At 38.7% G+C, this 144,179-nt stretch overlaps 5 protein-coding genes and 2 pseudogenes across 5 annotated transcripts in view; all 7 read left to right on the forward strand.

The window, feature by feature from the left end:
• Positions 1 to 3,777, forward strand: part of LOC116521533 (vomeronasal type-2 receptor 26-like) — a 14,875-nt gene extending 11,098 nt beyond the window's left edge. The window contains exons 4-6 of the mRNA XM_032236194.1: positions 2,126 to 2,216; positions 2,876 to 3,000; positions 3,145 to 3,777. Coding sequence (XP_032092085.1) covers positions 2,126 to 2,216; positions 2,876 to 3,000; positions 3,145 to 3,777 — 849 coding nt within the window. The remainder of the gene's footprint in view (positions 1 to 2,125; positions 2,217 to 2,875; positions 3,001 to 3,144) is intronic.
• Positions 3,778 to 17,288: 13,511 nt separating this feature from the next.
• Positions 17,289 to 41,339, forward strand: LOC116521534 (vomeronasal type-2 receptor 26-like). Its single transcript, XM_032236195.1, has 6 exons — positions 17,289 to 17,464; positions 18,589 to 18,862; positions 19,107 to 19,937; positions 21,081 to 21,308; positions 38,760 to 38,886; positions 40,435 to 41,339. Exons 1-6 carry the CDS (start codon positions 17,289 to 17,291, stop codon positions 41,337 to 41,339), a joined length of 2,541 nt encoding a protein of 846 aa, XP_032092086.1.
• Positions 41,340 to 52,495: 11,156 nt separating this feature from the next.
• On the forward strand, positions 52,496 to 66,899 carry LOC116521535 (annotated as a pseudogene).
• Positions 66,900 to 70,522: 3,623 nt separating this feature from the next.
• Positions 70,523 to 84,835, forward strand: LOC116521536 (vomeronasal type-2 receptor 26-like). Its single transcript, XM_032236196.1, has 5 exons — positions 70,523 to 70,768; positions 71,717 to 72,532; positions 78,728 to 78,955; positions 81,251 to 81,377; positions 83,934 to 84,835. Exons 1-5 carry the CDS (start codon positions 70,523 to 70,525, stop codon positions 84,833 to 84,835), a joined length of 2,319 nt encoding a protein of 772 aa, XP_032092087.1.
• A 3,236-nt stretch (positions 84,836 to 88,071) lies between these two features.
• Positions 88,072 to 101,255, forward strand: LOC116521538 (vomeronasal type-2 receptor 26-like). The gene is made up of 6 exons (XM_032236197.1): positions 88,072 to 88,247; positions 89,293 to 89,581; positions 90,455 to 91,285; positions 94,385 to 94,612; positions 99,096 to 99,222; positions 100,354 to 101,255. Exons 1-6 carry the CDS (start codon positions 88,072 to 88,074, stop codon positions 101,253 to 101,255), a joined length of 2,553 nt encoding a protein of 850 aa, XP_032092088.1.
• A 7,675-nt stretch (positions 101,256 to 108,930) lies between these two features.
• Positions 108,931 to 127,572, forward strand: LOC116521539 (annotated as a pseudogene).
• A 6,520-nt stretch (positions 127,573 to 134,092) lies between these two features.
• On the forward strand, positions 134,093 to 142,985 carry LOC116521540 (vomeronasal type-2 receptor 26-like). The gene is made up of 5 exons (XM_032236198.1): positions 134,093 to 134,329; positions 135,382 to 136,194; positions 138,349 to 138,570; positions 141,315 to 141,441; positions 142,087 to 142,985. The coding sequence occupies exons 1-5, from the start codon at positions 134,093 to 134,095 to the stop codon at positions 142,983 to 142,985; spliced, it is 2,298 nt and encodes a 765-aa protein (XP_032092089.1).
• Positions 142,986 to 144,179: the final 1,194 nt, after the last annotated feature.

Consider the following 144,179-nt stretch of genomic DNA (forward strand, 5'->3'; position numbering starts at 1 on the left):
TAAGCAAAATCATAAGAGTGCTTTATTTCATCTTTCCTTTTCTCTGCAGATTTTTAAAGGTCTTAAATGTGATAAATGATCACAAAGGTACTTTTTCATAACTGCAAACAATTGTTCAATAAGGCAGTCACTAAACAAAAACTACCTTGCAAGTGCTTGCATTCTCTTGCTTTTTGGAATACTCATCCTAGAGCTTGGCTAACTAGCGAGAAGAAAATTGATGTATTTATATACATTAGAGATGAAGTGATTGAAGGAGAATTGCAGGCACAACATGGAGAACATTTTGAGAAGAGGACACTAGTACTGTCTGTTTGACTCGTGCACTGACAACTGTGACCAATGAGTCACAAAGAAAGCAATAGTCTTTAATATGAAATTGGTTAGAGTCATGTTGCCCCTGAGGACGTGGACAAGGCCATGAGAGCTGTAAGTGCCTCCACATGTGTACTGGACCTGTGCCCCTCCTGGCTGGTTATTAACGGCAGGGAGGTGACACGGGGCTGGATCCAGGCGGCTGGATCCTTCGGGAGGGGGTCTTTCCCCCCGCTCTTAAGGCGGCGGTGGTGAGACCCCTCCTGAAGAAACCATCTTTGGATCCAGCCGTTCTAAACAACTACCGTCCAGTCTCCAACCTCCCCTTTGTGGGGAAGGTTGTTGAGAAGGTGGTGGCCTTTCAGCTCCAGCGGTCCTTGGAGGAAGCTAGTTATCTTGACCCATTCCAGTCTGGCTTCATGCCTGGCTACAGCACAGAAACCGATTTGGTCGCATTGACCGATGACCTCTGGAGAGCCAGGGATGGAGGCCATGCCTCCATCCTGGTACTCCTTGACCTTTCAGCGGCTTTCGATACCATCGACCATGGTATCCTTCTGCGACGACTGCGGGAGGTGGGGGTGGGAGGCACTGTTTTACGGTGGTTCTCCTCTTACCTCTCGAACAGGTTGCGGTCGGTGTTAATCGGAGGGCAGAGATCGACCCCTAGGCCCCTAACATATGGGGTGCCGCAGGGTTCGGTCCTGTCCCCCCTACTTTTTAATATCTACATGAAACCGCTGGGTGAGATCATTCGGCGGCACGGGATAAAATACCACCAGTATGCGGACGATACACAGTTGTATCTGTCCGCCCCATGCCAACTCAATGAAGCGGTGGACATGATGAACCAGGGCCTTGAGGCTGTTAGAGACTGGATGAGGGTTAACAAGCTTGTGCTCAATCCAGATAAGACCGAGTGGCTGTTGTGCTTCCCTCCCACTAATTTGGCAAGTGTTCCATCTCTCAGGCTGGGGGGTCAAATACTATGCCCCTCAGACAGGGTCCGCAACTTGGGAGTCCTCCTGGACCCACAGCTGACTTTTGAACACCATTTGTCAGCTGTGACCAGGGGGGCATTTGCCCAGGTTCGCCTGGTGCACCAGTTGCGCCCCTACCTGAACCGGGAGGCTCTCACAACAGTCACTCATGCCCTTGTGACCTCCAGGCTGGAGTACTGCAATGTGCTCTACATGGGGCTGCCCTTGAAGAGTATTTGGCGACTTCAGCTAGTCCAGAATGCGGCCGCGCGAGCGATCGTGGGTGCACCTCGTTTCACCCACATAACACCTATCCTCCGCGAGCTGCACTGGCTACCTGTCGATCTCCGGGTACGCTTCAAGGTGCTACTTGTCACCTACAAAGCCCTTCATGGTAGTGGATCTGGGTACTTGAGAGACCGCCTACTGCCAATTACCTCCACTCGACCAATTAGATCCCATAGATTAGGCCTCCTCCGAGTTCCATCTGCCGGTCAATGTCGACTGGCAACCATGCGGAGGAGAGCCTTCTCGGTGGCAGCTCCGACCTTATGGAACGATCTCCCCATGGAGATTCGTACCCTCACCACCCTCCAGACCTTCTGCACAGCCCTTAAAACCTGGCTGTCCCGTCAGGCCTGGGGTTAAAGACCGTAACCCACCCAAATTGTATGAATGTTGTGCTTTTAATGATGTACTGTCTTATGTGTTAATCTGTTTGTCCTCCCTTCCTTCCGAATTGTGAGCCGCCCTGAGTCCCCTCAGGGAAAAGGGCGGCATATAAATAAACTACTCATACTCATACTCATACTCATGTTAGTGTCTGGCAGCTAACCATGCAAGAATGGGGTTCCAATAAATTAATCCAGGCAATCACTCTACTTTCCAATGGAGGAAAGGGAAAAATGGATCAAGTACAGGGTAATATATACTGAATGCTGCAAAGACATGCAAACCCATAACTGAGAGAAAATGATGTAGAAGTTGTAGATATGGGCCTTTATCACAAAGTTACTTATTGTCTTCATCATAAACATGAATCATTACTGGTTGAGGCAATTGCTAAATGAGGATTACCTGTAAAGGATTCAATTTCTCTTATTTTGGGACTGTACTGTACATTTGATCTTAACAATGTATCATCTTAACTTGCACAAAATCTGTTCCTTTTGATTCAAAAAACATCAGGATTTTTGCTTGAAAGGAGAACAGGAAACATCTTTCCTTCAGAAATGTGAATATTACATCTAAATCATCTGATAAAAGAGAATCCTAAAACATTTATTTTATTGATATTATTTTGAATAATGCTTTTTAAGAAAAACTTACTATCAATGTAGAAATAAAACCAGAGAAATAAATAGACACAGTCCAAGTGATGTAATGAATTCATGAGTAATTAATATTCTTTCCCTTAGCAGAGAAATCTTATGTTCTCCTGTGCTCCCTTAGGTACAAAATATAAGAGTAGAAAGTCTAGGAAGTCAGAGCAAGTACTGCTTTCAGAAAAAAAAAAACATGTAAATGATACTAAGTACAGTATAAGCAAATATTTATAAATTTATATATTTTAATTCTAGACATGGATGACTGTTTGAAATGCCCAGAAGATCAATATCCAAATAAGAACCAAACTTCATGTATTATTAAGAAAATAACTTTCTTGTCCTATGAAGAACCAATGGGAACAAGCATGGTTATTTTGGTACTTTTCTTTTCTCTCTGCACAATTGTGGTACTCAGAACATTTTTGAAGTATCACCACACTCCCATTGTCAAGGCCAATAACAGAAATCTCACCTACCTTCTACTGATATCCCTCCTTTTCTGCTTTCTTTGCTCACTGCAGTTCCTTGTTGCACCAGGTAATATGATATGTTTCCTGCGACAAATTAGCTTTGGCATCATCTTCTCAATGGCAGTGTCTTCTGTGCTGGCAAAAACCATCATTGTGGTTCTGGCTTTCATGGCCACCAAGCCAGGATCAAAGATGCGGAACTGGGTGGGAAGAAGACTGGCCACCTCCATCGTTCTTTCTGGTTCCTTTATTCAAATAGGTATCTGTATGGTGTGGCTGTTCACATTTCCTCCTTTTCCTGAAATGGACACCCAGTCAGAAAAAGAGGAAATAATACTACAGTGCAATGAAGGCTCATATATTATGTTCTACTGTGTCCTGGGATACATGGGCTTCCTGGCAGTTGCTAGTTTCACAGTAGCTTTTTTCTCCAGAAATCTCCCCAGCAGTTTCAATGAAGCCAAATGTCTCACATTTAGCATGCTGATCTTCTGCAGTGTGTGGCTCTCCTTTGTTCCATCTTACCTGAGCACTAAAGGCAAATATATGGTGGCTGTGGAGGTTTTTTCCATTTTGGCTTCTAGTGCTGGATTGCTGGCCTGTATTTATTTCCCCAAATGCTATATAATCATTATTAGGCCAGAACTAAACAACAAGGAACAGTTAATAAAGAGAAAATATTAATAATATAAACTAAAAATTCTATTTCCAAATTTTGCTCTTTTAGTATCCAATGGGAACATGACTGTTAGAAAACATCTGTATGGATATATATACATATAGTGCTTTGTCATTGTACAGACAATTATTGCCACTTGTTAAGGTTAAAATCCAATTGGGCTAAGGCTAAAAATAATCAGCACAGAATCTAATGATGGTTCAGTTTTAAAGCAATGAAGAATTGGACAAGGGATTATGGCACTTGACCCTGCCCATTTCACTCCAAGTTTTCTAGGCTGGCTGATAAATCATAGACATTTTTTCATGGCTGGTCCTCCACCAATGATACACCAGTACCCCTGCTACTCTGTTGTTTCTCTGAGGCTCCATAATTGTAGCAAATGCATCACAACCACAGCCAATTCTCCCTGTGTGATGATTAAATGCACTTTTAGTGATTCTGGTTTCTGGTGAGCTTTTGGTGCATGCCCAATGCCAAGAGCTTAGGGGATATTAGTAGCAGCAGTGCTAGAAAACTTTAGAAGTATGGGAGGGGGAAATCATGGTATCATTTTCACCAGTATCATTTGGATTGCAAGATGACAGGCATGGCTTTGCCAGCAGCATTTGGATGGTGAAGGGGGGGAGGCACAGCTTGGCCAGAACTATTTGGATGGCGGCGGGGGGGGAGAGACATAGATCTAACAAATGAGAGGGTGGTGTGGCATTTGGGGGTGGGATTCAGCCAGTTCAGACCGGTTTGGTTGAACTGGTTGTTACTGTTTTGAACAGTTTGGAGAACCGCGAAATTGCACCACTGGTTGGCCCTGACTCTTCCTACCCCCCTTCCTACCCACCATTTCCTACCTTGCCCAGTCACTCCTCATCTCACCCATTTGCCCGCCATTACTAACCTGACTTCACCCACCATTGCTGTCTGCCATCACCCACAGCCCTGATCTCCCTCAGTGAGTGAACCTGAAAGCAAGCCCTGGTCGTCAACTTCCAGGCTGGCCTAGATTGCCATAAGCCCCAGTCAAGTGCTGACTCCTGGGCCGGCCTAGACTGCCATCGTTGCAAGTCCCAACTAAGTGCTGCCCTGTGGCAAACCCCAGTTGAGTCGATTCCTGGCCCGGCCTACCTGCCACTGCCCTGGTTGAATGCAAACTCTTGGACAAGCATAGGCGTCCAGCACTGTAATTCCCCCCATCCCCAGGCTTGCCTGGCTAGCTTCATCACCAACACCATGGCTCCATCACTTGCAACCTAGCCAGCTAGCTTCTCCCCACTGTCCCTGGCCTCCATCACCATTTTCTGTGCTTCTTGGAGTTTCCTGTCAATTCCTGCACTGTCCGGGAGGCAGGCCATTCATGCCCGGTGCTTCCCGGTGCTTCCCACCCCTTCACAGAGCTTTCCACTGTTCCCAGCACTTATTGCACTTACCAGAGCTTGCCTTGTTTCCTGGAGCTTCCTATATCTTCTGTGGGAACCAAGGTCATCATAACAGGTGGCTGGTGAAGGAGCAGGGGAGCCTGCCAGCTGTATCCATTGGACAATGTAACTGGCAACCCCTGGGAGGGGGGGAGTTTTACTCTTAATTAGGTGAAAACTGTGGGAATCTTTAGAGTTGATTTTCACCGACTGTGCCAATATGATATATCCAATAAACATGTTCTTTGAGTAATTTCCCTGTCTCGGAGTTCTGAGTGCATTACTCAGAATGAACACATGGGTTTTGTTACAGCATTATAGTTCAGGCTATCTGTTGATTTAATGTTCTTATTTTGTGCCTATTTGTGCACTATCAAAGATCTACTGGAGATAGGCATCTAATAATTTTAAATAGATTAATCAATGAACAAATTAATAAATATCAAAAGATTCCTTGCTTTTCAGAAAACCTTTGCAGTGGCTTTTAAATTCACTCTAGCTTGGGTTTGAAAAGATAAATATTTTCAGTAGGATGAAGACTGAAATCCTTGGATGGAGTTGCTCTTGTCATTTGGACTTGAGTTGCAAATATTTAACCTTGGTCCTATAACCAATCAAGGTAGAGCCATGCCAATATCCTTATTAAGTTGGGTTTGGGGTTCTAGGAAGCAAACAAAAGAGTTTTCTGTAGCTGGACACTTCCCACTTGCATGTCCTTCTCAGCAGGATGCTCCTTACCAGTAACACACTTTTCGTGACAGCTTAAAGAAATATTTTTGGCAGAAATACAATATGTAAAAATTGGCAGTGATTGTGTGAAAAGGTAAATAGTAACTAACTAAGTAAATAATTTATGAAATCATAAACTAATATCAGAAACCATTTATCCATTTACAAAAATATATAAGCAATTTTCATCAAGTTTTGATTTGTTCTTCGACATCAGCCACTAATTTGCTTCTTGGCCTGTGATATAACCCTCACGTTTCTCATGTGTATATATTGCTGCTTCTGTGATCTGTTTCACAGATCTTTCTATGACAGGGCCACTATGGTACTTGTATTATTTTTTATTTCTGCTGTAGTCAGTTTGCATGTCAAAGGTGGCTCATATATACCTTCAGACAAATCAATCAGTTCCAGCAGAGTGGATGCTCTGGTGTTGATTAAAGGCATTTTTCTTCCATGCACAGAAAAATCTTCCAAGCTCATCATCGTCTGCGCCCCACAAGTCGATGACCTTTTTCATACCAGCTCTTCTTTCTTTATTGTCATATGAACACAAGAATGTCTGAATTATCATTTCACTGAAAATGTCCCATACTGAGTGTTGAATGGTTGGCAAAACAGCATCTACTACAGCCTTCTTTTGCAGTCTGACTTGATGCAGCTGAAACAACACATGACATGGGCCTTCAATCCAGGAATGTTTGACTTTGATGTTGAACTAGCAAGGGTAATACACACTGCCAATGTATTCCACTATCATTCTTACGTTTTGGAGAGGTTTGCCTTTAAAGTCATATTTGAACCCATATTTGACAAAGCCTATTTGCAGTTGCCAGCCAGTGTGAATGGCTTATGGGGCCAATTTCCAGAAGAGCCAAATCTGTGGGAAATTCTCCTGTCCTTATTGCCTGTTTAATTTTATATCATGTACTTAATCAATAAAAAGATCCTTTAGAACACTCAGTGAAATGAGAAGCTCGCCAATTGAAACTGGTGAATTAAGGATTAATGTCAAGTTCTGTTGCAGTGTCTGGCATGATGCTAATTTTACCTGCTCATTTGTTGTTAGACAACATATTTCCATTCAATTTTGTAACTAAGTGTCATAGGGGGCAACTCATGTGTGGAGTGCACACACCAACCAGATCAAATTCTAGTCAAGCTTGACCTCTATCCAGTACATGGCACCACCTTCAAAGCCAGTATTAACATTTGTGGAAGCTCCTCCAATGGTTTCAAATTTTGTCAATATTTTTCTTTTTCATGAAATACACCAAGTTATCTGCAATTATTTGGGCAGGATTTTCTGTTTTTTAGTCTTTCTCTGGAATGAAATGATAAAGATATTATCAAGCCAGGCTCCCTCAGCAACCAAGAAAGAAACCACTTAACTCCATTTTGCAGAATTAAGAGTACTTTTACTGGTTATGAGTAGATAGCAGCTAAGCAAAGCAAGATCTGAGGCAAAAGCACGCATAATCATAGATATCAATATGTGACCCAATCCCCTCCCCCTGGTAACCCCATCCCACAGTCCAATCCACACAACCTTCAGATGTCATGTGGGTTCCATCTTCAAAAAGCATCATCAGGTTGATATGCCAGACAGTTGGCCTTGGAGGGCACATTCACTATCTCCAGCATGCGCAGTAGATGGTGAGAACAAAACTCCTTTTTAACAATCACTCCTGTACTTAAGACTTCCCCTCCCAAATACCATGTCTTCCCCCCCCCCCGGTTTCAATGACAGCCGAAAGCAAGTAGTGAAGCAGAGGCTGACATCCGGCCCTCCTTCAGGAAAAGAAGTCATCCCTGTAAGGAGAAAAAAAATAGGAACAAGACAATAAAAGAAATGTACAAGTCAATTAAGATCAGGGTTTATCAGGGTACTTAGAGTAGAACTTCCGCAGGAGTTTAGGAGCCCTAACATGGGATTTATCAACACACTCATCTTGGGAGGGGGAAAATGTTTCCAGGTAACTAAATGCTTAATTTGATTCCTATGTTTCCTGGAGTCCAAGATTTCCTTAATCTCAAAATGTTGTTCTCCTTCAATGAGAAGAGGGGCAGGGGGTGCAGGTAGGGGCACACGAAAAGAAGAAGTGTGCTCAGGTTTCAAGAGATTCACATAAAACATAGGATAAATCCAGTTAAAATGCTTTGGTAATTCCAATTGTACAGAAACGGGATTAATGATTTTCACAATAGGAAACGGACCAACATACTTCAGCCCCAATTTCTTTGACTTCTGGGTGGTATGAAGAAACTTGGTAGACAAAAATACTTGATCTCGTACTTTATACTCCCTTTGCTTCACCCTCTTTTTGTCGGCCTGTTTCTTGTGCGTCCGGTGAGCAGCTTCTAATGCTTTGCAGGTCATGGGCCAAATTTGGTGGAGCTGGTCAGTCCACTCGGAGAAGGACAAAATTTGTGTTTTTTCTTGGGGTAATTCCAGAATAGGTTCAAAGTCCTATTATCGTCAATTTATTCCCTCATTCGCCAGCATTGCTCTGCCCATTACAAATCTCCTAAAGTCAAAAAGGGAGGCCAACCCAGACCAGGTAAGCCATTGAATTGGACTATGGAATGTCAAGCTGCGTTCGAAAAACTGAAGCAACTCTTTGCAGCTGAACCAGTTTTGAAATACCCAGATATGGATGCACTATTTCTCATTCAAGCTGGCAATTCTAAAAGGGGTGAAACCAGTACTGCTGTGCACAGAGTTTTTGTATGCCACCTCAGCATGTGGTAACAGCTCAGCCCAATTATCCTGCTGATAATTGATGAAACATCGGAGGTACTGTTCCAAAACAGAATTAGTCTGTTCACAAGCACCGTTAGTCTGAGGATGGTGGGCGGAGCTTAGCCCCTGGACAGAGCCAATTAACCTCAGAATTTCCTTCCAGAAGAGGAAGGTGAACTGGACCACCCTATACAAAATTTCCTAGACTTTCTGGTAATTCAACAATGAAATCTGTTGTGACTCAGCAGACGTCTCCTGTGAGTCTTCTCTTGATAAAAGGACAGATGGTGCCACCATCTTGATAAAAGGACAGATGGTGCCTCCTGGTTGCAGGAGTCAACGTTCAACGTTCATTGATCCTAGGTCATGGTTTATTTGTGAGAGACACTTGGAGAAGTGATTTGCTTTCTGTAACCCTGATTCAAGGAGACATTTGGAGAAGTGCTTTGCTTTCTTTGTGGACACCTGGATTTGCCGTAAGAGTTTTGTTTTGCTTTCTGTTATTTCTTTTCAGAGACTTTGTTTATGTTTATTTTTGGGCTCGCAGCTAGTCTGAGCCAAGAACTGATAAAGTTCTTCCCTTTTAAGTTTGTCTGCCTGTCGTCTTTGAACAAGCGGAGAAGGGGGGACAGAACAGATTGACTCCTGCCTGACAAGCCTCCATTTGATTGATTATGGAGCAATTAATTTCTGAAAATACGCAAATGGCTCAACAAATTGCGATTTTGTCGGACCAAATTACTCAGTTGCAGAGAGAGCTGCAACCCCCCCCCCCAGCCAAGGAGGAAGTGCCCATTAGCCATGCCAGATAAATATGATGGGAGTCTGGCCATGTTTGCCGCGTTTCTGGGACAATGCCAACTGTTCCTGAGTTTGAGAGTGGAGGACTTTCCCACTGACCGGTGGAAGGTGGGATTCATTATCAGTTTGCTCTCAGGCACAGCTGCCCGTTGGGCTACTCCCTTGTTAACTCAGCCGAGCCCTTTGTTGGATGACTTCCAGGGCTTTTGTCAGTACTTCAAATGAATGTTTGAAGATCCTATCAAGGGGGAAACATCAGCTAGAAGTCTGAAGTCACTGCAGCAGGGGAGTGGTTCATTGCAGGACTATGTTAGTGAATTCAGGCTGCGTAGCCAGGATTCCACGTGGAATGAACCAGCTCTAATGGACACGTTCCAGGATGGATTGTCTGAGGCCTTGCAGGATGAACTGGTGAGGGTGGACAGGCCACCAACGTTTGACACGTTGGTTCACCTGTGCCTCTGGATAGACGCCTGGCTGCAGAGGCGAAGGCCTCGCCGTGTATTCCAGGAGACCACCAGCATGCCGGTTCAGCAAGGGACTGCAGTGGACTGGGAGGAGCCCATGGAGTTGGGTGCTGTCAGACCTTGAATGTCACGGACAGAGATGGACAGACGACGTGCTGAGGGATTGTGCTTCTACTGTGGGGATCTTGGACACTTGGCAGGGAGTTGCCCCAAGAAGAACAGAAGAGTTGCACGGACTGCAGCCATCCCTCAGCAATGCATTATTATGTCGGACAACCACCATGTTTGTGCGGCCATGATACCCCATTCGCACAAGGTAGCGTGCATTCGGGGGGTGTGGAGTCCCAGGGCAGATGTCCTGCCGAGTAAAGTAAAGAACTCTGACCCTGCGAACTCGCTTCCACCTCGGACTGTTCTACCTGTTGCATCCTGTGCTGCCGTTTGTCATCCCGTGAGCAAGCAGTGTCTGATGTGGGATGCGCAGCGGGGTGACGACTGGGTGGAGTGATGAAAGGCGGAAGTGGGGCCGGTGTCCCCATGGACTTTGGAAGGGGATCTTTTGAAGTGTCAGGGCCAGCTCTATGTTCCTGCAGGGCACATCCGTCGATGGGTGCTCTCGCAGGTTCATTGTGCGTCTGCATCAAGACATTGTTTTTTTTTCCAGACATTGTGTCTGGCCTCCCATCAATTTTGGTGGCCCCATCTGAAAAATGACGTGTGGAGGTGCGTGGAGTCATGTGCCCAGTGCCAATGGGCCAGGGTCTGCAAGGAGAACTCCGCCAAGATTCCAGCCTTTGTCGACTCCAGTTCCTGCAGCACTGGACTTTGTTTCTAGGTTCCCGGCGGGGTACCAGTGTCTTGGACCGTGTTCCATGGAGGCCGTCACCAACCCTTCTGGGCCACACCCTGATCGTCGAAACCGGGGGAAGGGCTCTGTGGGAGGGGATTGCGTGGTGGCTCGACAGGAGTCGGTGGAGCTGCCACCGGACTCCAACGGCGAGGGGTCATGTGGGTTGGCCTTGGAGGAGGTGAAGGACCCTGGACAGGGTGTTAGGGCTTGGCCGAAGCTGGTAGAGCTGCCGTCCACCTCTGACAGTACGGGGGCTGGTGGGTCAGCCTTGCAGAGGGTGGAGGACCCTGGACAGGATGTTAAGGTTTGGCCGAAGCTGGTAGAGCGGCCGTCAACCTCCGACGGTAGGGGGGCTGGTGGGTCGGCCTTGCAGAGGGTGGAGGACCCTGGACTGGGTGTTAAGACTCAACCGAAGCTGGTAGAGCGGCCGTCAACCTCCGATGGTAGGGGGGCTGGTGGGTCGGCCTTGCAGAGGGTGAAGGACCCTGGATGGGGTGTCGACACCATGAAGGGCGGAAGGAAACATGGTGGCCACCGGATACCTAAGGAGTTCCAATTCAAGGGGTCTATTCCTGCAGAGGTTTGGGACTCCTGAAAAAGGCACCAGAGGAAATGGGTGCGGGTCATCTTGTGGACACGTCATTCCGACCGCATCCAGACCTTCGGAACCCGGGGAAAGGGCCCTGCGGTGGGGGATAGTGTTGTGACTCAGCAGACAACTCGTGTGAGTCTTTTCGGGATGCAAGATTACAATGCAGCTGGGGCTCGTTAGTGGGTCTTCTGGTGATAAAAGGACAGATGGTGCCACGCCCTGGTTGCAGGAGTCAACATTCAATGTTCATTGATCCTAGGTCATGGTTTATTTGTGCGAGACACTTGGAGAAGTGCTTTGCTTTCTTTGTGGACACCTGGATTTGCCATAAGAGTTTTGTTTTGCATTCTGTTATCTCTTGTCAGAGACTTTGTTTATGTTTATTTTTGGGCTCGCAGCTAGTCTGAGCCGAGAACTGATAAAGTTCTTCCCTTTTAAGTTTGTCTGCCTGTCGTCTTTGAACGAGCGGAGAAGGGGGGACAGAACAGAAATCCATTAATATCTCCTTCCACGGGGCCTCAGGATGGAGAAGGCCTTGGGGTTTTTCTGGTGGACGCTTCGTGGCAGTACATATGGGACAACTGGCTACATAGGACTCAATGTATTTTTTCAATGAAGGCCACCAAAATTGCCTCTTAACTAGATGTAGAGTCTTTACAAAACCAAAATGGCCTGCCATCTGGGAATCATGAGCCTGCTGAAGAACAAAAGTTTTCAGGCTAGCAGGAACATACAATTTAGCTCCTACCCAAGCCAGTCCATCCTTCATAGTACATTCATTTGAATGTTCCTTGAACCAGTCATTGGACTCAAGGCCTTCCTTGAGTTTGCAGATGAGGTCTGTTGTGACCTCCAAATTCGAATTGTTTCAGCTTCTTGTAACCACCGGGGAAGCAAGACTTTTCGGTGTGATGACTGGGTGAACTCCGCTCAGCTTCGAGCTGTTCTATTGTGGAAGTCTGGATGAAGCATCAGCCATGAAGTTCTTCCCTCATGAGATGTACTTGAGGGTGAAGTTGAAATATTGCGCCCACTGCCTTTGTTAAGGAAATAGCTTTTGAGGGGTCTTCAACACCTCCAAATTTTTATGATCAGTCCATACTTCAAAAGGGTGTTTAGCCCCTTCAAGGAAATGTCACCAGGTCATCAAATCCCACCTGACAGCAAAAGCTTCTTTTTCCCATATACTCCGAGTTCTCGGAATTGGAAACAACCAAGTGGGCAGTTGAAAGCAGTTTTCCATTCATCTCCCTCTTTAATTCTGACTCTGTAATAGGCCTCTCTTAGGTCCAATTTTGTGAAGATCTTTCCTTTACACAATTGGGCTAACGTGTCCTTCAGAGGGAGGGGGTAAACATTTTGTACGCATACAGCATTAAGATTTTTGTAATTAACATAGAGACGAAAGGGGCCATCTTTTTTTTCTCTGAATAACACTGGAGTGGTCACTCATGGCCTAGCAGGTTCAATAGACCCCTTTGTAATTTTTTGTCAATAAACGTCTGGAATTCTTCCATTTTGCGAGGGGGGGGGTCATTGAGTAAATTTGGGGTTTTGGAAGTTTTACCCCTGGGAGGATATCAATGCTGCGATCTGTTGCACAGTGTTGCACAGGCAATTTATCAGAGGATTTTTCACTGAAAACATCCCTTAGATCCCAATATTCTTTTGGGATTTTCTCCTCCCCGTCAATTTTTTCCTGCACTGCGGCTGCTAGGTTAGATTCAGCATTAGCAATACTGGAAGCCCTCCCTTCTCCCTCAGGGGGTGTAGCAGATCAGATGCGCAACCACCCTTTCTTCCAATTGATGTGTGGGTTCCATTTACGTAACCAGAGTAAGCCCAGTATGAGAGGCTGGTCCATTCCTGGTGTGACAATGAAACGTATTGTCTCCTGATGATTTCCCATCCACATGTCTATTGGTTCAGTCACAAAATGGGCAGGGCTCCCCCCAACTATCGACCCGTCCAACTGGCAAAAAGCAATGGGGACTTTCAAAGTTCTCAGTTTCAGGCACAGTTTTTCTACCACTTCAAGGCTAACGATACAACGTGTGCAACCCGAATCTAAAAGGGCCAGCATTTTTGCTTGGGCTCCCATAGAGGGCACTTTAAGTTCTACTGGGATGGTCATGGGGCCCGATCGGGAACTTACCAGATGTCCGTCGTCAGATTCGGTTTCACTTTCCTCCAATGAGGAGGATGCTTCCTCTTTTCCTGGAGTGGGAGGGAATTGCGCAGCAGGCTCCACCCCTTTCATGGCAGTATCCCTTCTCTTCTCAGGCTGTTTATCTGGCTTTCTTTCCCTTCCCAGGCAGGGGGCTTTGGGCCCATCTTGGTGCGGCAGTTTGCTGCTTGTTGCCCCTCCTTCCCGCAATGGAAACAGGTGATCGACTGGGGTTTGCTTGCAGACCAACTTTTCCCTCCTTTTGGAGCTCCTTGGGAGGGTTTGGGAGAGTCTTATCTTTCTCACTGACCTCACGGTACTTGTCTCTGGCTAAATCAATTTCCATGTCCGCTGCCAATTCATACCAGTGTTGCAAGCTGCGGGGGGCCCCCTGTTTACACAGTTCTGGTATATATCTTTGTTTAAACCATCCATGAAGCTGTCCATCAGAGCCTCTTTGGATCACCCCCACATATAAACAGACAATTCATGAAACTTTTGTATATATTCAGCAACTGGGCTGAATATTTCCCTGGGTAAGGATTTTCATTCTGGTTCTAGCCTTCCGCTCTATGAGCAGATCATCAAAGTGTTTCCTCAGGGCAGCCATAAATCTATTATAGTCTCTCAGTAGGGGGAGTCATCATTTTGCAGGGCAACCATCCAAGCTGCTGCCTTGTTCTCCAGTGCCATGGTAACAACTCTTATCTTGTTTTTTTCTGTGGGGAGGTTCTCTCTGAAATGTTGCATGAAATTCCAGATCTGAACCAGGAAAAAAAATCCCAGGTCTTTTGATTCCCCACCAAATTTGTGAAGGAACTTTAGCCATCTGACATCTGTGGGGGTCCCCTCCCCCTCTTGGAAGGGCTCTCGCAGCTGCTGGGGCTTCTCCAACCTGATGAGCTCCACTGTCTCCCCCAGGGCTCCCTCTGGGCCAAACAGGGCCTCTGCAGTTCTCTCCTCTGTTTCTAGGAGATCAGCTTCTCTTTCAGGACCGCTCTCACGTAAGCATTGCCTCTCCCAAGCCTCTTCAAAGAGTTTCATAGCCTGGGACATCATAAGGTTCTCCTCATCGGCATCCTGCCAAGCAGTTGCTGGTCGCCGATATCGCCTTGTGGTAACTCCAGCCGAAATTTCCTCAGGGTCATACTTCTGTCCCACTCCCAATGACCACCTGGGGCGGACGGATCATTCTTCCAAGTTTAGTCCAACCATTCACTCTGTTTCCAAAGGGCACGAGGATGCAGCAGCCCCCATGTTGTCTTCCTAGTTGCTGCCTGGGCAGGACATTCTTTTGAAAGTTTGGGGTTTTTTATACTCCCCTCGGAAGGTGTTAGCTCTGGGATGAATGTGAAACTGAGATCTTGCTTAATGTCAAGTCAGCCTCCCTCAGCAACCAAGAAAGAAACCACTTAATTGCAGAATTAAGAGTACTTTTATTGGTTATGAATAAATAGCAGCTAAGCAAAGCAAGATCTGAGGCAAAAGCGTGCGTAATCATAGATATCAATATGTGACCCAACCCCCTCCCCTTGGTAAACCCATCCCATAGCCCAATCCATACACCCCACAGGTGTCATGTGGGAGACAACTTCAAAAGCATCATCAGGCTGGTATGTTGGACAGTTGGCCTTGGCATGCACATTCACTATCTCCAGCATGTGCAGTAGATGGTGACAACAAAACTCCCTTTTAACAATCATTCCTGTACTTAAGACTTCCCCTCCCAAATACCATGCCTCCCCCTCTCCGTTTCAATGACAGCCGAAACAAGTAGTGAAGCTACTACGGCGGGGCGGTGGTGGCGGCAGCAGCAGCGGCTACTTTAAGTGTTCCCTTGTCTCACAGCCGGGGCCACTCCAGGCTGCCAGCTGCTGACACGTGCTCCTGCAAGAGCCTCTGGGCAGCGCCGGGAGGCCGCAGAGAAGCTTCGCTCCATTTTTCACTCAGCCTTCCTCCGGGACTTCCAGCGGTGGAGCTTGGCGAAGCAGCGGATGCAGGCCGGGACAGCAGGGGGGCAGCGGGGCACTTTGCATTGCGGGAGCCACCAAGCGCCTTTGCTGCAGACCCGGGCGCTTGGTTGCTCCCGCGATGCAAATCCCCCCCCCCCGCCAAGGCCGACCACTGCCCTGCTGAGCCTCACCAGGTATCAACCTCACCGCACATCACTGACTGCAGGCTACTTCAGCTGACTGAAATTCTGCAGTTCGGCTGTTCAAATCTCACTGGCTCAGGGTTGACTCAGCCTTCCATCCTTCCAAGGTGGGTAAAATGAGGACCCGGATTGTTGTTGGGGGCAATATGCTGACTCTGCAAACACTTAGAGAGGGCTGAAAGCCCTATGAAGCAGCATATAAGTCTAAGTGCTATTGCTATTGCTAATATGCTGACTCTTTAAACAACTTAGAGAGCACTATAAAAGCAGTATAAAAGTGATACATAAGTCTAAGTGCTATTGCTATTCTGCATTTCTCCTAATGATACTATATAAACACCTCACTAAACCCAGGAGAACTTCCTAGGACTGTGATGGCAAACCTATGGCATGTGTGCCACAGCTGGCATGTGAAGCCCTCTCTGAGGAACATGAGCCATCACATAGGTCAGCTCCACTGCACATGCACACATGCCTCTTGCTGGCCATCTGATTTTTGGGTCTCTGCTGGGAGATGTGCGCACATGTGCAGGAGGCAGGGGGCATGCACACATGCATGGGGGGAGCATGGGAGTGCAGCATACCCCATCATACTTCTTTTTGGTGCCAGGAGGCTTCAGGGAGGGCCTCTGGAGCCTTGTGTAGACTGCTTTTGCCCTCCCAGAGGCTTGAGAAAAGCCTCCAGAGCCTGGGGAGGGCACAAAATGACCCCCCTAAAGTTCAAGAAGTCCAGAAATGGGCCTTTTTCTGATCTTTGGAGAGCCTCCGGAGCCCAGGGGAGGCAATTTTTGCCTTCTGGAGGCTCAAGGAAAGCCTCTGTAGCCTGGGGAGGGAAAAATGCTCCCCCAGCATCGTGCAGGAGGCTGAGTAGGCTCTGTGTGTGTGTGTGTGTGTGTGTGTGTGTGTGTGTGTTTCATGCACGCATGCATGGGGAGGTTATGCACAAATGCGTAGGGTATGCGGCATATTGCATTATGGGTGTGAGCATGTGCATGCAAGGACAAAAAGGTTAACCATCACTGTCCTAGGATATTACTGCAGGTGAGAAGGGAGCTGCAAATAGAACAATACACTTTGTTGCAAAGAGATGCAAAGTATTCTGATTTTTTTTAGCATAGGTAGAATAAAGATGGCCTGGCTTTTGAATGTAACAGGAATTCTTCCATCTTTGCCATGATTAATTTCAGCTTGTCTCAAAAAACTTTTCTGTCATTTCATGATGACATACCCTTACTATTTCAATAAAAATATAAAGGTTGCAATTTTCTCTTTATGTTATAATTATCAAAAAGACCATTATTAACTTTGCTATTCCCAAAGTTCCAACTGACAAATTATTATACTTGGAAGAAAAGGGACTAAATGCTGATTTACAATTAAAGACAGGTGAAATAATCTAAGTTATCTGTCAGAAACACCTCTCTGCCAATATTCATTACAGAATGGAAGTCATGTGAGGAATTGATTCAGTTCAAGTTTATCCAATTTTAGGGATGCTTTAAGAATTTCATGCCAACAATAGAAAATGTGTCAAAATGGGATTATTATTATTATTATTATATTGAATGTTCTTCTACTTCTATTGCCTTCTCTTAGTGCTATGGCTTGCAAGTCTCACCCAATAAAATGCAACATCCAAGATCCTATCCCAATTGATCACAAATATTTCCAACCAGGTGATCTAATCATTGGTGGCATGACTTCTTTTGTCTTCATAACTAGAGATGTAGGAACCTTTGAGAAAGATCCCCATCATTCTGTTGTTGGTGAATCTCTGTAAGTCATTGTTTTCTTTCTATAATCTATATCTTATTTAGATAAAATTGTTTAGTACCTCTTCTATATGCCATAATTAATTATTGGAATTAAAGATAATATTTTCCAGCAAAGTATAAAGGATATATTTGTCACTTAATATTATTTTCTTGTACTTTTGTGAAGGAAATCAACAGCTAGAACCTATGTTCCTTAAATCATTTTTTTAAAATCATACAAATCATTCAATATTTCATGCTCCTAGATGCTGACAAGATGGGAATCTTCCCACTCACACTCCCATCCAAAGGAATTGCAGCATTAGCTTCTAGAATTGACTCTATAGAAGATGTGATATTGCATTGAACCAAAGGAATAATGATAATAGATGCAGCATATTTTATATCAGTCCATGCACAGGAGTAATATTCTTATGAACTAAATATAGGAGTAATATTCTTATGAACTAAAATATTTTTTTTTCTGAGGAGGAGGGGAAGCCAGACCAGAGAACCACATATTCTCGATGTTCTTTTTTGGGTAAAATCCTCACTCTGCAGTTCATCCATTATTATATGGGAAGAATAAGGAATAGGTTTTGATGAACAATTAAATATTTTTGAAAATAGGGACAAGGTTTCTCTCATTTCCATATAATGCTTTGAGGTTTAGCAGTATTAGAAAATGAGAAAAACTTTGTCAAACTGGGATGAATATTCATTATGAAGACAGTACTACTTCTACTGCTATTGCCATATTCTTTAATTATATCTGTTCTATGTGTTATAATTAGCTGCTTGATTAAAAATAGTATTTCCAACTATTGAATAATATTTTTGAACTTAAAATTTATTTTCTTGTACTTTCTGAAGGGACCATTATCTAGAACTATGTTCTTTAATAAAATTAGAAGGAAACAAAGTAACCATTGCTAGTAGATTCTGATAAGAAATAATCCCTTCCCCTTGACTTTTCAGTCCCTTCCTTTGACATAGGACTCACCGCATTTTTTGATGGAACTCAATTTATTAATCAGTTGACATGAAATTATTATTAGTTTCAAAGACTTTCCCCCCACTAGGTTAAGTTACTGACCTTTTTAAATGCATAATTTCATTTCATACTGCATCTAATTTTCTTTGCAGAATCCTGACTAAGTATTATCATCATATCTTGATAATGATATTTGCTGTGAAAAAGATCAATGAAGACCTCCATCTCTTACCTAATATTACCTTGGGTTTCAGAATCTATGATAAGTATGCTGGCTATCAAGCCAAAATGGAACTTTTCTCCAATGAGAACAGATTTGTTCCCAACTACAAGTGTGGCATCCTGAACAAACTCATATCAGTTGTTGGGTCTATTGATCCTGGAATCTCTTTAGTAGATATTTTAGATGCTTACAAAGTTCCACAGGTAAAATGGGTTGGATTGGTCTTTTCAGACAGCAATGGATTGCAGGACCTAGAGGTATAATTAATTTGGATGCCTGTTAATTTGGTCACTAATTGAAACAGCCTATGACAATGTGACACAACCTCATAACCTAATTTGTATTTTATTGTACAACTATCAAGATTATTAATTTAGAAAATTTCTTTTCTCAAACATATTTTTCTTCTCTAGTTTTTCTGTTTATCTATACTAATATTTTTCATAGTTCCCAACTGCTTCTTCTCCAAATGAAAGCCCATTCTACTACCACATGGTTGCAGGTGAAGAACTTCAATACAGGGGGATTATTCAATTACTCTTGTACTTCAAGTGGACTTGGATTGGGGTACTTATAAAAGGACTTGGAGGAAGAACATTTGATCATCTAATCTTCTCAATGTTTTCTCTCCATGGCATCTGCATTGCCTTCTTGGAGCAATTGAGATCAATTTATATCAACAATTTTTTTGATATTTTGAAGTGGCTTGTTGAAACTTTTCACCTTCTTGTTAACAGCAAAGCTAATGTTGTAATACTTTATGATGAGAATCTCTTAAATGTAAGATGGTTGTTACGCCTACCTGAAATGGAAATTGTTTCTGTAAAGCCAAAAGGTAAGGTGTGGATTGTGGCTTCCCAAATGGGTCTTGCATCATTCTTTTATCAGAAAAACTGGGATATCCAAGTCTTCCATGGGGCTCTGACCTTTGGAGCTTATTCAAATGAAGTTGAAGGATTCCAACATTTTCTTCAGACACGAGACTATTTCTCCTCAAAAGAGGATGGTTTTCTCAAAGATGTGTGGGAACAAGCATTTGGCTGTGTGTTTCCCAATCTATCTCGGAATGAAGAAATAGAGGATGTCTGTATAGGAAAGGAGAAATTGGAGAGCCTGCCTGGGGCATTTTTTGAAATGAAGATGAACAGTCAAAGTTACAGTATATACAATGCAGTGTATGTTGTGGCACATGCTTTACATGCTATGAAGTTGGGGCAACAATATAGGAGAAGTATGAATGGGAAAAAATTCAATCTTCAGGATCTGCAGACTTGGCAGGTAATTCTATGAATAATCAAATATTTTAGAAATGGAACTTGAATTGCATGGCCAATCCAGTATTTCACAACTTTCAGATCACAAACACTAGTGAGATGGAGATAGAAAATTAGTATAGGTAGTTCTCAACTTTCATAAGGATGAAAAATTATTGTCTTCTAGTTTCTTCTTTATCTATTTTTACCTATTTTGGTAGTTTCAATGGGCTTTCTTCTTTGCTTTGAACTTCCCATCACATTTATTTTCTGGCTTTCCTTGTGAGACAATAAACTCAATATGTATGGTTTGTCCATTTCTCTCTTCAACACATACTCATGTACATAAACAATTTTCCATAGTTTTATTTCTTTTAAGAGACATATGATAGGCTTGCTCAAGTTGAGTATTCCTGTTGAGAAACTCTCTAAGAAGTATTTTAGTCAATAGATATACGGGCTCAAAATAGTAAATACATTGAGAAACTTGTAATCAGTGTAAGAGCTAGAAGTAGAAGTTTATATGTGATCATTCAAGATAAAAATCCCTTTGTAGCCACATGGCATTGCCGTTGTGCTATAGAAAAGAATATTTTGACTTTTACTGAAGGTTTTGCCATTTCTCTAATTCTATATTATATCCAAAGTTTTTTGCCCAGTGTGTCATTGTGTCTTTTACTTGTTCATCCTCCATTTTCCAATTTAGTAAGAAACCAATTTCATTGTATTTAAGTACAATGACAATAAAGATTATACTTATGCTAATACTTCTATTTATAAATTATATATTTTCTTAATTAGTTTTATCAAAATTCAACAATATCTGATTAAAGGCACTTTGTCCTTTATAAAAGCCATACATTTTCATGTCATTGTATCTAAATTGTATTTGATAATTTAATACCCTGATATTCAAGCTCTTGCTTAGATTTTAATTTTCCTTCAGTGTCCAAAATGTCTTTATATGTCACAATTTTTTCAAACTTCACCAGATTTGGATGTGTAAAAACTTCTCTTGTTGAGAGCCATTATGGGATTCTCAAATGGATCTTAGCTTTTATTTTTCTCCATACAGATAATAGTGAGCTTCTTATGTAATGAGATGGTATCACATAGCTCTATACATTAACCATTCTTTCTTTTTTTTGCATTCTTTTTTCATATTCAGTTTCACCTCTTTTTGAAAAAGGTCTCATTTAACAACAGTGCTGGAGATAAAATTTCTTTTGATAAGTATAGAAAGCTGATTACAGGACTGGAGATTGAGAATTGGGTCACTTTCCCTAACCAGTCCTTGCATCGAGTGAAAGTTGGGAAGCTGGATCCCTGGGCTGCTGAAGACCAAAAGTTCACCATTCATGAGAAAGCCATCAGCTGGCACAGCACTTTCAACCAAGTAGGTTCTGCATGTATGTTATTATATTTGAAATGATTGGGATGATTTGTATTTGTATTCTATTTGCATTCATTACTTTCATTTATATCCATGTTTATATTTATACCTGCTATTTTGAACATGTTTTGCAAATAATTACAAATGAGTTGTAATAAATACAAATACAAATGATATTCTAAGAGTTAGTGTATAACACAGATGGTACTTCAAATTCTATGAAGAATTTTCAGCAAGGTAAAAAGACAAAATTTCTACAACAACAAAAAAAAAACATTAATTACATGAATTAGTATTGTTTTTCCAAGCATTGCTTTTAAGCTTTAAAAGAGAAGGAAGATATGTAAAGTTTTTACACTAATTTTATTTTAAAGGATAAGGGGCAGTTTAGTTTAATGACTACAAGGCCAGAGTCCTGTCTTGGACACAAAGATAGGACCTGTTGTTTTCTCTCAACCAGGAAAAAGGCAATGATAAGGCAAAAGTGTATATGCGTATTCTCCAACACTTCACACATATTTAAGGTGACCAGATGTCCCGCTTTTGGTGGGACAGTCCCGATTTTGAACAATTTGTCCCGCGTCCCACGGCATTTTAAAAAAGTCCTAGTTTTTTTTAAATTAATCAACCCCCCCCCCAGGTCAATGGTGTCCCTCTTTACCAATATTAAAATCTGGTCACCTTACTTATACATGATCTTAACATTACTTTCATTTTAATGTTTATTATTATTGTTGTTATTTTTATTATATACTTTATTCATTAAACATAAAACTTACTCAACTGAACATTTAAAAATATGTCACAAATACCATTGACTGGTGCTAATGGTTGATACGAGTTGCTGCCAGCATCCTCGATATCAACCAAGTACCTTCTTAAAATATATGGTGTTCCGAGCAACACAGTTTTTTGCAGTTCTGCTGGTATTATTGCAAGAAGCTGCAATTTGTTGACGTATGTTATCAAATTTTTGGACATGGTACCAAGTGCCTCGATGATAATGGGTATCACTTTTATATGTTTCATCCATAGCTGTGTAGTTTCGATGGCCAGGTCATGATATTTTGTGATTTTTTTCTAATTCTTTTTCTTTGACTGGCATCTCTTGGTACAGCGATATCAATAAACTGTATGCTTTGGCCCTCAACAATGGTGATATCTGGTGTGTTGGGTTCCAAATGATGATCCATCTGATGATGATGATGATGATGATGATGATGATGATGATGATGATGATTATTACACAATTGTATCACAGCGGCCAGTTGTTTTGCCGGATTTGGCATTGGTTACTAGTCGGGCCCCACCCAGGGGCCTAGGACGTCGTAACGTATTTTTGTAATATGCGTGCAGATCCAAGCAGTGCGGCTTTTTGCATTTGACTGATGGTGATTTTGTCAATTTTTAACTGTTTTAAATGTAATTCCAGTGCTTTTGGAATAGCACCCAGTGTGCCAATTACCACTGGAATTACCACTGCTGGTTGGTGCCATAGTCGTTGAATTTTGATTTTTTTTTCGAAATAATAATAATAATAATAATAATAATAATAATAATAATTATACAATTGTATCACAGCGACCAGTTGTTTCGCCGGATTTGGCATTGGTTACTAGTCGGGCCCCACCCAGGGGCCTAGGACGTCGTAACGTATTTTCTTAATATGCGTGCAGATCCAAGCAGTGCGGCTTTTTGCATTTGACTGATGGTGATTTTGTCAATTTTTAACTGTTTTAAATGTAATTCCAGTGCTTTTGGAATAGCACCCAGTGTGCCAATTACCACTGGAATTACCACTGCTGGTTTGTGCATTGTCGTTGAATTTCGATTTTTAAGTTCTGGTATCTTGCGATTTTTTCATGTTCCTTCTCGGCGACCCTGCTATCACCTGGTATTGCGATGTCTATGATTGTGACCTTATTTTTCTCAACCAGTGTGATGTCTGGTGTATTATGCGCCAGTATTTTGTCGGTTTGTATACGGAAATCCCACAAGATCTTGACCATCTGATTTTCGGTGACTTTTTCAGGCTGATGTTCCCACCAGTTTGTTGCTGTTTTAATATTATAATTTTTGCACAAATTCCAATGGATCATTTGTGCTACTGAATTGTGCCGCAATTTATAATCAGTCTGCGCGATTTTTTTACAGCAGCTGAGTATGTGATCAACAGTTTCATCAGCTTCTTTGCAAAGTCTGCATTTGGCATCATCAGAGGATTTTTCAATTTTGGCCTTAATGGCATTTGTGCGGATAGCTTGTTCTTGCGCAGCCAGGATTAGTGACTCTGTTTCTTTCTTTAATGTACCTGTTTTTAACCATAACCAAGTTTGTTCCCTGTCCACTTTATCTTTTATTTTTTCCAGAAATTGACCATGCAGTGCTTTGTTCTGCCAACTCTCCATTCTTGATTTTATCACATCTTTTCTGTATTCTTGTTTTGTCTGTTGGGCCTTCAGTAGATTTTTGTTCTTTACTTCGATTAATAGATGTTCTTGACTTTCTTTTAAATAATCAGCCAGTGCATGTTTTTCTTCTTCAACTGTTTGCTTCACTTGTAATAATCCTCTGCCACCTGATTTTCGGGGCAGATATAGTCTATCAGTATCACCACGTGGATGTAAACTGTAGTGCATTGTCATTAGTTTCCTGGTTTTTCGGTCCAAAAGGTCCAAATCAGCTTGTGTCCAGTTAACTACGCCAGCTGTGTATCTTATAACTGGTATTGCCCAGGTATTTATGGCCTTGATTGTATTTCCACCATTCAATTTAGATTTCAAAATTTTCCTAACTCTGTTGGTGTACTCTCGCCTGACAATAGTTTTTACTTCTCCATGCTTGATGTTATCCAACTGCAGAATGCCTAAGTATTTGTAGGCTTCATTTTCTTTGCATTTAATTAGTTGGCCATTGGGCATTTCAATTCCCTCAGATGCAGTGATTTTGCCCCTTTTTATGGATACAGTGGCGCATTTTTCCATGCCAAACTGCATTGAAATATCGGTGCTGAATACTCGGACTGTATTTGTCAATGATTGGATTTCTATTTCTGACTTTCCATAGAGCTTCAAATCATCCATATATAGTAAATGCGAATTTTTTTCAGCTTTTTTGGCTGTTTGGTAGCCTAATTTCATTTTTTTTAAGATTACTGATAGTGGGATCATTGCGATGATGAAGAGAAGAGGTGAAAGTGAATCACCCTGGAAAATTCCTCGCTTGATATTAACCATTCCGTAGCTCTCATTCCCTATTGCCAACTCAGTTCTCCATTGTTTCATTGCCTTTTCAGTAAAGGATGTAATATTTTTGCTAATGCCAGTTGTTTCTAAGCATTTTATGATCCAACTATGTGGCAGTGAGTCAAATGCCTTTTTGTAATCAATCCAGACCATATTCAAGTTCGTTTTTCTGTTCTTACAATTTTCTAATATCATTTTATCAATTAGAAGCTGATCTTTTGTGCCCCTGCTCCTTCTTTTGTTGCCTTTTTGCTCTACTGGCAAGATGTTGTTTGTTTCCAAATAATCCATCATGTTATCTGCAATAATGCCTGTGAGTAATTTGAAGGTTGTTGGTAAGCATGTTATTGGTCTGTAGTTTTCAGGTGTTGTTCCTTTACTTGCATCTTTCTGAATCAAGTATGTTTTTCCAGTTGTCAACCATTCATCAATTTGGCCCTTTTGTAAAATTTCATTCAGTTGCCTGGCCAATATTGCATGTAAACTGGTCAGATATTTGAGCCAGAAACCATGTAATTGGTCCTTTCCAGGTGATGTCCAATTCTTTACCTTTTTAACTCGATTTTTGATCATCTCAGTTGTTATTTCTAATACTTGCATTTGTTTGTTGCCAATGCTTTTCTCAAAGTCATGTATCCACTTTGCTTCCTTGTTGTAGTCCTTTGCATTTTCCCACAATTCTTTCCAGAATTCAACTGTGGCCTGCTTTTCTGGTTTTTCACTTTTGGTGTCACCATTCACATTAAGACTTTGATAAAAACGCCGTTGGTCTGATCGAAATTGCTGATTTTGTTTATATTGGATGATTCGTGCCTCATATCTTTCAATTTTTCTAGCTGTTGCTGTTATCTGCTGTTTTACAATCTCTACAGCTTCATTGATGTTTCTTGTATCCAATCTATATCTTCTGATTAGCCGATCTATGATTTTGTTGTTTTTAAGCCGTTGCTCATGCATGTTCTTTAAGTTACTAGCATCTGCCCTTAATTTTTTGATTTTTTGTTCTAGACGGATTTTCCACTTTGGCTTTGATGCTTTTTCTGTTGTGTGACTAGGTACTTTAATTTTAATGCCTAGTTCATTAGTGACTATTACAGCTGCGCTGTACATTAACTGGTTTGTTTCCAAGATGGATCCCGGTTCAATTGTTGAAAACACTGCATTAACCATTTTCATGATAGGGGCCAAAATTTTCTTAGGCACAGTTTCTAGTGATGGTAAACGTTGCCTTTCCTCATTAAGCAGAAAATGCTCCATGATCTTATCCTTCAATTCTTTTTGTTTTTGAGTTAGTTCATCAGTTGGTTCAGTGATAACTGGTTCTAGTGGTGGTGATGTTATTTCCTCCCTGAGAGCTTCTTCTGGGAGTTCTACTATAGTGTCTTTAGTTGTGTCTTGAATAACAGTTATTTCCGCTTGTGATATTGTTTTTTGGGTTTTGCAATTTGCCTGAATTTCCTCATGTTCAACTTTACTAAACACTTTATTCCGTATAATAAATCGCCTTTGATCTGCTAGTCGTTGTTCACTAACATTTGAATCTGGATATTGTTGTTTCCATAATTCATACATTCGCTTTAAATATCCTCTTTTTTCTGGCTCTGAGTTGTAGTAACAGGCCATTATGGCACGGTTTTCATCTGCACTATATTTTTGTCGTTTTGTTGGCTGGTCCACTTGTAGCCCACTTGTCGACGGATGTCCAGGGACCCCAACATCCGCCGCGGCCCTTGTTAACCCGCGCGACGACCGATGCGGTATGGAATTCTTATTCGTTTTTTTCACCATATTGTATGGGTTGGCGGGGTTTTTTTTTACGGGACCAGATGCCAACCTGATCCCAACCTTCCTCCTTTCTCATCCGGGCTTGGGACCGGCAACGGCGAAGTTATTATTATTATTATTATTATTATTATTATTATTATTATTATTATTATTATTATACAATTGTATCACAGCGGCCAGTTGTTTCGCCGGATTTGGCATTGGTTATTAGTCGGGCCCCACCCAGGGGCCTAGGACGTTGTAACATAATTTCGTCATATGCATGCAGATCCAAGCAGTGCGGCTTTTTGCATTTGACTGATGGCCTGATGGTGATTTTGTCCATTTTTAACTGTTTTAAATGTAATTCCAGTGCTTTTGGAATAGCACCCAGTGTGCCAATTACCACTGGAATTACTATTACTGGTTTGTGCCATAGTCATTGAATTTCGATTTTTAAGTCCTGGTATTTTGCGATATTTTCATGTTCTTTCTCGGCGACCCTGCTATCACCTGGTATTGCAATGTCTATGATTGTGACCTTATTTTTCTCAACCAGTGTGATGTCTGGTGTATTATGTGCCAGTATTTTGTTCGTTTGTATACGGAAATCCCACAAGATCTTGACCATCTGATTTTCGGTGACTTTTTCAGGCTGATGTTCCCACCAGTTTGTTGCTGTTTTAATATTATAATTTTTGCACAAATTCCAATGGATCATTTGTGCTACTGAATTGTGCCGCAATTTATAATCAGTCTGCGTGATTTTTTTACAGCTGCTGAGGATGTGATCAACAGTTTCATCAGCTTTTTTGCAAAGTCTGCATTTGGCAGCATCAGAGGATTTTTCGATTTTGGCCTTAATGGCATGAGTGAGCCGAGGTGGCGCAGTGGTTAAATGCAGCACTGCAGGCTACTGCTAGATCAGCAGTTCAGCGGTTCAAATCTCACCGGCTCAGGGTTGACTCAGCCTTCCATCCTTCCGAGGTGGGTAAAATGAGGACCCAGATTGTTGGGGGCAATAGGCTGACTCTCTGTAAACCGCTTAGAGAGGGCTGAAAGCCTTATGAAGCGGTATATAAGTCTACTGCTATTGCTATTGCTATTTGTGCGGATAGCTTGTTCTTGCGCAGCCAGGATTAGTGACTCTGTTTCTTTCTTTAATGTACCTGTTGTTAACCATAACCAAGTTTGTTCACTGTCCATTTTATCTTTTATTTTTTCCAGAAATTGGCCATGCAGTGCTTTGTTCTGCCAACTCTCCATTCTTGATTTTATCACATCTTTTCTGTATTCTTGTTTCATCTGTTGGGCCTTCAGTAGTTTTTTGTTCTTTACTTTGATTAATAGATGTTCTTGACTTTCTTTTAAATAATCAGCCAGTGCATGTTTTTCTTCTTCAACTGTTTGCTTCACTTGTAATAATCCTCTGCCACCTGATTTTCGGGGCAGTTATAATCTATCAGTATCACCACATGGATGTAAACTGTAGTGCATTGTCATTAGTTTCCTGGTTTTTCGGTCCAAAATGTCCAAATCAGCTGTGTCCAGTTAACTATACCAGCTGTGTATCTTATAACTGGTATTGCCCAGGTATTTATGGCCTTGATTGTATTTCCACCATTCAATTTAGATTTCAAAATTTTCCTAACTCCGTTGGTGTATTCTCACCTGACAATAGTTTTTACTTCTCCATGCTTGATGTTATCCAACTGCAGAATGCCTAAGTATTTGTAGGCTTCATTTTCATTGCATTTAATTAATTGGCCATTGGGCATTTCAATTCCCTCAGATGCAGTGATTTTGCCCCTTTTTATGGATACAGTGGCACATTTTTCCATGCCAAACTGCATTGAAATATCGGTGCTGAATATTCGGACTGTGTTTGCCAATGATTGGATTTCTCTTTCTGACTTTCCATAGAGTTTCAAATCATCCATATATAGTAAATGTGAATTTTTTTCAGCTTCTTTGGCTGTTTGGTAGCCTAATTTCATTTTTTTTTTAGATTACTGATACTGGAATCATTGCGATGATGAAGAGAAGAGGTGAAAGTGAATCACCCTGGAAAATTCCTCACTTGATATTAACCATTCCGTAGATCTCATTCCCAGGGGTGGGTTTCAGGCGGTTCGCGGTGGTCCCCGCGAACCGGTTGGTCGGCAAACCCAGAAGTAAGTAACTTCCGGGAACGCCGAAGGATCCACCCGCCCGCCCGCGTTTCTTACCCATTTTTGACAAGTTCTGCGCTTCCACGCATGCACAGAAGGCATATAGCGCCTGCGCGATCCTCCAGGAGCAGCTGGAGCATCGCCCACGTGCTAGTACGCATGCATGCACTGCGTGTGTGCACAAGGACGCCGCCGGCCCCATTCCAACTGAACCGGTTGGAACGGGCCAAGAAACCCACCCCTGCTCATTCCCTACTGCCAACTCAGTTCTCCATTGTTTCATCGCCTTTTCAGTAAAGGATGTAATATTTTTGCTAACGCCAGTTGTTTCTAAGCATTTTATAATCCAACTATGCAGCAGTGAGTCAAATGCCTTTTTGTAATCAATCCAGACCATATTCAAGTTTGTTTTTCTGTTCTTACAATTTTCTAATATCATTTTATCAATTAGGAGCTGATCTTTTGTGTCCCTGCTCCTTCTTTTGTTGCCTTTTTGCTCTACTGGCAAGATGTTGTTTGTTTCCAAATAATCCATCATGTTATCTGCAATAATGCTTGTGAGTAATTTGAAGGTTGTTGGCAAGCATGTTATTGGTCTGTAGTTTTCAGGTGTTGTTCCTTTAGTTGCATCTTTATGAATCAAGTATGTTTTTCCAGTTGTCAACCATTCATAGAGAGAGAGGGAGGGAGAGAACTTTCAATTTGTAGGGATAACCTGACTGTTTTTGCCTGCTCTCAAAAAGATGAGCAGGTTGAACCTGGCTAATAATTGGAGGGGAACCCACCTGGGAATCTCAGTACTGTATATTTAATAGGAAAATATTTAAAATTGTCCAAAAGCAACAATGACAATTTCCATACTATTGCTAAGAAAATTACAACACATCAATAAAATTATAGAAGCTGAGTTTAACTCAAGAGAAATGTTTCTAAAGATAGACAGTTATATAACAACTCCACAATTCTGAAAGAACAAGCTTGTTCTATATGAAATTTAATGCTACAGCAGAATGAAGTAACACTGAAGATAAGTGCAGGTAGTCCTCAATTGACGACCACAATTGAGCCCAAAATTTATGTTGTTAAGTGAGAAATTTATTGAGTTTTGCCCCATTTTACAATTTTTCTTGCCACATTTGTTAAGTGAATCATTGCAGTTAAATTAGTAACATGGTTGTGGAGTGAATCTGCTTTCCCCATTCTTTGCTTGTCAGAGGGCCGCGAAAGGGAATCTCATGACTCCGGAAAACTGCAACTGTCATAAATCTGTGTCAATTGCCAAGCATCCAAATGTAAATCTCGTGACCATGGGGATGCTGCAATAGTCATAAGTGTGAAAAACAGTAGAAGTCCTTTTTATGTGCTGTTGTAACTTTGAACTGTCACTAAATGAACTGTTGTATATTGAGGACTGCCTATATTACATTTTTTTTAAAAAAATAGCCAATAATATATATCCTTGAATAAGACTGCATTTAATTCATATAATTATATTTTATGACTATTTACATAGAGATAAATCTTACTAATTATTATGCTTATAAACCAATGCAGAGGAACTTGTACTATACTCCCTTTCACAGCAACATTCCCTTGGAAGTAGATTAACTTGAGACCTAATGAGGTAAAAGCATCTGGAGTGAGTTGGTAGTTAAATGGCTACATTTTATTTCTTCATAACTTCACTATCATGGCAAACAGGTCTATTGGTAAACTGTAAACATTTTGCTAATTGGTGCCATTTTTAAGAAAATATACACAGGATTGTACTAGAGAAATTTTTTATTAGAACTCCAATAAGAACAATAATACTGCATTATGTTTTTATTTTTGTTTATTTAAAGTGACAAGTATTGTGAAATTAATCTCATCAGACAATACATATTTAATTCCCATGGTATGGCAAAAATTAATGCTAGATTTGTTACTTGTATCTCATTAGAATATAAAATACATATTTTGGTGGAGGGACTTGTATAGAAATTTTAAATATTTACAAATGAAAGACACAAGACTATTTTGAAGTATTTAAAAGCAAGTCATCCTCCAAAATTAATGACATAGTCCTCCTAACAGGACCCTTTTAAAAAACAAATATATAAGTATTATTGTTGCACACAGAAAAATGTACAAAATGTTTGAAAATCATAAAATGACATCATAAAGCAGTTTGTCATTGTCCGTAAGAATACTTTGTCACTGTGCACACAACTGTACTGCTGATATTGAAGAATACTGTGTCTCACATATTCCTGTGAAATACCAAGATTGGCAGCATCTCCCTTTGAGTGATTTAATTGCCCTGAATTAATTCATCAGCTTGATGATGTTATTGCAACATTCACTTCATTTTTGATCATACAAATCAGCTCTTTCTGGTTCACCATATTTATATTTTTGGCCCAGCAATAATTATACTTACGGCAACATAAGTGAATTTCAGTTGAAGCGACTTCAGCACTCAAAAATTCAGTCGTGGCACGTTGCTTAAAGCATGCTTGAGAACCTGTCACAGCCTTCCATTTCACAAACAATAGCAACCCAATTTTTTTTCAAAACTACTTCTCAAAAATCAAAACAAAACAATGTTTCAGCATTTCTAACATGTCAGTACTACCTTTTATGGCAATTTACAACCTCGGAGCCATTATTTTTCACTCAATCCTTGCACTATGTAAGTGGAGATCAAATAAATACAACAGGCAGGAGGGTGGGAAAGGTGATAATTCTGAGGGGAAAAATGCCTGGGTCAACATTAATTTGAGAAGCAGCTATGATCCTGCCATGAGATGCTAGCACAGCATTTCTTTGGTGTGTTACACAATCCATGTTCAGCTGACACATGTATTACATTTGCCTATTTTGCCCACTTTGAGCCATCCACTAACACACTGGTAAACTCCACACAACACTGAACCAAGATTGCATAGTGTGCGAACAGAACGCACTGCTATTTATACAAAGCAGGCACACTGCTTTAGTGCACATATAACACCCATATGGATGTTTATATGCCTACAAGCAGTGTTTTTTTTTTCACATAATATTTTTATTTCCATTTCATTCTATACAATCACATGTTTACTGTGCATAACCGGAGCATGTAACATTGAGTAATAAACACAGCCTTCACTTATATAGAAAATGCCCCCTACAATACAAACCCAATATACCACCTTGGCCCACCATACACCCTCTTTCAACCCCCTCCAACTTTCATTCTTCCTTCTTACATACCCCTTTACTACCTACTTCCCCTCCCCCTCTATCACTCCCTCTCTTCATCCATTCCCTCCCTTCCTTCTCCTCCTCCTCTCTCTCACCCTCTCCACCCTCCTTCTTCTTTCGCTCAACTCCTCCCTTCGGTTTACTTCTATTACCTTCCAATATATTCAGCTTGTTCTATTTTAACACTAACATTAAAAAGCCACAGTATACAAGTGCAATCATGTACTTTAGAATTTAACACATATTATATTTCCCCCCTCTCCCCTCCCCCTAAAACCCCACCTCCCTTCCCTCCCCCCAACTTCCCAGAGCCCATACACGGTATAACTTTTTAACAATCACAGTCTAAAATTTCTCTACATTGAGCTCAGCTTCTTACTGTTACCCAAATTTTAAACAATTTAAGTTATTACTGATGTTAAGCATAAGCTATCTGGAGTTTCTTAGTCCCATATTTACTTTGTGTATAATCAATCCATTTTTTCCAGTCTCGTTTATATCTCTCGTTTGAATGTTCTTTGAGATATGCTGAAATTTTTGCCATTTCAGCTAGGTTTATAACTTTCAGAGTCCATTCTTGAATTGTAGGCAAGTCTTTCTTCTTCCAGTATTGCGCCACCAAGAGTCTTGCTGCCGTTATTAAGTACAGAACCAAATTAATCTCTGCTACTGTAAAGTCAGTACATATACCTAGTAAAAACAGCTGAGGGGTGAATTTTATCCTTCTTTTGAAGATATTTTGCAAGATCCACCATATTTTTATCCAAAATGCCTTAACATTACGACATGTCCACCATATATGAAAATATGTAGCATCAAGAGAACCACATCTCCAGCATTTAGGCTGAACATTCGGATACATAGAGGCAAGCTTTTTGGGATCTAAATGCCATCTATAAAACATCTTGTAAAAATTTTCTCTCAGATTTTGTGCTTGTGTAAATTTTACATTTCTTATCCAAATTCTTTCCCATGTGTCCAGCATTATTGGTTCCTCAATATTCTGAGCCCATTTTATCATACAGTCTTTAATCAATTCCGTTTCTGAATCCATCTGTATTAATACATTATATATCCTCTTTATGTGCATTAAGCTTTGATCTTTTATTTGTTTAAAGAAATTATCCTCAGCTTTTACAAAGCCAGTTTTTTTTATCTATTTTCCACCTAGCCTGTAATTGGCCATACTGAAACCACGTTTGAACTACCTTCTCTTTTTTAAGTACCTCTAAAGATTTTAATTGCAACACCCCTCTTTCAGTGATAAGGAGTTGTCTATATGTGGTTCTATCGTGTTTTTGTTCTATATTCATATTTTCAATTGCGTGTCTAGGAATTGCCCACATGGGCAATTTGTCACTTAGTTTATGTTGATATTTTTTCCAGACCCGCAATAAAGCATTTCTTAAAATATGATTTTTAAAATTCTTATCCAGTTTTTTGTTAAATAACAAGTAAGCATGCCAACCATATACCAAATCATGTCCCTCAATATTCAATATTCTATCATTGGTTAAATGGATCCAATCACTAATTGCAGATAAGGCCACTGCATCATAATATAATTTTAAGTTAGGTAATTTCAATCCTCCTCTTTCACGTACATCTTGCATTATTTTCATCTTTACCCTCGGCTTCTTTCCTGCCCATACAAATTTGTTGATACCCTTCTGCCATTCTAAAAGATTCACATCTCTTTTAAGTATTGGTAACATTTGAAAAAGAAATAAAAAATTTGGTAAAATATTCATTTTCACTGCCGCTATCCTACCCAGCAAAGATAAATGCAGTTTCTCCCACCTTTTCATCTCCATCTGTATACTATGCCAAAGTGGTTCATAATTATGCTTATATAATTTCCCATTTGAAGTTAAAATATTAACTTCAAGATATTTAACTTTTTTAACTACCTCACATCCTAACATCGCTCCCAGTTCTTCCTTCTGTTTGGTATTCATATTTATAGCTAATATTTTGGTTTTTCCTAAATTAATTTTAAATCCAGAGACTTGACCATATTGATTAATCGTATTCATTAAGACCTTACTGGATTCCTGCGGTTGTTTCAAAATTATAACCAAGTCATCAGCAAAAGCGCGGACTCTGTATTCTTGCTGTCTGATCTTGATCCCTTTTAGAGCATCCAAGCTCTTATTCAACAATACTTCCAAAGTTATAATAAACAATAGTGGGGACAAAGGACAGCCCTGTCTTGTACCTTTTTCTATTTGAAAGGAATCTGTTAAACTTCCATTGACTATGATTTGGGCTTTTTGCTGCTGATATATTGCACCAATTGACCATAAGAAGCCATCTCCTATCTGCATTTTTTGCAATATCTTCAACAAGAATTGCCAATTGATTCGATCAAAGGCTTTCTCAGCATCCAAAAATATGAATGCGGCAGGGATTTGATTGTTCTTTCCCAAGTATTCTAAAGCATTAATAATTAACCTAATATTGCTCTTCATCTGTCTGCCCTGTATAAAACCTGTTTGGTCGGTGTGTATCAGTTGTTGGATAACCACCATTAACCTATTTGCTAATATTTTAGTAAAAATTTAGTAATCTACGTTAAGTAATGAAACAGGTCTATAATTTTTCGGCTGAGTAAGATCTTGATCTTCTTTGGGTATCAACGATATGAACGCTGTCTTCCATGAAGGGGGCACTTTACCTTCCGATTGAATTTTATTAAATAATTCTCTAAGAGGTTCTACCATTTCTAACTGTGTTTTTATAATAAACAGCCGTTAAGCCATCTGTACCTGGTGCTTTCCCTAGCTTTAGTTGTTTGATTACCTGCAGGATTTCCCCAGAGGTTATTGGTTGGTTCAACCTATGCCTGTGTTCTTCACTAACTAGGGGGATTTTCTCTTTATCTAAGTATTTATTTATGTCTAAATCCCTAATTTTATCCCCTTTGTACAACTCTGTGAGAAATTCTCGAAATGCCTTTTGGATCTCTTCCTGTTGAAACACCTCCTTCCCTCTATAACACAATTTGGATACATTTCGAGTTTTCCTTTTTTTCCTGATCTGATAAGCCAACCACCTGCCGGGTTTATTTGCATTGCAGAAAGTATTATGTTTAGCATATAATAAACTGGTGGCTACCTGGTCAGAAATCAGCATATCAAATTGAGATTTTTATATGGAAATTGCTTCCTTAGTTTTTGTATCACCTGGGTTCAGTGTTAATTCCAGCTCTTTCCCTTTAATTTCCTCTTCCAATTCTTTACGTTTTTGCCCTTGTTTATGTCTATGTATTTTGTTTATGTTTATCAATACTCCTCTCATATACGCTTTGCTTGCATCCCATACATATTCCATAGGTGTACCCTTATTAATGTTAAAAACAAAGTATTCAGATAACAATTTTTTACAATCATTGACATACTTTTCATATCTGAATAAATTTTCATTCAGCCTCCAAGACCTTCTTGCCTGAACTACCCTTCCCAGCTCCATCCAAACTGGGTTATGATCTGAAAGAACTCTCGCCGTAATCTTTGTCTTCTTCACCCTAGAAAGTAAATCATTAGTAATTAATATAAAATCAATCCTTGAAAAAGATTGATGTCTGTCGGAAAAGAAGGTAAAGTCATATTCTTCTGCATGCCTCTCGCGCCAAGCGTCTCGCAATTCAAAGTCGTCCAGCATGTCAAAAAAGGGTTTGGGTAACTTAGCTCGGAATTTAGTATTCGGCCGAGATGCCTTCTTATCTCTTTTGGTGTCAATCACGCCATTCCAGTCACCCAGTAGTATACACGACTTAAAGTCCCACTGTACTAATTTAGCATGGAGATTTCTATAAAATCCATCTTGTTGTTGATTAGGAGCATAAATTCCCAAAAGCAATGTCTTTTTCCCTTCTAAGATTAAATCTAATGCGATATATCTTCCAAAGGGATCTGCTTCAATTAGCTCGGCTTTAATGTCTTTTCTTAAGTATACTACTATGCCATTTTTATTTTCCGTAGCAGAGGTCGCAAAATGTTGACCAAATTTGGGGTTGATCAAATATTTTTGATCAGTTGATTTGATATGAGTTTCTTGCAAACAAATTATGTCGTTCTTAAACTGTTTGAGATAATGAAATATTTTCTTTCTCTTCTGTGAAGAGTTCAGTCCATTAACATTCCATGTCAAAATCTTAGTTGTCATTTTTGGTTGCCTGAAGCTTTTTTAGAGCCTCCCGCATGGCCTGTCTCACCTTTGGTCTGGCTCCTCCCACAGCTTCTGAGCTTGTTGCTGTAGCTCCTTGATCAATGGCCGGTGATTGTTGAGATTGTTGCGTTGTAGCTTGTTTTTCTGTTTGTCTGGTGGTCATACGGTTAGGTCTTTATTCCTTAACCCCTTGCACTTCCGGGAGGGGGAGATGATACGTTTTGTCTGGTAGTTGTGTAGTTTGCTGTTTCTCTTGTCCTGCTCGTGGTTTTTCTCCATATCCCGATGGTTCAGGGTGTCCCACCTTCAGAATCTTATGATAGAAATCTCAAGCTTTCCATACAGAGTTGAGACGATATCTTTGATTGTCAAATGTAACTATGATACCAAACGGAGCATCCCATCTATACTGTATCTGACGCTTTCTGAGCTCTTCCACCAAAACAGCATAATCTCTTCTGGCTCTTAGCATTTGAGGTGGTATCTCTTTCAAAACCATCAAATCCTGTCCACCAATTTGAAGCTTGGTATTATAGGACTCTTGTAATATCGTATTTCTGGATTCTCTTGTAACAAAATATATTACCACGTCTCGAGGGAGTTGCTTTTGTTTTGCCGCCCAAGAATTAACGCGAAAATTTTTGTCAATCTGCCAATCAGAATTGGATCCCGGTCTTCCCACCAGACAGTCAAAGGCCTCAGAAAACATCTGCTTTAAATCCTCCTGTTTCTCTTCACGCAGCCCCCTAACTCTTAATGCAAGTTCCATCTGCTTATACTGTATCATAATAATTTGTTTTTCAGCATTTTCAACTTTTTGTTCCACCTCTTCAGTTTTAGATGTCAAATTAGTTTTAGCTTCATTGAGAATCTCTAAGTTGTCTACCATTCCAGAAACATATTCTGTGAGTACATTTACAATTCCCATCATATCATCATTCATTTTAGTAATCTTAGTATCAAATTTGTCATATAAGACTTTTATCTCATTGCTTATCTCCTTCATTATTTCATCTCTGAACTCTCTGAGAGCTTCCAAATTCTGATCCCTTGATTCTCTGAACATTTTCAGCAAGAATTCTTTCGTTAGTACGTCTGCACTAGGGGGCATAGAGGGTGGGGGCTGCGACTTTGTGCCAGGTATGGGAGACGTAGATCTCGGAATTAATTTCGCAGGGTTCATTTTTGATGCCATTATATCTTTGCCTTAATCACTTAATCAGATTTTGCTAAACCACTATGCCGTTTGGAGAAAAAGGAAAAAAATCCTCCCTTTTTGCAGAAAGTTTTACGGAAGATTTCAAACGGCTTGCATTACACCAAAACAGTTCAGCAAAACGAAACAAAAAGACAGAGAAAAACCCTGTTTGGAATGTCTCTGTATCAACAAAGAGTCTTTGAGAGTTTTTAAACCTACAAGCAGTGTTTAATACAGCATCACTCTATTTCAAGTGTTTGAAAAGCATTTTTTTTAATTTTCAGCCCCACTCCAAGAACCATCCCACCTCACATCCCAAGCTGCTGTTCAGTTATATATAGAATTGTCAGTCACATCCTTCCGTTTGAAGGAGACATCTTCATCCTCCTCCTCTTCTTCCTCAGTCTGCACCTCAAGTCTAAGGTGACCAGATGTCCCGCTTTCGGCGGGACAGTCCTGATTTTGAACAATTTGTCCCGCGTCCCACGGCATTTTTAAAAAGTCCTGGGTTTTTTTAAAAAAAATTAATCAAAACCCCCACCCCCCAGGTCAATGGTGTCCCTCTTTACTAATATTAAAATCTGGTCACCTTACACATATTTGTTTGTTTTAATTTGTCACATTTTTAACCTCATCTCTCATAGAGAGGGACTGTTAAGAACATGCAAAGCTTAAAAATATGCTTTTACCTAATTAATATTTTAAAGTATTTTATTGAATTTCAGAAATGTATAAAATATAAATAACAAGCAAATAATCTTTAAGAGGAAAAAAAGGATGATGCAGGGGAAAAACCCAAAATAGATAAAAGAAAAGGAAGCCGTACATATATAAGCATATATAAGCATATATAAGCATACATACATACTTCTATAATCATAAAGAGTTTTAATAATCAGGCTTAACCAAGGTTAAATTTGATATTTTTCATTTCAAGCAACAACAAAAAATCAACCATTTTCAATGTAGCAAAAATGCTAGTCTTTGGTTTGAGTACAGCAATCAATTTTACCATCTCTGCCAACTCCAGTAACTTGATTATGCATTATACAGAGTTTCCATCAAGTCTTTAATAGAAAATCTTTGATAAGTCTTTCCATTTTTAGTCCTAAAGAAGCCTTTCTGTTTTTAATCATTATATATATATATATATATATATATATATATATATATATATATATATATATATATTCCATCAAACCTAAAAAAAGTTATTCATATCAGAATGCATTGTAAATCATATTAATCTAGAGATCAATCATTATATTATATTTCAATGTTTATTGTACATTTAATCATATACATTTTGACATTCATCTACACATTTATTTTTAACAATACTTTATACATATTTGCAATAAAATATTCATCATAAATTCAATTCAAATTCAGTCAGTGGTGAATAATCACTGACTGAGTGGCTAATTACTTTAGCCACTATAATAATTTCAGTATTGGGGAATGGTCTAAGCCTGATGTATTTCCCAGTTACAAAGAGAAATGCTACATATAAAATTGGTAGAAGTGAAAAAAGCAATTAATCTTCAGTAGTTTTGATTATTAGGTTGAAGAAAAAAAAATCCCAAATCCTTACAACGAAATATTGTTCAACAGTGTTTTTTATTTTATTTTTCAAAATACATGATTGAACATCTTCCTTCTTTAATTTATTTGATAGACCTTACCTGTTTCCCTGTGTACTGAGAGCTGCCCTCCTGGTAATTTCAGGAGAAAGCAAGAAGAGAAGCCATTTTGCTGCTATGATTGCCTTCCATGTCCCAAAGAGAAAATAGCAAGCCAGAAAGGTAAGAAACCTTGTGAACAAATGGAAAAATGTTTGTGCAGATCACTCAAGACTGATCTATGAACATAAAAGTAAAGGAGCTGAATTATATTCTTTGTGCATTAGCAGGTTTGGTTGCTCCAGCACATACCATTCTAGGACACATTAACTTATTTTGAAAATAACTGAAATTTTTTACATTATTTCCCATTAAAATTTTGATGCAGTTTACAAAAACTCCTAGGAATTAACAGAATTGATTAAAAAGAACTGGTACAGATTATCACTGAGTGGACAGAATTGGAACTGGCCATAGTTGTTTAGTGAAACAACTATGTTTACAATGTTGCTTCACCTTTCTATTTCTCTACACATCTGCAAAGCCTAAAATGCAGGAAATAGTTGCAAAGTTCCTTTGTCATTAGTTTGCAATTGTGAATGTCCATGAAGCCTGAAAATCACTTAGAAAAACTACATGTGTACATGTAACCCCACTCACTTACCCTTTGGAATGGTCATCCTTGTGCTAGGATACTTAGCAAGAAAAGAACTGATGTTTGCATTTAAATTCATTGAAGATTACAAGAATGTGAGAAATTATACAATGTGGTATATACTGTATATTATGAGCCTATCTCACTTAGGAAAAAATTGGCTAGCATGTTGTCTTTGAAGGGCTGCAGAATTGTCCAGCTGGAGGGTTTTAATAAATCAATTAAGATCACAGAAGTGAGCTTGTTCATTTGCAATCAAGGAAGTGCTGGGTTGTAGAAAAAAGGAACTGTGGAAGAGTTAGCAGGTTTGGCAATCTCTGTGCTCTTTATGGAGAGCTAACAAAAATAGTTAAGGCACAATAAAGTGATTCTAAGGCATGAAAAGAAATACTGCAATAGTCATAAACATGGGCATTGGTCAAAAAGTTACTATTTCATCACTGACATAATTCTGAAATGACATTGTCCGAGTCAATTACTAAATGTGAAGACTACCTGTACAATATTCAATTTCTCTTACATTGGGATTACGGTTTCCTTTTTAACAATATATTACACTACCTTTCACAAAATCTATTCCAAGTGATTCAGAAAGCTTCCACAATTTTTCTTATAAGGAGAAGAGGAAAGACCTTTGATCCTTTATTTTTCAGCAAATTTTTTGTTAATGGATCTAACCATTAGTTTGATATTTTCATACAGAAAATAAAAATTTTAAATATTAAACAATGGCAGTGCTATTATTTTTATTCATAATTTCAGCAATAGTCTTTAGAGTTCCTTGTTCAAAATTGATGTAACAATAAATAAAACTCAAGAAATGCATAGACACAAACAGTTTAAAGCACAATTCAGTAGTGTCATGAAATTAAATCATGAATTAGTAACATTATCTTCTATAGCACAGAATTCCCATGTTCCCCTATGTTCCCTTATGTGCCAAATATGAGATAAGAAATTCTGATGGATAATATCAAGACCAGTTTTGCTTTCAGAAATTTTTTTTGAATGATACAAACAAGAGAATGAATATAGAACAAATGCTTATATATTTTGTATATATTTTTTAATTCTAGATATGGATGACTGTCTGAAATGCCCAGAAGATCAATATCCAAATAAGGATAAAGATTCATGTCTTCCCAAGAAAATATCTTTCTTGTCCTATAAAGAACCAATGGGAATAACTTTAGTTGCTGTGGCAATTTTCTTTTCTCTCTGCACACTTGTGGTGCTGGCAATATTTTTGAAATATCACCATACTCCCATTGTCAAGGCAAATAATAGAAATCTCACCTACCTTCTACTCATCTCCCTCTTTCTCTGCTTCCTTTCCTCACTGCAGTTCCTTGTTGTACCAAATAATATAATATGTCTCCTCCGACAAATTAGCTTTGGCATCATCTTCTCAGTGGCTGTGTCTTCTGTGCTGGCAAAAACCATCACTGTGGTTATGGCTTTCATGGCCACCAAGCCAGGTTCCAGGATGAGGAAATGGGTGGGAAGAGGACTATCCATCTCCATTGTATTTTGTTGTTCCCTGATTCAAGCAGGCATCTGTATGGTGTGGCTGTTCACATTTCCTCCTTTCTCTGATGTTGATATCCATTCAGAAATTGAGGTGATTGTATTGCAGTGCAATGAAGGTTCAGCTATTATGTTCTACTGTGTCCTGGGCTATATGGGCTTTCTGGCAGCTGCCAGTTTCACAGTAGCATTTTTATCCAGGAATCTCCCCAGCAGTTTCAATGAGGCCAAATGTCTTACATTCAGCATGCTGATCTTCTGCAGTGTGTGGCTAGCCTTTGTCCCATCCTATCTGAGCACCAAAGGAAAATACATGGTGGCTGTGGAAGTTTTCTCCATTTTGGCCTCTAGTGCTGGGTTGCTGGTCTGCATATACTTCCCCAAATGTTACATAATTATTGTTCGGCCAGAGCTAAACAACAAGGAACAACTAACAAAAAGAAAATATTTGTAATCCATGAACAAATATTTCCTATTTTCAATATTTCTCACTTTTTATATCTTTCATTTTAGATCTCCACACATTTAATCACCGAATTTTGGCCTGTGGAAGAAATTATTAGGATAGTTTTTTTTATATATTAGTAAAGTTGGGTCAAATTAGTCCTTATTCCTTTCAATTAAAATTTTAAATTGGAGAAATGAAGAACTTAAGGGTCTATTTAAGAATGCAGCTTGGTTTTTGAGGAATATTTGATTAGATTAAAGTTACTTAAAGAATTAATATTTAGTCTCAGAAAAAAGCTTGTTCCCAGTCTAGAATGTATGTGCATTAAGAATCTTGTTTTGGAATGCTGTTATCGGAGTATGGACTAAATAGCAAGGGACAGAAAAGAAAATGAGTGTATTTTTAAATTTATTTTTTTAATTTATTCTGATTGCTTACATATTGTTGTATTGTTTTATTCTTTTTAACATTGTAAGCTGACCAGTGTCACCTTGTGAATGAGATGGGTTTCAAATAAACAAATTAAATGAATGAATAAATAATAAAGGAATAATTAAGAAAAAATAACAGTATTCATCAAATTAATTTTTTGATCTTATTTATACTAATCTGATGAAGCAAAACACATACAGGTAGTTCTCAACTTACAACAGTTCATTTACTGACTGTTCAATGACCCTGAAAAATATGACCACTTTTCACAGTTATGACTTTTGCAGCATTCCCATGGTCATATGATCAAAATTCAGATGCTTGGCAAATGATTCAGATTTATGACCATTGTTTCCCAAGGCCCTGTGATCACCTTTTACAATCTTCTGATGAGGAAAGTTAATGGGGAAGCCAGATTAATTTAACTGGGTTGCTAATATTTCAACTGCAACAATAAATAGCAGCAAACATCTCTGAGAATGTGTGTGTGTGTGTGCGCGCGCGCATGCGCGCGTGCACGCACATGGAGGGAGGGAGGGGGAGAGAGAGAGAGAGAGAAAGAGAAAGAGAGAGAGATTGTGCTGGATTGTGATGCAGACAATTATAGCTACTTAGTAATTTTAATACCTAAGCAAGCTAAGAATAATGACTATACAATCCGCTACTGGCTCAGTTTTCAAGCCACTTGCTATTGTTCTAAATTCTGGAAGTCTGTATGGTCTCTAATAGGGTGTAAGTATGCTTTCCAGAAGATGTGACCACATTTCAAAAAGCACATATGAAAACAAAATGGATGAATATAATTAGGTTGAGTAACACTTCTCTAATTGTGACATTCACATTAATCATTTCCAAAAGAAATAGTTGCATGACATCTGGATGCAAAGGCAGTATTCAGAGATTTTCATGACTTTTATGCACTTCACCTTAAAGAAATACTTTTTCTTGCATAGCAAGTAGTTCAATAGTGTAACAAGGTCCATAAAATTTAGTATGAATTTTCTATAATTGTCAAGTCGTTATAGAATTTTTATGACTGACAAGCAAGCATGTTTTTGGGCATGTGTGGAGTTGTTACATCTGGACGACATTTACCTTGTTTTGCTACAGGTTAATGCCAGTAGGAGATATGTGGTGGCCCAAAAGATCTATGGCTCTATTTGTCCTGTCTGTCAATGAGATGATGCTTTCAGAGGCATTGCAATAAAACCTGAATGTGTTCTTCATGTTTGGAGTACAACAGAGTATATGAGTATGTCGACCAGATAAATTATGATATGCTGGTCATGGAAAACTTCATTCATACAATGTTGAAAGATTTTAGCAGCGTTACATAGATTAAGTGTTGAAATCATGTATTCAGAATGATCAAATATGATATAAAATCTGCTTTCTTTATATATTTTTTCTGAATATGCCCTATGTATTCTGCTACTCATTGCATGTATTCTACATCAAGTCAGTTTCTCCAGGTTTGGTTTCACTGACAGTGGGTGCATCTGGTCCTGACGAATGCTGTGTATATCAACCTTAGCTACCTGAATGATGGGGATTTCATTCTTAGGATGGAGTTTTTGCAGTTCTCCCTGAATATTTTCCATGGTCTCAAATTCCTCTGATTTGTGACAATTTCTAATTGCAAATAGTTTGAAAATAATATCTCTCTACAGATCAGTATGGGCCTACTACAGAAAGTCAAAGTCAAGGATGACATTTCTGTCAAAACTAAAAGAATTATTTTAGGATAAATTATCTTTATTAACCTTTAACAATGTTAAAAATCCAAAATGCCCCACCAGTGTTAAATCTCTACATGCCCAAATTTTGCTCCGAAATTATACCAAGTCCATTTTTGGAAATTCTAAATGATACTTATATGTTATTAATGGTTAATATAGAAACATTTCTCAGACTCTTACATTTGAACATTCACAGCCTTGAAAGAACAAATCACACAGATGTTACTTTTACATTACATTCTCCAGGATTGAATGAATGCTTTCATGGTATTTGACGTAAATAAAGTGGTAGAAAGAAGTGTCATAAATTGAATGCCACTGCTCTGCTTTGAGTTGTCAAAAAGAGGCAGAGTGGAATTTATTTTTATACCTTTAAGAACCCCATCCGTTACACAGGTCTGCAAAAAACTTTTTTCGAGAGCTGTTTTGATTAATCCATGTAATCTTTATGTTTTTTGGTGCACTGAATCAAAAAATGACCTCCATTTTGTCATAGGACATCATGTTTCCTGACAATTTAGATAACTATGTTAAATAAGGCAGTACCTCAAAATAAAAGGAAATAGACTTATAAAATTATAATTTTATTACAATATTTTCATGAAAATCCTTTTTTGAACTGAAATGAGCTCACCTACACACACTAAACTCAGTTCTTCCTTGTGAGGCTCCTCTTGGTGCATTTACACTTGTGAATAGCATCTGGAATGTCACTCTGAAGCATCCAACAGTAGTCTGCCATCATTGTAATGCTCCATTTTCTCTGGTATCTCCTTTCCATCTCTTTAATGTTGTGGTGGAATCATTCACCTTGTTCTTCACTCACAGCTCCCAAATTTTCAGGAAAGTAGTCAAGGTGGGATTGGAGGAAATGCACTTTCAAACTGATCAGGCAACCTAAAGCTTGAAATGCTTTCAGCATTCTTCCGATGATCTTTTTGTAGTGAGGATCTTTGTTATTGCCTAAAAAAATTTCTATGACTTCTTTAAATGAAATCCACCCTTCTTTTTCAGGATCTATCATGGTATTGACAAACTCTTGATCAACTATAAGCCTTCTAATGTCTGGTCCAATGAACACACCTTCCTTCAATTTTGCCTCCGACAGGCATGGAAACTTGGTGACCAAGTATTTGAAGCATTCTCCATCTCTTGGAAGTGATTTTACGAATTGCTTCATCAATCCCAATTTTATGTGGAGAGGTGGTAGAAGAACTTTATGGGAAGGTACCAAAGTTTCTTGGAGGACATTTTTTTCACCGACTGTTAGCACCCTCGGCTGCCAACACTTCTTGGTCCAGTGATTTTGTCGGTCTCGACTGTCCCATAGACACAGAAATCAAGTGTATTTGGTATACCCAGTTTGTTGCCCGAGCAGCATGCACAAGATCTTCAAGTCCCCACACACTTGCCAACCATAGTCTTCATATTTAAGTTTACGAAGAACCAATTCCAAGTTCTCATAAGTTTCCTTCAAGTGTATGGAATGACCTACAGGTATGGAAGCGTAAAAACCATTGGGGAGTAAAACTGCTTTGAGACTTCTTTTTGAAGAATCTATAAAAAGACACCATTGCTCTGAATCATATTGGATTTTAAATTGACCCATCAGACCTTCGACATCAATGCAATAAACCAACTTGTCTTCCTGGGTGAAGTAAGCAACAAACTCCTTTTCATGATGTCTGAGCCATGAAGATGACACTCCTGGCAACAATAAATTCCTGCTTTTCAGCCTTGATCCGAGTAACTAAGTGGCATCTTTGGGAAGATTCAAGTCTCTTACCAAATCATTCATCTCCTCCTGAGAAAACAAATTTGGTCTTGTATCATCTTCAAAGTCAGAACCTGATTCATCATCTGGTTCAGGTATGACTTCACCTTCATTGGAGCTAGGTATCTCTTCCAAGGTAGCAGGGGGCTTAGGTACTGGTATATCTGTGCCATGGGGGATAGGACAAATTGGAGTTTGGAGTTTTATTTTATTTATATGCCGCCCTATTCCCTGAAGGGACTCAGGGCGGCGAACAACTCAAAACGGGAGGGGAACATACAAATACAAGACAGACATTTAAAATGGCCAACAACCACACCTGTTGAGAGGGGAAGGGAACTCATCAACCCCAGGCCCGCCGACACAGCCAGGTTTAACAGCTTTTCGGAAAGCCAGGAGAGAGGTGAGAGTCCGAGTCTCCGCGGGGAGTTTGTTCCAAAGGGCCAGAGCTGCAACAGAGAAGGCCCTCCCCTGGGTTGTAGCCAGATGGCATTGGCTGGTGGATGGAACCCGGAGGAGGCCGACCCTGTGCGATCTAATGGGTCTTTGGGAGGTAATTGGCAGCAGGCGGTCTCTCAAGTACCCAGGTCCAATACCATGAAGGGCTTTATAAGTAATAACTAGCACCTTGAAGCATATCCAGAGACCGATTGGAAGCCAGTGCAGCTTGCGGAGGATAGGTGTAATGTGGGTGTATCGAGGTACACCCACAATCGCTCGCGTGGCTGCATTCTGGACAAGTTGAAGTCTCCGAATGCTCTTCAAGGGCTGCCCCATGTAGAGTGCATTGCAGTAGTCCAGTCTTGAGGTCACGAGGGCGTGAGTGACTGTTGCGAGTGCCTCCCGGTTCAGGTAGGGACACAACTGGTGCACCAGGCGAACCTGGGCAAATGCCCCCCTGGTCACAGCCGACAAATGATGTTCTAAAGTCAGCTGTGGATCCAGGAGGACTCCCAAGTTGCGAGCCCTGTCTGAGGGGCGTAAAATTTCACCCCCTAGCCTGAGTGATGGAATGCTAACCAAATTTTTGGGAGGGAAACACAACAGCCACTCGGTCTTGTCTGGATTGAGCACAAGCTTGTTATCCCCCATCCAGACCCTGACAGCCTCCAGGCACTGGCACATCACGTTGACCGCTTCACTGAGTTGGCACGGGGCAGACAGATACAACTGAGTATCGTCCGCATATTTATGATATTTTATCCCGTGCCGTCAAATGATCTCACCCAGTGGCTTCATGTAGATGTTAAACAGGAGGGGGGACAGGACCGAACCCTGAGGAACCCCATATTTCAGGGGCCTAGGGGTCAACCTCTGCTCCCCGACCAACACCGACTGCGACCTGTACGAGAGGTAGGAGGAGAACCACTGAAAAACGGTGCCTCCCACCCCCACCTCTCGCAACCGTCGCAGAAGGATACCATGGTCGAGAGGTCAAGGAGCACTAGGATAGAGGGATGACCTCCATCCCTGGCTCTCCAGAGATCATCGATCAGTGCAACCAAAGCGGTTTCCGTGCTGTAGCCAGGCCTGAATCAGACTGAAAGGAGTCCAGATAATCGGCTTCATCCAAGGACCGTTGGAGTTGAGAGGCCACCACTTTCTCAACAACCTTCCCAATAAAGGGAAGATTGGAGACTGGGCGATAGTTGTTCAAAATGGCTGGATCCAGCGATGGCTTCTTCAGGAGGGGTCTCACCACCACAATCTTCAATGCCAGTGGGAAGAAGCCCTCCCGAAGAGAGGCATTCACCATCGCCTGGATCCAGCTCCGTGTCACCTCCTTGCTGTTCGCGACCAGCCAGGAGGGGCACGGGTCCAGTATACATGTGGCAGCACTCACCGCTCCCATGGCCTTGTCCACTTCATCAGGGGCAACAGGTTGAAAGTCAGTCCAGAGATGTTGTTCAAGACTTTCCCCCAGTACCCTGGCTGGCTCTGTGCAATTGGAGTCCAGGTCCATCCGAAGCCGAGCAACTTCGTCCGCTAGGAACTGGACATATTCCTCTGCTCCACCCTGTAAAGGGTTATCCGCAACCCTCACGTTTAGGAGGGAGCGGGTCACCCTAAACAGGGTGGCAGGGCGGGACTCGGCGGACGCTATCAGAGCGGCAATATAGTTGTTCTTGGTTGTCTGTATTGCCGAGAGATATGCTCTGATGCAAGCTTTTAATAGTGCTCGGTCTGACTCGGATTTACTGCACCTCCAGTGGCGCTCTAGGCGCTTGTTGGCGCTCCATCTCCCGGAGGTCCCGGAGGTCCTCGGTAAACCAAGGGGCCCTCCTGGATCCACTGCCACGGATTGGCCGTAAAGGCGTAATCCTGTGGAGACCCTCAGCCGCCACCGAGTTCCAAGTAGTGACTAAGATCTCCACTGAGCTGCAGGCGAGAGTATCAGGCATAACTCCAAGCACCGTCTGGAAACCCTGGGGATCCATAAGACACCTGGGGTGGAACCACCTAATCGGTTCCTCCTCCCTACAGTGGGGGATTGGTCTCCGAAAGTCGAGCCTCAGTAGGAAGTGGTCCGACCATGACAGGGGCAAGGTCTCACTACCCCTCAGACCAAGATCACAACTCCACTGCTCTGAGAGAAATATGAGGTCGAGTGTGTGACTCGAATTGCTGAGTGAAGATTGGGGTATGAAATGGGATGCTTCCATTTGGAATTAAACCCTTTCACATCGCATGAACAAAAGTAACAGTCATCACTATGGTTCTTTTCCTCTTGCCATACTATAGGAATCCCATAACAGAAAGATTTTTTCTTACCCTTGAACCAGTTTCAGAGGTCCTCAACACACTGTTTGCACCAGTGGTGGGATTCAGCCAGTTCGCACCTATTTGGGAGAACCGGTTGTTGGAAGAAATCTCCTCTTGTTTTTTCCCACTTTACAGGGATTATCCTGTAAGTTAGGTAGGAAGGAAACATTCTGGTGTTGTTTCTAGCCTAATTTTGATTGCCTTGCTTACAGAAACTGCCTCTCTGGTTAAACCTTATTACATTGTAATAGCTAAGGCGAAGCGCCCATCAACCTGAGTGACATTGAGTTGGCTATGGCCTCCCAGTCACATGAACACTGAGCCCCACCTACCCAGATGGTCATTAGGGCAGAGAACCAGTTGTTAAATAATCTGAATCCCACCACTGGCTTGCACACTTTATGAGACACCCAAACTTTATCTTGATCTCCAATTTTTAGTCCAAAGTATGCAAAGTATACTTTTTTCACAAAGTCTGTAATATTCTGCTGTTGCTTCAACACTGTATACCGTATATACTCGAGTATAGGCCGACCCGAATATAAGCCGAGGCACCTAATTTTACCACAAAAAACTGGAAAAGTTATTGACTCGAGTATAAGCCTAGGGTGGGAAATGCAGCAGCTACCGGTAAATTTCAAAAATAAAAATAGATACCAATAATGTTTTTGAATATTTATTTCAAAGAAAAACAGTAAACTAGCGGTGTATTCAATGAAATACTTCACTCACCTCATGATGCTGATGTCCCGCTGTGATGCTGATGTCCCGTGCAGCCGCGGGAGCGATGTCCCGCCTCCTATGACACACGGCACAGTGATTCCTATCATTGGATCACTGTACCAGAGGAGGTGGGACATCGCTATGTGGCTGCTTGCCATAACAAGGAGGAGGTGGGACATCGTTGCAGAGCAGCAGGAGGGGGAGGAAGGGGAATCGTAAGACAGCCCTGCATTACATTAGATCGTGAGGAGGGGGGATGGTGCGGTGTGCGCTGCACGGCAAACTGACACAGAGGGAGAGGAAACTCACAGGGGCACTGGGCCATTCACGAGTGTCACCCAGCGGCATGGCCCCGCCCCTTTTTCTCCTCCATTCCGGGCAAATTTTTCACTGACTCGAGTATAAGCCGAGGCGGCTTTTTTCAGCCCAAAAAGTGGGCTGAAAAACTAGGCTTATACTCGAGTATATACAGTATTCACCAAAGATGAAACAGAAACTGTCTGGCGAATTAATACACTTTCGCGGAGCCATAACATAACGGTTGAAGAATGACGAGCTAACATGAATTGTGATGAAAAAGTGTGAACAGCCTAGAACCAAGAACCTGATGATATTCGTGCACAAGTGTGGCATGCAGGAGAGAGCAGCTCTGTGTCTGTACACAAGACATCACAGTGCTGGCCATGCCCCCTGCACTGACCGGAGATGCTGCTATCTGCCATCTGTGTCCCTCCCACTGGATTCTTCAGGAAAGATTAACCCCTTCTACCATTAGAAGCACAGACTTAAAACTTGCTTAGCTTATGTATAGATTACTGACCATCAGATTTACAGTGCTATATTTTTTTTACAGAACTCGGACAAACCTTTAAAGTTTTTTTTGGCATTTTATATCTTAAATGCACTTATGTGAATTAATTAATAGTAATTTGGACTTTAAATTTGGTTAAAAACCCATAATATAAAAAGATACCAAAAATTTAAAAAAATGAAAAATTTGAAGACAATTTTGCATGTTGTGGCAAATCATGATGTCTAGGAGTTTTTTCAATATTTTATTTGTTTTCAGCACTCCAAAATACATGGAAATTAGATGAAAATAATCAAACAGCTTAGTCGCAGACCTGTGTTATTGGCAGGCTGTGTAGAAAATTCTAATGGTGATATGGAGAAATAAACAGGGTACAAAATTGACATTTTATTCATGTATCACAACAGGGTTTTTTCCCCCAATCAGAATATTTCACATTTTTTTCTGGTCATGATCTGATCTGGAAGCCTATCAGGATAGATGCCAGGTACTTCCACTCCTCTTGGGATGATTTGGGGATGGAGTTCTCAGTCAATCTCTGGGATATGGAATATCAAAAGTCTCCCAAAGAGCCAGAAAGCCCTTGTTATCACTTTTCTTAATAATATCCAAGTATTGATTAGACATAATTTTAATTTCATTTGTTTGCTTTGTTTGAATGTGTTTAAGAAGTGGACATTTAAGTTTAAGAATTTAAGTGAGGCATTCAGAAACCTAACAACCAACAACCAATCAAACAAACAAACAAAAAAGCAGAGTTCTTAAGTGTTATCATTCAGCCTTGTTCAGAGTTGTTTCCTAATGATATCATAGTCCCAGTGAGGCAAGAATTAAATAAACAAGAGCACCTCTTAAATTTATAAGCAGAGATGCTCAAAATAAAGGAATAATAATCTAAATCTAAATTTTCTACTTTAAAATTCTATTGTCTAAACATTGGCAATATTGTGCATTTTACTTGAGTTATAGGCAAGGTCCTTATTAAAGAATAGCAATAGCAATAGCACTTAGATTTATATACCACTTTACAGCCCTGCCTAAGTGTTTACAGAGTCACAATATTGGTCCCAACAATCTGGGTCCTCATTTTATCAACCTCAGAAGGCTGAGTCAACCTTGAACCATTGAAATTTGAACTGCCAAATTGCAGTCAACTGGCAGTCAGCAGAAGTATTCTGCATTAGTGCATTCTAATCACTATGCCACCATTGCATTCTTAGAAAAAGAACTTTTCTTAAAATCTCACTGTGAAAGAACCTTGAAGGGGAAAAATGTACCTTGTTGCAGAAAGATACTATATTTATGCCCCATATTCTGTGAATCATTTTTTTTTCACCTAAATACTTTTGGCCTTAATTTAGAATGCAGCAGGAATTTCTCTATTTTTGCCATGTTTAACTTCTCATCTTTAAAGTTTTTTCTTCATTCTGTGAGAATTGTGACCCATTCTACCTTTACCATTTCATTAAAAGGATGAAACTTGAAATTTAAAGTTTACAATTGTTTTCCTCTTATAATTATCAAAAAGACTATTATTAAGTTGTCTCAAAGCCCTGAGAAGCGAATGATTATACCTGGAAGAATAATGACATATGCTGGTGAACAATTATATATTTTACTATTTAGGTTCAGGTAAAATAGTCAGAAAGGATAATTAGAATTGTAAGATTCAGCATCTAATGAAGATAACGTGAAGAACAAAGAGAGATCCAGTTCAAGCTTGTACAATATTCACGATTCCAAAGCATTAAATGAAAATGAGAGAAACTTTTAAAACTGGGATTAATATTTACAATACAATAGCAGAGTTGGAAGGGATCTTGGAGGTCTTCTAGTCCAACATCCTGCCTAGGGGTTTATCATGATGATATTGCTTCTTATTCTACTGTTATTGCCATTTATGACTTACATGACTCAGCCAATAAAATGCAACATCCAAGATCCTATTCCAATTGATCACAAATATTTCCAACCAGGTGACCTAATCATTGGTGGCATGACTTCTTTTGTCTTCATAACTAGAGATGTAGGAACCTTTGAGAAAGATCCCCATCATTCTACTGTGGGTGAATCTCTGTAAGACATAACTTTTTTTCAATAGTCTATATTGATCTAGATAAAATTATTTAGTATATCACTTCTATAGTATAGTGATTAGTATAGTATACCACAGTAGCCATAATTAGGTACCATGATTTAAATTTTTTTTTCTAACTATGGAATGATTTAGGAAAACTAACTGCTAAAACTTATGCTCTTTAAATAAAATTAGAAGAAAATTAAGCTAATCATTGCTAGTAGATTCAGACAAGAAAATATCTCTTCCTCTTTACGCTCCAGTCCCTTTCCTTGACATAGGAATTACAGCATTAGCCTCTAAACCAGACTCTACTGATGATATGAAATTACATTGAACCATGGGAATAATAATTCTCTTTAAGCAGAATTACATATATTTTATGTCAGCAAATGAGACATGCAGTTTTTTTTACAGAAATAATATTCTTTTTGAACTCATTTTTTTTCAGAATATTAAAAGGAGCCATTTCAAGTGTAAGAAAAAAATAATTAATCCAATTTTATTTCCCAATTATGCAATGCTAACATCCATGTTACATGGTTGTTAATTATTCTGGTCAGTTTTACATCATTAGAATTCCTTACAAACAGCAAATATATATATTTTTAAAAGCTTGTGATTATTCCTCTCAAATATATTTCTGCCCTTTTTATAGGTAGTAACAACATAGTGTGAAGTGATGACTACTACTTTCTGAAATCATTTTAATGGAGCTAAATCTATTAATCAGATAACATGAAAAAATAATGATTGGTTTCTTCCAATAGAAGTAATAGCCATATTGCCCTTTTTGGTTACAGAATTCTATTTGATACAGTATCTAATTCTGTTTGCAGAGTCATGACTAAATATTATCAGCATATTTTGACTATGATATTTGCTGTGAAGATGATCAATGAAGATCACCAACTGTTACCTAATGTTACCCTGGGCTTCAGAATCTGTGATAGATCTGCTGGCTATCACGCCAAAATGTATTTTTTCTCCAGCCAAAACATGTTTGTTCCAAATTACAAATGTGGCATCCTCAACAAACTCACATCAGTTGTTGGGACAATTGATCCTGGAATCTCTTTGATAGATATTTTAGACACTTACAAAATCTCACAGGTAAAACGAATTGGATTTTTCTTTTCAGATTGTAGTGGAAGACAAGACAATTGGATTTAATTAACTGTCCTGAACATTTATGCATTTTAAGTAAAGATATATAATATATCATAAAATAAAATAATATATCTTTGCGCTTCAAAGATTAGCCATAAATGATCATTACAAATTACATGTTGCTGATGTGCTGGGAAAAAAACCTATATAATGTTTATGAATTTTATTTATTTATATTTTATGATGTCATTAGATTTATATTTTGCTTTTATTTAGTGATCAAAGAGGCATGGCTAGTACTTTCTTCTCCTAGAGCTAGTCATCATTTATTGACAATAATTGGGAATGGCACTTTATTACTAAATTCCAGAGCTGCTGACTTGATCATGCCAGACTTACAACCTCAGCTCTACTTTCATCATAAGTGAATCACCAGAAAGATGACATTTCATGTTATGATTATTGCTTAGGATTTCATATCTGTGTTCTCCATTAAATCTAGTTAATTTTGTCAAATGACAATTAGGTGACCTTTGTTGCTATGATGGTCATAAATGTGCACTAGTTTTGAAGTTCCCCATATGACTGCAGGCCACTGTGATATTGTTAAATGAAATGATTCACAGAAAAACCTGCCCCCCACAACTGCTAGAATGCCAAACAGTGACTAAATGAGACAGTCAATAAGTGAGGACTGTATATAAATATATCTATAACTATGTGATGAGTTAGTTAAGTTAAGAAAGTGGGACTGGCCAAAAGTTATCCAATGAGCAAACATGGTTGAAAACAAGCAACGGGGTCTTATTAATCTTTATCCAAAGTTTACTTATAATATTTCTTTGAAGCTGGGATCATCATAATGGATGTTAACAAAGAATATGCCATTCAATCAAGGAGAAGGTTGTTGTGAGAAATGAACAAGAAGAGATATTCAAACTCTTAATATTGGCGAATGATACATTTGAGTAAAAAAAAAAAGAGTAATTCTTACTTGACGTTTTGTCTCTTTCCTCCAATATCTTATCTTAACTTGAGCTGATTAGATACTTGAAGAGGAAGTGACAGGACTGTTCTTGCTATGCAGTATAGCAGTTGGCTGGGAAGGAAGGAAGGAAGGAAGGAAGGAAGGAAGGAAGTGAGGAAGGAAGGAAGGAAGGATGGATGGACATATGTAAAAAATAAGCCAAAGTAGGGATTCTTTATGGAGGTAAATTCAGGGGATGAATTCAGATGATAAGATTATAGTTTTGAAAGAGAACATAAGGATCATCCATCCCACAATAAACTCATTAACATCATCCACATAGAAATTATGTGAAACCATATGATAATGTATTTCAGAACTCTAAACTTAAAGTGGATACATATTTTGCTTTGTCAATCTTATCCACTCAAAACAGACAGTAGCTTTTCTTTTTTTCTTTATATATTTAATTTTCATTTCATTTCCTAGTTCTCAACTGGCTCTTCTTCAAATGAAAGCCCTTTCTATTACCACATGGTTCCAGGTGAAGAACTTAATTACACGGGGATTATCCAACTACTTTTGCACTTCAGATGGACTTGGGTTGGGGTAATTGTTTATGGACTTGGTGGAAGAACATTTCAGCACCTAATCTTTTCATTGTTTGCACTCCATAAAATCTGCATTGCCTTCTTGGAGCAATTCAGACCAGTATATTTCACCAATGCGTTAGAAGATATGGAATTGCTTGCTGAAACTTTTCACCTTCTTGTTAAGAGCAAAGCCAAAGTTATTATAATCAGAGATAATAATCTTTCAAATTTAAGGTGGTTGTTGTATCTACCTGAAATGGAAATAGTTTCTATAAAGCCCAAAGATAAGGTATGGATCATGGCTTCCCAAATGGATCTTGCATCATTCTTTTATCAGAAAAGTTGGGATATACAAGTCCTCCATGGGGCTCTGAACTTTGCAACTTATTCAAATGAAGCTGCAGGATTCCAACATTTTCTTCAGACAAGAAATCATATGTCCTCCAAAGAGGATGGTTTCCTCAAAGAAGTGTGGGAGCAAGCATTTGGCTGTGTACTTCCAAATCCATCTGGGAATGAGGAAATGGAGGATGTCTGTACAGGGAGAGAGAAACTGGAGAGTCTTCCTGGGGCCTTTTTTGAAATGAGGATGAGCAGTCACAGTTACAGTATATACAATGCAATGTATGCTGTGGCACATGCTTTACATATCATGAAGTTGAGCCAACAACATAGGCAAAAAATGAGTGGCAAAAAGTTTGATCTTCAGGATCTGCAGCCATGGCAGGTAATTTGATGAATAATCAAATATGTTGGACATGGGATGTGAATTCCGTTTACTTGCTAGCATCTCTCAAACACATGAACACAAAGAGTAGTGAGATGTAAATGGAAAGTTCATAAAGATTTTTTTTTACAATTTCTCTTTATCTCTTTTCTCCTTTTGGGTTAGGGTAGTAATCTTGGTACATTTTCTTTGAACATCTCATCTTGCTTATTCTCTATCTCTTTCTTGAAGGCTGTATCTGTTGAGATATGTCCTTTGCCTATTCTTGTAACAAGCTTTATTTTGGGTAGAATTACAAGAATTGTTTGATTAGGGGAAATCTCCATTGTAAGAAACATCATCAGAAGCATTTTAATCAATAAGTTTATGGGCCTAAAATAGTGAATACAATAGGAAACTTTTAGGATGTGTAGAAGCTGGAAAAATAGAGAATTCTATTTGGTGTTTTGTAATGAAAATACTCCTGAGGCCACAGGCAACTGTTCTCAAGAATGAATGACTTATGCATGCAGAATGGACACTATAAATGACACAATAGCAGGAATGTCTGCTTGGAGTGCATGATCAATCTTTATTCATCTATGAATTGAAAGCAGTCCATGACTATTTCAAAATCCTTACCACACTGTATTACAAAAAGATCATGTTTTCAAAAAGATATATATTTTAGGAGAGTATGAAATGAGAGTATAAGATAAGGCCAACTGAATTAGTACGCAAATGAAATGCAAGAAACAAGAAAACATTAAAGGTCAGTTTATATACATATAACATGAATATTTATTATGTGGTTAATCTTTGGTGAGATTCACAGCTTTTGGGGCTGGTTAGTAGCTCAACAGCTCCAGTCCTAACCAAGGACCTAGGAACTGTTAAGGTAATGTCGGAGGATATAAGCTGTTCCAAGTACGGTGTTTTTTTGTAGAATCAGAATGTTCAAGTCTGATAAATTTAAAATTTCCAAATAGCGAGGTAGCCCTTTGGGTATTGCTCCAAGGGCTCCAATTACAATTGGGACAACACATGATTTCTTTTTCCACAGTCACTCAGCTTCAATTTGTAAGTCCCGGTATTAAGCGATTTTTTTTCTTGCTGTTTATCTTCAATTTGCGCATCTCCAGGTATTGCAATGTCAATGAACCATACTTTTTTCTTTTCAATTATTGTTATGTCCGGTGTGTTGTAGGCCAAGTGCCTGTCAGTCTGGATTCTGAAGTCCCACAAGATCTTGACTTTTTTATTCTCTAACACCTTCTCGACCTGATGGTACCAGTGGTTTTTGCTGTACTCAAATCCAAACGTTTGGCACAATTTCCAATGATCTTAGCAATGCAGTCATGGCGTTGTAGGTAGTCAGTTTGTGAAATTTTGCTGCACACACTGATCAAGTGGTTGACTATCTTGTCTTTCTCATTACAGAGGCGACATTTGCTATTGGTGGTAACATGTTGAATTTTTGCCTTCATGCAGTTTGTGGCTAAGGCTTGTTCTTGAGCTGCCAAAATAAAGCCTCCTGTTTCTTTTTTCAGTGCTCCTAATCTTAACCAGTTAATCCAGATCTTTTGGTCAGCTTTGCCTTCAATACTTTTCAAGTATTGGCTATGCATAGCTTTGTTTTTCCAATTTTCAGCTCACTTCTCAATTACTTCTTTTTTATATTCCGCTTTTGACTTAGTTGTCTTTAAAAGGACTCCTTTATTTACTTCCTTAATCATTGGTTCTTCACTTTTCTGGATGTAATCATTCAGGCTGTGCTTTTCTTCTTCCACAGTCTGCTTTACTTGTAGGAGACCTCAACCACCCTTTGCTCTTGGTAGGTACAATCTGTCAACATCATTTTTAGGGTGCAAAGCATGATTCATTATCACAAGCTTCCTTGTTTTTCTATCCAAATTGTCCAACTCCATCTGGTTCCAGTCAATTATTCCTGCAGAGTATCGAATCACAGGTATAGCCCATGTATTTATGGCTTTTATGATGTTTCTTCCATTCAATTTGGACTTGAATATCTTGCGAATTCATCGAATGTACTTGGCTGAAGTTAATTCCTTGACATTATTATTCATTAAGTCAGAGGCTTCTAAAATCCCCAAGTACTTGTAGCCTTCTGGTTTTACTGCCTTTATCATTTCTTCATTCTCAAGTTCTATTCCATCATCTTCTATGACCTTGCCTGCTTTGGTTGCCATTGTTGCACATTTGTCAATTCCAAACTGCATACCAATGTTTTGGCTAAATTCTTTTGTGCTTTCAATTAATAAATTCAGTTCTGCTTTTGTTTTACCAAACAGCTTCAAATCATCCATGTACACCAAGTGCAAAATTTTCAGTACTTTCTTTGCAAGTTCGTATCCACAGTTCATCTTCTTCAAAATGATTGTCAGTGGTCGCATTGAGAGTATAAAAAGTAGGGGTGAAAGGGAATCACCCTGGAAAATGCCTCGTTTAATTTCAACTTCACCCAGTACTTCTTCATTAGCTATAAGCTTCATTTTCCAGAGGGTCATTGAACTTTCCATGTATTTTTGTATTTTTCTGCTGATGCCAAAGACGTTCAGGCATTTGTTGATCCAGCTATGGGGAACTGAATCAAATGCTTTCTTATAGTCTATCCAAACCATGAACAGGTTGGTTCATCTTTTCTTTGAATTCTTCAGGATTAGTTTGTCAATAAAGCAGTTGGTCCTTTGTTCCTCTTGATTTTTTGCAGCAACCTTTCTGTTCTACAGGAAGCAAGTTATTTCTTTCCAAGTATCCATAAATTTGGTTTGCAATGATACCAGTAAGGAGCTTGCATGTTATTGGTAAACAGGTGATTGGTCTATAGTTTCCACGATCCTTTCCTTTTTCTTTATCTTTTTGGATCAAAAATATCCTTCCAGTTGTCACCCATTCATCATTTTCAGGTGTTTTAAAGATCTGGTTCATTTGGGCTGCCAATCTTTTGTGCACACTTGTAAGTGCCTTTAACCAGATGCCATGTAGCTCATCTGGTCCAGGTGCACTCCAGTTCTTCACTTTTCTTGACTGTCTTTGCACCATTTCTTTTGTTATTTTCACATCTTCCATTTTATGCACTTTAATACAGTGGTCCCCAACCCCCGGTCCGCGGACCGGTGCCAGGCCGTGGAGTACCTGGCACCGGGCCGCGCAGCGGCCGGGAGCCATGCAACGGCCGACTCTTCACTCATGCAGCGCCGTCGCCGGAGGGGGGGGAGCTGCGTGGAAGCACAGGAGCAAGTGAGGCGAGGAGGAAGAATCCCCCGCTACTACACCACCTCCGCCCCCTCCCCGAGTCAGCCATCCCCTCAGTGAACGCCTCCGCCTCTTTCTCCTTTCTCGCCTCAGTCGGCTCGCCTGGAAGCGAGGCGAGGAGGGGGCGGACCATGCGCTGGAAGCGGAGCCCTTGGAGGCCGCTCTCTTCTTTTTCCCGCCTGGCCTTGGCTTGTGAGAAGGAACGGCGGGAGAGGTAGAGAGAGAGAGAGAGAACGTCGGGCAGCCGAGGGCTGGGGGGGTCTTTTGAGGGGAGATGGGGGGTGCGCGATTTTGGCGCCAGATTCAGGCCGCCGCTGCCACTATTGCAGCGCACGGTGGAAAAGCGGCGGTCTTGCCCACCCCTTCCCTGCCTCCCGCCCGCTCCAGTTGCCGCAGCCAGGGGTGGGGGCTTGGTGCCTGAAGTCTCTTGCCTCTCTTCCAAAATTTCGCCAACAGGCATCGGTGAAGCGCGCTCTTTCTCTTCCTCACAAAACACATTTCCTTTCCCCCCACGCGTAGTTATTGGCGATATGGACTCTTGGAGGCTGCGCTCCCGGGTCGCGTTTCCTTTTTGCAGCCCACGAGAATGCCTGGTTCTGAGCCTCAAAAAACAAGAGTTCTCTTAAGGCTGCAAAAAAGGAATATACTTTGGTCCTTGAAGCGCTTTTCCTGTTATTTGGACATTATATATATACGTACGTACATACGTACGGTATGTATATATGCATGATTTTAAAAAAAATTAGTTGAGCACATGGAATCTTTTTTCTTTTAGTATATTTTGGAGGTGGGGGCCCACTTTGTTATTTAAGATAGTATCTCCTTTTATATATGGTAGTGAAGATACCTAATACTCCCACCCCCTATTTCCCCCACGACAACCTTGTGAGGTGGGGGGGGCTTAGATAGAGTGAATGGGCTTAATACTGTATTCTTTTTACATTGCTATCCTCTGGCTTATTTAATTTTGCCCTTGCTCTTTTTATCTTTGACCTTGATTAATTCAGCTGTTTATTCCTTAAAATCTACATACAAAATGGAAGGTGGGATATGATTCAGGTGTTGAATTGGGAAGGTGGATTTAAAAAGAATGTTTGTATTCCCCCATTTTCGCCCCCCCACCCCTGCGCGCGCTCAGCGGGCCACGGTAAAATTATCAAAGGCTGACTGGTCCGCCGCGATAAAAAGGTTGGGGACCACTGCTTTAATAGACTCCTCAATCTGTTTGATCCATTTTGCATTTCTGTTGTGCTTCTTGTTGTTTTCCCACAAATTCTTCCAGAATTTCAGAGCTTTCTCTTTATCAGGCTTTTCATTTGTTTTTACTCCATCTCCACTTTCTAAGCTTTTATAAAATTGGTGCTTATTTGCTTTCAACTGTGAGTTTTCCTTGAATTGAGTTACTCTGTTTTCATATCTCCACGATTCATATCCCATTTTCAAGTCTCCATGAAATTTTTTGATCTTCAATTCCAACTGAATTTTCCATTTAGGCTTCCTCTTCTTGCCTCTTTGTTTCTTTTGTATTTTCAAACCCAATTCTTTGGTGGTTATGAAGGCTGCTGCATACATCAGCTGGTTTGTTTCAGCTAATGTAGCGGTTTGAATGGTTTGCACAGCCTCATTGACCTTTTTTAGTACCTTTCTCAATTCTTTCCGGTTCACTTGGTTCAGCTTTGGCAAACGTGTTCTTTCAGCAACTTCCATTTGATGCTTTATTTTCTCAGCTAATTGAGCAATATCTGTTGGTGTTCTTCAGTGCTTCCTTGTTCTTTATCTTCCTCCATTTAAGCATCCTCTTCCTCACTTTCTTCCTCAGTTTGCTTTTGAGTCTGCAAATCATTTTTGATGTTACTCTTCTTTGTTGGTATAACTCAGACCATTAGTTTCTCTCTCTTCGATTCCTATTAATTCTGCTATAGTGAAAAATTTGTGGCTTAGAATTACACATCGTTGGTCCATTAGCCTTTGTTCACTGATATCACAGTCTGTGTGGTTCACCTTCCAAATCTGATACATTTGTTTTTGAAATCAACTTTTTGCTGGCTCAGACTGATAGTAAGCTTTCATAATAGATATATTTTTTTTCCCAAGTTCAGATTTTTCACTTTTTCTTCCAATAGCTTGTCAGCTCCATGCCCTGGTTGCCTAGCAGAGGGAGCTGAGCCCTGTAGCTCATTTTGCGCAGAATGCCCATGAGCCATAGCATCTAACGGAACCCTTGTTAATCCGAGCAATGGTTCAGCCGGCATAACTTTTTTTTGTATTCACCATATTTGAATGGGTTGTGGAGCAAATTTTGTCTGGCCCTTTACCTAAGAACTGTCTGATATGGTTGTACCTGTTCAGCATATCCCTTAGGATCATTAGAGTGCACAAGCCCCTCCACTACGACAAGGTAAAGCTCCTCAGAGTGGTTGTTGTTGTTGTTATTGTTATTATTATTATTATTATTTAATTAATTATTCAACATTTTTTCAATTCTTCTTAGGAAGTCTAACCATGGTAGAGAAGGTAGACAAACTAACCAGATTCCATCTAAATTGTATTTCTCCTATGAACACAGGACAGAAAATGGAATGATAACCATTAAAATGCAATTGAAAACAGACAGTTGTGGATTGTGCAGAGAAGCACAAGTATAGTGTTACCAGTATTTTTTAATTCTGCAAAGACAAATTATGCACACAATGTAGAAGAAGATGGGAAATAATTCAGTTTAGCAAAACTAAAAAAAATCCATGCAAAGGCCAATGAAATATCTCTTTCTGTTTAAAGGTAAAAGGGGATAGACATTCATTGGGAAAAAGGAAGAGAAAAGAGAGTTAGAAGAAAAAAAATCAAATAGTGCAATTAGTGAGCTTTCTATTTATAGGAAAAAGTCAGGGAGGGAGGGAGAAAGAAAGAAAAAAGGGAGAAGAGAACAAAGAGTGAGAACTGGTATGGCAATTGATAATCATTCTATCTTTCAATCTCTTACTCTGATGACCGAAGCAGTCATTTCCTGAGACCATAACTGCAGTATTTTCCACTCCCTTTCTTTCTTTTCCTATATCAGATTGAGAAATCTCATTCAGTCTGCTTTCAATTTATTTTGTCTCCCTTCAATTCCTCCCCTAATCATGCTATATACCCCTCTGTGATTTAATAACCTGATTCTCATTTGAGAAGAACTTTTCAATAACAAAATTCTTTTCCTATCATGGCATCTTATAGAAACAATGAAAATTGAGCCTTTCTTTTTTATTGATATTTTAAAATTTACTGTGTCCAAATATATCAATGACAGATTCTTTAGCATTAGAAAATAGTAATATTGACTATTAAGTTCAAGTTTTAACTCTTCCTTTCTGTAGCTGATTAATTTGAAACATTACTTTAGATATTAAAGTGATTTGATCTCCCCTGATCAGATGGTATCTAATAATAACAGGAGACAAGTTAGTTAAAGTGATGGCAAAAATAATAGAAGTTTGTTTATATTTATTTGTTGAATAACATGTTTTCCCTAATAAGTTATATTTTTGAATATTAAAATACACAGTTTTCTTGGACTGCATTATTTTTAAAGTTTGAAAATTAGTAGACCATAAAAGTGATTTTGGATCAAGAATCATAGATAATTATGTCTCATAATATGTTACAAATAAAAAGATATACTATTTTATCTATTACATTTTTATCCCACCTTTATTACCTTATAGTTCTATACATTAATCTTGCTCTCTTTTTACATGTTTGTTTCATATTCAGCTTCACTTCTTTTTAAAAAGAGTCTCATTTAACAACAGTGCTGGGGATAAAATTTCTTTTGACCAGCATGGAAAATTGATTACAGCTCTGGAGATTGAGAATTGGGTCACCTTCCCCAACCAGTCCTTGCATCAAGTGAAAGTTGGGAAGCTGGATCCCTGGGCTGTTGAAGACAAAAAGTTCACTATTCATGAGGAAGCCATCAAATGGCCCAGCACTTTCAACCAAGTGAGTTCAATTTGAAATGTGTGAGATGATATTCTAAGAGTAGCCGTGGGATTCAAATTTTTTTACACCGGTTCTGTGGGCATGGCTTGGTGGGTATGGCAAGGGGAAGGATACTGTAAAATCTCCATTCCCTCCCAATCAGCTGGGACTCAGAGGCAGAGAATAGATGGGGCAGAACCAGTCAGATATGGTATTTACCTGTTTTCCGAACTACTCAAAATTTCTGCTAATGGGTCTCCAGAACTGGTCAGAACCTGCTGAATACCCCCTCTGCCTAAGAATCTAACCTAAACCTCTGGAGTTGTTCCTCCTATTATTAAATCCAATTTTCTAATACCATTTAGGAAGCTACTTCAGAAACATTTCTCTATATTCGACTACTACATCAATTTGTTTTCACTTCAGATTATTATGTAATTCAATATTTATATAAATTGTAACCATTTTAAAATAAACACATATGTAACTTAGACATTCTGTCACTTTTTGACTGTAGAGTTTCTCAGGGTTTTGGTCTCAACATTCCTTTAAACCTGAGATATTTTGTGGTAATATTTTTAATTGATGAATTCTATAAACAATTCTGTATTATGAACCATCATTTCCAACTTAAGAAGAAGGAATGAATTAGTGAGATCCTATAATGGTTTTTGCTTTATGATTTTGATACCTCTTTAACTCTTAAGATATTTAAAATAGTAAAGAATGTTACTAATCAGCATCAACATCATATGTTTTATAAATTATTTGGAAATTTAATGAAATATTGAGATTTATCAGATTTACCCTTCATTAAATTTATCAGATGTAATAAAGACTTTACAAAAGTCATTTTAATATTGAGTAATGCTAATTAAAATTTAATTATTTAAATTCATTAATGGGGTTCAACGGAACTTATTTAAAGTTTGAAAAAAAGATTTCCCTATCTCTGTATTACTTTACTTTCAAAACCTTAAAACATAATAAAATATTAATCCTAAAAAATATTTTCTCATTAACAAATTAAATAAAAATAATCTATTATTGTTCCTTTTTTAATTTGTTAACTAAGAATATATTTAAAAATATAAATTGTACTATGATGGTTTTAACTGCTCACCATTGGATATAAATTTTTATTCAACGTTTGGCATCTCTTCAGTAGGATGTCTACTACCTCTAGAACCAACACCTTCTTATAAATTTCTTTCAAATATTTAATTGTATTCTGCATTACATTCTTTTTTCATTTAAATATCTCTGAAAAATGTGTTGCTATTTAGGTGTAATATATTTAATTATTTGTATTATGCAACAGTAAAAGTAGATATTTTCCAGAGTCTTAAAAAAACTTTTTGTTTTAGTTCCACTGAAATAATTTCAGCACTAGGGAATGGTCCAAGTGTAACATATTTCTAATCTAATTATATAATCCATAGTACTGAAAAAATAATTCAATTTTGAATAGTTTGGTACTTCAACTCATGAAAAAAAAATCTCAGATTATTACAATTGAAACTTTATTATAGAATATCAATCACGATTTTTCAACTTTTTCCCCCAAAACACATGATTACCATTTTCTTTTCTTTTTTCATTTATTGGGCAGACCATACCTGTTTCAGTGTGTACCGAGAGCTGCCTACCTGGATATTTTAAGAAAAAGCAGGAAGAGAAGCCTTTTTGCTGCTATGATTGTCTCCCGTGTCCCAGAGAAAAAATATCAAGCCAGAAGGGTAAGAGACATTGTAAACCAAATTTCCTTATTGTTCTGCAGGTCACCCTAAGCAGATCCATGAATGTATACGTGCAGGACATGAATTATATTCTTATCATTTAAGAGATTTTGCCCTTTTGATAAAGAGGAATGTTCCAACTTTCTCAAAGAAAGACCTCCCACAGAGTTAAGAATTTAAAGGGTTTCACCGGTATAAACTGAAATCTTCATAAAAGTTTGGAACCTAGGTGACTCAGCATATATCATTTCCAGGGCACATTGATTAGTTTTTGGATTTATCTAAAACTTTGTATACCATTTCCCATTTAAAAAAATATTGATACTTTTTACAAAATCCCAAGCATTTAACAAAGTTGATTTTTTTAAAAAACGCATGTCATTTAGTGGCCACAATTGGAACTTGGCACTTGGCATTAAATGAAACAACTGTTGTTAACTGTTTTATTTCAGTTTTCCTTTTCTCTACAGATCTTCAACGTAAGGATTGGTTCCTTTTTTATTACTATTGTAACTAAGAATGGTTGCTAAATAAGGCAGTCACTAAACAAGGATTATCTGTAACCTCTTTTACTCATTCCCTCATTTTTAGAATAATTGTGAGCCAGGGTGGCCCAGTGGTTAGAGTGCAGTACTGCAGGCTTCTTCTGCTGACTGCAATTTGTCAATTCGAATCTCACCAGGCTCAAGGTTGACTCAGCTTTCCATCTTTCTGAGGTCAGTAAAATGAGGACCCAGATTGTTGGGGCCAATAGGCTGACTCTGTAAACTGCTTAGAGTGGGCTGTAAAGTTCTATGAAGTATATAGAACTGAGGTATATGAGTCTAAGTGCTATTGCTATTCCAGAGTTGGGATATTTAGCAAGAAAATACTTGATGTTTTCACTTCTATTCATTGAAGAAGAAGTGAATGCAAGAGCACAAGCAGGCACACAATGAGTAATGTAAGGAAGATCGTTGTCTTGGTAGGAGGAAAACAGAAGCCTTTAGTGCCAAATTGATTTAAGGTTTGTCAGTGTAAAGCAACAGTGTAAGCCATACATAGGCTTTTAATCAACTAATTAAAGTCCAGAAATGTGTTAATAATTGTTAGCATTTTACAGGACCTCAGGAAACAGCAGCTTCTTCAAACAATTTTGCTCTGAGATGGGACAGGCATGGCATGAACTAACTGTAATAGAAAACATATGTCTGAAAGACATATGCTGCAAACGGTTACCGAAATCATTGTCTCCTTATAAATAAAGGAAACTCCAACTTTCACAAAATCATTTCTATTTTATTCAGAAAGTTTCAGAATTTTTTCATTTAAGGAGAATCAGGGACACCTTTCCTTTTGGGCATTAATTTTGTTTTATGACACAGAAATATAAGAATAGAACTAAAGATAAATTATCTGAAAGCAAGAAAACACTGATATATTTATATTTTATAATATTTTATTCAAGACTTTGTTGAAGATAGAAGTGAAAGTAAACCTAAATAAATAAATAGAAAATTAACAGAACAATAAAGTTGGAATAAATAAAGTTGGAGATTTGAAGCATGAGAACTAAATAAGCAATATGAAACAAACCTATGAAGAACTAATATTTTCCTTATTCTCCTGTGTTCCCTTATGTCCCAACTACAAGAGAAAAAGTAAGATAGCAAAAGTACTTAGATTTATATACTGTTTCATGGTGATTTACAGCGCTCTGTAAGCAGTTTACAGAATCAGCATATTACCCCCAACAATCTGGGTGCTCATTTTATCAGCCTCAGAAGGATGGAAGGCAAAGTCAACATTGAGCCTAGTGAGATTCTATCTGCCAAATTGCAAGCAAACGGCAGACAGCAGAAATAGCCTGCAGTACTGCATTCTAACCACTGTGTTAGTCCCGCTTCTAGAAATAACCTGTGATGATTCCAATAATAGTATGATTAATAAACAAATATTTATAAATTTATACATTTAAATTGTAGATATGCATGACTGTTCAAAATGCCCAGAAGATCAATATCCAAATAAGGAGCAAGATTCATGTATTGCAAAGAAAATATCTTTCTTGTCCTATGAAGAGCCAATGGGAATAGGGTTACTTACTCTTGCACTTTTTTTTACTCTCTGCACAACTGTCATACTCAGAATATTTTTGAAATACCACAATACTCCCATTGTCAAGGCCAATAACCGAAACCTCACCTACCTTCTACTCATCTCCCTCATCCTCTGCTTCCTCTGCTCATTGCAGTTCCTTGTTATGCCCAGCAATATAATATGTATTTTTCGACAAATTAGCTTTGGCATCATCTTCTCAGTGGCTGTGTCTTCTGTTCTGGCAAAAACTATCACTGTAGTTCTGGCTTTCATGGCTACCAAGCCAGGATCAAGGATGCGGAACTGGGTTGGAAAAGGACTGGCAATCCCCATTGTTCTTTCTGGTTCCCTAATTCAAACAGGCATTTGCATGGTATGGCTGTTTACTTTTCCCCCTTTTCCTGACATTGATACCCATTCAAAAATGGAGGAAATAATTCTACAGTGCAATGACGGTTCAGCTACCATGTTCTACTGTGTCCTGGGCTACATGGGCTTTCTGGCAACTGCCAGTTTCACAGTAGCATTTTTCTCCAGGAATCTCCCCAGCAGTTTCAATGAGGCCAAATGTCTCACGTTTAGCATGCTGATCTTCTGCAGTGTGTGGCTCTCCTTTGTTCCATCCTATCTGAGCACCAAAGGAAAATACATGGTGGCTGTGGAAGTTTTCTCCATTTTATCTTCTAGTGCTGGATTGCTTGTGTGTGTATATTTCCCCAAATGCTACATAATTATTTTTAGGCCAGAATTAAACAACAGAGAACAATTAATAAAAAGAAAATATTAATAATTACAACAAAAATCCCATTTCCTATAGTATTTTAATATCTCATAGGAATCCCGGTGTTAGCAAACAACTATGTGAATATGATATGTATACATTTGTGCTGTGTCATTGTACAAACAATCGTGGCAACTTGTTAAATTTAAATCTAGGTGGACTAATGCTAAGAATAATTGCCACATAATCTGGCAGTTTTCAAGCACTCAGCAGACAGAAAAGATCTGCAGATTTTCTCTATGCATTTAATAATTAGGATTTCATCAGCCAAACTTTATGATTACCATGGACCACATAATGTGAGGTTTGTGGTCATAGATACACTCAGGTCTCAGCAAAATGGGAATGCAATATACAGAACTAAATGTCACTTGACCAAAGCGATGATCAAGTTGCATTTGCAATTTTTCACTCAGCCAAAGTTAGAGATTATTGGGGTTGACCATCAATGATTTCAACAACCAGTGGTGATTGAATGACACCCAAATAACCATTTGTCTTGGTTAAGGCACAAGGCTAGAAAATGGGATAATGTGATTTCAACTCCTGCCTTAATCATGAAAGCCAGATAGGAAACTTTGGGCCAGCCATTCTCTCTCAGCCCATCACACCTCATAGGATTGTTGTTTTGTGGAAAATAGAAAGAGGAAGGTGTGTTGGATCCATCTGCTGCCTTGAGTTATTTATAAAAATAATACAGATGGGATATAAATAAAATAAATATAAATAAAACAGGCTTTGGCTGTACTTGGTAAAATTGAATGACTTTGGATTTGTGGAGATTCAGGATTTGGAACTTTAATTGTGAATGGAGTTGCAGTATTCCAGAAAAAATGCTACCCGTTCACCCAAACTGGTAGTAAAATAATGCTACCATTCACCCGGACAGTAAAAAAAAAAAAGTGTAGTCAAAAATGTGTAACAAAGTAAAAATAAATTTCGATGATCAGCTGTGCTGCGTGATGGTTGTATTTGGGGTCCGCTTTTGCTCCAAGGAGGCTTCCCTGAGGCCTGCAAGGCCAAAAATGGGGCTGAGGGGGTGCTGTGAAAGAAAGAAAGAAAGAAAGAAAGAAAGAAAGAAAGAAAGAAAGAAAGAAAGAGGAGAGGGAGGAAGGAACACTAACCTGGCCCTAGACAGGATACCTTGAAAGTACATAGCAATCCAGCGCTGAAAGGGACCTGGAGGTTCGTCTAGTCTAACCCCCTGCTCCAGCAGGACATTGTTAAAGTGAGTTTCTGTCTTTTGAGTCTCCAATCACAGACTACATAACCACACCCACGCAGTCACATGACCCCCCTACCACCAAGCCAAGCCCACAGAACTGGTAGAATTTTTTTTTAGATTCCACCACTGGATGGATGGATGGATGGAAGAATGGATGGATAGAGGGAGAAAGGGAAAGAAAAAAAAAGGAGAGGAAGGAAGCACCAAAAACCCTGGCATTGGACAGAGTGCTTTGAAGCAGCACAGAAATCTAGTGCTGGAATAGACCTTGGAGTCATCTAGTCTAACCCCCTGCTCCAGCAGTAGACTGGACTTATATCATCTTGCTTATTTTGGTGCCTCTAACACAGTGGAGAAATCCCCAGAAATCCCCAGGCATTGCCAACTTCTCCCCCTTAGTAAAAAAAAAAACCTAGAGTAAACTTTATGCACTATTAATAAGAAGAATAGAAAAGGGGGCTGCTGTGTATAGTTTAATGGATTGCTAAATTGGCAAAATGGACAGCTAACTTGGCCAAGCCCACCCAGTCACATGACAACCTGGCCATGCCCACCAAGTTAATCCCACCAAGCCACACCCACAGAACCGGTAGTAAAAGAATTTGAATCCCATCACTGCATTATATGATGACTTATTGGTTCATTCCAACCTTAATATTTCATTAATTATTTTGAAGTTTACAATTTTTTCTTCCTCTCATAATTATCAAAAAGACTATTATTAACCTTGCTATACCTCAATTCCCTGACTGACAAATTATTATACTTGGAAGAATGAGAACTAAGTGCAATTGGATAAATAAATAATCAGAATGCTCTTTTAGAGCCATTTGCATTCTAAGATTCACCATAGAATGGAAGTCATGTGAGGAGCAGAGATTAAATTTAACCTCACCCAATTTTGAGGATTCTTAAGAATTTTTTGGCAATCAGAGAAACTTTATCAAACTGGGTTAAATATTTATTATGATGATATTGAGTCTTCTACTGCTATTGCCACATATGTTTTGCAACACTCAACCAATAAAATGCAGCATCCAGGATCCTATCCCAATTGACCACAAATATTTCCAACCAGGTGAACTAATCATTGGCGGTATGACCTCTTTTGTCTTCATAACTAGAGATATAGGAAGCTTTGAGAAAGATCCGCATAATTCCCTTGTGGGTGAATCTCTGTAAGTCATCATTTTCTTCCTACAATCTATGTTAATCTAGATAAAATTATAAAAAACTTCTTCTATGTAATAAAATTCATTAGAGTGATTAAAAATAATCCTTTAGATTCTATTTTTAATTGGATTATATTTTTCAGCTGATACATTTTTCTTGTACTTAAAGGACATTAAGAAGCTATGTTCCTTAAATCATTTTTTAAATTCAGATTCAAATCTTCCAGATTCCATAGCTATTAAATACAGACAAGGAAATAATTCCTTCACCCAACCACCAGTCCCTTTTCTTGAGATGGGAATTACAAGGTCAGATTTTGAAACTGATTGTGCAGAAGATGTGAAATTGCACTGAACCACAGGAATAATAATGTTCAATCAGACATGCAGCATATTTTATTTCAGTAAATGAGACTTTTCTTCCAGAAATAAATTCTGATAAATCGAAATATTTTTCTGGGGAGTGCAGACAGAAGAACCATTGTTCTTGTTGTCCTTTTATTGACAAAATTTTTATTCTTAGGCCATTTTATTATTTTCTTTCCAGTTTCTCCATTTTGGCAGAGAATATAAGTATCACATCATTATCACTTATTTTTACAGATATTTTTAGGGGAGAAAAACTGATTGATTTGTGGTTAAATTATAGTATTCTTACATTTAATTACACAGAAAGAAATAAAAAGCTACAATTTATGCATTATTAACCTTATGTTTAAGGTTCCATAAAATTCATTGTTACTTCCAACCTTTTACACATATTTTGTTTAAGTCAGACTAAATTCTAAACATACACCATTTTTGCCATTTTTTCAAAGTCATTTAAATTAAAATGAACCACTTCTAGTGTAAGAAAGTGACTAATTCAATTCTTTTCTCAGGTGCATGCCAGTAAATGCTTGGCAATTATGCTGGTCAGTTTCACATAATTAGAATTGCTTTAAAATAACAAGAGAGATAGAAAGTTGATTATTGCCTTAAACATAATTCCACAATATTTATATTGGGTAAGAGTACCTTTTGTACATCACTATGTACAATAAGTTCCATAGGAAAAAATGAGTATTACCTTATAAATGATTATTTCAAGGGAGGTTAGTCTTTAATCATTTCACATGAAAGAGTGCTTATTAGTTTATTAGCTCCATTTTTCTTTTCATTGAATTAGTTTCATTGCTCTTTAAAGATGCAGAATTCCATCTGCTACAGCATATAATTCTTGTTACAGAGTCCTGACTAAATACTATCAACATATCTTAACCATGGTATTTTCTGTGAAGAAAATTAATGAAGACATCCAGCTCTTACCTAATATCACTTTGGGCTTCATAGTCCATGATAGGCATGCTGGTTATCATGCCAAAATGGAACTTTTCTCTAGTCAGAACAGCTATGTCCCCAATTACAAGTGTGGCATCCTGAACAAACTCATATCAGTTGTTGGGAATATTGATTCAGGACTCTTTAGTGATATGGCAACTATTTTAGATGCTTACAAAATTCCACAGGTAAGATGGGTGATTTTGTCTTTCTAGTTGTATGGGATCAAAATGTAATTACCTTTCATGTATATTTCTCCAATGAGCATATTTAACAAAGTGCATTTAATATAGCATTTTTTTTAAAAAATCAGAATTTGGTGCTACTATTGAGTTTAAAAGATTAATTATTATTAATCATTAAATGTTATCTATTGTCTTTTCATGTAAGTTGCTAATGTGATGGGGGGAAATCTATATAATGTTCCTGGTTTTATTATTTATATTTTACTTCATTATTATATTTATATTCTACCTTTCATTTAGGTGTTCAAGGAGGCATAAGTAAGGTATTTGCTCATACAGATAGTCCTCACTTACCAATCACATATGAGATAGCTATCCCGTTGCTAAGCACCATATATGATTTTTTCAGAGTTACAACCCCACCTCCACTTCTGTCTTTAAGCAAATTATCATGATTATTAAGCAAGATGTATTTTTTTGGATTATAAGATGCACCTTATAAGACACACTACATTTAGAAGAGGAAATCAAAAAAAGGGTTTTGGCCTCTGTGCACCTCATTTTGGCGACTTTTGGGGGCCTTTTCCCAGCCTCTTCTCTACCCATTTTTAGGCTTTTTTTGGCCCATTTTGAGGCTTTTGGGGGGCTTTTTGAGGGTTTTCTTGGCCCATTTTTGAAGCTTTTTTTTGGCCCATGGAAAAATGGGTCAAAAATATCCTCCAAAAAAAAGCCTGAAAAAGGGGCGTACAGAGGCCAAGAGATGGCCGGCGGGAGGACAGGGCTTTGCAATATATGGTCTATAAGATCACTCCCTTTTGGGAAACAAAAAAGTGTGTCTTATAGTTCAAAAAATACAGTAATTCAGACATGACACATTTTTCTTTTTGGATCATATATGTCTACTTCTCGAGTCCCCCCTCCCATTTACCTAACTAATTTTTACTTCCACAGTTCCCAACTGTCTCTTCCCAATATGAAAGCCATTTTTACTACCGCATGGTTCCAGGTGAAGAACTTTATTACAGGGCAATTATTCGACTACTTGCACACTTCAGGTGGACTTGGGTTGGAGTACTTGGATCAATATCTGATACTCTAATGTATTCAAAGTTTTATCTCCATGGCATCTGCATTGCCTTCTTTAAAAAATTCAAACCACTTTACATCAACAATTTTTTTGATAATCTGAAATGGCTTGTTGAAACCTTTCACCTTCTTATTAAAAGCAAAGCCAATGCTGTAATACTTGATGATGAGAATCTTTTAAATGTGAGATGGTTGTTACGTCTACCTGAAATGGAAATAGTTTCTGTAAAGCCGAAAGGTAAGGTATGGATCGTGGCTTCTCAAAAGGGTCTTGCATCATTCTTTTACCAAAAAAGCTGGGATGTCGAAGTCTTCCATGGTGCTTTGACCTTTGCAACTTACTCAAATGAAATTCCAGGGTTCCAACACTTTCTCCAGACAAGAAATCATTTCTCCTACAAAGGGGATGGTTTTGTCAAAAATGTGTGGGAACAAGCATTTGGCTGTGCGGTCCCAAATCCATCTGAGAATGAGGAAACTGAGGATGTCTGTACAGGGAAGGAGAAACTGGATAGCCTTCCTGGGACTTTTTTTGAAATGAGGATGACCAGTCATAGTTACAGTATATACAATGCAGTGTATGCTGTGGCATATGCTCTACATGCCATGACATTTGGCCAACCACAGAGAAGAAAGTTGAATAGCAAAAAACTAAATCTAAAGGATCTCCAACCATGGCAGGTAATTTGATGAATAATCAATTATGTTGGAATGGATATAACTTGAACTGACTCACTAGTATCTCACAGCCTCCTGAGCAGTCAGAATTAGATGGAATATTAGTGAGAACTTCCAGGTTTATTTATTATCTCTTTCTCAACTTTTGGTGGTGTTGTATAATCTTAATGAACTTTTTTCATACCTCCTGACTCATTTACTCTAGTTAAGTATTAGGCTTTATGCTTTACATTCTCCCCACACATTCCCACCCCCCTGGCAATCAACACATACAGGAACTAAGGCCTGTAATAAGCTTTATTCCTTTCAAAACAACAAGAGCTACTTGCTTAAATTAAGTCTTGCTTAAATAAATACTCTCAGAAGCATTTCAATCAACAGGGATATGTCAAAAATATTGAATACAATGTGAAGGTTTTACTCTGTGTAGAAGCTGGAAGAAGTAAAAAGTTTTTTTTCATCTTTCAAGATGGAAATGTTTCTGAGACCATAAGGCATTACTTTACTTCTAAATAAATAAAGACTCATGAATAATGAGTTCCAATCACTTTAGATACTACAAATAATGGAGCAAAGGATGTATGCCATGGGGTACAGGATTCAATCTTTTAATTCATTTCCAGAAAGTTTTGTAGAAATGTGACATAGATGAGAACTTGCTCATTGTCCTCAGAAGACTAATCATGGTAGAGACAATAGAATAACCAGCCTGCCTCCAAATTGTATTTCTGCTCTGAACAACAAGAAAAGACAGTCATAAATAGGATGAGAGTCAATAGATGCAGTTTACAGCCATCTTAATGGATTGTTTGAAGTAGATTGTGTAGAGAATAAGGCCAGAGAAGCAAAAAGTATGCTGGCAGCAAATTTGTTTCATTGTGTTTCTCAGATAGATTCTATAGCTGTAAAATTTCTAGAAGCTGTTCTCAAGTAAGACAATTTAGCAAAAAAGTCTCAGAAGGAAACTTTGTGCAGTCAACCAAGAGAGGGAGGGAGGGAGGGAGGGGAGGGAGGGAGGGAGGGAGGGAGGGAGAGAGAGAGAGAGAGAGAGAGAGAGAGAGAGAGAGAGAGAGAGAGAGAGAGAGAGAGACTGACTAATTATCAGTCTCTTTATTTTTTAATCCCAGTCTGAAGCCCAGAGTAGCCACTTGCTCAAAATACATCTGCATGATTTTATACAATCTCTGTTCTCTTATCTAGAAAAAAACAATAACTTAAATTTGCATCCATGGCAGATAGATAATTTTTGCATTTTGAAAAATCAGTTCAACCTGTTCAGGCAATTTATTGCCAGGCAATTTATTTCTGTAGAAGATTTAAATTAAATAGATTTTTTTTAGGTATGAAAATGATTTGGTACTCTCTGATCAGTTTGTCTTTAACAATAGCAGAGGAGAAATTTCAGAAAGTTCTTGCAAATATAATGCAAGCTTAAATATATTTATTTCTTAAAACCAACTAACTAAATGTTATATATATGCGCAGGCAGGGATGCGCATGCGCTAGGAAGATGGCTGCCTGAGCTTTTCGCTCTGGCTAAGAAGAGCTTCAAACTGTCCCGAATGAAACTCCCCCGCTGTTTACCAGACTTAAACAGTGAGGGGCTTGGAGAGGAGCTTGAGCTGAGTCTGGGGTGGCAATTGAATTTAACAAGCATCACCCGGAGGCTTGGTTAGGGGCTCTGGAACGGACTTCGGCGCTCCGGTTTTCCAGCGAATTATACTGATCTCGGCTTGTTGGGCGTCTTTCCTCCCCCTCTTCGCACGGACGAAGGGAAGCAGGGGTGGAACTCTCGGCAGCCCGGATTTGCACATGCAGCTTGGAAAGAAGGAACGGTGAGCCTTGGGGACCCTATAACTGGCTACTACCGTCTTCCATCGCCCCAAAGAGGTGGGGGGATTATCATGGCTTGGTCGAGCGGATCGAGCGGCGGGCTGGCCACCACCACCGTAGCTCGCCTGAACGCCCCCCCTCCACTTTTGCTTGCCTTTCTCGCTGTTGCAGCCTCTCTTTTCATCTTTTTGTGTGCTGGGCATTTTTTTCTGCCTGCCCTTGCTGCTGTGGAGCCTTGCCTGACTGTTTCCCTATCCAGCACGGATTCTCTACTGCCTGGCCTGCGACCATCTGCAGTGGCCTTGAAACAGCCGCCCTCCCCGACCGCTTGTCACCATTGCTGCCCTGGAACATCTATTTTGGGCAGCGACCATCTGATACAACGCTTGGCACCTTATGGTCTGCGTATTTATGGTGCATTCGGCCTGTGGAAAGGAGAGATAGAGGATGGCAGTCTCAGGGGTAGGGATTTGGCGTTTTAAAAACTGGTTACCAAGCTGGCGCTTCCCCTTTCCCCCTCCCGACTTGTTCCAGCCACCCCCAGACTTTAGACACCCAGACTTTGGACCTCTCAGAACCTTAGGAGAGGGGGAAGACAAGACATTCCCCTGCACATTATCTTCATATCCCCTATGGACCGTTATTGGTGATTACCCTAAGCTACATCTTGATTTGGTGGGTGTGAGGCTGCAAAGTTGCTGTTTGTTAACATCTGGCATTCATGCTTTGCCTCCCTCCATCTATAACCACCTTGCACAATACGGACTTTGGACCTTGGCCTTGGGTCTTCCTGGGACTTGGAGGAAGGGAGTTTGGCTCTCCCGGAACTTATAATTTAAATCGTGTGCCTGTGCAATTTTTAATGTGGTATGCTGAGTGTATGGGATTGTATGTGATAGTGTGAATGTTCCCACTTTTATTGTTATTATCATTGTATTTTCTGTGTCTTTAATTATAATGTGGGGATTGTTTGTGTGAGTGCCTGAGTATGTTTGATTCGGAGGACCTGCCGGGGAACGCGGGGGTCGCCAGGGGGGTTGGGGGGACCACGGCCATGGGAGCAGGTCAGAGCATTGCGGTCGTAATAGGGAGGGGCAGATATGGCGGGGACTTTAGGGCTGGCCATTACCGGGGAAGGAGGGCTCGCTACATCACAGAGATCCCTCCTTCCGGCCCTATGAGTCCCACTCCGAGGCCAGATGGCGTGAGTAATCAGGACCCTGGTCTCAGGCTGTTGTCGCTAAATGCCAGGTCTGTTGTTCACAAGGCTCCCCTCGTCCAGGACTTAATTTTAGACGAGAGGGCAGATCTGGCATGTATTACTGAAACCTGGCTGGGCACGGAGGGAGGAGTCCCCCTCGTAGAGATGTGCCCAGAAGGATTTCAGGTGCTTCATCAGCCGAGAGCCCAGGGAAGGGGTGGCGGTGTGGCTATCGTTATCCGGGAGTCTTTAGCACCTCGTAGGATCCCTGCTCCGGAGCTTGTCGGGTGTGAGTCCCTGCTGGTGAAGTTGGACCTCAAGGGTCAAGTGGGTCTGCTGCTAACGTACCTGCCTCCCAACAGCATTGCAGCAGCCCTCCCCTCGCTCCTCGAGTCAGTAGCCGAGCTAGCAATTGAGTTCCCCAGGCTTATGGTTCTGGGGGACTTCAATTTGCCTTCACTCGGTGAACATTCTGACAGAGCGCAGGGGTTCATGGCCTCCATGACAGCCATGGGCTTGACCCAGGTAATTCGGGGCCCAACCAATTCAGCGGGTCACATGCTCGACCTCGTATTCCTCTCGGAGCAGTGGACATGTGATCTTGGTCTGAGGGCTAATGAGATCATACCCCTGTCGTGGTCAGACCACTGCCTACTGAGGCTTGACTTCCAGAGGCCAAACCCCCACTGTAGGGAGGAGGAACCGACCAGGTGGTTCCGCCCCAGGCAACTTATGGACCCTCTAAGGTTCCAGACGGAGCTTGGGGTTATTCCTGATACTCTCGCCCACAGTTCGGCGGAGACTCTGGTTGCTGCCTGGCACTCGGCGGCATCGGAGTCCCTCGACCGGATTGCGCCACTACGGCCCCTCCGGGTCGGTGGATCCTGGAGGCCTCCTTGGTTCACCGAGGAGCTCCGGGAGAAGAAGCGCCGGAGGAGACGCCTAGAGCACCTGTGGAGGTCCGATAAGTCCGAATCGAACCGAGCACTTTTGACAACATGCACCAAGGAATATATCAGGGCATTGAGAACAAAAAAAAGAACATATATTGCCACCTTGGTTGCGTCCGCTGAGTCCCGCCCAGCCGCCCTGTTTAGGATAACCCGCTCCCTCCTAAATAGGAGGGATACGGGGGACCCCCTGCAGGGTAAGGCTGAGGATTATGTCCAGTTCTTAGCGGACAAAGTTCCTCGGTTTCGGTCGGACTTGGACTCCACCTTTGCAGATCCAGCCGAGACACAAGGGGATAACTTGGCAGACCATCTCTGGGTTGAGTTCCAGGATGTTGCCTCTGGGGATGTGGACAAGGCCATACGAGCTGTGAGTGCCTCCACCTGTATACTGGACCCGTGTCCCTCCTGGCTGGTTGCCAACAGCAGTGAGGTGACACGAGGCTGGATCCAGGCGGTCATTACCGCCTCCCTTTGGGAGGGGCACTTCCCCGCCACACTTAAAGCGGCGGTGGTGAGACCCCTCCTGAAGAAACCATCCTTGGATCCAGCCGTTTTCAACAATTACCGTCCAGTCTCCAACCTCCCCTTTGTTGGGAAGGTTGTTGAGAAGGTGGTGGCCTTCCAGCTTCAACGGTCCTTGGAGGAAGCTAGTTACCTTGACCCCTTCCAGTCCGGCTTCAGACCTGGTTACAGCACAGAAACCGCTTTGGTCGCATTGACTGATGATCTCTGTAGAGCCAGGGATGGAGGCCATGCGTCCATCCTGGTTCTCTTTGACCTCTCGGCGGATTTCGATACCATCGACCATGGTATCCTTCTGCGACGACTGCGGGAGGTGGGGGTGGGAGGCACTGTTTTGCAGTGGTTCTCCTCCTACCTCTCGGACAGGTCGCAGTCGGTGTTGGTTGGGGGGCAGAGATCGTCCCCGAGGCCCCTAACATATGGGGTGCCTCAGGGTTCGGTCTTATCCCCCCTACTATTTAACATCTACATGAAACCGCTGGGTGAGATCATTCGGAGGCATGGGATAAAATACCACCAATACGCGGACGACACTCAGTTGTACTTGTCCGCCCCGTGCCAACTCAATGAAGCGGTGGACGTGATGAACCAGGGTCTTGAGGCCGTTAAGAACTGGATGAGAGCTAACAAACTGGTACTCAACCCAGACAAGACCGAGTGGCTGTTGTGCTTCCCTCCCAATAATTTGGCCAGTGTTCCATCACTCAGGCTGGGGGGTCAAATTTTACACCCCTCAGATAGGGTTCGCAACTTGGGAGTCCTCCTGGACCCACAGCTGACTTTTGACCATCATTTATCGGCTGTGACCAGGGGGGTATCTGCCCAGGTTCACCTCGTGCGCCAGTTGCGACCCTACCTGAACCGGGAGGCCCTCACAACAGTCACTCGAGCCCTTGTGATCGAGCCCTTGTGAATACTGCAATGTGCTCTACATGGGGCTGCCCTTGAAGAGCATCCGGCGACTTCAGCTAGTCCAGAATGTGGCCGCGCGAGTGATCGTGGGCGCACCCCGGTTCGCCCACATAACACCTATCCTCCGCGAGCTGCACTGGCTGCCTATTGGTCTCCGGATACGCTTCAAGGCGCTAGTCGTCACTTATAAAGCCCTTCATGGTATTGGACCTGGGTACTTGAGAGACCGCCTGCTGCCAATTACCTCCACTAGACCGATTAGATCCCACAGATTAGGCCTCCTCCGAATTCCATCCGCCGGCCAGTGTCAACTGGCGACTACCCGGAGGAGAGCCTTCTCTGTGGCTGCTCCAACCCTTTGGAACGATCTCCCTGTGGAGATTCGCACCCACACCACCGTCCAGACCTTCCGCACAGCCCTTAAGATCTGGCTATCCCGTCAGGCCTGGGGATAAGATTCTAATTCGCCCCCACCCGAATGTTGAATGAAAGTTGTGTTTTATTGCTATTTTTTTTTTCTTATTCATGTATTGCCTTATGTTTTGTCTTGCACTCCCTCTCCCATGAATTGTAAGCCGCCCTGAGTCCCCTCAGGGAAAAGGGCGGCCTATAAATCACAAATAAAATCTAAATCGAAAAAAATTAATATTTGTATGGTTTTCTGGGGCTGAATTATTTTCAATTACAGTCTGCCACATATTTAAATGGTTCAAGTAAAAAGATTAATATGGTATCACATAGTTCTATATATTAAGCATGCTTTTTGACATTTTTCAGCTTCATTTCTTTTTGGAAAGAGTCTCATTTAATAACAGTATTGGGGATGAAATTTCCTTTGATGAGAATAGAGAACTGATTACAAAACTGGATATGGAGAACTGGGTCATATTCCCCAACCAGTCCTTTCATCGAGTGAAAGTTGGGAAGCTGGATCCCTGGGCTGCTGAAGACCAAAAGTTCTCCATTCATGAGGAAGCCATCACTTGGCCCAGCACTTTCAACCAAGTATGTTCTGAATATAGATGATTTTGTTTAAAAGATTGATATCCAAAGATAGCATGACATCACTTAACATAAAAATAATATGCAATATTGAGAGGAATTGTCAGCAAGATAAACATTCGAAATTTCTGAAAATCAATAATAACCAATGAATTACTTAAATTAATATTGTTTTTCCAAGCCTAAAAAGCTTAAAAACAAGCTTTTGTTTACAAGCTAAAAAAGACATGAAAGATATGTAAACTATTTACACCAATATTGTTTTAAAGGTTGAAGGCTAGTGAAGAGCAATGGTAAAAATACAAGGCTATAGTCATGTCTTAGGCAAGAAGCCAACTAAGTGACTTTGGATCAATCATTATTGCTGAGCCCTAAGAAGAAGGCAATGGCTCAACCATTGTAAAATGTTACAAAGAAAACTTCAGGGGCTAGTCTAGGCCATTGTTGAGAATAAGAATTCAGAATTCACTCTGACTTCATGCCAGGACACAGTTCCACAACAGCATTGGTTCTTGCCTTCCTGACCTGTCAGATATTTTCAATATCATCAACCATGATATCATTCAGGGTTTGAAAATGCAAGGCACTCACTGTGTTATGTGGTTCTCCTCCATGGTCCATTCTAGTCAACGTTGGTAGGAGAGTTGAGTTGTAAGCCCTGTAATGTGGGGTAGGTCAGAACTCAAGCCTTTCACCACTTATTTTCAACATATACATGAAGCTGCCAGTCAGTATGGAGTTTGTTATCATCAATATGCTGATGATACCCTAACCATGTGATGGCAAACCTATGGCATGTGTACCAGAGGTGGCACACAGAGCCCTCTTCTGGTTTGCAAGCTGCTCTTCTGGTTTTTGGCACGCACATGCCACTGGCCAGCTGGTCTTTGCAGGTGCTGCAAAATGGCCCGAAAAATGGCCAAAAACCCAGGCTATTTCTGAGCTGTTTTCTGGACCAAAAACAGAAAATGGACCAAAGAATTGCCTGAAAAATGGCCAAAAAAACCAGATATGTGTGCAACAGCGAGGTGGTCTTTGGGTTTCTGGTGTTCTGGTGCACGCACATGCATGCACATTTCCGTTTGGGCACTCACTGCCAAAAAGGTTCACCATCACTGCCCTAACCTCCTAAGACCAGATGATTCTTCATGTTTAACTCTGGTTGAGGAAGCACTTCCTAGGCTGAGCTGATGCACAGTTTAGGAGTCATCCTGGACTCATGGTTCCTGCTCAAAGTGGTCTTTGCACAGATTCACCTGCTATACCACTTGCACATTTCCCGAACTGGGAAGCCTTGCTCACAGTCACTCATACCTTGGTCTTCTCCTGTCTGAATTACTGCAATATGCTCTACATGGGATTGCCACTGAAACTTCCAACTTGTCCAGAATGCCAATGTGCACATAGTAATGCTTCATGTTTGTTCATGTAACATTTCAGTTATGGCAGCTGCACTGCTTCAAGATTCTTTCTGAGTGCAAGTTTTGTATTAAAAAATGCTAGTTAAAATTTACTTATTTAAATTTATCAACAGAATTAAATATAAACTCTTTAAATATTGAAGCAGTTATTGCCCTATTTATCCATCTATTTCTCTATTAATTATCTAAAATCTTAAAACATAAAATTATTTCTTCAGTACTACGAATTTTACTTTTCATTAGACATTAAAGAGGAAAAAGTCTAATTATTCCTTTTGTTGGCTAATAACACAGAATTCCTACCTGAAAATCTGGGTTGTGAAAATAGTTTGCATTGCTCATAATTGCCTAATTGCCTATAAATTTATTGGTTGTCTATTGTTGCTCTCCACATCTGAAGATTTACACATGTGTCATATCTTTTCAATATGAGGTCTTTTACCTCTAGAATCATCACCTTCTTCCATATCTCTTTCAATTTGAAAATATTTTATTTTTTATTTTTTTATTTTTTTTAATTTTTAATTTTTTAATTTTATTTAAAATATCTGTGATATTCAACAATAAAAGTGGATACCTTTCTCTGTCTTTAAAAACAATCTATGGTTTTGCTGAGTTGCATTAAAATAATTTCACACTGGGGAGTGGTTTGATCATAACATATAATATCTATCATTTTAGAAGAAACAAAGTTAATATATTATTGATAGAACTAAAAAAAAAAATCAGTCCAGAGTAGTTTTTATGATGATTAAAAATAAATCCAAATTATTACATTAGCTTTCTTTATTTGTATAATAGTGGTGATGATTTTTCAACTTTCTTCCCAAATATATGACTAAATGCTAACATTTTCCTTCTTTCACTTATTGGGCAGAATCTGCCCATTTCCACGTGTACTGAGAGCTGCCTCCCTGGTTATTTTAGGAAAAAGCAGGAAGACAAGCCATTTTGCTGCTATGATTGCCTTCGATGTCCCAAAGAGAAAATATCAAGCCAGAAGGGTAAGAGACAATATTAATCAAGATGATACTTTCTTAATCAAGCTGATTGATAGTTCTGCAAGAAAATCCAAAAAATGAAGATATAGGCCTAGGAACTGAATTATATTACATACTGTATAGGTCATTTTCATTTAGTGGCCAGACATTAAGTGAAGCTCATTCTCAGTGAAACCTCAATTGTGCTTATGAATTCATTTTACTTTACATTTTCTCGGCAGATCTTTAAAGGCCTTAAATGTGAAAAATGATCACAAAGTTACATTTTCATTACTGTCATAAGTGCAAACTAGAATTACCTTTAATGCTTTTCCTTCACTCCCCCACTCTTTGGTATACTCATTCCAGACCTGGAATAACAATCAAGAAGATAATTAGCAATTGTATTTACATTCATTAGAGATAAGTGATAGAAGGAGATTGCAGGCACACAATAGAGAAAACACTTTGAGAAAAAGACAGTAGTGTTGGTTGTTTGACTAGCACACTGCCGGGACGTATAGTGAGGTTTATGTCTGGTGAAGCACTGACACAGTGGTGGGTTTCAAATTTTTTTAGACTTGTGGACTTCAACTCTCAGAATTCCACAGCCAGGCATGCTCAGTTCTGATTTAAAGTGACAGCATTTGTTTTTCTCATTTGGGAAAAAGTTTCCTTCATTCTTTTTCTTCTCCCTCCCCTTCCTTCCTCTCTATCTCCCTCCCTCCCTCCTCTCTCAAACAGACACATGCACACAGAGAAGTTGGATTGGACTATCTCTCATACCCCCTTCTCTCTTTCACTCACTCTCTCTCAAACAAACACAAACACAGAAGTTGGATTGGAGTAGATCAGAGCCTTTGATTGCAGGCGGAGCCACGTTGCCTTTTCAAACTTGTAATCAGTGAAGCTGGGCTTATATAGTTTTATTCAGGTTTGTGTGTGTGTGTTTTTGAAAAGGCAATGTGGCTCTGCTTGCAATCAAACTACACTTGGGAAGGGATCTACACTTGAGGATGAAGTTTGAATTCCTCCCCCTCCCTCCGACCCACACGTACCTTTTCCAGCTGTTTCAGAGAGGATTTCAACTCTGCTCTTGCCTGTCATCATGAAAAGAAAAAAAATGTAAAAGGAAAAAGGCAAGAGCTGAGGTCAGGCTGAGCTAGTTGCTGTGGATGATTCTGCTTAACTGTTTTAAAAAGCATCTGAAAAAGCACCCTCTACAAGAGGAGGCAGGAGAACGACGTGCCTCACCTACATCAGGAATTTTTAGGCTTTTAACCCCTGCTTAACTCTGCTCAAATGATCATAAAACGCCTAAATCCAGACTAGATGAGGGACGTCGTTCTCCAGCCTCCTCCTATAGAGAGTGCTTTTTTAAACAGTCAAACACTAAGCAGAGTCATCCATGGTGACTCTGGCAGCAACTAGCTCAGACCAAAGACGGAGGTGGTATTCAGCTAGTTCTGACTGGTGCTGGCGAACCAGTAGCAGAAATTTTGAGTAATTTGGAGAACCAGCAAATACCACTTCTGGCTGGCTCTGCCCCATCTACTGGCTGCCTTCCACATCCCAGCTGATCAACTGCATTTTCTGCTGTTGCCCTGCATAGGAGAACAGAGCTGGAAAGCAGGTTAGTGGGATGGGGAGAGAATGGGGATTTTTGCAGTATCCTTCCCCTGTAGTGGGGTGGAAATGGAGATTTTACAGTATCCTTGCCTTGGGATGAGGTGAAAATGGACATGTTACAGTATTCTTCCTCCAGGATTGGGTAGGGAATGGGCATTTTGTAGTATCCTCCCCCTGCCATGCCCACCAAGATACACCCATCAAGACATACCACATCCACAAAACCAGTAGTAAAAAAAAATTGAATCCTACCACTGATCAAAGGATGTGATGGCAAATAAATGACTGAGATAAAAATGTTGTAAAAGTTGTAAAAATGGACATTTGGCAATGTTGTGAGATGATAACAAAAAAATTGTGAACATTTGTCGCAATTTTTTGTCATCATAACTCACAACATTTTTTAATCATTGCTGTTTGAGGCAGTCACTAAATGAGGATTACCTGTAAAGCATTCCATTTTTCTTAAATTGGGATTATACTCTACTTTTAATTTTAAAAATATATCATTCCGACTTTCACAAAATCTGGACCACAGGTTTCAGAAAGTTTCAAATTTTTGCTTATAAGATGAATAAGGAACATCTTTACTCATTTTCCTTCAGCAATATAAAAAGTGAAGAATATTAACTTAAATCATCTGATAGGAAGACAATCCTGTAACATTTATTTATATTGATATTATTTTAAATAATACTTTGATGGAGCCCTTGCTGAAGATTAATATAGCAATAAAAAATAGCACAAGCAATTGATATAAAGTCATGCGTTAGTAACATTTCTTCCATTAACACAGAAATTCAACACTTTCCTGTGTTCCCTTAGATACCAAATAAAAGAGTCAGGAAGTCAAAGTGAGTGCTGTCCAGGAACCCCCCCCCCTCCCCATGTAAATGATACAAGTGTAGCATAACTATACAACATGTATAAATCTATTTATTTAAATTCTAGACATGAATGATTGCCTGAAATGCCCAGAAGATCAATATCCAAATAAGAATCAAGATTCATGTACTCCAAGGAAAATATCTTTCTTGTCCTATGAAGAACCAATGGGAATAAGTTTAGTTATTCTGATACTTTTCTTTTCTCTCTGCACAATTGTGGTGCTCACAACTTTTTTGAAATGTCACCATACTCCCATTGTCAAGGCTAATAATCGAAATCTCTCTTATGTTCTACTCATCTTCCTCCTCCTCTGCTTCCTTTGCTCACTGCAATTCCTTGTTGTACCAGGCAATATAATATGTCTCCTCCGACAAATTAGCTTTGGCATCATCTTCTCAGTGGCTGTGTCTTCTGTTCTGGCAAAAACCATCACTGTGGTTCTCGCATTTATGGCCACCAAGCCAGGATCAAGGATGAGGAATTGGGTGGGAACAAGACTGGCAACCTACATTGTTCTTTCTGGTTCCCTGATCCAAGCAGGCATCTGCATGGTGTGGCTGTTCACATTTCCCCCTTTCCCTGATGTTGACACCCATTCAGAAATTGAGACAATCCTATTGCAGTGCAACGAAGGCTCAGTGACTATGTTCTATTGTGTCCTAGGCTACATGGGTTTTCTGGCAGCTGCCAGTTTCACAGTAGCTTTTTTCTCCCGAAATCTTCCCAGCAGTTTCAATGAGGCCAAATGTCTCACATTCAGTATGCTTATATTCTGCTGTGTGTGGATCTCCTTTGTTCCATCCTATCTAAGCACCAAAGGCAAGTACATGGTGGCTGTGGAGGTCTTCTCCATTTTGGCCTCCAGCGCTGGATTGCTAGTCTGCATATATTTTCCCAAATGTTATATAATTATTATTAAACCAGAGCTAAACAACAAGGAACATTTAATAAAGAGAAACATTTAATAATACAGACAAAATCCTATTTCCATATTTTGCTCTTTTAGTATACCATGGGAACCTGAATGTTTGGAACCATCTTTCTGTGTATGATGTGTATACATTAGACTGTGTCTTTTTACATTAAACTAATCACTTGTTAAATTTAAATTCTAAGTTTTCAACCAATCTGCAGGCAGAAAAGCCCCTGCAGGGTTTCTCAATGCATTCAATGATTATGGTTTCAGATTACCATATGATACATAGCATAATGGTTGACATATGATACACAGCATAATTGGCCAAAGCTGATAATTACCACAGACCATGTACTGTCAGATTTGTGTTCATGGAAATACTCAAGCTTCACCAAAATGAGAATTTGAGATATGAAACCTAGATGGAACTCAACCAGAGTGGTGACCAAGCTGCATCTGTAGTTCCTTTTCTACCCAGATCAAAGGTGCAGACTGCATGGGCAGATTATCAATTATTTCAACAACCAGTAGGAGTCAAATAGCATAGAGCCTGGCTAACTGAGTGACTATTTGTCCCCAATTGCTTCTGTACATCTAATGTGTTCCAGGTGACTTAGTATGTTCCATGTCCCCTTCATTAATTATTGCTATCATGTGGGAGCTAGGATGCATGCTGTCTATCTTGTTGTCCCTCAGCATGCTTCCTAAGTTAATGATGGCATCCTCGCTCCTAGGGTTCTTTGAAAACTTGATCTTGTGAAAGATTTTGGGTTGATATTTGTTATTTGAGTAATTTTTTTTTTGTTTAGTGGATTTTGTTAGAGCATTGTTAGAACGTTCTAACTCAGACTGTCTGTTGATTTAATGCCTTGTTTTTTATTTTTTTTTATTTTTTGCACCATTAAGGGTCTACTGGAAATAGCCAATAATCTATATAAATAAAAATGTAATGGTTGTTTGTTCAAAATCGCTAATCTCCAAAAATTCTTCACTGATTGCTTTGAAATTTTGACACAAATTTTGCATTCAAATATGCAAATGTTTTTATATATGTATATTATATAGATGTCACACGTATGACAGGTAGAAACATGATTTTTTGTAAAAACATGCTTTTTTGAAAACCAGCGCCATCTGGTGGATATAAAAGCAACACACGCTATACTAAATATTGCATGATTCCATTTCCATGTTTCAATTGTTATATTGAATTTTCATAGATTTTTATTTATTTTCATTTTGATTTAATTATTTCGTGTGACATCACATTGGAATTGAGCTGTGTCATTTACCATAGCATTCATTTAGTGAGTATAGTATATTCAGAACAGTTCGGCCCCTCTCCAGCTTCATCCCGATGGTCTCTTTATATGTGTGGCTGAGCTGCGGCTGCACCCTTTCCCCTTTGCGCCCCTCCTCTGACGAGCTTTGGCCATTTCTGCCAAGAGGAGCTGAAGCCTTTCGGCCTCCTCCTCCTCTCTCTCCCCTCCTCTCCTTTGCTGTCTGCGGCAGGGCGTGGCAGGGCGCTACCTGCACATTCCTCAGCCTCCTCCTCATGCCCTTAAGGCAGCCTACCCCCAGCCAGCCCAGCGGAGCTCCAGGGGATGTGGAGGCGGAGTGTCTCCTCAGCTCGGCCAGCCGTGTGCGCTTTCCACCTCACCTCACAGCGAGCCATCTATGGCCTCGCCAAGGTGGCTCTGATGGGGTAGTGGTGGCGATGTCAGCTTGAGGTGCAGTGGGGATGAGGCAGCCCCTGGGTGCCCCATGAGGCAGCACACCGAGGACTTTTTCTCCTCCAAAATCCTGGACATCTCATTCTCCTGGGCCACTGACTTGGGGGAGCCCTAGCGCAGCTCCTCCAAGGAGATGCTCAACAACTTCCACTAGACCAACAGCCCCAGCACCATCTCCCCCAATCAGCCTCGCCCGGCCCAGAAGCCCCGAGTCCTGACCAATGGCAGCATTCATCTGCCGCCCCACTATGCCCAGACTGAGCCACCACAATGCGTGGCCGGGTACAGCTAGTTTTAAATAAATAAATTAATAAACAAATTATTAAAAATTGAGAGTTTGATTGTTCTTCCAGAAACTTTTACAGTGGCTTCTAAGTTCACCCAAAACTGGGTTTGAAAGATAGGTGTCAAGTTCAGGAAATCAGGAGTCCAGGCAATTCAAATGAATATATAGTATTTTTCATTTGTGAAAGTTTTCTACAAAAATGTGAACTACTAATAGCCAATGTAATTTGGTGGTTGAATCAATAGAATTCAAGTTGAGCTAGACTTAGATCTCTTGTGGGCATAAAAGGACTGAGGACTGATGATAATATTGAGCCTTCTGTCGGGCTTAGCCTGGGCATCTCCTACATAGCCTTGAAGAAAGGAACCAAAGGAGGCAAGACTATGACACCCAGCCAAGATCCTACAGCCAGCCCAAAAGGATCTCCTTAAAATGTTCAGGTCATATCTCCTCTATAGTGATGAATTTATTTCTGCATGTATCCACCTGGAGGTCACTATATTTTCAACAATCAGGAGGGAGAAGGATCTAATTGACAGGTAATTTGTACAAATAGCATCAACAGGGTCAAACTATTTACTCCTTGATTATCTCAAATGGATCTGCTTGGATTCCAACTGATCCATTTAACTTTGTCTATTGGATGTTGCATGAAGTTCTTTGCACAGTTCTGAATATAATCATCCCAACTCTCCTTCCACAGAGAAACTGTGTGACTCTGAACAGGATCACTAGGTGACATGCTATAGATGCAATAACATGGAGAAAACACTTTGTTTCAGCCCTTATTGCTATAAAGTAGGTCTTAACTGTAGCTCTGACTCATGTCCTGTGGGATTCATCTGAGCAACTTCAGCTCATCTCAAAAACTTTTTCATTGTTATAGAATGAAATATTTATATATTCTACCCTTACTATTTCATGAAAAATTTAAGGTTGCAATTTTCTCTTTGACCTATAATTATCAAAAATATTATTAACTTTTTTTCCTCAAGGACCTGCATAATTAATTATTATACTTGGAAGAATAGGGACTGAATGTTGGTGGACAATTAAATATTCTAGAAACAGGTGAAACAATTTAAATTATCTCTCAGAACCATCTCTGTGTTAACATTCATTACAGAATGAAAGCCATGTGACAGAGATTCAATTCAGGTTTGGAGATTTTTAAGAATTTCATGGTAATGAGAAAAGACTTATTGAACTGGGATTATTAAGATGATGTTGAATCTCCTCCTACTGCTATTGCCTTCTCTTACTGCTATGGCTTGCAAGAATCAACCAATAAAATGCAACATCCAAGATCCTATTCTGATTGATCACAAATATTTCCAGCCAGGTGACCTAATCATTGGTGGCATGACTTCTTTTGTCTTCAAAACTAGAGATGTAGGAAGCTTTGAGAAAGATCCCCATCATTCTACTGTGGGTGAATCTCTGTAAGACATATTTTTCTTTCCTTAGTCTATATTAAACATTTAATACATCTCTTTTATATGTCCTAATTATTTACTGGGATTAAAATAAGCTTTTCCAGCTAAAGTTCAAATGAAATAAGATTTTCTTGCTTAAAAATTCTTTTCTTGTAGTTTTGTGAAGGAGACCAACAACCTATGTTCCTGAAGTCACTTTTTAGAAAAAGTTAACTTCAGATGAGCTGAAGTTACTCAGCGTAAAGATGGAGAAATTCCTGTTGCCTTCAAAAGCCAGGCCATCTTTACTCCCCCTTACCAAAGTCAGATTAAATTCTAAATGTATACCATTTTTGCAGGCACTTAAATTGAAATGAAAACATTTATTTTATGAAAAAGTGATTATTTCAATGTTTCTTTCCTGATGTACAAAACTAATAACTTTGTTTCCTGCTTGGTAATGATGCTTGTCAGCTTCACATAATTATACTTGCTTTAAAATTGCAGAGATAGAAAAAAAATCCCTCACTATTCTCCTAAAAGTAATTCTAGAATATTTACACTGGGTAAGGTAAAGATAAAGGTTCCCCTCGCACATGTGTTCTAGTCATTTTCAGCTCTAGGGGTGATGCTCATCTCTGTTTCAAAGCTGAAAAGGCAGTGCTGTTCAAAGACGTCTCCATGGTCATGTGGCTGGCATGACTAAACACCAAAAGCATATGGAATGCTGTTACCTTCCCACCAAAGATGGTTCCTATTTCCTACATGCATTTTTACATGCTTTTGAACTGCTAGGCTGGCAGAAGCTAGAACAAGTAACTGTTACACAGCACTAGGGATTCAAACATCTTAGCCACTGAGCCACCACATCCCTTACACTGGGTAAAGATATATAAATCAATTAACATAAAACTGAATATTATTTTCTAAATGATTAATTTGATGCTTTATCTTGAATCATTTAATGTGAAAGACTTATTATTAGTTTGTCAGACACTTTTTATGGAGTTAGATTCATTGTCCTTTATAGATGCAGAATCCCATTTGATACAACATCTAATTCCTGTTGCAGAGTTCTGACTAAATATTATCAGCATATATTGACCATGATATTTGCTGTGAAGAAGATCAATAAAGACATCCAGCTCTTACCAAATATCACCCTGGGCTCCAAAATATATGAGAGTTATGGTGGTGACTACATATATCATGCCTCAATGGAATTTTTCTCTAGTCAGAAACAACTCATTCCCAACTACAAGTGTGGAATCCTGAACAAACTTATATCAGTTGTTGTGACTACTGATCCAAGCACTGCAAGTGACATGGCAGATATTTTAGAGACTTACAAAGTTCCCGAGGTAAGATAAATGGCTTTGTCTTTACAGTTGTATGGTATTACAAGACCTCAAAATATAATTAATTGTCATCTATAATTTTCTCCAATGAACATATTTAAGGAAATATATTTAATATGTCCTAAAATAAAACTTCAGTTTCAGAACTTTGTATTAGTATTAATGTATGAAATCTAGTATTTAATGATCATTAAAAGTTAGCAATTAGTCAAGAATTTTGGATCCCTGTAGTCTTCTCATCTAAGTTTCTAATGTGAAGGAAAAACTATATAATGTTCCTGCTTCTTATTAATTTATATTTTATTTCATTATTATATTTATAGTCTGCTTTTCATTCAGGTGCTCAAGGTGTCATATGTAGGGCTTTCTTCTAGTACAGGTAGTCCTCAATTAGAGATCACAGTTGGGATTGGCATAGATAAGCAGGTGACCATTAATTAAAAAAACATGTTGTAATGAGAAATTTATAGCCTCACCTGTATTAATCTACAACTATCAGATAAAGAAAGTTTAGTTATGAAAGTGGGTAATAATTAACGACTGAGGAATCATGACTGATGATTTTCACTAAGGTCTTTTCATTCTTAATCCAGAATTTTGGATGAAGGTTATCGTGAGATATAAAGAAGGAAAGAATCCATATTTGAAAAGTATTCAGATAATAAATTGTGGTGAACAATGTATTTCAGTAAAATAAAAAGCTATTCTTGAAATTAAGCAAAAGTGAATGATACTCTGCTCAATCATAATCTCATAACTATCTTATGCCCAGAAATTATGTGAAGATTTATGATGACATATTTCAAAACATTAATTTAGAAAGGATACATATTTATCTTTATTTTTTCTATTTATCTAATCTAATATTTTCCATAGTTCCCAATAGATGCCTTTTCAAATGAAAGCCCATTCTACTATAGCATGCTTCCAGGTGAAGAACTTTATTACAGAGGGATTATTCGACTACTCTTGCACTTTAGATGGACTTGGGTTGGGGTAATTGTTTATGGATTTGGTGGAAGAACATTTCAGCACCTAATCTTCTCAATATTTTCACTTCATGGTATCTGCATTGACTTCATAGAACAATTGAGAGCAAATTATATCCACTCATTTTTTGACACTTTGAAATCACTTGTTGAAACCTTTCACCTTCTTGTTAAAAGCAAAGCCAATGTCGTCATAATCAATAATAACCATCTTTTAAATTTTAGATGGTTATTACGCCTACCTGAAATAGAAATGGTTACTATAAAGCCAAAAGCTAAGGTGTGGATTATGGCTTCCCAAATGGGTCTTGCATCATTCTTTTATCAGAAGAGCTGGGATATCCAATTCCTTCATGGTGCTCTGAGCTTTGCAGCTTATTCAAATGAAGTTGAAGGGTTCCAACATTTTCTTCAGACACGAGATTATTTCTCCTCAAAAGAGGATGGTTTCCTCAAAGATGTGTGGGAACAAGCATTTGGCTGTGTGTTTCCAAATCCATCTGAGAATGAGCAAATAGAAGATGTATGTACAGGGAAGGAGAAATTGGAGAGCCTTCCTGGGACTTTTTTTGAAATGAAGATGACTAGTCACAGTTATAGTATATACAATGCAGTGTATGCTGTGGCATATGCTTTAAATGCCATGAGGTTGAGCCAACAACACAGGAGAAACTTGAATGGCAGAAAACTCCGTCTTCAAGATATCCAGCCATGGAAGGTAATTCTATTAATGAACAAGCATATTGAAAATGAGATTTACATTGCACCGAATCCCCTATAGAATAGTCAGATATATATGGGAAGTTGGTAAAGGAAGTCCTCAATTTACAAAGATTTTTTTAACATTGGTTTGAAGTTATGACAGCACTGAAAACAATGTCAGACTAATGGTTATTGCATTTACCACAGCAGTAGAATCCCAGTTGTCATGTGATCACAACTAAGTGAACTAAATTATTGTAAAACTACATTAATAGGATCTTGCAAGGATAAACTACAAACATCACACCTGTCATTTTTTGCTTTAAAATTTCCAGCTCATTGACTTTCTAGGTCTTTTTCTGATAGGCTATAGCTAGCATAGAGATGTTTTTCCTATTGGCTATATCACATATGTGGGAGCTATTTCCTATGAGAAGCTTTATTCCTGTCAACATGTCAAGAGCTGCTTGCTCAAGTTAAGTATGCCTTTTAAAAACGACACTCAGAAGCATTTTAGTCAATCGGTCCAATGGGAATACAATAATAAAGTTTTCATCTATTTAGGATCAGATAGAAGTAGAAGTTTCTCTTTGTTTCTTCAATATGACAATAATTCTGAGTCCAAACATCACTATCTTTGTGCTAGAAAAAGAATATGGACTTGGATTATTTGACACTATAAATGATAGAGCAGCAGGAATGATCTGCTTTGGACCACAAGATTCAAATTTTATTTATCTATGAGATTTAAATCAGTCCAAGCTTATTTCCCCATTATATGAGAAAAGGACCATGCTTTCAAAAATATATCTTTGTAAGTGGCCAGAAATTGAAAGCCTAAAAGTAGTTGAACTAAATTAGCACATAAATAAAAATAACGGGGTTGGAATGGACTTTGGATATCATCTTCTTCCCTACTCAAGCTTGAAACTTTATACTATTTGAGACAAATAGTTGTTCAATCTCTTCTTAAAGCCTCCAGTGTTTCAGCATCCACAACTTCTGGAGGCAACTTGTTTCATCTATTAATTTTTCTATCTGTCAGGAAATTTCTCTTTAGTTCTAGGTTGGCTTTCTTCTTTATTAGTGTCTATCCATTGTTTTTTTTATATTCCTTCATATGCTTTGGGGAATAAGTTGACACCCCCCCCCCTCTTCTTTGTGGCATCCCCTTAGATATTAGAACTCTGCTATCATGTCACCATAATCCTTTTTTAAAATTAAACTAGACATACACAATTCCAGCAACCACTCTTTATATGTTTTAGCCTCTAATCTCCTAATCATCTATGTTGTTCTACTCTGCATTCTTTCTAAAGTTTCAATGTCTTTTTTACATAGTGGTGACCAAAATTGGATGCAGTTTTCCAAGTGTGGCCTTACCAAGGCATTATAAAGTGGTATTAACACTTCACATGATCTTGATTCTATCCCTCTGTTTACGTAGCCTAGAACTGTGTTGGCTTTTTTGGCAGCTGCAGCTCACTTCTGATTCATATTTAAGGGATTACCCACTAGGACTCCAAGATTCTTTCGCAGTTACTACCAATGAGCTAGAAGTTATTACATGTTAGTAATTACTACTATTGAGCTGTTGAACTATTAAATGAAATTCAAGAAATAAAAGTACAGCTTAACGTACAGTATATAACTGCATAAACAGAAATTTTATTATTTTGTTTCTAAGCTCCCTTCATAAACCTTTGTAGAAATGGCAGATAAAAAAGTTTTTGCCCATTGTCCTCAGAAGCCTAATCATGGTAGAGATGTTAGAGAAACTAACAAGCTGTATGACTCTTCTGTTCTCCAAACTCTATTTTTGCTCTAAGGACAAGTAAAGACAGAAAATGGAATAAGAGAGACATAAAATGTAATGAAAAGCAAACATTTATGAATTGTACAGGGAACCAAAAAGTATAACATCACCAGAATTTTTAAAGTGCACTACAAAGAGATTGTGCATAAGATGAAGATGTTGAGAAATAATGCAATTTAGCGAAAGACTCAGAAGACATAAATATGAAGCCCAACCAAATGGCTCTTTCTGTTGAAAGACAAAAAAGGGGGTGAGGGGGGAATCAGGGACATTCAGTAAGAGAAAAATGAGAGAGGGGAGGAGAGGGGGAGAGAGAGAGAGAGAGAGAGAGAGAGAGAGAGACAGAGACAGAGACAGAGACAGAGACAGAGACAGAGACAGAGACTCATATGGCAATTAGCAAGCTTGCTGTTTTAAGGGAGAAAGTGACAGACATACAGTGAGAGAGGGGAAAGAGAGAGAAAAGATATGTTAATTGGCAATTTCTCTACTTTTCAGTCTCTTGATCTAACATCCAGAGCAATCATTTCCTCAGATCACATCTACAGTATTTTCCAAAATCCTTCTTCTATGTGTTCTTAATCTGATTTAAATTGCTCAAATTATTTAGCCTATTTTCAATTCCTGACTTAATTATTCTACACATTCTTGTATAATTTAATAGCCTGACTGAAGTATCACTCTCATTTGAGAAGAGAGCTTCAATAAAAAGTCTTTACCTTCCTTTTTCATCATGGTATGCCATAGAAACAATGAAAATGGATCTTTTTGTTTTTATTGATTTATTGAATAAAACTACATCAATGGTAGACTCTTTAGATTTACAGAGACATAATGTTGACAAATTAGTTCAAGCCTTGACTATTCAAAAGTTACTTTAGATATTAAAGTGATCTGTTCTTCCCTGATCCCTTTTTCTCAAATAACAAGAGGCAAGTTTGCTAAGGCTATAGCAAAAATAGTGGAAGCTTAATTATATTTGTTTGTTAAATGACATATTTTCCATAATAAGTTAAATTTTTGCTTATTAAACTACCTTGGATTGGCTTTCTTGGACTACATTGTTTTCATGATTGAAAATTAGTAGACCATAAGAATAATTTTTGATCAAGAATCACAGATAATTATGATTGAGGAAAAGTTTATCACTTTAGAAAAGAAACAGTATTTTGGTTATGTAACATATTTCAAATAAAAAGGATGGATATGCTATTTATGTATTACATAATTATACTTTTGTATTTTATAATTTTATACATTAATCTTGATTTCCCCCCTATATATTTGTTTCATATTCAGCTTCACTTCTTTTTGAAAAGAGTCTCATTTAACAACAGTGTTGGGGATGAAATTTCATTTGATCAGAATGGAAAACTGATTACAGGACTGGATATTGATAACTGGGTCACCTTCCCCAACCAGTCCTTCAATCGAGTGAAAGTTGGGAAGCTGGATCCCTGGGCTGCTGAAGACAAAATGTTCACCATTCATGAGGAAGCCATCAGCTGGCCACAAATTTTCAATCAAGTAGGTTTTGCAAGGAGGTTATTTTATCTGAAATTATTGAGATGATGTTCTAAGAGTAGTTCTACACCAGTGGTTCCCAAAGTGGGCAGTACCGCCCCCTGGGGGTGGGTGGGATGACTTAGGGGGGAGGGTGCTAAGAGGCAAAGGAGGTGGCAGAAGAGTGCTGGAGGTGTTTCTGCTGTACTGTATTCACGACTTGCTTAGCGTGCAGGTGCGGAAGGGAATACAATGGGACCAAAAGCGAGAGTCTTTCCCTGCACAGCTTGTGTGGAGGTGGTGGCTCAGTCTCGCCTTACCAGGAACCGGCAACACCATGCCTTTGGGAAGACTTGGGTCTCACGCGCGCCTTCAATGGGTGAAAGGGCTGGGTTCTTCTCCATTGCACGAGACTGGCAGTTAAAACAGCACCTCCATCTCTGTGTGTGGGGGGGGTGGCCATGAACCCCTAAATGTAGCAATGGAGTTGTCTTCCCTGCTTCTCGACAGCTTTGCCACCTTTCTTCTTCACGGCCCGCTGTTATTTAATGAATGGGCATGTGGGTGAACAGCTTCACAAGAGCCGAGGATCCTGTCCCACCCGACATGAGTGCACAGAGACCCTTGGTCGGTCTGTCATGCTGTGTAGAAACTGAGCTGCTGCCTCTGTAAAAAACTGCAGGGGAAGGTGAAATTTTGGGATGTGATTCTAAGAGGATGAGCGTCTACTCCTCTTGAGCTACTTTCTTGTGTAAATATAGGTTGAACAGCATACAAAAGAGGTTGTGTATTGTAATCCTTTCATGCTGGGGCAGGGTGTGATTTTGCAACTACTTCATAGATGCATGTTTTTTTCTATGTTATTAGTATTGTAAGTAAGATTCTTTTAAAAATCATCTGGATTAATAAACAATCTGTAGTCCTCAGATTATAACTATAATTGAGCCCAAAATTTCTGTTGTTAAGTGAATTTTGCCCTATTTTATTATCTTTCTTGCCACTTGTTAAATGAATCACTGAATGTTGTTAAGTGAATGGCTTCTTCCATTGACTTTGCCTTGTCAGAAGGTTGCAAAAGATGATCATATGACCTCGGGACACTGCAACCATTGTAAATACAGTATGAATCAGTTGCCAAGCATCCAAATTTTTATCTTACGATCATGGGGATGCTACAATGGTCATAACTGTCAAAAATGGTCATAAGTCACTTTTTCAATATCTTTTCAATGATGAAGATTTTGATTGTTTGCTGCTTCATACAGAAGTTTGTTGGTTATCAAAAGGCAACTGTGTGAGATGCTTTTACAATCTTTTTGACACTGTTGAGGAGTTTTTAAAGACAAGAATGCCTTGCTCAGTGGTGATCTCAAAGAGATCAGGCATGACTGCTTATTTATCAGAACTATTTGCAAAGTTCAATGAAGTGAATTTGCAGTTGCAAGGAAATGAGGTCAATCTTATTAAGGCCAAATCTGTCATCTCTCTACGTTTATTTCAAAGTTGATTCTATTCAAGCACAATATAGGCTGTCACGAGCTATACCAATTTCTGAGCTTGTCTGAGCTAGAAGAAAAAGGTGGGATACAAGATGATGATCTACAAGTTTTTGTGACCATTTGGACATGCTGCATAAAGATATGTCTGAGCGATATCAGGATCTTCTTTTGATGGAAATTCCAGATTGGGTGATAAATCCATTTGCAGGTACTGAGGAAGATGGGGTAGTGGAAGAACAACTGATAAAGCTTGAAAATGACATTGAGATGAAGCCAAAGTTTAAGAAATCTTACCAAGAGTTTTGGTTACAGAAAGAAATTTCTGATCGCTATCCTGCACCATGGACAGTGGTTAAGAAGTTCCTTGTTGCATTTCCAACATCATATTTGGTGCAACGTGGCTTCAGTGTGGTCATCCAACTTCTCTCCAACCAAAGAAATTGACTCCAGATTACTGAATGTGGTGATTTAAGACTCCTGCTAAGTGACTTAAAACCAGACATTGGGAAACTGGTATCACTTCATCAAGCCCATCCCTCATATTAAGAATTTATTGAACAGTGAAGTAGTTATTAAATTTTACTGAGTTTATTAAGTTACTAGTCACTAAGGTTCTTGATAAATAACTATCAGACTTTGAAAACCTGGTATCACTGAATCATGTTGAACAATTTTGTTGAATTAACATTAACTAAAAAGGTTTTTAAATTAGATTTTGAATAAATGTGCAATTAATTGTTACAGCTTTGAATTTACTGTTACTATCTTCCTTCCGTCATGCAATCCGCCCAGTCCCATGATCCCCCCAGCCACATCCGCCAAGCCACACCCACAGAACCGGTATTTAAAAAATTGAATTCCACCACTGGGTGAGGGGCACTGAGAATCAATTTGTAGCACCAAGGGGGTGGTGGACTGAAAAAGTTAGGGAACCATTATTCTACATCTTTATCATAGAAATAATTTCAAATATGATGAGGGATTGTCAGTAAGTAATGAATTCAAAATTTCTGACAATAAAGGGTATCTAATTGGTTATATAAATTGATATAGATTTTCCTAAGATATGTTGGTTAAAAAGTCAGATGAGATACAGTATACATTGCTTTAAAACCTATATTACTGTATGAGGATGAGGGCCAGTTTGATATAGTTTTTAAGCCAACTGGATGATTTTTGGGCTAGTCACCTTTTCTCAGCCTAATAAGAAAACCATATCAAAACATTTCCAAAAATATTTGGAAAGGGCTAGTTTAGGCAGTTGGTGACAGTTAAGAGTAACTAGAAGGCACACTCTTGCATGAAAAAATATATAATGGTGTATATGATAGATTATAGGTAGGTAGATAGGTAGATGGATGGATGGATGGATGGATGGATAGATGGATGGGTAGATAGATAAATAGATTGATGACAGACAGACAGACAGACCGACAGATCAAGAAGAAGGAATATGAAAAACTGGAGAAACATAAAGACTGAAGGATGAACTGAAGAAGATGTGGAAAGTAAAAGCAAAAATAGTCTCAGTAGTAGTAAGAGGAGCACTTTGGGCTGTGACTCCTAAGCTGGAAAAAGAGTTCCAAAAGATCTCAGGAATAAGTGCAGTGCTACAAATAGCAAAGATTCTACATGGAACAATCAAACTCCCAGAACTCTAGTAAAAAATCCAAGATTGAGGAAGTACCATCCCTGAAGGTGAAAAGAATTTATTTTTATTTGTATATCATTGGATAATTAAAAATAAACAAAGTTCACACTGATTTATGAATCTACTTTAAATATTGGTTTCCATCAAAACTTCATTAGCATCCCTTTTAAGCTTTACCTGTTCTTAACATACTGTTCATATAAAGTATTGGAGAAAGAAAAATTAACAAACTTAATGAATGTAATGAATCCTAAGTATTTAAGCTTGGAATAAGCTATAATAATAAGATGTAGAGATATATGTGATTTTATTTCTAAGCTTAAGTACCTGGGATTCATTACATTATATAATACATACAGACACACACCACACACTGTATACTTCAATACTTTACATATATATTAATGAAAAGTAAAGGCTGAAAGGCATGCATGGTTCTAATAAAGATTTTTTTAAAAAATTGAACTATTTGAGAACCAAATTACTAGGTGTTCTGGCTACTACACCTGAAGGACAGCTATCCCTGTAATAACTCTTTTGCCATCCATGATTTAATCTTCCTTGAAAATACAGAGGACCAAAACTTTAGATTTGTTCCTGCTATTACTCAAATCAATCTTCTAGATGTTAAATACAATTTAGGAAGCTAATTCAAGTATATTTTCCTACATTCAACTGCTACTTAACAGGTTTTTCCAATTCCATTGTCCAAAAATTCCAATGTAATTCAATTCAATAGAGTATATATATTGTGATAGAATCGTTCTTATTTTTTAAATTTATTAATTAATAATTTGGAATTCCTACGTAGAAATCTCAGTTATACTGATGGCTTTAATTACTCACTGTTGCCTATAAATGATTATTGCCCATAGCCTATCTCCTCATATGCAGGTTTTTTTTCCCTTCAATATTTGCTATCTCTTTTCGGTATGATGTTTATTTACTAGCTCTGGAATCATCAGGTTCTTGCAGATCTACTTCATTGTATTCTCTATTAGATTCTTTTTTTTTACTTAAACAAGTCTGAAAAAAAATCTTTTTAATTATATTTAATTATTTGTGTTATCAAGTAGTAAGAGTGGGTACTTTTCAGTATTTTGAAATAAAAACTAAAGTATTTTTTGAGTTCTACCAAAATAATTTCAACACTAGGAAATGGCCTGACTATAACATATTTCTCAGTTAAAAAGAAATAATAATTGATAGAATTGAATAAAGAAATCAATTTTAGTAGTTTTGATAATGAGACTAATTTAAAAAGTCTCAAATTTGAATAATTATTTGTTTATCAAACATGGTTTTTCAACTTTTTTCCAAAATAAATGATTAACATTTTACTTCATTTATTGGCCAGACCATACCTGTTTCAGTTTGTAGCAAGAGTTGCCTCCCTGGCTATTTCAAGAAAAAGCAGAAAGAGAAGCCATTTTGCTGCTATGATTGCCTTCCATGTCCCAAAGAGAAGATTTCAAGCCAGGAAGGTAAGACACATTGTGAGCTAAATTGAATTATAGTTCTGTAGGTCACCTCAGGAACTGAATTATATTTTTATCAATTAAGTTTTTTTACACTTCCAAAAAGAAAAAAAATCCACAATACTTTGGAAGAAAAACTTCAGGCACAGTTTATGGTTTAAAGCTGGCTGAAGTCTTTATATGATTTTGGGGTCTAGATGACCCATCATCTTTCCCATGGTACTTTTAAATTATTCATCTAAAATTTTTGAACGTTACTTCCCATGAAAAAAGTTCCTGATGTGTCTCACAAAATCCCAAGCAATTAACAGATTTGATTAAAATCAGTACAGGTTGTTCACATTTAGTGGACATAAATAGTGCTGCCCACTATTGGGCATGAGGCAACTGTGCTTATGATGGTCTTTGAAGTTTTAATTTATCTACAGATCTGCAAAGGTCTTCAATGCAAGGATTGGTGAGACAGTTCATGCTGTAATTGTGAACAGATACTAAACAAGGTAGTCACTTTTCCTAAGAAAAGTGAGCTAAGTTTGTACATTCAGGTATGGGTAAATTGTTATTCTTTCATCACAATCATGATGATGAATGGTCACTGGGGCAGAGAGAGGTCAATAATTGAAGTTTAGTTATACCACAGTCAGCTTCTTTTACCTTGACATTATTGCCTCAATTTTAACAACATAATTTTCCAACATTCTATTCTGCTTTATTCAGAAAGTTTTTTTTAAAAAAAATTAATATAAGGAGAATAGGAAATAGGATTCCCCCAGTTCCTTCAGCAAAGTTCATATTTATGGATGTTGTTATTAGTTTGGTTTTATTGCACAGAAATATAAAAACTGAAGAATATTAAAAATAAATGATCTGATATGAGAACAATTATTATACATTTATTTTCAGGTATATTATTGTCAATAATGCTCCTTAAAATACTTGAACACTGATGTAAACCCTCCCCCCCACACACACCTGCACAAGTAATAAATGAATCGTGAGAGGAACTCATGAGTAACATTTCTTCTGTTAGCACAGAATCCCTAAATTCTCTTATGCTGAAATTTAAATGGATAAGACCAGAATGACATGGTATGAAAATAGAACAAGCATATATGCATTTATTTATTTAAATTCTAGACATGACTGACTGTTCAAAATGTCCAGAAGATCAATATCCAAATAAAAACCAAGATTCATGTATTCTGAAGAAAGTATCGTTCCTGACTTATGAAGAACCATTGGGAATAAGTTTAATTACTCTGGCACTTTTCTTTTCACTTTGCACAACTATGGTGCTGGCAATATTCCTGAAATACCATCACACACCTATTGTCAAAGCCAATAACCGAAATCTCACCTATGTTCTACTCATCTCCCTGCTCCTCTGTTTCCTTTGCTCACTGCAATTCCTCATTGCACCTGGAAATATAATATGTCTCCTCCGACAAATTAGTTTTGGCATCATCTTCTCAGTGGCTGTGTCTTCTGTGCTGGCAAAAACCATCACTGTGATTATGGCTTTCATGGCCACCAAGCCAGGATCCAGGATGAGGAACTGGGTGGGAAGAAGACTAACCACCTCCATTGTGCTTTCTGGTTTCCTGATTCAAACAAGCATCTGTACAGTATGGCTGTTCACATTTCCCCCTTTTCCTGAAATGGACACCCATTCAGAAATGGATGAAATTATAATGCAGTGCAATGAAGGTTCAGTTGTTATGTTCTACTGTGTCCTGGGCTATATGGGCTTTCTCGCAGCTGCCAGTTTCACAGTAGCATTTTTATCTAGGAAGCTCCCCAGCAGTTTTAACGAGGCCAAATGTCTTACATTCAGCATGCTGATCTTCTGCAGTGTGTGGCTCTCCTTTGTTCCATCCTACCTAAGCACCAAAGGCAAATACATGGTGGCTGTGGAGGTTTTCTCAATTTTGGCCTCTACTGCTGGGTTGCTAGTCTGCATATATTTCCCCAAATGTTACATAATTATTTTTCGGCCAGACCTAAACCAGAAGGAACAATTAATAAAGAGAAAATATTAATAATACACAAACAAAAGAATCCTATTTCTATTATTTCTGTCTTTCAGCATACTTTCTTTTAAGTTCCTAAATTTTAAATTATTGACTTTCAGAAAGCAGCAGAAATTTGGAATCATTTTGGTTTATGAGTACAGGCTGATTGATTAGCACTTCTCCAATTAAAATTGAAATTCTGAGAAAGGAAGGGAGCATATGTTTATTTGAGGAAGCAGCTTGGGTTTGAGGGAAAAAATGATTGGGTTGAAGTTATTTAAAGAACCAAAACTGAAGTTGTTCGTAGTTTATAGTGGGAAGGTATGAAGACCCTAAATGGATCACATTTTATAATGCTGCTATTTAGGAATGAGATAAAACCTTATAAAATATTAAGAAACAAAAATATATTAACAGTATAAATCTAAACACTTCATTTCCATTATTTCACTTGTGTAATTAATATTCCTTTTTTAAAAAAATTCCATTATCTTCAGCGCTGATATTCATACTCTATGGACTTTTTTGTGACATAGGTGTTGAACAGAAAATTCCTGGAAATGTTCTGATTTAGAATTAGTGTAGGAAGTCCATCATTAGCAATATAAATAATTTTATTACATTTTACAGGCCAGGCAGATAAAAAACAACATAAAGTAACAATCAATAGAAGGAATAAAGAGTAAAAAGAGCATAAAGATAGTTTGAAAAAGTATAAAGAAAAAGAATGAAAAACACATATATTGAGTATAACTTTCAACTTCTACTTCTAAGGATTACTTTAGATTCTTAGTTTAAAGCTATAATAAAATGTCAAATTTGTTCTAAATAGAAAGGGGAAATAATTTTTTAAAAGTCTCTTTTCCTTTTTAAATTTTAACAATTGTCAAATCCATAAATCAAAATTTGACTTTCTCCATCTCCTGAAAAAAAATCCCAAAGGCTTCCAGTTACAAATTAATTTGTTTCCGTCACAAGCTTGGCCATTGTTGCCAGGTCGGTCATCTTTATAAGCATTCCTGTATTGCGGGTATCATAAATCTTTCCAATGTTGTGTCTATAAAAGTTGTGATTCCGTTATCATACCTAAGAATAAAATATCAAATTATTTTTCAACTATTTTATCCATAAACCCTACCCAAAATGTTTCTGGTTTAAAATGAATATTGATTTGAAAAAAAAAAGAATTACATTACTTGTCCAATATTGTTTGGCTCTTTAACAAATCGACCAGAGATGATAAAAGTTTCCTATTTGAGTCTTACATTTTCAGCAACTAGTTGGAGATCCTTTATACATTTTAGCCAATTAATCTGGGGACAAATACCATCTATACATCATTTTATAGAAATTCTTTTTGAGGTTACAGCAGAAGGTAAATTTCATGCCTTTTATCCAAATATTCTCCCACTGATCAATTGCTATGTGTACTCTTTGTGATGTGTGTATTCAGCAGAAAATTATTAATAACTAGAAAAGTATTCCAGTTTAAAATAAGTGTAGTAAATGTTCATCAATCAGTCATATCCAAGCTTTTTTTAAATTAGTTGTGATTGATTTAAAGGATTCACTATATGAATAAATAAATGAATAATAAACAAATCACAGCATGTAATGTGGAAACATGGAAATCAAAGACATGCTTAATATCTTGCTATTGGCAATTATTTATATAATATTAAATCTGTCATGTTTTAGATTGATAATATTTTTGATGGAAAAATGAAATATTATTCATGTACCTTGAGAGACTGCCTCCTGCCAATTGCCTCCCATAGACCCATTAGATCCCACAGATTAGGCCTCCTCCGAATTCCATCTGCCAGCCAATGCTGGCTGTCGACCACCCAGAGCAGATTTGTACATCCAAGGCCTTCATCAGCCCTTTCCAAAACTGGGCTGTGAATTGCATTCCTCTGTCTCACACGACCCTGTCAGGTAGGCCATGCAGTCTGAAAACATGTTGGATAAACATGCAAGCGGTGGCGAGGGCTGTCGATAATCTCCGACATGGGATAAAATGCACCATCTTTGTCAGCATATCTTCCACCATGAACAGGTAAATCCTGAAGACAGAGGCAAGTCTACCAGGAAGTCCATAGAAATGGTCGCCCAGGGTCTCTCCTGGGTCAGCAATGGCTGGAGCAGCCCTGTAGAGCCTCCAGTTGCTGACTTGGCCTGCTGACATTGTACACAAGATGTGATGTAAGATTGTATGTCATGTCGTAATCGGTGCCACCAGAAAGTATGAGAGACCAGGTTCAAGGTCTTGAAGAGGCTAAAGTGCCCCGCCGCAGGATTATCATGGCACTGGGATAGAATAAGTTCCCAAAGTGGCCCCGCTGGTACATAGAGTCTGTCTCTGTACCACAAGTGTTCATCAGTGAATGTCCATGGGGAGGCAGATCCCACCTCTGCTTTCCATTGTTCCACCCAATCGTCATGCTGCTGCGCTTTCCATATCTGAGAACATAAGTCCACAGGCTCGTGAACCATGGACAAGGACTCTATGGGCAAAACTGTCCAGGATGGTATTGAGTCTTTGGCACAAGAATACTCGGGTTTCCATGATAGGGCATCCGCCCTTTGGTTGTGTGCACTGGGGGTGTACGTCAGGTGGAAATTGAACCATGCAAAGAAAAGGGAACACTAGATCTGGCGCTGATTCAATTTTTGCATGGTCTTCAGAAATTCCAAATTCCTATGGTCCGTCCGGACTTCAAATTGATGCCTGGCCCCCTCTAGATGATGCTTCCAGGTCTCAAATGCCACCTTAATGGCTAATAACTCAATAACCCAATAGTATACAAGACTTAAAGTCCCACTGTACTAATTTAGCATGAAGATTTCTGTAAAATCCGTCTTGCTGTTGATTAGGAGCATAATTTCCCAAAAGTAATGTCTTTTTCCCTTCTAAGATTAGGTCTAGTGCGATATATCTTCCAAAGGGATCTGCTTCAATTAGTTCAGCCTTAATGTCTTTTCTTAAGTATACAACTATGCCATTTTTCTTTTCTGTAGCAGAGGTCACAAAATGTTGACCAAGTTTGGGGTTAAACAAATATTTTTGATCAGTTGATTTGATATGAGTTTCTTGCAAACAAATTATATCATTCCTGAACTGTTTGAGATAGTGAAATATTTTCTTTCTCTTCTGTGGAGAGTTCAGTCCATTGACATTCCATGTCAAAATCTTAGTTGTCATTTTTGGTTGCCTGAAGCTTTTTTAGAGCCTCCTGCATGGCCTGTCTAACCTTTGGCCTAGCTCCTCCCATGGCTTCTGAGCTTGTTGCTGTAACTCCTTGGTCAATGGCCGGTGATTGTTGAGATTGTTGCATTGTTGCTTGTTTTTTGTCTGGTAGTCATATGGCTAGGTCTTTGTTCCGTGACCCCTTGCCCTTCTGGGAGGAGAAGATGGTACGTTTTGTCTGGTAGTTGTGTGGTTTGCTGTTTATCTTGTCCTTCTTGTGGTCTTTCTCCAGATCCAGATGATTCAGGGTGTCCCACCTTCAGAATCTTGTGATAGAAATCTCGAGCTTTCCATACAGAGTTGAGACGATATCTTTGCTTGTCAAATGTAATTATAATACCAAATGGCACATCCCATCTATACTGTATCTGACGGTTTCTGAGCTCTTCCACTAGAAAAGCATAATCTCTCCTGGCTCTTAGCATTTGAGGTGGTATTTCTTTCAAGACAATCAAATCCTGTCCGCCAATTTGAAGCCTGGTGTTATAGGACTCTTGTAGTATCATGTTTCTGAACTCTCTTGTAGCAAAGTATATAACTACATCTCGGGGGAGTTGCTTCTGTTTTGCCGCCCAAGAGTTAACGCGATAAATTTTATCGATCTGCCAGTCAAAGTTGGACCCCGGTCTTCCCACCAGACGGTCAAAAGCCTCTGAAAAAATCTGCTTCAAGTTCTCCTGTCTATCTTCGCACAACCCCCCGACTCTTAATGCAAGCTCCATCTGTCTGTACTGTATCATAATAATTTGTTTTTCAGCATTTTCAACTTTTTGTTGCACCACTTCAGTTTTGGATGTCAAATTAGTGTTGGCTTCATTAAGAACCTCTAAGTTATCTTCCATTCCAGAAACATATTCTGTCAGTACATTTACAAGTCCCATCATATCATCATTTATTTTGGCGATCCTAGTATCAAACTTATCATATAAGACTTTCATCTCATTCTTTATTTCCTCTCTGAATTCTCTGAAAGTTTCTAAATTCTGCTCTCTTAATTCTTTAAACGTTTCCAAAAAGAATTCTTTCGTTAGCAAATCTCCACTAGGGGGCATAGAGGGTGGAGGCTGCAACTTTGTGTCAGGTATGGGGGACATACTCCTAGGAGGTAATTTCCCAGGATTTAATTTTGATGCCATTATGTCTTTTCTTCAAGCAATTAATCAAACTCTGCTGGCCCGCTGTGCAGCTTACAAAACAAAACAAAACAAAACAAAACAAAAAAAAATTTGGTCACCTCTTCATTTGTTCTTAGGGGTTTTTCAAAAATTTTCAGAAAAGGGCGTTGTAACAAAACAGCTCGGCATATTCAGCGCCATTTTAGACTTCTCTATATCGAAAATATATATTTGCAAAGTTAATAAGAGGAAAGTCTTGTAAACTCTTCAGAGAAGTAAGGCTAATTAATGAGATACTGCTTGGAAACTATTCCTCCCTTTTTGCAGAAAGTTTGCAGAAAGTTTCAAAAGATTAGCATTACACCAAAACAGTTCAGTCCAGCATATTCACCTCTGTTTGGAATGTCTCTATATTAGCAAAGAGTCTTTTAAAACTTTTAAAGGTTGATAAGAAAAAAGTCTTGTGAGCTCTTCGGAGAAGTGGAACTAATTAGTGATCTTTTGATCTTTTTTATCACTGCCGAGGAGTTAGGAATGTACCATTATTGCAATTGCGGAAGCTGCAGAATTGCCATTTTAGGAGCTTTTTTTTTTTTTAAGAAACCAATTGTACGAAGGAAACTCTTGTAAAACTGAAGCTAGGATTTTTTTTAAGGAAAAGCAGATAAGGTTCTCAGGTACGGACTCTGCTTGTATTAGTTTCAGATAAATATCTCAAAAATTGTCCTAAGAGGGGGTTCCTTACTTTGTGCCGTAATGAAACAGCCGAGGTTCCTGGCATGGAGATATGATTCAGCCTTGGTTGGCCTCCCCCTTCTGTTCGCAGCAAAAAAAAAAAAAGCTGCAAACTTCAAAGAAAGCTCTTACCAGCTGGATCTCTCTCTCACTCTTCTTTGCCTGAAGAATGAGATATCTACCAGGTATTTAGGCAGATAACGCGACTAGAAACCTGGGGGCAGCTCAATTAAGCCACCGCCAACAGCAAGGTCCCGCCCCGGAAGTCCATGCCCCTCGTCTCTTATTGGGGCAAAAGGCTGCCATGTGCCCAGGTTCCCCACAATAAAAACACAACCCCCCTAAGCGCTGTCTGTCTTTCTCCATAATCAACGAGCGGGGTTTGGCTGCACCTAATTTCATGGGCTCCTCCCATGGAGTTGGAGTCTCATGCATGGCCAGAACCACCCTGTTGTCCTGGGACGTGTGGCGAATTCTCCACCTCTGCAACCGAACATAAATCCAAAGACACAGATGGGCCAGTGTGTTGAACGTCGGTGGCCTATCCACCTGCACCAGCTCATCCTACAATTCTTCTGACAACCCATCCTGAAATGTGTCCATGAGGGCTGCCACATTCCAAGCCGAATCCTGACTAAGTAGCCTAAACTCATTGATGTATTCTTGAAAGGCCCTGGCCCTGCTTCAGAATCTTCAGATGTCTGGTAGCCATCTCTGTTTTAATGGGGTTCTTGTACATTAACCTGAGGTAGTCACAGAACCCCCTGAAGTCATCCAGCAAAGGGCTAGCCTGGACCAACAGTGGGGTAACCCAATGAGCTGTGGAGCCGGAGAGCAGGCTAATCATAAACCCCATTTTATCTCGGTCAGTGGGGAAATCCTCTGCTCTCAAGCTGATAAACAGCTGGCATTGTCCCCAAAAAACTGGAAACATTGTTTGGTTGCCATTGAATTTATCAGGCACTACGACCGTGCATTTCCTCTGAGGTGGGGGTGGAGCAGTGTGAACTTGAGCTGATCTACCTGGGCAGCCAGCAAAGCCTGCTTTTTGCATGAGTGGGCATTTCTGGCATGAAGCTGCTCCATTTCAGATTATATGTAAATCTACTTTAAAAGGCAGGAAATATACTGTTCTGTCCCAGGCCTCTAAATTATACTGATGCCGGCTTGGCCATCTGCCACCACTAAGGAGGGAGATAAGCCACCCCTTTCTAGGAGCCCAGAAAAATTATTTCTATGAAAAACAAGACTCACAGAACTCACGGACTTCTTCAAACTTTGAACTGATGTTTCCTGCAAAATTCCCCTCCCATCGCCCCACCTATAAGCTCCCTGGGAGGGGCCAATTAGTCCTAGTTCCTTCTGCAAGACTGTTTCCATGGCTGCTACCTCCTCCTATCTGCCCCTCCACATCCGTATGTCAGGGATAACCTCCCTCTGTTCCTCCTCACTGCTCCCTGACTTAGACGCCACCTAGTGGCCAACAGACCTCTCTAGTCCCTTCTCTGACTCCGAACACCCCCCAGAGTCTTCCTAAGCCTCCAGGGCAGTACCATAGTGTTCATCGCTGTCAGATTCCACCAACAGCTCAGCCGGCCACTGCTGGGCCACAACAGATAGAAGGCTGAATCAACCTTGAGCTGATGAGACTCGAACTGCTGAATTCCTGGCAGCCAGCAGTCAGCAGAATTAGTCCACAATGCTGCATTCTAACCACTGTGCCACCATGGCTATCCAGGCAGTTAACTTTTCTTGCCATTAAATAAAGAAGACAATATTCCACCACCTAAACTTTATTGACATCATGTGTGTGCCTGATGTGCATTGCTTATGCAAGTGCAGTTCACTGTAAATTGTTCTGCGCATGCTCAAAGACCATGAAAAGCTAATAAAAACCATGCCAGCAATGGTAGCAGAGACTGGGGTACTGTTTCAGGGGTGTGGCCAGCCTGCGTTGCTGCTGGTTATGTCACCCAGGCCAAATTATCATTACTAGTTTGCCCAAACTGGTGCGAACTGGTAAAAACCACCTCTGTTTTGTTCTAAAGATGTGTGAAGAGGTGCGAAATTCATGCCTTTGAATTATCTGGATTTTGGGGGGGAGGGGTGAAAAAATGGTGCCCTATTGTGTTTGAGAGCAACATGAATTTCTTCACCTTTGTCACATTTAACTTCCCCTTAACTCACACACTTTCTCTCCATTACAGGATAACTTATTGTCTCTTTCCATACTTACTATTTCATGTGAAGGCTGTAATTTTCTCTTCCCACTATAATTATCAAAAGAAATATAATTAACTTTGCTCTTATTCAAACTCCTGATTCACAAATTATTATTGTTGGAAAAAAGAGAAATTAAATGCTGATGGACTATTAAATAAGTAAAATATAGGGGCAGGAAGATCAATCAAAATGATCTTTCATAACTATTTGTATTCTAAGATTCAGAAGAGAATGGAAGTCGTATGAGGAATAGGGTTCAAGCTAGCCCAATTTTTAGATCAATGACTCCAATTTTGGCAACTCTTAAGCATTATGTGGAAAACTGGGACTAGCATTTATTACGATGACACTGCTTCTTCTCCTATTGTTACTGCCACATATGGCTTACAAGACTCAAGCAATAAAATGCAGCTTTCAAGATCCTGTTCCAATTGTTCACAAATATTTCCAACCTGGTGACCTGATCATTGGTGGCATTACTAAGTTTGTGTTCACAACTACTGATGCAGAAAGCTTTAAGGAAGATCCCCATCATACTCTTGTTAGTAAAACTCTGTAAGACATTATTTTCTTTCAAAAGTCTATGTTAATTTAGATAAAAGTCTTTACTATGCTTATTCAATAAATAATTACAGTATCTACTGTGATTAAAAATGATTTCTCCTAGCTGAATTAAATGAGATGATATTTTTCAGCTTAAACATTATTTTCTTGTACTTTCTGAAAGAAATCAACAGCAAAGACCTATGTATCTTAAATCAAGTTAGGAAAAAACTACCCAAACATCAAATACCTCAGAAGAGGCTGACAAGACAGAGATTCCTTTATCGGTTGACCATCTAATACCTTCTTTTGGGATGAGAATTACAACATTAATCTCTAAAACTGACTCTGCTAAAGATGTGAAATTGTGTTGAATTAAAAGAGTAATGCTGTTCAGTCAGAGAGAGCATACTTTATATTTTGCTCCAGGAATAATATGAATATGAACAGGAATAATATTCACTTATTGATTTTTTTTTTTTAAAAAAAAACCCCTCTTTCTTATTCATCTTAATTATTTTCCTCCTCATTTCTCCATTACAACTGATACTTCCTCTAAGATTATGAAGGTCATAAACATAACATCAGTACCAGCAATTTTGATAGATCTATTGTTTTAATAGAAAAAAAATGTTTGTAAGTTTCGTTCTATTGTAACAGATTCTAATATTCAGAGAGATTTGAATTTTTTGTTAATGTAACAAAAAAGCTACAATTTAATGCATAATTTAAGAAGCATTTGTAGTGCTATTATTTATTATTTGTGCTTCAATGTTATATGTACCTTGTTGTACCTTCAAAAATCTTGTTGAAGGCAGGTTAAATTCTAAATTTCGCCATTTTTTGCACTCACGTTAAAATGAAGCCTCCACATTTGTAAGAAAAAGAACTTAATTCAATTTTACTATCAGTTATGCAATGCTAGTATCTATGTTAAATGCTTGTTAATGATTCTGGTCAATTTCATATAGAATTGCTTAAAATAGCAAAGAAAAAAAACCTCTGGGATTATTCCCTTCAAAAATATCTCCATGATATTTATACCAAATAATAAGTATACGTTAATCATTATGAAACAGTGACTATGATTTATAGATTATTGATGGAATTTGAACTATTAATCATTTAACATGAAAGAGTGATTATTGGTTTGCAAAACTTTTTTAATTGGGTTTAGTTTCACTGTACTTTATAGCTGTAGAATTTCATTTTGATACAGCATTTAATTCCAATTGCAGAGTTCTAAGTAAATATTATCAGCATAACTTGGCCATGATATTTGCTGTGAAGAAGATCAATGAAGATATCCAGATCTTACCAAATATAACGTTGAGCTACAATATCTATGATAGATATGAGGATGCTGACTTTCAAGCCAAAGTGGAAATTTTCTCCAGTCAGAACAAATTATTTCCCAATTACAAGTGTGGCATCCTGAACAAAGCTATATCAGTTATTGGGAATATTGATCAAGGAATGTTTTACATGGATATTTTAGATACTTATAAAGTTCCACAGGTAAGATGAATTGGGTACAGCCTTTCATATGTGTTAGACTGTAAGATCTTAAGATATATGGTCATGTGAAAAAGTATGTACACATTCTTTGAATTCTATGGTTTTACATATCAGGACATAGTAAATACGATCTGTTCCTTAGCAGTCCTTAAAAGTAGGTAAATAAAATCTCAGTTGATCAACAACACATTACATATTATATGCCATATCATTTATTTTACAAAAAGATAGCCAAAATGGCAAAGCCAGGTGTGGAAAACTAAGTACACCCTTATTATTTCCATTGCTATGAAGAGGCTAAGTAGCAGCCAGATGCTGCTTATCAAGTATACCAGAATAATAGAATTGGAAGGAACCTTGGAGATCTTCTACTCCATCCTTCTGCTCAGGCAGGAAACTCTATACCGGGGTGTCAAACTGGCAGCCCATGGGCACAATGTATCACATGCAGGCCATGCCCACCCCAGCTCCACAAAGGCAAAAAAAAATGTGATACGTATCAATATATCACATGACACGAGCAGGTTTGACATCCATGCTCTATACCATTTTAGACAATGGTTGTCCAATCTCTTCTTTAAAACTTCCAGTGTTGGAGCATTCACAACTTCTGGAGGCAGCTTTTTCCACTGATTAATTGTTCTAACTTCAGAAAAATTAGTTCTAGTTTGCTTCTCTCCTTGATTAGTTTTCATTTCTTGCTTCTCATCCTGTCTTCAGGTGCTTTGGAGAATAGGTTGACTCCTCCTTTATGGCAACCCCTGAGATACTGGAACACTATCAAGTCATCCTTAGTCCCTCTTTTTTAAAACTAGGCATACCCAATTCCAGCAATCATTCTTTATATGTTTTATCCTCCAGTCACATACTCATCTTTGTTGCTCTTTTCTGCACTCTTTCTACACTCTGAACATCTTTTTTTTACATTGTGGCAACCAAAGCTGGATGCTATATTCCAAATATGGTTTTATCAAGGCATTATAAAGGACTATTAAAATTAAATGTGATCTTGATTCTATCCCTCTATTAATGCATCCTAGAATTCTGTTGGCTTTTTAAAATCAACAACAGCACACTGTTGGCTCCTGTTTAAGTAATTGTCCACTTCAAGATCCCTCTCATGATTACCAGGTATCATCTATACTACACCTTCCATTTGGTTTTTCTTCTCTAAATATAGACCCTTACTTTCTTCACCATTGAATTTCATTTTGTTAGATATTGCCCAATGTTCAAGTCTATAAAGATCTTTCTGTACCTTAGGCCTATTTTCTGAAGTGTTGGCTATTCCTGCCAGCTTGGTATTGCCTGCAAATTTGATGAGTTCTCCATCTATCTCCTCATCTTCATTGATGAAGGTATTGAAGAGGACTGGTCCTAAGACAAAGTCTTGGGGGTATCTTACTGCATTCATCCCTCCATGTAGATACAGTTCCATTGAGAACTACTCATTGAGTGTGGTTGGTCAGCCAGACACAAATCCATCAGATGCCTTACTGAAGGCATTTCTCAGACACAGAATCTTGGCACCTTGCAGTCATTGAATCAACCATGGATTTCTTTGTATACCAAAGTATTCTAGAGTCAAATGTGAGGCCATCAGTCTTACAACTAACGGTTACAACTAAAGGTATTACAACTAAAGATTGGTCAGCATTGGGTCATTCAAAAGGCTAACAGCAAACCCACAAACAGAATGGCTAAAAAAGAAAAGAATCAATGTGTTGCAATGGCCCAGTCAAAGTCTAGATCTCAACCCAATTGAATTGCTGTGGCAGCACTCAATACCATTGTGCATAAACAAATGCCCACAACCCCATTGAACTGAAGCAATGTTGTAAAGAATAGAGGGCCAAAATTCCTTTACAATGATGTGAGAGTTTGATAAATTCATACAGAAAATGGTTACTTCAAGTTATTGCTGCTAAAGGTGGTTCTACAAGCAATTGAATGATAAGGTATGCTTAGTTTTTCACACAGGACTTCTCCATTTTGCTTTTCTTTTTGTAAAATAAATGATGACATGAGGTAACATCTCATGTATTGTTGTATTTACATCTAAGGTTATATTTGCCTACTTTTAAGAACTGCTAAGGACCAAATGATTTTTATTATGTCCTGATATATAAAACCATAGATTTCAAAGAAGGTGTACTTACTTTTTTGCTTGTCTATACCTAAGATTCATGTACATTTCTTTATGTAGCATATTAAAGAAAACGTATTTCATATATTACAAGTTGAATTTTACAATTTGATGTGAATATATTTGAGTTTCAAATATTAACCTTTAACAGTCATTTAAAATTTACATGTGAGTTAATGTGCCGAGAAAATCTATACAATAGTTTTGAATTTTACACTCTCTCTCTGTCACACACAAATACACACTATTATTATTTTTATTTATTGCCTTTCATTCAGGTGCTCAAAGAGACATGGTTCCACCACAAAACCGCGGACGACAAAATCGGGGTCGACGAAAGCGCGTATGTGACGTCATCACAGCGCGACAAAAAAGATCGAAAAATGTAAAAATAAAGCAAAAACCTTACCCTAACCCCCCCCAAACCTGACCCTAAACCTAACCCTAAACCTAACCCTTAACCTAACCCTAAACCTAACCCTTAACCTAAAAAAAAACCTAACGCTAACCCTTAAGCTAACGCTAAACGTAACGCTAACGCTCTAAACCTAACCCTAAACCTTAACCTAACCCTAACCCTAACCCTAACCCTAACCCTTAACCTAATGCTTACCTTTATGTGAATCGGCTTGCTGTAATTTAATTTTTATTTCAATTTTTCGATCTTTTTTGTCGCGCTGTGATGACGTCACATACGCGATTTCGTCGACCGCGCTTTTGTGGAACGTGGTTTTGACGGGTCATGAGAGACATAGGTAGCGTTTTTTCTTTCTATGGGTCATCCTCACTTACTGACCACAGTTGACCACATACTGTATGTATGTGTATGTATGCGTGTGTATATGTATATATAAATATGTGTGTGAATGTTTATGTGTGTTTATTTGTGTATTTGTTTGTGTGTGTGTCATCTAGTGCAAACAAATTGTGTGAAAGCATATGCTGAGATATTTCAGAACTCTTAATATACAGAGAATACACATTTTCATCTGTCAGCTATATTTCCCCCATTTATTTTTTCTATCAATATATTTTTCCATAGTTTTCAACTAGCTTTACTTCAAATGAAAGCCCTTTCTATTACCACATGCTTCCTGATGGAGAACTGTATAACAGGGGGATTGTTCAACTACTTTTGCACTTCAAATGGACTTGGGTTGGAATATTTGGTAAAGGACACGCTGGAAGAAAATTTGATCACCTAGTTTCTTTGATGTTTGCTTCTCATAGAATCTGCATTGCTTTTGCAGAATATTTCAGTTCAATATATTTGACCAATTTTGTTGATGGTTTGGAATGGCTTATTGAAATATTTCATCGTTTTGCTAACAGCAATGCAAATGTTGTTATGGTCAATGATGTTCATTTTTTAAATTTAAGATGGTTGTTATATCTACCTGAAATGGATATGGTTTCTACAAAGCCAAAAGGTAAGGTGTGGATTGCAGCTTTCGAAGAGAGTGTTGCTTCATTGTTTTTCCAGAGGTACTGGGATATCCAAGTCCTCCATGGTGCTCTGACTTTTGCAACTAACTCAAATGAAATAACAGGATTCCAACATTTTCTCCAGACAAGAAACCATTTTTCAGCCAAAGAGGATGGTTTCCTCAAAGATGTGTGGGAGCAAGCATTTAGCTGTGTATTTCCCAATCCATCTGGGAATGGAGAAATGGAGGGTATCTGCACTGGGAAGGAGAAACTGGACAGCCTTCCTGGGGCATTTTTTGAAATGAGGATGACCAGTCATAGTTACCGTATATACAATGCAGTGTATGCTGTGGCACATGCTTTACATGCCATGAAGTTGGGCCGATATCATAGAAGTATGAGTGGCAAAAAATTCAGTCTTCAGGATCTCCAGCCATGGCAGGTAATTCTGTAATCAGATATATTGGAAATGAAATTTGAATTGCACTGGCAATCCAGTATTTCACAAACTCATGATTACTAACTGTAGTGAGATATAGGTGGAAAGTTAGTACAGGTGGTCCTCACCGTCCATAAGGATGGAAAGTTCATAATATTTTATAGTTTCTTCTTTATCCATTTTTTCTCTTTTGTAGAATAGGTAGTCTCAATGTACTTCAATCCTTGAACTTATGAGCTCATTTATTGTTTAGTTATTTTCCTGATATAATATAGCTATTTAAGATATATGCCTCATTGACACACATACACATACATACACACATACAGAAACTGTTTCCTTTAATAAGTTTTATTTCTGTTAAAAGGGACAAGAATAGCTAGCTCAAGTTGAACCCTTCTTTTGAGAAACTTACTGAAAAGCATTTAGGTCAATAACTATATGTACCTAAAATAGTTAATATAATGGAAAACTTTTAATCAGTGTATGAACTGGAAGAACTGAAGTTTCTAGTTGGTCATTCAAGATTAAAAAAAAAATTGTTGACCCAAAATGGCATTTGTTGGCATTGCCTTTGACACAGAAAACAAGCATATTGACTTTAACAATATGCAGGAATGGCCGCCTTTTTAGCTTTTAGAGAAAGATAATATTGACATTTTGAAAAATAAGTCCAATCTTGCCTCTTTCTTTTGCAAACTGCTTAGTTTCACAAGTTACATTAGATATTAAATGATCTGATGTTGCCTGATAAGTTTGTCTCCCAAACAAGGCAGAAACTTCTTAAAGTTCTTGCAAAAAATAATGCAACCTTTAGCACATTTATTAAATCAAATATTTTAACAGTAAGATATATTTTTTTTGATATTGAATTATGTATGGATTTCTTGAACTGGACTCTTTTAATTATTGAAAGTTAGTAAAGTATTTTTTGTCTTTTAATGACCTGGCGATCCCTAAAATTGGGGCTGAGTTGGGACAACTGAATGGAGCTCAGTGTTTACTAGTCAGATACCCTTCCTGTCTCCCATGTAGAGTTCACAGCAGATAGTTTCACATTGTACCCAGAGAGAGAAATAACTGCCTCCTGATTGTGAGACAACAGAACTCACAACTTTCTGATTGTGAGATGAGAGCTCCACCACTAGGCCACTGCACCACTCAAATGTTAGTAGACTATAAGAGAGTGATTTTCGATGAAGGACCACAAATAACCATTTTTTATATGAACACTAGATTTAAATTTTTCCTGTAAAAAGATTGAGATAGTCATCTAATTTTATACATTAACCATTTTTTTCATATTCAGCTTCACTACTTTTTAAAAAGGGTCTTATTTAACAACAGTGCTGGGGATGAAATTTCATTTGATAAGTATGGAAAATTGATTACAGGACTGGATATTGAAAACTGGATCACCTTCCCCAACCAGTCCTTCCATCAAGTGAAAGTTGGGAAGCTGGATCCCTGGGCTGCAGAAGACAAAATGTTCAGCATTCATGAGGAAGCCGTCACCTGGCCTAGCACTTTCAATCAAGTAGGTTTCAAATGAAGTTTATTTTATTTGACGTGATTGGGATAATATTCTAAGAGATAATATCCAGTGAGTTTAACATAAACAGTATATCAAATACTAGAAGGAATTATCATCAAGATTAGAAATCAACATTTCTGAAAAAAAAAAAACAGAAATATTTATCTATGAATTAGCCAGTTTAGTTTAGTGGTAATGCCATAAGTTTGATTCCTATCTTAGGCACAAAGCCAACTTGGTAATGTTGAGCCAATTATTTTTTCTCAACCCAGAAAGAGGACTTTTGCAAGAAAATTCTTGTTAATAGTTAACAGTGACTAGAAGTCACACTCAGACACAAAATTGTAATGCACAGTATATACACATTACATATATGTGATGTGTTCTGTGATGCGTGCATTTATTCTCCTGTTTGTTTGTCCTATGTATGTTGCAGGACAGATTTTGCAGAGTATTTCGTAGACTCCTTGGTTTTCTAGCTGGATTTTGTCTTTGAGGTTTCTTAAGTTGTTGGCTATTTTTTTGGTCAGTGTTGAAGGCTGTCTTGATATTGTGTTTGTGGAAAATTTGCTGATTTTATCTGTGGTGCCTTTGATGTAAGGGTGGAGGGTGATGCCATTGTGCTGTTCTGTGTCTCAGTTTTTGGGGGGAGTCTCCCTTTGGATTAGGTTGGTAATTGTTTTTCTTTGGAATCCGTTGGAGTTTAATACGTTTGTGAGAGTGTGTAATCAGTTTTCAGGTGGTCTTTGTCAGCTAGGCATTTGGTTCTGGTGAAGCCACCACCAATCAGCACCAATCTACCAATTATGATACAACCACACAACCAATCATTCCACTTACTGAAACAAAGCCAGCACTCCATACACACCCACCAAGATTTATAGAAAGACGGCAGCTCCGACCACGCTTTAAGCCCCAAACCCAGCCTGAAGATGGCGAGTGAGACCTCGCCGAAAAGGAAGCAGTTTGCTTCCTCCCATATTTGGGCATACCAGGGGTTGTGACACTAAATACATACCTATTTCTGTGGCTCAGCTGATAAAGGAGGAGAACCTTGTGGCTTAGCACGGAAACTGCTTTGGTCGCACTGACCGATGATCTCTGGAGAGCCAGGGACGGAGGTCATGCCTCCGTCCTAGTGCTTCTTGACCTCTCAGCGGCCTTCGATACCATCGACCATGGTATCCTTTTGCGGCGGTTATGGGAGGTGGGGGTGGGAGGAACCGTTCTTCGGTGGTTCTCCTCCTACCTCTCGGACAGGTCGCAGTCAGTTTTGGTTGGGGGGCAGAGGTTGACCCCTATGCCCCTGAAATACGGGGTGCCACAGGGTTCAGTCCTGTCCCCCCTCCTGTTTAACATCTACATGAAGCCGTTGGGTGAGATCATTCGGCGGCACGGGATAAAATATCACCAGTATGCAGACGATACCCAGTTGTATCTGTCCGCCCCGTGCCAACTCAGTGAAGCGATTGACATGATGTGTCAGTGCCTGGAGGCTGTTAGGGTCTGGATAGGGGTAAACAAGCTTGCACTCAATCCTGACAAGACCAAGTGGCTTGTGTGTTTCCCTCCCCAAAATTGGCTAAGTATTCCATCGCTCAGGCTGGGGGGTAAAATTTTACGCCCCTCAGAGGCGTTTCCAATTTGGGAGTCCTCCTGGATCCACAGCTGACCTTAGAACATCATTTGTCGGCTGTGACCAGGGGGGCATTTGCCCAGGTTCGTCTGGTGCATCAATTGCATCCCTACCTGAACTGGGAGGCACTCACAACAGTCATTCATGCCCTTGTGACCTCAAGACTGGACTACTGCAATGCGTTCTACATGGGGCAGCCCTTGAAGAGCATTCGGAGACTTCAGCTCGTCCAGAATGCAGCCGGCCGAGCGATTGTGGGTGCACTTCGGTACACCCACGTTACACCTATCCTCTGCGAGCTGCACTGGCTACCTATTGGTCTCCGAATATGCTTCAAGGTGCTAGTTGTCACTTATAAAGCCCTTCATGGTATTGGACCTGGGTACTTGAGAGACTGCCTGCTGCCAATTACCTTTTACCCCCCCCCCCTTTTGGGTTTGTTAGCTGCCCTGAGTCCCTCCGGGAATAGGGTGGCATATAAATGCAATAAACCTTAAACCTTAGTGGTTAACACAACTGCTTAATATGTAATACAGCACAGGTTCAAATCCCGGTAAGGGTATGGCTAGCTGATGAGAGCTAAATAGCTTGAAATAGATCTATACTAGTCTCCCTTTATTTATTTATCAGCACAAATGCAACACACACACACACACACACACACACACACACACACACACATAAACATAAATGTATAATTTTATTTCGCTAACATTTCACATATGAAATATGAAGACGAGTATGGGTTTAAATATTATTGCTATTGCTAGTTCACCTACTAGGAGACACAAGGTTCTAACTGACTGACTGCATTGAGGACCTTATCCACTTATTGACCAATTGATCAAGCATTATGTTGTATTCAAAGTTTATTGCACATTTAATGACATACACTATGACATTCCATTTTCTATGTTCATTTTCAATGTTGAATCCCACTGAAATAATTTCAGCAATGGGCAATGGCCTAATCCTAACATATTTTCCAGTTTGGAAGAAACAATGTTACCAATATAATAGTAAGTAGTAAGTAAAAAAGAATTCAATCTTGAATAGTTTTGATAATGAAGGTGATGGAAAAGTCCCAAATCCTTTCAATTGTGCATAATGCCAGTCAACCATGTTTTTTAAATATAAAAACTATCCAAATATGTGATTGAACATTTTCCTTCTTTCATTTATTGGGTAGACCTTACCTGTTTCCCTCTGTACTGAGAGCTGCCTTCGTGGTTATTTCAGGAGAAAGCAGGAGGAGAAGCCATTTTGCTGCTATGATTGCCTTCCCTGTCCCAAAGGGAAAATGTCAGATCAGGAGGGTAAGAGACTTTGATATTTTCATGCAGAAATATAAAAATTAAAGAATGCTAAATATAAATTATCTGATGGGAAAACAGTGCTTTTATATTTATTTTTATTATTAGATGTTGTGCCAAGGAATAAAGAATAGAGTAAAATAGAATAGAATAGAATAGAGTGGAATAGAGTAGAGTGGAGTGGAGTGGAGTGGAGTGGAGTGGAGTGGAGTAGAGTAGAGTAGAGTAGAGTAGAGTAGAGTAGAGTAGAGTAGAGTAGAGTAGAGTAGAGTAGAGTAGAATAGAATAGAATAGAATAGAATAGAATAGAATAGAATAGAATAGAATATTTGGCAAAGTGTGGCTAGACACATAAAAATTTGTCTCCAGTACAGAAACTTTCAAGGTACATTCAAAACATCATCATCATCATCATCATCATCATCATCATCATCATCATCATCATCGCCATTGGCCATTGTCATCATCATCATAGCCATAGTCAAAGTTATAGTCATAATCATAGTCATAATAAGTGGCCCCAGTGAAATACTACTTTGATGTGTTGGTGGGGCTTGTATTCTTTGAAGAAGATGAGAGCTATGCCAGAGGTTCAATCATACTGGTCATTATAGCAGTTAGACAAAGACTGTTTGTCCCATAAAAAATATGGTGAGACATAAATTACAAAAATCCATGCTAGCTTAGTTGTCACCTGGATTAACAAAGATTGCATTAGATATTGGAGTTATTGGACATCTGGTGAAAAATGGACCCAGGATTGGACTCAGCACTGTTTTTTTTTCATTGAAAACTGTTTTATTTCATTTTCATTTTCATTTTTATACAATCACTTAAATACTGTGCAATTAAGTAAGCAATAAACACAACTCATAACACTTCTATCCTCCATACACCCTTTCTTCTCCCCCTCCAACTTTCATTTCTCCCCTCCAGCATTCCCCTCTTCTACTTCCCCTCCCCCTCAGACATTCCTTTCTCCCCTTCCCTCCATCTCACCCTCCTTACATTCCCCTCTCACTCCCTCTTGACTCCTCCCTCTTCTTTCCCTCTACTCCTCACTTCGGTGTATTTCTACTATTCATTAATCTATTCATTTTGTAATTTACACTAAAATTATAAGAAAAATAAAAAAAAGGAAAATAAAAGGAAAAGAGAAAAAGAAAGAAAAAAGAGCAACAGTATACAAGTGCATTCATTGTTTTGAAAATTGATTCTATATTTCCACCCTCCCACCCTCCCCCCTGTGAACCCCCCTCCCTAGCCCCCATCCGACTTCCCAGGTCCCATTCCTGACATAACTCTTTATCAAGCACAGTCTGGAGTATATTAAAACCAATTAGATTAGAAATTAAAAAATAAAAAATAAAGGAAAAAAGAAAGGAATAATAAAATAAAAAAAACTCAAAAAAAGAAAAAAAAGAGAAAAATCAATAAACTCTCTACCTTAAGCTCAGCTTCCCATCATTATTAAAACTTAATAAGAGCCAAGGTGGCGCAGTGGTTAAATGCAGCACTCCAGGCTACTGCTAGATCAGCAGTTCAGCGGTTCAAATCTCACCGGCTCAGGGTTGACTCAGCCTTCCATCCTTCCGAGGTGGGTAAAATGAGGACCCAGATTGTTGGGGGCAATATGCTGACTCTCTGTAAACCGCTTAGAGAGGGCTGAAAGCCCTATGAAGCGGTATATAAGTCTACTGCTATTGCTATTGCTATTAAGCGGTGTGCATCATTCCTAATCTCAATTAATTTATTACTTGCAGGATTTCAAACTATGTTGAAACCAAGTGAGTTAATCAAATAAAATTCTACTCTAGCTAGGGGCCTTATCTCTTTATCTAAATATGCGTACCTTTAATTTGTCCCTTTTACCTTCTTCTCTATAAAGCAATTTAAACACCTCACATATTTCTCTTGGTTTCCATTCCAACTCCTCTCATCCTGCCTATACCCGTGTCCATATATATATTTTATCATCATCCGTACTCCTCTCATATTTGCTCCGCCTTCCTTCAAACTCCCTGAGTATCTCCTTCCAAACATTATATTCAAATAAGAATTTCTATAAAAATCAACATACTTTCTGGCTCAAAATAAGCTCTAATTAAACCTTCACTACCCTCCCGTCTGCACCACCCTTCCCAACTCCATTCAACCTAAACCACAATCCAAAAGCATCACAATCTCCGCCCTCCTCACCCTAGAGAATAAAACATAAACAACTTATGTAAAAATTCAAAATTATCCATCAAGTCTTTTTCAAGTCCCATACAGTATATTTTCCCAGGAAATCAGCATCATTTCTTTCAGCCTTAATGTCTCTTCATCGGTATACCACTATACCATTTTATACAAGACAGAGTCACAATGTATTATTCAGGTTAAAATTAAGCAAATATTTTGGAAGCATAACTAAATCCTTGTTCTCTGCTCTTCTGCCCTTCCGGAGGGGAAAAACGATACCTCCCGCCTTGTAGTTGTGTGTTTGGTTGTTTCTCTTCTACTTCTCCTTGTCTTTCTCCAAGTCCGGGTAATTCAGGAAGTCCCGCCTTTAGGATCTTGTAGTAAAAGTCTCGAGCTTCACAAACTGAATTGAGGCGATGTTTTTGATCATCAAGTATAACTGTAATACCAAATGGCACCTCCCATCTGTACTGTATTTGATTATTTCTGAGCTCTTTAGTTAGGAAAACATAGTCTCTCCTGGCTCTTAACATTTGGGGTGGTATTTCTTTAAAAACGATCAAGTCCTATCCATCAATTCGCAGCCTGTTATTGTAAAACTCTTGTAGTATCGTGTTTCTGGATTCTTTTGTGGCAAAATATATAATTATATCTCTCGGAAGCTGTCTCTGTTTCGCTGTCCACGAATTATGGCGGTAAATTTTTTGGATCTGCCAATCAAAGTTGAGTTCCGGACTTCCCACCAAACGACTGAAAGCCTCAAAAAAGGTCTGCTTCAAATTCTCCTGTTCGTTTTCACGCAAACCCCTAACTCTTATTGCAAACGCAGTCTTTTTATAGTTTGTCATAACAAGTTGTCTCTCTGCCTTTTCAACTTCCTGTTGCAACATTTCAATTTTAGATGTCAGATTAGAATTGGCTTCTTCCAAAAGTTCCAGTTTATCCTCCATTCCTGCAATATAATCTGTCATCACAGTTATAACCCCGATGGTATCCTCCTTTGTTTGAGCAATCTTGGCATCAAGTTTATCACATAATTCCGAAATAAATTGCTTCATTTCCTCTCTAAATTCTCTAAGAGTTTCAAAAAGAAATTCTTTCATTAACAAATCTCCAGTAGGGGGCATAGAAGGCAAAGACTGTGGCTTTATAGCGATTACTTGGGATGTATTATTAAAAAAATGCTTAGATTGCTTTGACTTAGGAGCCTTTATAAAAGAAAAAAAAGAGAACAGATAAAGTCTCTGGGCACCTTGATTTAAAATAAAATACTTTCAGTAAACTTTGGCAATTAATAAAGAGAGGTCTTCAGGAAAACAGGGCTGATTAAATATATCATATATCAACTGCGAAAGCTATAAAATCGCCATTTTGAAAAGCAGTTAAACAAAGGAGTTTTTTGTAAAATTGAAGCTGGTATTTTGAATAATAATAAACAAAAAGGTTCTCAGGAATGGTCGCTGCTCGAATCGATTTTAAATAGCTTAGATTTGTCCTGAGGGGGGGACATGACCTGCCTTGAGCTGAAAAAAACAGCTGAGAAGATCTGGCTGGAGTAAAAAAAAAACTCAGCTTTTGTTGAACCTCTTCTCCGTTCACAGCGAAAAACAAAAGGCTGTGAACTACAAAGAGATTCTAACGACTGAGTTCCTCTCTGCCCCTTTCTTGCCTGAAAGGAGAGATATCTATAGATTTTTTAGATATACAGACCAGAACTCTGAGGGCAGTTCCTTTGAGCCACCAGCGACGGCAGACTCCTCCCCCGGAAGCCTGGACTCAGCACTGTTGAGTAAGCAACCAGGGCCAGCAGCGGCCAAATTATTGGAAGGAAGGTTTTAACCCATCACAAATATACAGTGATTGAAAACAAAGAAATAATGATCTGTTATTACAGATCATGTCCAACAAGAAGAGGATATTTGAAACAAATGCACCATTCTGAAAAAAAATAACATCTAGTGTCAAAAACAACAGAACAGAAGCTAACTGATCAACATCCATTTATAATATGAAATAAAGTATTTTGTATTATAAATGCAAGCAGAATTGCAACAATTGATCAAAGAAATCAGATATAAGCACCAGCTTACTGCAAGAAACAAATCAACTAATGTACAACACAACTGTAGTTATAATGAAACATGTGGCGTGCAAAATCAACAAAGAAGAAAAAAACCCAAACAGTGAACCATCAAATGGAACATCATACTGGAAGATCACAAACTGAGATCAAATGTAAGCAAACTAAAGTATATGAAAGAAAAGAGGTCAGTGAACAAGAAATCCAAAGAACACCTAATCTATCCTTAGAAACAAGGAAGATCAAGGAAGCATGGAAATAATAAAGAAAAAAAAAGCTCTAGCCAAGATTATCAGCAAATACAAATCTCAAATTATAGGCAGAATCTCCAATTTCAATCTAATCAAGCCATCAGTGGAGTGATTGAAATGAATCAGGCATGACAAGGAAGAAACAAGTTCTGCGAGCAGATATGAGAGAAAGAAAGAAATACAATAAGAAAGAAAGAAATACAACAAGAATATAGGATAAAGGAAGTGGATAAGAATAAAAAAAGAAGTACCAGGCAAGTACAGGACAATTATCTGCTTACCAATGGCTTTCGGATTAATAACTGGTATTGTAGCTGATACAATCCAACAGCGTCTACTTAAAATAATCAATTACCACCAAAGTATAAAGGAAACTGGCCAATTTACAAATAAATTCTATAAAGAAAAAAACAAAAACAAACAAATAAACAGCAGAGAGACAAAAGATCAACTTCTAATTGACAAGATAATTCTGAAAAATTGCAAGAAATGGTAGACTAACTTGAATGTAATGTAGCATGTCTTGAATTGATTGGGAGCATTATTTGGAACCATGATACATGGATAGATTATATGAAGGCATTGGACTCCCTGCCACATGATTGGATAATCAAGTATCTAGAAACAACAGAAACCAGTAGAAACATCAGAAGCTTTGTGAAAAGATCAATGTCACAATGAAATACATGGTTATGGTCAATAGTGAAAGAACTGGAGAGAGGAATTAAGAGAGGAATCGTCCAAGGAGATTCTCTATCACCACTATAGTTTGTCATGGCACTGATTCCTTTGTCAACAATACTGAATAACTCAGGGCATGATATCAAACATTAAAACATCTACAAGGCTATTTCTTCTTTACATGAATGATTTGAAGGTATATGGAAAAACACCATCTGAAATAGAATCACTGCTCCACACTGTCCATATATATTCAGCCAAGATATTGCAATAGAGTTTGGACTGGACAAATGTGCCATGCTTGCCATGAAACATAGAAAAATAGTGAAAATTGACAGAATCAAGATGGCTTATGGAAATAATATTAAGAATGTGGATGAAGATGATCACTATAAACACCTGGAATCCTTTAAGCTGACAACATCGAGCACAATGAAGTCAATAAAAAAGTTAGAAATGAATACATCAAGAGAGTGAAGAAAATTTTAAATCCAAACTCAGTTGAGGAAATATCATCAAGGTAATCAACATCTGGGCAATTTCATTCATTAGATACATAGCTGGAATAGTAGACTGAATTCAAACGGAACAAAAAGCAATGGATAGGAATACCAGAAAAATAATGACAATAAATTACCTTCATCCATGCAACAATGTTGACAGATTCTACCTACCAAGGCAAATAAGTGGGCATGGAATGTTGCAAGTACATCAGAAGAAGAAAAGGGGGCATTAGAAAAATATTTGAATATTTTGAATATTTGAAAGACATGTACTGTATATCAGGAAGACATAGTGAACATTGGAGAAATCAAATTGGCCTATAAGAAAGATCACACAAAGAAGAGAAAGGAGGCAAGGTAATACAAAGTATTACATGGCCAGTACCTTAAAAAATAACAGGGAAAGCAGATAACACAACCTGGCAATGGCTAAGATCAGGAATGTTGAAGAAAGAGACAGCGTATCTAATTCTGGCTGTACAAGACCAAGCTTTGTATGTTTAAGAACAAATGCATACACAGCCAGAATCATGAAGACAGCAAGAAACGGTATGTGCCACCCAAAGAAAATGAAGAAACAGTAGACCAACTGTTTAGCTACTGCAGGAACATAGCCCAGATTCACTACAAGCAACATCATGATAAAGCAGCAACAGTACTGCACTGCAAGAAATATCATTTGCCTGCAAGCAAGAACAGTTCTGAAAGCAAGAACTTGGGCACAGAGTAGAAAAAGTCATAAAAAATGAGAAAGCTAATTTGCTTTGGGACTTTAGAATGTAGAATAGACAGGCACACATCACATACAACCCCAAACCTAATGATGGTCGATAAGAAAGACAATAAAGTCTTGAGATTGAATGTGGCAGTAGTGGGAGACAGCAGAATAAAAGAGAAAGAACTGGAGCAGATAACAAAATACAAAAACCTGCAAATAGAAATACGTAGAATGATTGTGGTAAAAGCAAGCAAAGGTAGTACCAATTGTAATAGATGGTTCGGGTACAATCCCAAAATATCTGAAGCACTACTAGGACACCATAAGCATTGACAAATTCATCATCAATCAGTTGCAATAATCAGCTTTACTTGGAACAGCTTACATCCTATGACAATATTTATAACATTATCAAATATCCACATATTGGAAAGGACATGATAGGTAGACAAAAATACGAATTCAGTCTGAACATCTGGCTAACTATGTGACAAACCATAATACCAATAAGGAATAGTAAAGAAGATAATAAGGATAATAATGTCACAGTTATAGTTTATGGATAAATAATCATAAACATTAGATAGTACTATGAGAATTAGGTGTTCAGTAGAGTGATGGCATAAGGGGAAAAAACTATCCCTATGTCTGGTTGTTTTGGCATGTAATGCCCTAAAGCAGTGTTCCAAGGGGAGGAGTTAAAACAGTTTATGTCCAGGATATCTGTAAATATTTTCTCAGTCCTCCTTTTGACCTGCTCAGTATACAGGTCTACTATGGAAGGCAGGCTAGTTACAATTGTTCTTTCTGCAGTCTTAATTATCTGATGAAAGCTATATTTGACCTATTTGGTTGCTATACCATGCCATAGAGCTTCTTGTTCAAGATAAATTTAACAATAAACCTAAATAAATAGATATGCACAAACAATTTGAGAAATAAGTGCCATGAAATAAGATCATGTATAGTAACATTTTCTCCCATTATACAGAATTCCCATATTCACCCATGTTCAGAAATCCAGATAGATATCAGGATTAATTTTGCTTAAAAAAAAAAAACCCTGTTTAATTGTACAAAAAATAGGATGACTATAAAAAACATATTTTTAAAACATATAATTTTATATATTTATATTCTAGATATGGATGATTGCCTAAAATGTGCAGAAGATCAATATCCAAATAAGAACCAAAATTCATGCCTTCTCAAGAAAACATCTTTCTTGTCCTATGAAGAACCATTGGGAATAAGTTTAGTTACTCTGGTACTTTTCTTTTCTGTCTGCACACTTGCAGTGCTGGCAACATTTTTGAAGTATCATCATACTCCCATTGTCAAGGCTAATAATCGAAATCTCTCCTATGTTCTACTCATCTCCCTCCTCCTCTGCTTCCTTTGCTCACTGCAGTTCCTTGTTGTACCAGGCAATATAATATGTCTCCTCTGACAAGTTAGCTTTGGTATTATATTCTCAGTGGTCGTGTCTTCTGTGCTGGCAAAAACCATCACTGTGGTTCTGGCTTTCATGGCCAGCAAGCCAGGATCCAGGATGAGGAAATGGGTGGGAAGAGGCCTGGCCACCTCCATTGTTCTTTCTTGTTCCCTGATTCAAGCAGGCATCTGTATGGTGTGGTTGTTCACATTTCCCCCTTTCCCTGATATTGACACCCATTCAGAAATTGAGGAAATGATACTGCAGTGTAATGAAGGCTCAGATATTATGTTCTACTGTGTCCTGGGATACATGGGCTTACTGGCAACTGCCAGTTTCACAGTAGCTTTTTTCTCCAGGAATCTTCCCAGCAGTTTCAATGAGACCAAATGTCTTACACTCAGCATGCTGATCTTCTGCAGTGTGTGGCTCTCTTTTGTTCCATCCTACCTGAGCACGAAAGGCAAATATATGGTGGCTGTGGAGGTTTTCTCCATTTTGGCTTCCAGCGCTGGGCTGCTTGTCTGCATATATTTCCCCAAATGTTATATAATAATTTTTAGGCCAGAGCTAAACAGCAGGAAACAATTAATAAATAGAAACTCTGTGTAATATAAGCACAAAAATTTCCTATTTTCAATATTTCTACCTTTTTGTATCGCTTCTTTTAGGTTTTCAACTCATTTAACAACTGAATTTTGGGCTGGGGGGAGAAATACTACATCTACACGGAGGGCAGTAAGCAGTGGGATAAAAGCACAATCTTTTATCTCAGGTTCAGGACTCTTCAATGTCTTCATAAATGACTTAGATGAGGGAATAGAAGGGAAACAAATCAAATTTGCAGATGACACTAAGATGGCAGCAATAGCCAAGACCCTAAAAGACAAGATCAAGTCTTGATAGACTTGAAAATGTGCCCTTTTCAACACAATGAATTCATAGTGGAGAAAAGCAAAGTTTTACATTTAGGCAGAAAAGTCTAAGGTACAAGTGCACATTAGTTGAACCCTGGCTCAAAAAGGTTAACTGTGAGAGAGACCTTGCTGTTCTAGTGGATGATCACTTAAATATGAGCCAGCAATGTATGGCAATAGCCAAAAAAAGCTAATACAATCCTTGGTTGTATAAACAGAGACATAGAATTAAAATCATGTGAGGTATTAGTACCACTTTATAAAGCCTTGGTAAGACCAAGGAATACGGCATCCACTTTTGGTCACTATACTATAAAAAAGATGTTGAAACATTGGAAAAAGTGCAGAGAAGAACAGCTAAGATGGTTAAAGACCTAGAGATGAAAACATATGAAAAACAGTTGCAGGATTTGGGTTTGGCTGCTTTAAAGAAAAGAATGACTGGGATGACAGGCTATCAGTATTCCAGTATTTGTGGAGATGCCACAAAGAAGAGGGGGTCAAATTATTTTCCAAAGCACCAGAGGGAACAATGGATGGAAACTAATCAAGGAGAAAAGCAACCTGGAATTAGGAAGAAACTTCTTAACAGTGAGAACACTTAACCAGTGGAACAGCTTGCCTTCAGAAGTTTAGAGATTTAGAGATTTAGAGATTTTATTAATATTTGTAGGCCGCCCTTTTCCCTGAGGGGACTCAGGGCGGCTCACATAAAATCGGGGAAGGGGAAATACAGACATTAAGATAAGACATATAATAAAATAATAAACAACATACATTCATCATTCGGGAGGGGAACTATCCTTGTCCCCAGGCCTGACGGGCGAGCCAGTTCTTCAAGGCTGTGCGGAAGGCCTGGACGGTGGCGAGGGTGCGAATCTCTACGGGGAGCTCGTTCCAAAGGGTCGGGGCTACTACTGAGAAGGCCCTCCTCCTTGTAGTTGCCAGCCGACACTGGCTGGCCGATGGTATACGGAGGAGGCCTAATCTATGTGATCTTATTGGTCGCAGGGATGTAATTGGTTGTGGATGCTTCATCACTGGGGAAGAAGAAACTAGACAGCCACTTGTGTGAAATGGTATAAGGTCTTCTGCTTGAGCAGGGGGCTGGACTAGAAGACATCGGAGGTCCCTTCCAGCTATTCTATTCTATTTTATTCTATTCTATTCTATTCTTAGGATTGTTTTTGCTATATTAGTAAAAATTGGGTCAAATGAGCTCTTTTTGTAATCAATGTGATCAATTCAGTACAAAAAACCATTTGTTGCTTTCTATCACCACTGGATGACATTGCCAGGTCTCACTGTTTCAGCAGCGTAATAAAGATATGTAGGGATGATTCACACCCTTCTCAGTGTCTCTTTTCACTTTTACTATTGGGCAGAAGACATTGAAGTATAGCCAGCTGGACAAACAGGTTTTAAAAACAGCTTCTATCCATAGGCTGTCAGACTCCTAAACATGATCACCATCACTCTATGTACATATGGAAACGTATGACTAGTGTTTTCTTTCCCCAATTACTTGTATAAATTGGGAATTGTATTGTCTTGTATTTTTTGTTATGGATTGCATCAGTACAGACTAAACCAATTTTGTTGTATAGTTGATATACAATGACAATAAAGGCTATTATTATTATTTTTCCAATTAAAATTGAAAATCTGAGAAATGAAGAGGGTATTGGCCTGTTTAAAGATATAGCCTGGATTTTGAGGATTACTTGATTGGATTCAAGTTGCATAAATAATTAAGAGTTAGGCTCAAAAACAATGTTTGTTCATTGTCTATATTGGGAGGGCATCAAGGATCATGTTTGGAAACCCTGCTATTTGCAACTGAAAATAACAAAGGGATAGTTAAAACAAGAGAGGATACATTGAAGGCTTTCTATTTCCTTTATTTCTGTCAAGTATTATTCCTTCTTTTACATTTCTTGATCTTTGTCATTTATAGTTTATGATTTTCTTTATGGTATAAATATGTTCACATTTTATTTATTAGTTTAGAATATATAATACAAAAGACAAAAGAAAATAATAGGAAAATACAGGAGGAAAAAGTGAAGTTAAAAGCATGGAGCAAAGGGGGGGGGGAAGCATTGATCTCCAATTCCCTTTGGTGCAGTAGAATAAGATAATAACATCAAACTTCAACTTTTTACTTTTACATAATAATATAAACTAGTCATTTCTACGATAACAAACCTATTAATCAGTAAAACCCAAAATCAAAGTTTCTTTCCCCCCCATCTCAAGTACAAAGTCCAGAAGCAGTTTCCAAGTAGTTTTGTGGTATAAATATTGAGCAGAAAAGTCTTGAAAAAGTCTAGCTTAAAATAAATGTGTCCATGAATTAGTTAGTATCCAGGCCTTGTTGTTTTTTGAAGAGGATTATTATCTTATTTATGAAGCTTAATAAATAAATGTATAAATAAATTATAACCAAATAAATTATAGGTCATAATGAAAAACATATAAATTCCTGAAAATCTTTATATCCCTGTAGAAGCCATACTGCATATTGGTTCTGTAGTAATATAGTATCAACCCTCAAACAAAAAGAACACTTGTTCTGTGGTCATAGTACTTGTTTGTCCAGAAGGTACAATTCAAGGATTTACATAGGCATAGGCCTACTGTTGATTGTGTTGCTTCTTTTACCTCCTGCTTTAGGAAATCCATGGGAGACGAAATAGCAGCAAAGATCTCTAAGAGTATTTGTACATTGCAGAGGTGGGTTCCTCCCGGTACAGTCTGATACGCCAGAAGAGGTAGTGAAAATCTGGCATACCGGACAGGATTGGTAGCAATGGTGACCTGCTCATGCCTCCATACCAGCAAAAGAAAGAAACAGCCAAGGAAGGTAGAGGAGCAGAGGCCTCTGCTGTTGGAAGAAGTGCCTATGCTTTGTTCTCTTTGAGAGCTGCCTTGCTTGCCGTGTGGAGAAATTGTGTGTGTGTGTGAGAGAGAGAGGAAGAAGCCGAGCTTTTGCTAGCTTCTCCTCCCTCTTTCCCTTATTTCTCCCTGGCCATGCTCGTGGAGGAAGGAGACAGGGATGCTAGCCAGTGCTCGCTTCCCTTACTGCTCACCATTGCTGCCCCTGAAGCCCACCAGCTGCAGCTCGGCAGCTGCAGCCCCACCTGCCCTGCTTAGCTAGGTGGCTGGCTGATAAAGTGGCGACGGGGTGAGTGCCAGTCAGCATCCCTGCCTCCTTCCTCTGAGCAGCAGGGAAATAGAGGCTTCTATGCCAGCCTCCCAGCTGATCTGTCCCATCCAGCCCCCCCTTACACACGCACCTTGTGCTGCGGCAAGTGGTGTGTGTGTGTGTGTGTGAGAGAGAGATGTGTGTGCCTTCCATGGCATGCCCAACACCTTCAGACACCCACCAGGTCACCCACCAAGCAGCAGAGAAAATGAGCTTTGACAAAAGGAAAAAAAGCTTTATGAAATTAGCCCTCTCTGCCACTCTGCTAAAAAGGTGGAAAATGTGGCCAGGAGATAACAGGACAACTAACCATATTCAGTTAACTCCCAGAGCTGCATTGGAGGCTCTGTGAGTTGCTTTGTAAGACATGGATGGCCATGATCATAGGATTTGTTGGGCTTAGTTTGTCAGTTTTAGTTCATAGAACATATCTACGAATATAACTGGAAGGGATGTGTGTGTGAAAGACAGAGGGGGGAGAGAAAGAGAGAAAGAGTAAGAGAGAGAAAGAAAGGGAGAAGGAAAGAGAAAGAAAGAAAGAAAGAAAGAGGGAGAGAGAGACACACAAGAAAGAAAGAGAGAGTGAGGGAGGTAGGAAGGAAGGAAGGAAAGAAGGAAAGAAGGAAAGAAAGAAGGAAAGAAAGAAAGAAAGAAAGAAAGAAAGAAAGAAAGAAAGAAAGAAAGAAAGAAAGAAAGAAAGAAAGAAAGAAAGAAAGAAAAAGAAAGAGAACTTATGACCACAATTGAGCCCAAAATTTTGATTGCTAAGCAAGAGCATTGTTAAATGAGTTTCACCACATTTTACAAGTTGGCCATGCCCACCTGGTCACGTGACCATCAAGACATGCCCACAAAATAGGCCACACCTACAGAATAGGTAGTAAAAATTTTGAAACCCACCCCCTGTACATTGTGCTGTATTGTTGTGCAGCTAATTGTAGCTATTTATGAATTTTAATATCTAAGCAATCTAAGGAAAATGACTATACAACTGGCTATTGATTCAGTTTTCAAGCCATTTGCTATTATTCTAAATTCAGGTAGTCTGCAGGGTCTCGGACAGGGTGCAATGTGCTTTCCAGAAGATATCACCATATTTTAAAAAGCACAAATGAAAATAAAATGAATGTGTCAACTAGCTTGAATAACACTTCCCTAAATGTAATATTGTCAAAAAAATTATTTCATTATAAGATAATTTATTGGCACATTCCATTAGTATTTCGTTAATCATTTGAAAGTTGCAATTTGTTCTCACCATTGTAATTACCAAAAAGACTATTATTAACTTTCCTTCTCCTCAAAGTCCTGATTAACAAATTATACTTGGAAGAATGAGGGCAAAGTACTTGTTTGTCAGCTACATAGTTGTGTGTTTAAGGGCAAATACAATTATCAGAATGTTTTTCTGAACCATTTATATTTTAAGATTCATTAAAGAATGAAAATCATATGAGGAAGAGAGAGATTCAGTTCAAGCTTCGTCCACGTAACTATTATATCGAAATGAGAAAATTTTTTGAATTGGGATTATTATTAACTATAATGATATTGATTCTCTTTGTGCTACAATTGCCATGTATAGCTTGTAAAACTCAGTTAAGCAAATGCAGAATCCAAGATCCTACCCCGATTGTTCACAATTATTTACAACCAGGAGATCTTACAATTGGTGCTATTACTTCTTTTGTCTTCATAAACAGAGATATAAAAAGTTTTGAGGAAGATCCTCATCATTTGTTTGCCTTTGAATCCTTGTAAGACATTATTTTACATATCAATCTATATAAATTCTTTGGTATAGCTATTCTAGGCATCACAATGGGTCGCTGTGATTAAAAAAAAAACTTTCCCAGCAAAAGTTTAAATGATGTTATGTTATTTTTCAGATTATAAAGTATTTTTTGTACTTGGTAAAGAAAAAAAAAACAGCTAGAAACTATGTACTTAAATTACATTTTTTAAAAATCAAACTAATCATTCAATTTCTCATTGCTAGTAGAGTCAGAAAAGACAGGAATCCCTCTCCCAATCCTCCAATCTCCAATCCATGAGAATTACAGCATTAGCCTTTAAAGTGGCCTTTAAAGTGTTGAACTATAGGAATAGTAATGTACATTATTATTTTATATCAGTAAATAAGATTCAGTTTTCTTCATGAATAATTATCTTATGAACTGGAAGAGTTGTTTTGACAGGCAGACTCATATGCTCTCAATATACTTTTTATGGTAAAAATTTCACTTTGCTTTTGATAGTGTTTTTAATTATTTTCTTCCATTTTTTTCATTCGTATAACAATGATTATTGAGACATAAACATTAGATCAGTAACACCAATTTTTACAGATGTTGTTAAGGAATAAAATTATTACAGATGTTGTTAAGGAGTTTTGACTAAATTGTGGTTCAATTTTTTTACTCTACTGTTACAGATTTTAATTTTTTTAATAGAATAGAAAAAGCTACAGTTCACCCATTACTTAGAAAGAGTTTGTGGTACTATGAAAGCATTACTGCTTGTGCTTCAATAATATATGTATTTAATTTTCTAAATATAATGTGCTGAAGTCAGACTAAATTCTAAAAATATGGAATTTATGGTATTTTTGAAGTCACTTAAATTAAAATAAAACCATCTCTTGTGTAATAATTTTCCCCAATTTTACTTTCTAGTTTTATAATGTTATATACTAACAATTTATATCATTTTCATATAGTTAGAATTTCATAGAAATAGCAGACAGTTAAAAAATATATGTCATTATTCCCATAAAAATTAATTCCACAATATTTACACTTAATAATAATATGTAATTCAATTAATAAAAAACAATGGATTTTATTTTGATGGAGCTTAATCTATTACTTTGCAAGACACTGTTTCCCCATGATATTTAATTTTCCCTGCCACATGCAGATTTTTATTTGATACAGTAACTTATTTCCTTTCCAGAGTCTTGGTTAAATATTATCAGCATATCTTGACTATGATATTTGCCGTGAAAATGATCAATGAAAACCTCCAGCTCTTACCTAATGTCACTTTGGGAATTAATATCTATGACAGTTATGGTGGAGAGAACACATATCATGCCTCAATGGAACTTTCCTCCAGTCAGAACCGATTCATTCCCAACTACAAGTGTGGCATCCTGAATAAACTCATATCAGTTGTTGGGACTCTTGATCCTGGAATTTCCTTTGATATGGCAAATATTTTAATTCCATACAAAGTTCCACTGGTGAGATGCGTTAATGATACGTTGTTCACACTTTCCTTTGTATTTTCAGAGAGGGGGGAATTGTACGACCTTAAGATATTTTTAATTTCATGTACATTTCACTATGAAGTATACTTAAGAAAATGTATTTATATATAATAAAGCAATTTGAACTCGTTTAAGAATTTGTTATAATGATAGGGAAATTTCAAAAATTTGGATCTCTGTAGTTTCTCAAGAAAGATGCTCATGTGATGAGAATATATATATATATTTCTGAATTTTATTTATTTTATTTTCTGACATGAGATTTATATCCACCTTTGATTCAGGTATTCAAAGAGGCATAGGCACTGCCTTCTCCTACTATTGGCCCTTACTTAGTGAGTGGGATACACTATTATGTTTGTCCTTTCCCTCCAATAGCTCTTCGGAGAAAAAAAACCCAGATACTTGAAATGGATTAATAGGAGGACTTTTCTTGGAGCTATAGCACCAGGAAACCCATAAGTAATAGCAGTTCATATAAGTGTGAAATAGGATAAAGCAAAAAGTAGATTGTAAAGTTTCTTTTTTAGAAAGCAGTTAATTTTTTTTTTAAAAAAAGAGAGTAAACATTTTAAAAGAGTATAGTTTCTTAACATATAATCCATGTATGTATATAAAGTTGTCATTGTTATTTGGAATTGTATTATTTATTTATTATTTCAATGTTATGCTTTATTTCAGTTTTCCAAGTAGTATGCTGACCAAGGTCTTTTGAACTTGGGCCCAAGAAAAAGTGTTCTAACTAAGCGAGTACATATAATAATAATAAGAGCAAAGCAGGGATTCAGATATTAGTCTCTTTAGTAAAATCAAGTTTAGGGAACAAAATTCAGATAGTCATAGTTTATACATTTGGAAGGAAATAAATGGAACATGTAGTCCAGTTATAGTTTTTTATCCTAAAAAATTCTGTATAAAAATTATGTGAAAAATATGCTGGCATGCTTTAGAGCTTTTAATTACAGAGAATACACATTTTCTTTGTCTTTCTATTTTTTTAACCTACGTAACTTTTATTTCCATAGTTTCCAAAGGGCTTTTCCCCTTTCTACTACAACATGGCTCCAAGTGAAAACATATTTAACATGGGGATTATTCAACTATTATTGTATTGCAGGTGGACATGGGTTGGGATACTTACGAAAGGCTTTGAGGTATCGTTTCAACGCCTAATTGTTTCAATTTTTCCTTTCTATGGCATATGCATTGCCTTCTTGGAACAATTCAGACTTCATTTTGACCAGTTTTTTGATGGTTTGAAATGGCTTGTCAAAAGCTTTCACATTTATGTTAACAGCAAAGCCAATGCTATAATAGTCAGTGATAAGTATCTTCTACATTTAAGATGGTTGTTACGTCTACCTGAAATAGAAATGATTTCTACAAAGCCTAAAGGTAAGGTGTGGATTATGGCTTTCAACGTGGATCTTGCATCATTCTTTTATCAAAAGAGCTGGGATATCCAAGTCCTTCATGGTGCATTGACATTTGCAGCTTACTCAAAGGAAGTTGAGGGATTCCAAATTTTTCTCCAGACAAGAAGCCATTTCTCCTCAAAAGAGGATGGTTTTCTCAAAAATGTGTGGGAACAAGCATTTGGCTGTGTATTTCCAAATCCATCTAAGAATGAGAAAAATGATGATGTTTGTACAGGGAACGAGAAATTGGAGAGTCTTCCTGGGGCTTTTTTTGAAATGAAAATGACCAGTCATAGTTACAGTATATACAATGCAGTATATGCTGTGGCACATGCTTTACATAACATGAAGTTGGACCATCAATGTAAGAGAAAGTCAAATGGCAGAAAACACAGTATTCAGGAGACCCAGCCATGGCAGGTAATTTGATGAATAATTAAATAAGTTGCAAAAGAAATTTGAATTGCACTGGTTTTCTATTATCTCACAGCCACTTGACCATAGACAACAGTGATATGCATATGTTGGACAGTCTTTTTTCTTTTATCTGTCCTTTTTTGAATTTTGTAATTTTAATGTTTTTTCATGCTTTGAACATCTTATCTCAATTACTCCCTAGCTGCATTCCTGGTAGGTTATAGATAGTAGGTATATTCTGTCTATGTTGCCTATATCTTTTCCCCCACCCAGATATAAGCAAGAATTATTTACTGCAGAATGTTTTTGTTTAGAATTACAAGAACTGTTTGATCAAGTTAACTTTAAAAACACACTCAGAGAATTTCCCATCAATAAGGGTATGAGTCCAAAATAATAAATACAATGAGAAATTTTTAGTCTTGGGATACATGGTTTAATATTTATTCATCTTTAGATCAGCTTCCCCCAACCTTTGGGCACCAGAGACCAGTTCCATGGAGAGAGGTTTTTCCATGGACTGGAGGGGACATGATTTTTGTGTGCTGACTGCATCCTGCAGATGGGGTTTTGCTTGTATGCGTGGCCCAATTTCTGGCATGCTGTGAACCAGGGCTGGTCCATGGACTTGAGGTTGGGACTCTCTGATTTAGATGAATCAAAGAATATTTGGCAATCCCATCCATACTATATGAGACAAGGATCATGCTTTCAAAAATCCATATTTTAAGAGGCTGTGGAATCAGAGCCTAAAAGATCAATTAAATTAGCACATGAATGAAATGCAAATATATATATGTTTTTTTATTTGTGCTGATAAATAAATAAAGGGAGACTAGTATAGATCTATTTCAAGCTATTTAGCTCTCATCAGCTAGCCATACCCTTACTGGGATTTGAACCTGGGCTATATGGCATACTAGGCACACTAGGCAGAGATCTTAGCCATTAGGCCACAGGCTCTTATCCGTTATCAGCGAAGCCAGGGTGAAAGGTATCTATTAGATTTTTACAACCCCTGGTAAGCCCCAATTATGGGTGGAAGCTAACTGCTTCCATCATCTGTCAATCGGCTCGTCACAAGAGTATATATATATAAGGCATCTGAAAGGGCATGATATATGTCTAGAAACAATATTTATTATTCTGTTTCTAAGTCACAGTTTTTGCTCATTGTCCTCAGAAACCTAACCATGGTAGACAAGATAAACTAACCAGTCCAAATGGTATTTCTCTTTTTACACACACAAGTAAAAAACAGTCTGAAAATAGAATGAGAGCCAATGTAATACAATTGAAAAGAGATTGTTATAAGAGAATTGTGCAGAGATTAGCCCACAAAAGCAAAAAATATGTATTCAGCAGATTTTTAAAAAACATTTAGAAAAGCAGATTATGCATAAGATCTAGAAAGTGTTCTCAAATGACAAAATTTAACAAACAGATTTTGAAGGCAATAATGTGAAGCCCAACTAGTCTCTTAAACAGTCTCTTGCTGTTTAAAAGGAAAATGTGACACCAAATGTGAGCGAGGAAGAGAAAAGACGTAGAAAAAAGAGGGGGAGAAAAAAACAAATATAACAATTGTCAACCACACTATTATTCAATCTAAATACCAGACTTGCTCAAACCATAATTGCACTATTTCTCAAAATCCATGTTCACCTATGTGGTCTCAATTTGATTTAAAATGCTTAAAAAATTGTCTTCCTTCATTTCCCATCATTACTGACTGAGTAGAAATGCATGAATTGAGCAATTTTAATACTAAAGATATTGTTGACATCCTGAAAAGTTATTTCAACTCCTTAATTTTGATATTAAACTGGTCTAATTTGCTCTACTAAATTTATCTCTAACAACAATAGAACAAAAGATTCTTAATGTTCTTGAAAACTAATGCAAGCAGATTATTTCTGGCATATTAATATATGTATTTGCTAGGGCTGGGTTACTTTTAATTATTGAAAGTTAGATTTTGGATTAAGGTTGCAAGATATACAGTAGATCCTTGAGGAAGACATTAGCATATTAGAATAGGAGCAGCCTGCCACATATGAAAAATAGTTCAAATAAAAAGATGGAAATGATATCACATATTCCTGTACCATATATAGAACTAAGAGCTTTTGCATATTTTTTCATATTTAGCTACATTTCTTTTTGAAAAGAGTATCATTTAACAACAGTGTTGGAGATGAAATTTCCTTTGACAAGAATAGAAAACTGATTACAGGATTGGAAATGGAGAACTGGGTCACATTCCCCAACCAGTCATTCCATCGAGTGAAAGTTGGGAAGCTAGATCCCAGGGCTGCTGAAGACCAAATGTTCACCATTCACGAGGAAGCCATCACCTGGTCTAGCACTTTCAACCAAGTATGTTCTGAATATGGCTGGTTTTGTTTGAAATGATTGGATATGAAAATAGCTCTATGTTGTTTAATATTTAAAGAGAAATTATCAGTAAGGTAAGAATTGAAAATTTCTGAAAAGCAAGATATCTAACTGATTACATAAAGCAGCAATGTGCTTCCTTTCAACTTCAACTTTCAACTTTAATAAGATTTGTATGCCGCCCACTCCCTTGGGACTCTGGGTGGCTCACAACAAAAGTAATAACATATAAAAAATTTAAAAATACAATTATTAAAATTAATATATAATCCATTCAATCAAGTGGGGCTGGATATTAATCAACAGCCCCAGGCCTGCCGGAACAGCCAGGTCTTGGTCGCTTTACGGAAGGCCAGGAGAGTGGTAAGTGTCCGGATCTCTGTGGGTAGCTCGTTCCACAAGGCTGCTGCAGCTACAGAGAAGGTCCTCCCTCGGGGAGCCGCCAGCTGGCATTGTCCGGTCGACAGCACCCGGAGGAGGCTCAACCTGTGCGATCTTATCATTGGTCATTGGGAGGTGAATGGCAGGAGGCAGTCTCTCAGGTAACTAGGTCCAATACCATGTAGGGCTTTAAAAGTAATGACTAGCACCTTGAAGCGGGTCCGGAGACCAATGGGGAGCCAGTGCAGCTCGCGGAGGATAGGTGTAACATGGGTGTATCTAAGTACACCCATTATCGCTCGCGCAGCTGCATTCTGGAGCAGCTGCAGTCTTTGAACACTCTTCAGGGGCAGCCCCATGTAGAGTGTGTTACAGTAATCCAGTCTTGAGGTGACGAGGGCATGAGTGACCATTCAAAGTGCCTCCCGGTCCAGATAGGGCCGCAACTGGTGCACCAGGTGAACCTGGGCAAAGGCCCCCCTGGTCACAGCTGACAAATGGTGTTCTAACATCAGCTGTGGATCCAGGAGGACACCCAAATTGTGGGCCCTCTCCGAGGGGTGTATAACTTCACCCCCCAGGCTAAGAGGTGGAATGTCTGGACCATCCTTGGGAGGCAACATCAATAGCCACTCGGTCTTGTCTGGATTGAGTGCAAGCTTGTTTGCTCCCATCCAGACCCTGACAGCCTCCAGGCACTGGCACATCACTTCAACTGCTTCGCTGAGTTGGCACGGGGTGGACAGATACAATTGAGTATCGTCTGCATATTAATGATATTTAATCCCATGCTGGCGTATGATCTCACCCAGTGGCTTCATGTAGATATTGAATAGGAGGGGGGACAGGACCGAACCCTGCAGCACCCCATATATGAGGGGCCTAGGGGTCGATCTCTGTCCCCCAACCAACACTGACTGCGACCTGTCCGAGAGGTAGAAAGAGAACCACCTTAAGACGGTGCCTCCCACTCCCACCTCTCGTAACCGTCACAGAAGGATATCATGGTTGATGGTATCAAAGGCCACTGAGAGGTCAAGAAGCACTAGGATAGAGGAATGTCCTCTATCCCTGGCCCGCCAGAGATCATCGATCAGCGCGACCAAAGCAGTTTCGGTGCCGTAACCAGGCCTGAAACCCGACTGAAAGGGATCCAGATAATCTGTTTCATCCAAGGTTTGTCAGAGTTGAAAGGCCACCACCTTCTCGACAATCTTCCCCACGAAGGGAAGGTTGGAGACTGGGCGATAGTTGTTCAAAATGGCTGGATCCAACAGTATGTGCTATCAAGCTTAAAAAAAACAAAGAATATGTATGAAGTTTTCACACCTACATTATTGTAGAGAAGCCATTTTGGTGAAAACAGTTAAGACAGAAGTCAAGAGTCCTATTTGAGAAATGAAGCCAATTGGGTGATGTTGGATCAGTAACTTTACAGTATGCGTATATTACCAAGTATACTAAGATTTTTGTTATCATGACCTATTTGTGAGGCAAAACAGAACATCGTAGTGCAACAATTTTTGAACCAAGCTACCACAAAAGAGGTAAGTTACAGAACATGTGCAAAACCTGGGAACCATGTGTCCAGAGCAATTGAAATTTGGGGAAGTTGTGGCAGCTTTGGTCCTACTGGCTGCTGCTATATTGCTGAATTACTGCTGCATTCACATGATCCTCATCTTCAAATGTTCAGTGACACTTTCCCAGCCAGTTTCACAATTAGTCATTCCTTTCATAGCCCAGCAGCAGCCACTTACTTGCCTGCTGGGAAGGGAATGAAAGGGGAGGGGAGGGGAAGGAGGGAGGGAGATTTTTGGTGTTCCCTGCCAGTTTCCACACAGAAAAAGCAATCACTCCCACTGCTTTCTGCCCTTTGATGCCCTTTTTGTGGTCATTCTTTGACCACAGAAATGGTCAATGAAATATATCTGAAATGAAATTAAATATATCTGAATAATGACTCAATGGGCTACTGGCTGTCTAATTCTTGTTTTGTTTTATATAAAATTTTTGCATTGTCCAACAATAAGAGTATATTTGCTTCAGTGTCTTCAAAAAGTTTTCACTGTTTCTGGAGTTCTGTTGAAATACTTTCACCTTTGGAAAATAGTCTTATGTAATATAATCTATCTTCCAATTTGGAATACATAAGAATACCTTTAAAACTGGTAAAATATAAAAAGGTATTCAATATTCAGTAGTTTTGATGATGAAGTTGATGGGGGAGAATCCCAGATCCTTACGATTTGCATTCTTTATTTGCAAAATATTGGTCAACCATGATTTTCCTTTTTTGTTTCAAAATCCATGACTAACTTTTCTTTTTTTCATTTATTGGGCAGACCCTACCCATTTCAGTGTGTACTGACAGCTGCCCCCCTGGTTATTTCAAGAGAAAGCAGGAGGAGAAACCATTCTGCTGCTATGATTGCCTTCGATGTCCCAAAGAGAAAATGTCAAGCGAGAAGGGTAAGAGACCTTGTGAACCAAATTGACTGATAGTTCCGCAGATCCCCCTGGACAGATCCATGAGCAAATAATTATGGCATCTGACTTATTTTCTTTATTGGTTAATAGATTTCAAACCTTTCAATAAAGAAGGATTTCTCAACACATTGAAAGGAAGAATTCTGACATAGTTAAGGGTTTTAAAAGATCTTAAATGCAATGATTGATCACAAAGTTGCATTTTCATTATCATTACTGTTATAACTGTGAACAATTGTTAAAGTTGGCAGTCACTAAAAAAGGTTTACATGTGGCCCCTTTTCTCCATTTCCCCTCTCTTTGGAATGCTTATCCAAGTGTAAAATAAAGACATACACAAGGACTCTCCATTGGTCTGCATATATTCCCCAAAATGTTACATAAATTTCCCCAATGTAATGCACAGATTATAAATAAACAACTTGAAATGAAGGCATGAATAATCCATTAACATAGAATTCCCATATAACCATGTGTTGCCTTATGTACCAAACACAATAATAGAAAGTCAGATGGATAATATCAGAGCCAGTCTTGTTTCCAAAAACAAACAATGTAGTCATTCTAAGAGTACTATCAATATATAACAAATATATAAATATATAAATGTATATATTTAATTTTTAGACATGGCTGAGTGTTCAAAGTGCCCAGAAGATCAATATCCAAGTAAGATCCAAAATTCATGTCTTCCAAAGAAAGTGTCTTTTTTGTCCTATGAAGAACCAATGGGAATTGCTTTAGTCACTCTCGTACTTTTTCTCTCTGTATGCACACTTATGGTGCTGGCAATATTTTTGAAGTATCACCATACTCCAATAATCAAGGCTAATAATCGAAATCTCTCCTATGTTTTACTCATCTCCCTCCTTCTCTGCTTCCTTTGTTCACTTCAGTTCATGGTTGCACCTGGTAATATAATATGTCTATTTCGACAAATTAGCTTTGGCATAATCTTCTCAGTAGCCGTGTCTTCTGTACTGGCAAAAACCATCACTGTGATTTTAGCTTTCATGGCCAACAAGCCAGTATCCAGGATGAGGAAATGGGTGGGAAGAGGACTAGCCACCTCCATTGTTCTTTCTGGTTCTCTGATTCAAGTAGCCATCTGCATTATATGGCTCTTCATATTTCCTCCTTTCCTTGACACTGACACTCATTCAGAAATTGAGGAAATCATACTCCAGTGCAATGAAGGTTCAGTTATTATGTTCTACTGTGTCCTAAGCTACATGGGCTTTCTGGCAGCTGCCAGTTTCACAGTAGCATTTTTCTCCAGAAATCTTCCCAGCAGTTTCAATGAGGCCAAATGTCTCACTTTCAGCATGGTGATATTTTGCAGTGTGTGGCTCTCCTTTGTTCCATCCTACCTGAGCACCAAAGGCAAATACATGGTGGCTGTGGAGGTTTTCTCCATTTTGGCTTCCAGTGCAGGGTTGCTTGTCTGCATATATTTCCCCAAATGTTACATAATTATTGTTAGGCCAGAGTTGAACAACAAAGAAGAATTAATAAAGAGGAGATAATAAGAAACAAAAAATATTTTCCTTTATTTTTTACAGATGATAATGAGATAGATAGACAGTCACAGTGAGATAGATAGATGATAGATAGATAGATGGATGGATGGATGGATGGATGGATGGATAGATAGATAGATAGATAGATAGATAGATAGATAGATAGATAGATAGATAGATAGATAGATAGATAGATAGGAGAGAGGGGGGAGGAAGAGGGAGAGGGAGAGAGATATGTAGCTTGGATTATGAACAAAATTGGATTGGATTCACATTACTTAAAAATCAAGATTGAATCCCAAAGAATCCCGGTCCTTCCGACGTGTCCTAAAAAGTTGGCTTTTCCAGCAAGCCAGCCTGGCCTGAACAAAACAAAAGAAATTATTGATTACTGTTAATTTTAATTTTAATTCTTTTAAAGAAATGTCATTGTCAATTTTAATTGGGTTTGGGATATCTTATTTAATTTCTTTTTAACTTTTGTATTATGTGTTTCTTTTAATATTGTACGCCGCCCTGAGTCCTTGGGAGAAGGGCGGCATATAAATCAAATAAACCTAAACCGAATAAATCTAAAAGGAAAAAAAAGTTGTTTGTAGTCTATAATGGGATGATATGATAATGCCTGTATATGTATCATCAAAATATGACAATTATGCATATACCAACATACATGCACATATATGACACAAAGAAATATCTCAATCTAGTCTGAATGTGTACATGTACAACGGAAAAAAATTACTGTGAATTTACAAGACGGAAGGAACAAAGCTGTTACAGAATATAGCAGTTCTGCTATAAATACTTTGAAACCTTCTCCCAGAGGGGAGCAACAGAAAAAGATCATAGAATGGGTGTGTGGGGTCTCTAACAATATTTCAAGCTCTAAGCACTTAGTGCTTATAAGCAGTATTCTGAGTAACAGGAAATGAACTTCCTATAGTCTTCTCAGCTGTCCAAACCAGTATTTATATGGACCTTCTATCTGAGGCACTGCTACCACCAAACCAAACAATGATGCCGTTTGTTAAAATGCTCTCAGTCATGCCTCTGTAAAAAGTCACCAAGACAGAAGGAGAAATATATGCTCTCCTCATCTGATGCAGCAAATGAAAATGCTGGTTTTCATGCTTCATTAAAGATAATGTATGAAAAAAACAAGTCAAGATTGATCACCTCCATAATTGCAAGCTTGAT

This window comes from Thamnophis elegans, chromosome Z (assembly GCF_009769535.1).
Source record: "Thamnophis elegans isolate rThaEle1 chromosome Z, rThaEle1.pri, whole genome shotgun sequence".
In the NCBI taxonomy this organism is placed as follows: Eukaryota; Metazoa; Chordata; class Lepidosauria; order Squamata; family Colubridae; genus Thamnophis; species Thamnophis elegans.

Bases quoted from the DNA above. Each gene is read 5' to 3' on its own strand.
- LOC116521534 (XM_032236195.1), top strand. From the start codon at position 17,289: ATGGCTTGCAAGTCTCACCCAATAAAATGCAACATCCAAGATCCTATC. The intron at 17,465-18,588 runs GTAAGTCATTGT...TTTTCTTTGCAG, and splicing joins TCTGTTGTTGGTGAATCTCT to AATCCTGACTAAGTATTATC. The intron at 18,863-19,106 runs GTAAAATGGGTT...TATTTTTCATAG, and splicing joins ATGCTTACAAAGTTCCACAG to TTCCCAACTGCTTCTTCTCC.
- LOC116521536 (XM_032236196.1), top strand. From the start codon at position 70,523: ATGGTATTTTCTGTGAAGAAAATTAATGAAGACATCCAGCTCTTACCT. The intron at 70,769-71,716 runs GTAAGATGGGTG...TTACTTCCACAG, and splicing joins ATGCTTACAAAATTCCACAG to TTCCCAACTGTCTCTTCCCA. The intron at 72,533-78,727 runs GTAATTTGATGA...GACATTTTTCAG, and splicing joins AGGATCTCCAACCATGGCAG to CTTCATTTCTTTTTGGAAAG.
- LOC116521538 (XM_032236197.1), top strand. From the start codon at position 88,072: ATGGCTTGCAAGAATCAACCAATAAAATGCAACATCCAAGATCCTATT. The intron at 89,582-90,454 runs GTAAGATAAATG...TATTTTCCATAG, and splicing joins AGACTTACAAAGTTCCCGAG to TTCCCAATAGATGCCTTTTC. The intron at 99,223-100,353 runs GTAAGACACATT...TTTAAATTCTAG, and splicing joins GAAGATTTCAAGCCAGGAAG to ACATGACTGACTGTTCAAAA.
- LOC116521540 (XM_032236198.1), top strand. From the start codon at position 134,093: ATGATCAATGAAAACCTCCAGCTCTTACCTAATGTCACTTTGGGAATT. The intron at 136,195-138,348 runs GTAATTTGATGA...ATTTAGCTACAT, and splicing joins AGGAGACCCAGCCATGGCAG to TTCTTTTTGAAAAGAGTATC. The intron at 138,571-141,314 runs GTATGTTCTGAA...TTTATTGGGCAG, and splicing joins GGTCTAGCACTTTCAACCAA to ACCCTACCCATTTCAGTGTG.